This window comes from Homalodisca vitripennis, chromosome 1 (assembly GCF_021130785.1).
Source record: "Homalodisca vitripennis isolate AUS2020 chromosome 1, UT_GWSS_2.1, whole genome shotgun sequence".
Taxonomy (NCBI): Eukaryota; Metazoa; Arthropoda; class Insecta; order Hemiptera; family Cicadellidae; genus Homalodisca; species Homalodisca vitripennis.
This window is the reverse complement of record NC_060207.1, coordinates 73,492,612-73,610,077: the sequence shown is the minus strand read 5'-3', so window position 1 is coordinate 73,610,077 and position 117,466 is coordinate 73,492,612. Positions and strand designations below refer to the sequence as shown.

General features: G+C 33.5%; 5 protein-coding genes across 5 annotated transcripts; 3 read left to right on the top strand and 2 right to left on the bottom strand.

Annotated features, from left to right (window-relative positions):
• The first annotated feature begins 1,221 nt into the window (after positions 1 to 1,221).
• On the top strand, positions 1,222 to 11,831 carry LOC124364610 (eukaryotic translation initiation factor 2 subunit 1). The gene is made up of 6 exons (XM_046820219.1): positions 1,222 to 1,438; positions 4,415 to 4,654; positions 7,596 to 7,824; positions 8,915 to 9,147; positions 9,348 to 9,463; positions 11,599 to 11,831. Exons 2-6 carry the CDS (start codon positions 4,417 to 4,419, stop codon positions 11,764 to 11,766), a joined length of 984 nt encoding a protein of 327 aa, XP_046676175.1. The 5' UTR covers positions 1,222 to 1,438; positions 4,415 to 4,416; the 3' UTR covers positions 11,767 to 11,831.
• A 5,102-nt stretch (positions 11,832 to 16,933) lies between these two features.
• On the bottom strand, positions 16,934 to 26,655 carry LOC124364604 (ninjurin-A-like). Its single transcript, XM_046820206.1, has 3 exons — positions 26,483 to 26,655; positions 21,657 to 21,842; positions 16,934 to 18,413 (listed from the first exon to the last, which is right to left on the bottom strand). Exons 1-3 carry the CDS (start codon positions 26,504 to 26,506, stop codon positions 18,162 to 18,164), a joined length of 462 nt encoding a protein of 153 aa, XP_046676162.1. The 5' UTR covers positions 26,507 to 26,655; the 3' UTR covers positions 16,934 to 18,161.
• A 5,395-nt stretch (positions 26,656 to 32,050) lies between these two features.
• LOC124365916 (protein ANTAGONIST OF LIKE HETEROCHROMATIN PROTEIN 1-like) lies at positions 32,051 to 33,799 on the top strand. Its single transcript, XM_046822076.1, has 2 exons — positions 32,051 to 32,206; positions 33,193 to 33,799. The coding sequence occupies exons 1-2, from the start codon at positions 32,091 to 32,093 to the stop codon at positions 33,797 to 33,799; spliced, it is 723 nt and encodes a 240-aa protein (XP_046678032.1). The 5' UTR covers positions 32,051 to 32,090.
• An 822-nt stretch (positions 33,800 to 34,621) lies between these two features.
• LOC124364598 (importin subunit alpha) lies at positions 34,622 to 59,315 on the top strand. Its single transcript, XM_046820193.1, has 4 exons — positions 34,622 to 35,406; positions 46,917 to 47,059; positions 55,825 to 56,030; positions 58,765 to 59,315. The coding sequence occupies exons 1-4, from the start codon at positions 35,112 to 35,114 to the stop codon at positions 59,219 to 59,221; spliced, it is 1,101 nt and encodes a 366-aa protein (XP_046676149.1). The 5' UTR covers positions 34,622 to 35,111; the 3' UTR covers positions 59,222 to 59,315.
• A 4,312-nt stretch (positions 59,316 to 63,627) lies between these two features.
• Positions 63,628 to 100,253, bottom strand: LOC124364591 (TNF receptor-associated factor 6). Its single transcript, XM_046820180.1, has 7 exons — positions 100,041 to 100,253; positions 86,629 to 86,781; positions 84,108 to 84,282; positions 75,706 to 75,828; positions 68,209 to 68,342; positions 64,595 to 64,849; positions 63,628 to 63,956 (listed from the first exon to the last, which is right to left on the bottom strand). The coding sequence occupies exons 2-7, from the start codon at positions 86,739 to 86,741 to the stop codon at positions 63,629 to 63,631; spliced, it is 1,128 nt and encodes a 375-aa protein (XP_046676136.1). The 5' UTR covers positions 86,742 to 86,781; positions 100,041 to 100,253; the 3' UTR covers position 63,628.
• Between the last annotated feature and the right edge of the window lie 17,213 nt (positions 100,254 to 117,466).

Genomic DNA, 117,466 nt, shown 5'->3' with positions numbered 1-117,466 from the left:
CATTAAGAAGGGTGAGCTATGAACACAATTTCGGCAGAACATAGTCATTGTTAAGATCACGTACATCCGGTCCCAATATTTCCAAGATTTCCTGTATTGAAATCTTGGAATTCCCCATCCGGATTTCCCCATCATAAAAATCCGTCGCCGTAAATACAAAGAGTCTAGAAATGTCCAAATATTCTCAAGGTCTCCTATACTAAATTGCTCATCATAAAAGACCACCGTGGTAAGAACATAAGGGTCTAGAAATGTTGGCAAACACTACAATATTCGGCTCCCGCCACCACTATGAGCCGGGAACCGAAAACTCTCAGTAGGGGTAGTAGCACCGTATTCACTCCCCTACTCTAGATTGTGCCCCCACGCGCTCACCTCCTCCACTCCTCACGCGCATCCCACCGGTCATGCTATACCTTCCCTACAATACCGCTAATCAACCTTCGGTTGAGTTTACGCTGCTTTGGATACCAATATTTAAAAAAATAACTAGGAAAGGTAAAACCTTTTAACGATCAAACTAACCTCAACTAACAATATTCATACACACACCATAACATTAAGGTCTCTGACCAAAACATAGGGCCAGAGGCGACTGTCTTTATCCTTTCCTCTGTCGAGCATCGCCTTCTTGTCTCATTGTTTCAGATGAATCTCCGCGATACCACAGTATATGCCAACATTGATTTTCTTGTTAGTGTCCCATTTTCACCTGTGCTGGTATGTGTGTATGAAATGTGTTTGTGCTCTTGACTTGTATGTAGAGACAACGTCTGGGTTAATTTTCTTATTTGTAGACTCCAAGCAGATTTTGGTTACGATTCCTACCAAAATCGTAGGATTTCCTTTGTTTTCTCCTTTTTTCCCTTCACGTTCTGGCACATTTTTATTAATTGTCCACGCTTCTGACGGAGAGGATAAAGTTCATTCCTTGAATGTGTTGTTGTACGTCTTGTAACATTAACGATGGAAAATGTCTGAAATCCTATTATTATTTACAAACAGTTGGTAGAAAAGTCTCTTTAGAATATACACATCAACTAATTAAAAACTAAAATATCTCTTGATTAGACTAATATTAAAGAATCTATTACATTATCTCGGATTCTCCTTGAAATTAAAAGTACAAGGAATAAACTCATATATGTGATAATTTGAATATACTCTTTGTTATTGCATCAGTTTTCAAATCCCAATAAATTTGTCCAACATGCCTTCTCAACCTCAAAACTCAAAGTTATCACTTTGGGACTAGCCTAGCGTAGTGTGGCATTTTTTGTTGTATCCTATCATTTAGCATTAGCATTGCTCTTACTGAGTGGGGCATTGTCCATCGTGTGTAGGGTACTTAGGCTTTACAAACTCAGCATACGGTGGATTGTCAGACTATATTCCGAGAACTGAAATATCTTTTCATTGAGGGAAAAATAAACATTAAGTAAGTAAAGATTAATTTTAGTCACACTGTAGGTATAGTTTTAAATTATTTATCTGTATTTCTGTTTGGTTTGAAGTTAACCTAACCTAGCTGTTAATTCACGTTATTTTATATCGGTCTACCTAAAATAAATCTATTTACAACAGATATTAAAACGTGTGTAGACCTTTTCCTTAAACAATTGTATAATATTTTCTTAGCCACAGTACCCAAAATGATCTAAAACCACTTTTTAACAATTAAAAAATGGACCTAGCCTATATACTTTAATTTGAAAAAGAATTTTTAGACAGTCACAAGCCATATATTGCACAAAAATTGTTAATATTCTTTCTTTAATAACAAAATAAGGTAGGTTAGGTATAAGAGTAGGAACCAAGTACTTTACTTTAGCTAAGTTAGCTATAACTATCTCAAACCACTTTTATCAATTTCTTAAAATAGTAGTTTGTTTTCATTCCCAGGAAGAATATTTAGGCAATCACGATCCATGATTGGACAATATCTGATATGTTTGAAATTTTAGGTTATATCGCAAATAGGCCATCAATGTGTGGGACTGAGGAGAATCGGGGTTTCTTGGTAGGGGGTAACAACCTTAGGAGGGGTAGGCATTGGTGGAGGATATTCGGTACCAACAATCAGGTCAACAAAGTACACACATTTTTAGAGGTCCAAGTATTTATATGCAACAGGTTTTACCTCAAGGCCTATGGTGAAGATTGATGTCTATTCACCAGATTCTACCTCTATTTTGATGTTTTTTTTTCTCTTTACTCTCTGTCCCGTTTCTCTTTTACATTTTCTACCAACATTTGCGCATCTTGTTATTAAATATTTGGTACTTTGGGATTGTACCGACCACACCCAGACATGAATCGTTATTTGACATTTTGCTTCTACTGATTACTAGATTAGCGTAGAACAACATTTCGTCAATATAAAACAGGAATTGTCTTATCATAAATCCCTCCCCATTCTCAGACAGAGGTCAAAGTCGAGCGGTCTAGTAGATTACGTGATTGCAGATTCTCGCCGCCCATTCAGCTGGTGCGTCGCTTTGTTGTACTTCCGTGTTTTACCCCTACATTTCTCCAAACACAAAAATTCAACAAAAACAAACATTACCAACAAAAACTAAACTCTTTATTGAAAAAACACACAAAACTTGTTTTTATTCTTGATCACACTCCACCACCCAAAATGCGAGTGCCTCCATCCATCAGTGCGGGGTTCGGCTGCCCCGCGCTGATGTCAACGAAAGAAAAACATCCCTCGAGATAGTACCTATCAGTAAAATATCAAATTCTAGAGGGGCTGATCAGAAATATAAAATGAATTGTAATGTAAAGGCAATTATGTACCGTGCAAAAACCTTAAATAACCATGTGATGCCATGCGGCCTGCCGTAATTGGGATTCTCGAGAAAAATAAGGTAACAGCGACAACAATACTGATCACAATACCTGGAAATGCTTGTTGATTGATGGAATGTTAGTTCTGTTACTCAACTACATCGTTTTATAACATTCTAAGTTCATTGAAAAAAGTTTAAGCGTTGGGGGCATATAAGGGAATCTGACCCCATTAACAATTGATAATCGTTGTAATTTTGTAATTAAAGAATTGTTTTTTCGTTCTATCATGTTTGTTTGTATAAATTTATATTTTTGTGTTTTTCATACTGGTGTGGTCGGTATAATCCCAAAGTACCAATGATACTTACCTATTTCGTGATTGGTCAGGCTTTTCTGCGTTGTACATTTAAAAATAAAGATGTGTTTCGGAACACATTTACACATTAACCATTTTGTGTTCATGTTTTCTTGACTTAGGTGAGGTTCTCGGAAGATTTTATGTAATACAATGAAGTTGCCTTCAACAAGTAGTGAAGAGGTACAACCTGTTATTAATATGTCCAGTTGGTGTTGTGTGAATTTATTTGATTGACTTACATTGAAAAATTCAGAAATTGTGTCCTTTTTAGTCTGACATGGAGTTTTAAACGGGTTTTCCTTGTGTGTAAAATGTGGTGATTATTTTCCGCTAGCGAGGATTGAACATTTTCGGTTTTTATAATGTGTAGTTGCCCCATGTGAAGCTGCTCAGATTTTGTATTGGTTGTGGCATATGCTCGGGTCAGTTGAAGTGTAGTGCCTCACGTTGGTTACAGGGTGTTTCATGGGCTGGTTACTATACCGTGGGCCAAAGTCACACCATAGGTCAAATTATATATTAGGGTTGGCGTCGTGGTTCGTGATCTAAATTGTTATCATTCAATGTAGGTGGGAATAAAATCTCAATTTATCTTTAAATTTACTTTTATTTGGTTATGTATTATAACCGAAAACCAGCTATTATACATACAATAGTTAGTTTATATAATTTTATAATTGTATAAAATTTGCTTTAAATGAGTTGATTTACCAAGAAAAAATCAATTAACTTCAGTTGATTATTACATGTACTGCTCAAATATTACTAGCTTGTTGACTGAATTAAGTAAACTTTCTCATTAACAGTAAAAAAATATACAATAATGAAGTTATGTAAATTAAATAATTCTATGTCATAACTTATAACTGGTAGCTTCATATATTACATGTTTGAAACACTAGGTTATATCCCAAATAGTCCTTCAATCTAGTGGACAAAGGGGAATCAGCATTTTTGAGTGGGGAAGATAATCTAAAGAGGGGTAGGCATACGAGGAGGGATTAACAAGGTCGTCAATATTTATTCTTGTTTAGCACTGTGCATATAATGTGTTATATATTTGTGTGTTATTTGCACATCCTGTTATTGACATATTATTCCTGTTGTCTGAATATATTTTGCTGTGTAGTTAATTTCAAAAGGATGTGGACAGGGCACTGTGTCTATTGTTTCATATTTCAATAAAAATCGATGAAGCACAGTTTTTAGTCTCACAACAACTCATCTGCAGCTATTTAATGTTTAAAATGTATGTTTCAGTCATGCCACTTACATGCCGCTTTTACAAAGAAAAATATCCAGAAGTGGAAGATGTAGTAATGGTGAATGTACGAAGTATAGCAGAAATGGGAGCTTATGTACATTTACTGGAGTATAACAATATAGAAGGAATGATCTTACTCTCTGAACTTTCAAGAAGACGTATCAGATCTATTAATAAACTTATTAGAGTGGGAAAAACAGAGCCAGTAGTTGTTATTCGAGTTGACAAAGAAAAGGGTAGGCTTTTATTATTATTAGTTATATAAGTTTATTACTACTGCAGTTATAATTTGTCTAAGATTTTTAGACTTTTTATCAGGCTTATTTGTAGTGCCACATCACTCTCGGTTTTCAATCCAACTTATTTTTAAAATTAAGTAAATTTTGGTTTCAAATATATTACTTGTGCCTTTATACAGTAAAACGATATAAAGCTTTATTATTTAGTTTATGAACATCAAAGAAATATAACCAATGAGGTAGCATTACTAAACGGATGATATTACAAATTCAACTAAGAGCTTAGTAGTGTGATTTGTTAGGTAATTATGGAAGATAAAACTTAAAACGTATATTTGTTAAAAATATTAAATTGCTTAAAAACACACTAATGCATTTTACTAAGCAATATAACTATTACGTGGCAATATTAAAAACAGTACTTTAAGACGAACTGAGTTTGTCTGATATGAAAGGCCCAGCTTATATCTCATTGACATTTTTACTACAACTATTTAGCATTTATAACATCAACTTTACAAAATTATCTGTTTAGAATATCTTGATCCTGTTTTATACAACTCTGTATTATACATCATTCTGTTTAGGAAAACATACTCTGTAACATAGAGGAAAAACAAAGTACTTACTATTTTTATTTAGAAAGATGGTCTTGTTGACTAGCAGAGTACAAAAAATCCTTTTCATTGATGAGATATATTGTTTTTTTTTTTTTAATTACTAAGAAAATTTGAAAAATGTACTAATTGTTTCAAATTTTATTCTGTATAAGATAAATGTTACACCAAAGCTTTTTGATAAAGATAAAATCTGACAGTCAGCTGATGCTCTCTATGCTAGCTGGATTTCTCATACTTCTCATAATCTTTGGAATTAGTATTTTCAGTTCCATCAGTGCATAGAGGAATCTTTTCTATGCTTTAATTTACAAAAAATGCAAACAATGATTAAATCATTTGTTTGTAACATAACAAAAATAGACAAAATGTTTCACAGTAGGTAGCTAGCACTTTATAGTGGTTCAAGTACATCACACAGTGCAGTGATATCACTTTAAGGGTTAAACTGAGCTCAACTAACGCAGGATTAAGAGAATTTAATAAACTAAAATGTCTTCTTGAGGTAGCCTAGGAGATGGATCAAAACATTTAGCTCTAATGTAAGGGAGCTAGAATAATAGTATATTATGGTGACTTCAATATTCAATCTATGTACTAAAAAAAATCAAGATTTAACTTTATTTTTTAATTTGCTCAGGTGATTGGATCTTTCCTGTCCTTATTTGGAATCAACAAGAGTCAAGTCTTGTATTGACAGTACACTGGTAAATTTCTCTAAAACATTTTATCAAACAGTATCAATACCTGCACATTTTGCAGACCATTGTCCACTTGTGATGTAAATTGTTTTTTATAACTCTAAACAATGTGGTCAAATTAAGCACACCAAAAAGCAAGTAAATTACTTTTTCGAATTACATAACTTACTATCTGATTCACAATTTGGCTTGAGAACTGGTCACTCTACGACTAATACAGTGTTGGATGTAATGGGCAATGCCCTTCAAGCTATAGACAGCAAAGAATCAGTTGCATTATTGCTATTTGATCTTAGTATGGCCTTTGACTGTGTTCCTTTGGATAGTATTCTTACAAAACTGGATTTCTACGATATATTTGAACATTCAATAACAATTATAGAATCATATTTGGTAAACTTAAAACAATATATAGCTGTTAGGGGAGAAGCAATCAGCATTACATCAAGTGTCTAGAGTTCCTCAAGGCTCAGTTCTTGGCCCTTTTCTCTTCATTGTGGTGATGAATGACTTACCTGTGGTAATCTGTCATATACGCTGATGGCTTAACTTTGTATAATAGTAATAGAGTATAGTTGAATTGCATGCCACAATAGAAATAGCTCAATCTGATTCACACAATTGGTTTGCCTCAAATAAACTTCTGTGCCACGTGGAAAAAACAAAAAATATGTAATAAATGTGTAAAGCTGTTTGGTTTTTTTTTACTGATTCAAAATTAAGTTGGAAGAATCATCAACAATGTATGTCAAAGATTTCTCGAGTGAACTTTTTACTGTTGAAATGGAGAGATTTTATCTCGATTGTTTATCTCAGAACTGTCTACTTTTGTCTATTTCAATCTCATGTAGCATACGGCCTAATATTGTGAAAACATTCTGTGATAGTTTCACAAGTCTTATTGATTAAAAAAAAAGTTATTAGAACAATTTGTCATACTGGGCCGCATGAACACTGTAGACCACTTTTTATACTGACCAGGATTCTTACGGTGATTAATCTATACATATTTCATATCTTACTTTACTATATATATATATATATATATATATATATATATATATATATATATATATATATATACTCATTTTTACCAGACAAGATATTCATTCATGTAACACCATATGGCTAAAATAGGGACTTCTTTTCAAATAGATATCTCCGAATGTGTTTACAAACTTGCTGTTACTGCTCACCATGTCTTTCAATAGTTTTAAACAAAATATACTTGACTGGTTAATTAATCACCCTCATTACTCTATAAAGGAATATCTAGAAGACAATATCTGTGTTGTTTTTTTAATTCTGATGAATTTATTCCAATTAAGTGATGCATTCTTGTAAACTGTTTTATGTTTAGTTTCTTTAATGTTTTAAATAATGAAATATTTAACTGTAAAATTACTTAGTAGTATAATTGTACTTTTTAATTAACTGACAATGCCTATTTCTTGTAAAAGACCAATGGCAATAAAATTCTTGATACAAAAAAATTCCATCTAAATATTTATGCAAAAATGGGAAAAATACAAAATAAATAATTCTTTAATGTAGTTAAATATTTTTACTAATGTTTTGATATGTATAGGATCTACTGATTTAATTTATAATAACTTACAGGTTACATTGATTTAAGTAAGCGGCGAGTATCTCCTGAAGATGTGGAGAAGTGCACAGAAAGGTTTGCTAAAGCAAAAGCTGTCAACTCCATCCTTAGGCATGTTGCTGAGCTGCTTCATTATGAGAGCAATGAACAGTTGGAGGAGCTGTACCAGCGCACAGCCTGGCTCTTCGAGGAGAGGTTAAAGAAAAAAGCATCTGCCTACGACTTCTTCAAACAAGCTGTTCTGTAAGTTTTTGTTCTATTTTTCGATGCAACATCTTGTATTTCCAATAATCTTCCTTTAACATTCTATGTTAATGGAACATTCTATGCCTGGAAATTATCCAATCTGGAAAAATTGTAAAACAAAGAAACAATGTCCAATATTCAACACAGCAATGACATCAGCTGAGTAGCTGGTGGCAGCCCAGTCTCACAGTACTGCTGTTTTTTGAGCCTTTCTTACTAGATTTATAATTTTTTTATTATGTATATATATATATATATATATATATATATACTGTAGAGTCTTGGTTATCCGACCTTCCGAGTTATCTGGTCTTCCGGGCCAATATGTCATGTAACATGATTTTACATATTTCGTGCAAGGCAGCCCCTTTTGTCACACCCGTTTTAGTGATAGTTTTAAAAATATTTAAAGACATTTTTACTTTGAGAAAAAGTTTGTTTTCAAAGGAAATGTTACTAATAGGTTATGTGCAAAATTTCTAAGTGTTATGTTTAGAATGAGAGTAACAAAACATTTTATAAGTCAAATATGTCAATTTATAATGTCCTTAATAATTGTGCCAAGAAAGACTAATATAAATGTTCTATTTTTTTGAAGCTACATGTCTCTAAATTTTTTCATTAAGTTGTAAAGGATTAAATTTGAGTTGGGAATTATGTAAAATACAATTGAAAATGTAATTAACATCATAGATCTTAAAATTTTTATAACATTCAATAATTAAGTTAATTTTTAAAATATTTTAGAGAAATTGTTGCCTTTATTATTTTGTAGATGTTTTTATCTCAATGATTACTACTTATGTTTTTATCTTGCAAATCTGTCAAAGTAATTCACATAATTTGAATTACCAATAGTCTTAGATGACATGAGCCATAATGGAGAAAGACTTTCTCTAGAAGATTTAGTTTTGATATAATCATTCTAGAAATTACTGGACTGTGCCAATGGCAAAATACAATGTCTATTCTATAAAGAAAGAACATTTGCATTATATTTTTATTACTATTTATTTTGAAATACAATTCTTCCATGTCAACAACAATTGCCTACCATTTCATGTTTCACGCTGATTCTTTAATTTAGAGATCCTTCAATACTGACGGAATGTGGCCTTGATGAAAAGACTCAAGAAGTTCTGTTGAATAACATCAAAAGAAAACTGACCTCTCAGGCTGTCAAAATACGAGCGGATATAGAAGTGGCGTGTTATGGTTATGAAGGAATTGATGCAGTGAAAGCGGCCCTGAAAGCTGGGTTAGCTTGTTCTACAGAGGATCTGCCCATTAAAATCAACTTGATCGCACCTCCTCTCTATGGTAAGCTATCTCATTCTCGATTAAATAAATTTCAAAAACTGTATACAATCTTCAACTTGATTATTTTGTAGAATGTTTTTAAAAGGTATTATACCAAGGTGTTGGTACATTGACACCATATGTTTAATCTGATATTTCCGATAATTATTTTATAGATGAACATTTTATTTAGTATTAAATCAGTGTATGCTTATTTTCAGTAATGACCACAGCAACACCTGAGAAAGCGGATGGATTGGTAGCTCTGCAAACTGCTATAGAGGAGATTGAAAAAACCATCAAAAACATGGGAGGAGTTTTTCAGATTCAGATGGCTGTAAGCTTTTCTTTATGTGATTCATAGGCTAAGCTATATAAATGTGTGTTTACGTTTTGAAACCAGCAAATCAGTTAAAGGACCATGAAAAGACCAAGTATGAAAATTTTACCAAGTATCTTTTTGTTGATGTTTTATATGATTTTACTAAATGCATTGTGGTCTAGTTTAAAAGAAGAACTGTCACTCTCAAAAACAATAGCTTTCTTAGTGAGGAACTAATTCAGTAGAGCTATTGAAACAACACAAAACCATAACCCATTGTGTAAACACACAATCTAGCTATTTGTGGAATCAATAGAAGAATTTCTCTCAAGAAAGTAATTGATCACCAGACATGCTAGTTTTGGTGGGAGTTGTAATGGGAGGGTGTCATTGGGTCAAAGATATCAAACAATATTATACGCTTAAAAAAAAACAGTCAAGCAAGTAAATGAAAGTTAAAGCAGCATCAGCCAACTGGATATAAACCAACAATTTGACTGAAAATTTGTTGCTTTTTGTCTCTTTGTCACATTGGCTTACAGTGGTATAAGTATTATTATTTGGGTGTTAGTTGTATTTTAAGAATTATAACAAGCACAGTTAAATAACTATTGTTGCTGTCGCAACAGGAATGTCACATTGGAGTCTAAGAGCATTTTTGTGATGTTGAAGTTAGCATTGTTAAAATCAGAACATCTATTTTCATAAAACAGGAATTGTATGGGCAAACAGTCAAAAGAAATTCACATACATTTCATATAACATTGCACTATGATATTGAACACAACTTCATTACAACAAATTATTATAATTAAATTCACATTTTAGAAATGTTCATGGACACTGTAAAAAGGTCCATCAACGGGGAGGATCTTTAATTTGTTCTGAAGTGTTTTTAATGGCAACTCAATCTTCAAGCAAGCTTGAATAGTATTGAACGTTATGCAGTTATACAAAATATGTGTTTTAAAGAATTCTGTGTTTTAGAGGTGGAATAGCAATATTAAGACAAAGAGCAAAGCGAGTAGACAGAAGAAACTTTCTCACGGTGAAAAAGATCCCATTTCTTAAAAAAAGATCATTGACATAGATATAAATGCTGGGAAATGTAAGTTTGTATATAAAATGACTACCCTCCCAACAAAATCAATAGAAGTTAGCATCGGAATTCGTGCAGGAGCAGGTTGTGCTATAGACATGGAAATCTTTGCAAGAGTTGCTAGTCGAAGAATTTCACCCAGGCACTGGCATCACTGAGTGATCTGCACCAAAAAAGTTGTGTAACACACTGTTTTGATTTTGACTGTTCCAAGCAGGCTATGTAATGTAATCACATGATGGTCAAGATAGGTTAGTTACAGTACAATTTTACTCTCAACTGGCTTACAGTCTAGTCCTTAGAGGTGACATATGAGTCCAGAAAGTGGTTTAAACCGTTGATAACAATCCTTATTAAAAATAGACTTATTTACTTTTTTATCGTTCACAACAATCAATTTAACTTCAAAATAATAACTTCTCTCTTGGTGATCAATATACCCTGACATGTGGGAAATTTGGCAGACTCTGGCAACAATATTAATTCAGTTGAGATTTGGATGTGACCATCATATCAAACAATAACCTAACTTTGTTTTAACATAATCTGATTACCAACCGGGACGTGTGTGAGGAGCTCAATCGTTCATAAATTAAACTCTTGTGTTTAAAAAATTTGTGTTTTCTGTAAAAAAAGTCTAAACACAATGAAATGACACAATCATGACCATTGAAATTAAACTATGATAAAAAACAGTGAATAACACATACAATACAATTAATTACAATTTCTTGACAAAATGTATAATGTATATATCTTGACAAAATGTATAATGTATGAGATATGGTGGGGTTTTGGTAACATGTATATTCATACAATTAAAAACGGCATTTCAAATTTTGTAAAATATATATAGACTGTTGTGAGAAACTATGTAAAGTTTTCACCAACAGTAATGAAAAGTATTAATTCTAGACAGTTTTTTCTCCAGTGATAATGCTAACTATAGAAATATCAATTTTCCCTTCAGTGAACCACTAGTAGTGTTGTCCTGTCACATAGTATGACTGTGTTATTCAGAATAATTTAAAAAATATTTGAACATTTTCAGCCTAAAGTGGTGACAGCCACAGACGAGGCAGAATTGGCTCGGCAGATGGAACGGGCTGAGGCAGAGAATGCTGAGGTGGCAGGAGATGATGACGAGGAAGATGAAAATGGAGAGGGAGACGCAGAAGTCGATGCGCCTAGCGCGGACGAGGGGGAAGATGAAGACTAAATCCTACCTGTTTATATATACTTTTATATGATTTTTACAACATAAAACAATTTGTTTCCGTTGTACATTTTTATCACTCAATGATATCCCAAAGTAATGTTACTTTTATCAGTTTTTAACATATAATTTATTCAACTGTATATTTGATCTGTGAATTATAAAAGGACTCAATAACATTTCAGTATTTGAATTTTATTGGGTTAAATAGCACAGATCTGCAAAAAAAAACTTTTTAAAACATTATTTTGATTTTGTTAATTGTTCTTTATGTAGTTTTTTGTGCTTATTTAAAAAATGGCATTGGTTTATTTCTATCACGTAAGGTTTGTTTACAAAATATAGTTTAAGTATTTGGAAAGAGTAAAAAAAAATGGAAAAGTTTTGATTTGTTTATATTATTTTAAAATAAAGTAAAAGAAAAATAAACAAAAAAAGCAATGGTACCTAACTAAAATAAACATAATAGTTATACACATGTATTGCAAAGGTGTTATAAGTCTTTGTAAAAACATGATCTTTTTCCATCTGAGCTTCTTTTGATACTTTTTCTACTTCATACTTGTGAATCTTCCCTTTTACAGCCCCAACATCTTCTGGAAAGTAGTCCAGATGTGAGTGAAAGAAGTGTACTTGTAACAATTCAACATCCATAGTTTTATAGTTTGGGTCCTTTATGTTTCCAAGAAAGCCTGTTGAAACAAGTTTAAATGAATTCCAGGCATTTTTGTCTTGTATTTCCATTTTAGTGACAAAGCATTCATCTTTTAAAAATTGTTATCTCAGGCCCAACAAAGACTCTCTCTCTTAAAGTTTAACATTGGATAGACCTGGAAACTGTTCACAAAAATACTTGAAACACTCTCCTTCTTTGTTTAATGCTTTCACAAACTGTTTCATTAGCCCCCATTTGATATGACGTGATAGAAGTAAAATATTTTTAGGATGTATTAAACTTTTGTCTTTTAACATTTTAAACTCCAGGAATAAGAACCTTTCTGTTCAGCCAAGTCTGTTTGACATAGTGTTATTTCCTGTCATGGCTGTCCCATTCACAGAAGAAACATGGAAACTGTGTAACCACTTTGTTGACCTATTAACATGGAAATAACTTTCAAATCCCTATTAATGGCCAGAGTGGCTGAGCTTATTTAGAACAAACTCAAGATCTTCGTAGCATTCTTTCAACAGGCACAGAAGCATATTGATTACTATTGTGAAGAAGTACAACTTTCAAACATGTCTTTGACGAATCAATGAAGTCTCCATTTCTCTGGTACATGCACGATTATAAACATTTCCATGATTTCAGGTACATTGTTGCAGAAAACTATGTCACCCTCTTGTGTAAAAAAAGACAAATTGTTTTTCCCTAATTCGGTACCATGAAAATAAAACACCGGAGGTTAACATATGTCTTTCTTTAAGTCTAGACCCTAAAATTTCTGCTAAATCCTTTTGGAGGCCCATATCTTGTAAAAAATCGTTCCAGTTTGATTGAGAGAAAAGTTTAGGGCTGTTGGTATCTGGATTGTAGTTGTTATAAATATCGCTGCTACTACTGGTCTAATTCATCTAAAATATTGTCCAAGGTATCTGGAGGTGAAGGAATAGACAAGCCAGGTCCTTGAGCAACAGGGCGAATAGCCGAACGTATGTAGGTTGGGTGTGAAATGTCCTTCCCCATTTTAAATTGAAACCTTCCATTGAACAGGAACAAAATTAACAGTCATCACTTTTTTGGCTCTCTCCATATCATGGTTACTCCAAAACAAGATGATTTCTTCTTACCTTAAAACCAGTTCTTTAACGCACAGAACACTAAATGGGGAGCCCAAGATTTAACTTGGTCCCTTAATTTAATACCAAAGTATGCAAATAGACCTACTGAATAAAATTTGAAATGTTCCTTTGTTGCTTCTTAACGGTATAAGACCCACAAATGTAACAGAAGGTTAGGAGAGTTGACACAACCTCTAGTAGTCATTTCTTACAAAACTGTTTGATGTGTACACTACAGTGGCTAACTCCACACAGTCACTGGCTGCAACCAATGTAACGGCTCTCTGCATTCTTCACGACGCCTATCATGTTACATGTCATTTTTTTTACAGGGGCTTATATAAAATTTTTTTATTTGGAAAGGAAAATATTTTTAGTTTAATGACATGTTAAGATCCTTATTTCTTCCACCTACAATTATACTCCAGTAGCTCAACATCAACACAGGAGACGTCAGCTGGCGGGGTTCAGCTCGACCAGGTATCAAACAACACGGAGTTTCAAAATAAGTCCACTGGAGTTCGCTTCAAGGGCTGAAGCGCCTTACAGCGGACAGCTCAGGTATTACAGTATTTAAGTGCGATGTGCCTGGCTAACTCGCTCTCAGTCGGAGTCGTCGAGCCGGAGTCACAGTCCCACGATGCGACCCAATAAGGTGCAAGTAAATCCTAGCCGTAGTAAGTTCTCATTTTGCCTGCCAAAACACGTGTTTGCCTGTACTTGCCTAGTCACTAACGATACGATCAGTAAATGAGATTACATAACTAGAATATTATTTTAGATATAAAATATGGCAAGAAAATAAATCAGTACGAATAGGACAAAATTGTATTATTAGTAACGAGGAGTTTGAATTTAGTTTGATCTAGTTTAACGTTTCTTTTCGAGGCCGCTGGGTCACTTGACGTACGTTGGCACCAGCGCGCGTTCATTAGTTTCGAGCAAACTAGTGTTCGCATTTAGTTTTTATTTAGATTATCGTTTCTTTTCGAGGCAGTTGGGTCGCTTGACGTACGTTGGCACGAGCGTTCCTTACTTTCGAGCTTGAGTTGAACTAGCAACTGTCGTGTTAGGGAACGTTTAGGTAGGAGAACAGTCATCATAAAGCAAATGCTGACGCCTTCCCTTTATGTCCTTTCGGCGATGATGAAAGCCTGTTGATCCGTTAATCATCGGTGCTGTGTTTGCTTCCGCTTTTGTTTTTGCATCAATTCGGGTCTGATCTGAACTTGGAAACTGCCTCTCCTTTTCGAACCCTAGATTTTACCTCCCTGCTGTTCTATCCGGACTGCAGACAGTAGGACTGGATAGGGGGCAAACAGACAAAGACATGTCTTGTCCCAGTATGAACTGGATTTACCTAGTTAATATTCATTGTCTTATTCAAATAAATTTAAAAACATTTTTGTTTGTAAATAACATACTCTCATTGTTTAGTTACCTGTTGTTCATCATTAAAGATCTATAATTCAGAATAAATTGACTACTAACACTGGCTATAATAAAAAAAATTAATTGTACGCATACGGAACCAGTAAACTCCTAAAATAAGAAAATTTCAGGTAAGCTTGTGATTTATCTATGAGTGATGGATTTCACTATTTTTCCATAATCAGCACAAAAAATAATGTTAAACCCACTAGTTAAATATGCAACAAGTTTTTCAACGCAGACCTGTGTAGTACACAATTTTAACAAAAACAATTATCTATTTGCAATTGCGGAATAAAGTCAAATGGTGTCAAAATCAACTGATACAACCCTCATTTGACAATTACACTTCCATCATAATGTAGGAAACCGAAGGTTCTTTTATAATTAAATTAAGTACAGGATTTCGGGTTTTCCAAGTGCTAGCTCATAAACAAAACAAAAAGAACCTTTTATATGGAAGCACCTTAATCTTATTTATTTTTGTTTATATTTATACATGTATAAGTACCGGTACTTGAATCTTAAGAATAATCAGAAATCACTCAAGATGATTTTATAAAACTTAGGAAAGCTCAATCATGTTTAGCTCCTGTTGGAAATAGGCAGATTATTTCTTGGATGTTACAAATAGTGTTTTCGTGGCGTGTCATAACTATTTGGTAAAAAATGGTATCACATAAACAGCATATACTCTCTCCCAAGTATGTGGGCCCACATAATATTTATAAGCAGTTTCAATTTTATTCCTAAATGGATATTCTACTTATTTAATTTAAAAGAAGTGTATCTGGAAGTCCTAAAAATAGACATGTAAAAAAGGAATTTGCGTTAAATTAAAAACTATTTTTTATTGAAAAGTAAGACTTTTATAAAAATTATAAACATAAAATAATAACAAGACTTGAAATATTCCAAACTGGTATATCTTATATATATAAAAATCTTGAGTCACGATGTATGTTGCCAATAAACTCCAAAACGACTGAACCAATTTCAATCAAATTTCACATGTATCCGTAATTTAGTCTAACTTAGAAGATAGGATAGTTATTATCTGAATTATTCGCTTATGTCGTGAATATAAACGAATAAAATGAAGAAAAGTTTTCAAAGCGCCTGCACATTATAACCTGCAATTACGAGATAGATACGTATATTAAACAGTGAAACACTATTTGAAGGCGCTAAGTTATGATGTATAATTGTCTAAACTAAATTTTTGGTTGAACTTAAAGGTTGAGTGGTAGACCACTTTGTAATAAAATACATTATGCATGTACAATACATTTTTGACATATTTTCTTGATCGTGACATCAAGGTAAAATCTACATCGGGGTTGGAAATATAATTTACTTCAACCAGAAATGCTCATACGCGGGCAAAACTTACGAAAAGCGTGCGAAGCCGCGGGAAACAGCTAGTATATATATATATATATATATATATATATATATATACAAAATAAACCATTTTTATTCATATATATATATATATATATGAAAATGGTTTATTTTGTATTGCCTATATCTTTATATAAAAAATAAAAAGGTTTTCTATAGTGTATTGATGTGTACATGCCTTTGCTCAGGTAACAACAATTAATAGTTTTTATAAAGATGTTAAATTTTAAACAAACCAAAATGCTCATCTCTGACCATTATTTATTTACCACTCCCACTCAGAGAATTTTTTGTGTATGCTTAACCTTACACAGTACCATCAGAGTATTTTACACTTGAAGAAAATTATAGATTCCAATGCTAGAAACACGTTTCCAAAATGTTTTAACACGTAAAGAAAACATCCATATTTACCATATATTAGATTGAAATAATTTTATAAAAATTCCTTTAAAAAGTGGCCTATAGACTATTATAAACTAATTTCTACCATTAACATAATACATACTTCTTAGTTGAAAGGAGGGATTTTAAATAAAAACATTGGTATTAATAGTTTTGCTAACATATTTTATTTATTATTTCTAATTCATAACAATTTAGAAAACTAGTGTAAGTAAGTGTAACATTAATTCAAAATTATAATCAATCACATTTAATTATTGATTTTTAAAATCTAAAATAACACAAAATAAATCATTTTAATCATTACATATAAATCAATTTTTTCATAGACATGATATCTTCACATAGTTTTGTCATGTCAAAGGCCAGAATACATGATACTTTGTTTTAATATTGCAAAAGGTCTGCTGGTATAATTTTTTACAGTTGAGAAGTGAAATGCAAAAAAATCCAGTCCCACATATGTTTAAGACTGTACGGTGTGGTTTTCTGGAATAGCCTATTTCAACTGAAAATTCAAATCGTGTTGATTGGAAGAGTCTTTTAAAAACTAAAAATTGTAGTTTGAATAGATCCTCTTGCTTTGGTTACGTTTGCGGGTATATTTTTAAAATTATAAACAGAGTTATCTGTTTAACATTGAAAATTTAAATATCCTGTGATATAAAGCCTAAGCAATGCTGGTATTTAAGCCACAGTGTTTCCTAATATCTTTAGGGTAATAAGCCTGGGGCTGGAGTTGATTTTCTAGGGAATTTTTCAACGTTCTTGAAAAGTTACTTTGATTTGCTTAACTCGTATTGTGTTCAACCTTTCACATCATTTTTTGCAAATTAAACTCATTGAAAATTTATACTTGGCCTGGTTTTGATGATGATTATTTCTTTGGTACATTTCATATAAATCTATCTATTTTTATCACTATCATGATAAAATTTTGATAAAAATTTACTTATTTTGCATGAAGTGTTAAAAATCAGGTATTTTGTCAGAAGTAATGGGTTACTTGTGCTGCACTGGCAGGTGTAATAAATTTTGTATTGTCTGCAGGACAAGTACTAGTTACATACTTTATTCAAGCTTCCTCCAAGATCATTTTGTTTCAATATTTAGTGTATTTTAAGTCAATATTATATTTCTAACATATATTTATTTTTAAAACATATATTTATTATTATTATTTATTACTGCCAATACTATTCTAGCTATGGTATGAATGTTACAAGATTATATTTTGTATAACTGCTTAAGGTTAAAATTAAATCAAATGCACAATCAATTACCTTAATGGTAAAAAACCAAAACCATAAAATTAATACAAAAACAATCAATATAGCACTCTCTCAATAGGTAGTTTTGTCATCAAACTTAATGTTTTAATTTGTTGCGTTTGTTTGTAACTCAAAATTATCTTTACATATTGTTTGCAACATCCCTTTAGTTACAATTTGACTAGATAAAACCATTGATCTGTCTGGTAAACCAAATGCTGAAATAAACACATTAATTACAGTTATTAGAAAGATTCCTGAGGTTGTAAAATTGTTTATTGTATTTGCTGGGACAATGTGGTGTTGTTTGTTTATGTTGAATGTACTGTTCCACAGCAATAGCATGCCTACTGAAATCTGTGAACAATAATTTGTTAGATTAATTCAATTATATTTGATTATTTACCTAACATTACCTGTAAAATAATTACATAATGTACACAATATTGCATCATATTTGTTAAAAAGACCATAAACTCGTAGGGAGATTATCTATTATTTTCCTTGTGAATGTCGGTAAAAAACGGCCCTGTATCATGCCACAGTAACATAACCTCATTAAGTACACATTCACACATTTTCAGGAATTGTTTCTGGACCAAAGGAAAATTAAAGTACCATATTAAAACTTTAAAAAATCTCAATAATTACCAGAATAACCGCTATTTTTGCTTCTCACCTAATCATCTTAATTTGAGAACAGCTAGTTGTAATAAGTTGAAGTTAAAATATACCTTTATAACGTACAGGTAGAGGGCTAATTACAGAAATAATCAACTTTATAAAAGCTTTATTTTTAAAATGCTTACTTCTTAAAAAGTTTAAGCTTAAATGTCTTAAAATGGTATATTGTAAGAAAACTTCAATTATAACATTTTAGTTAGAAAATTTAATAACAAATCCAGGGATACCAAGTTTTAAGAAAATCGGTTGATGTATAACAGAGATAACGCACTATTAAAATGCCAAGTATCTACTGTCATTATGTGACAGGACTGTTTGTGAGCCACAACAATCAGCTGTTTTGATTTTAGCTGCTACAATGAGCTGATTATAACATTACATTGTTGAACTGTGGTCATAATATCCTTACCTATTGCAGGATTTGGGTTTCTTCTGATTAAAAAATAAGAAAATAAAAATGTTGTACATATATAGTCTCATTTGCACACATAGGTATAAACTACACCTATCAATCATATGTAACAAATAGATTCTCAAAAGGCTCATACAAATCTTTTCGGGTCTTTATCGTTTAAGGGCCAGCACCTTACAAACATACTATACCTGACTGACAGTGCATTTAATCGTCTTTTTGGTGTTATTAGTTCCTAGGGCAGTAGTCCAGGTACTACTTCTAGTATAAACTTGTCTTATCTCATCAGTGATAAACGCGCGCCGCTTATCTTTTGCCTGTAATGTAACCTGCGTTAGTTCTGTCTGTTTTAGCGTGGTGAGTTGATCTGGGCTTGGACTTTGCAAGCTCGAGTTAATTTTTTTTCTAAAAGAGCAAGCAGCGCTGCGCAGCGGGCAAGCATCACGTGATCTGAGTTTTGAATAGGCAAGCTAGGGTCTTTTGTGCTGGCCCTTAAACGAAAAAGACCCATCTTTTCTCAAAGTTTCATACAATTTGGTATTTTACATGGAAAAGATGCAATATTGTGGGAGTATCTTCAGGATTTGCAAAGATGAATTATACTACCACACTAATTTTGATTGTTCAGACTGTTCTCATCAGAAACCAAGAAATACTACGATTGTCAATCCCTACACATGACATATTTCAACAGTTTAAGCTGAAATATCTTGAGAAAATGCAGTAAACCAAGAAAAGCAAGTTTATTTTTAGATGGAAAATAAAAAAAGTTAATCCGTCACTACTAAAAACGTAGAAAACTTTATTTGTTACTATTGTCTGCGAGAAGCAGTAATGCTTATTCTTATATCATTACATTTTTGTGAGTTTTTTCTTACACATTTGACACAATATTTTTATGTTTCGGTACATTCGATGTCATAGTTTTAGCTTGAGGGTTATTTTAAATTTTTGTACACTTAACCTTGTTTAAGACTTAATTTGACGAAACCATTATACCAGTTGTCAAATTGTCATATTTTAGAGTTTTTAATGGCTAACTATGGTAATCTCGGTAATATTTGAACTCTGCAGTATTTATTATTTATATATAAAGCTGAACAGTTGGACTGACTGAATTGAGCACTCATTTCTTATTACGCTTGAAAAGTGTCAATTGGCTTATATTTAGGCCTTTGGATATTGGGACTTTTCTTACTCGATTTATTGGGAGGGTCTCCTGCATATCGTAATATATTTTGCCTGGAATAAATAAGTAAATATGATCATGTAAGGTGGATAAGAAATAAAAATTGAAAATGATCATGGTACACCATTTAAGATTTATTATGAGGGGTCCTATATATATTGGAATTAAGACTGCAATAGGCTACCTATATAAGATTTATTATGAAGGGTCCTAGATATTGGAATTAAGACTGCAATAGGCTATCTATAAAGAACACACATTTGATAGACAATAGTGATGTGTCGGAGCCAAATCTCAAATCCAGCGTATTGTCAACAAAGATTTTGATTGGAAATGCGGAGATCGTCTCATGGGGGTAGTACACAAATTACTGAACAATATAAAGTGTTGGTGCCATACTTTGTGTTTTAAAAACTGTATATATACTAAACCTAAAAGATTTGTGGAAGACAGCTGCTCGACGGGACTCACGTGATCACTAATGTTTTGTATACATCAAAATATTTTGTGTGTGTGTGTGTGTGTGTGTGTGTGTGTGTGTGTGTGTGTGTGTGTGTGTGTGTGTGTGTGTGTGTGTGTGCATATAATGTTGATATTTTATATGAGAGATGGTTTGAACATTTTAAAACTTTTCAAGTTTAAAAAGTGAAATAAAATATATGCCTATATTGTTTTGTAGATAAAAGGTATATTTTGGAAGTCTATTTTATAATCTATCTAATAAAAGTAGAAGGTAAGGGATATGACTTAGTTCTTCAAATATAGCTATTGCTCTGACGTTTACGAATTCTTTTAAAATAGAGTGATATTCTTAAATTATATTTCTATATTATCAGACAGCCTTCTTAGGTTAAGAGGCTGAATAGTCCGAAATTAACCATGAATTACTAAAATTAGAATGGTTATATTTTTGTTTAAATCATATTTAGGCCAATAAAGCTATTACGGTTCGATAATCAGTAATGATTACAAAAACATTTGGAATCGGATTTGAGATTCAAAAATGTTTGGTTTTCCCATCACCAATAGCTATTACCTTATTCAAAAGCAGCCTCACTGATTTCTTAGTAAATACATATTAATATTAATAGCACTAGTAATTTAAAATAATGAATTAAACACATACAAATAAGTGTAGGCCTATTTGCAGATTATACAGTAATGGTTTTGAGACTAAACCATTGCCATACTTGCTGACAATATAAACTCCATGTAGTAAGTATCATTTCACCAGCAGAAAATGATAGTGGCATATTAATATATAATTGGTGTATTGTTGGTTAATAATCTAAAATTGTATAATAAGCTCTATTACCTGCAAGATAACACTGGCAGCGATTAAAGTCAAATTGGTATAATAGTATTCATGCATATATCCTGCGTCTATGACGTAACGTAGCTGATTTGCGTTGGCAGTTAACAATGCTAGGTCCAACATCCCTTGAGCCAAAGTTTTCTTCTGTTGATATACATTTATATCAGGTAGTTTGTTTTCATTCTCCTGAGGCAAACCAAAATAACAAAATATTAGTGCCATATCATTGTCGAAATATAAACTTGGGCAGTGCTAATAAACCCATACACATGTTTGTTTAACAAGTAATGGTTCAATGATACACTAGCCGAAAATACCTGACTGAAATTGGTGGTGTTTCACAAATCAAATTACTTGAGTAGGTCGGTTTTTAGAAATGGTTAGAAGTCTAAAACAAACCGTATATAAAACTTATTTTGTACTTGTTTTAAGCTCGCCTTAGACTAAGGTACATTAGGAGGAATGTTTAGCTATGCATCTATAAAAGCTGTCAGAATTCTTTTCAAATTTAACCCTATAGAGTCATGTAAGAGGCCTTTAGGGAAATTGGAATACTGACTTTACCCTGCCTCTATAGTCTCGAGGTTCTCCTGTTCTGTCGACATAAATATGAGTTGGTACAGGACAGGGTTGCCATCAGTAGAGCACTCAAGGCAGGAACAACTTTCAAATCAAACAACACAGAACGGTAGCTTGTGAACGCCTGCCATTTCAAGTTGGTGTCAGACTAATTTTAATAAGTCCATAATGATATAAAACAACTCAATGACCAAAAAATCTCAAAACTCGTCTGAAACAACTCCTGGTGTCAAAGGCATTTTACTCTGTGTATGAGTTCATGATGAGCCGCTAGGATAACAATTCTTATAATTTTTGAAAACATTAAGTAACATGAATGTTTTCTGACTTAGAACAGGAAATGTATGTTGAAATTTAAATTATGTAGGCCTATTTCCTTAATTTACTCCGTTGACGCATGCAATGCAATTGTTAATTGTCTCTACGTAATAAAGATTATTATTATACGCTCAACCGGAGAAGGCCAAAGTTGCACAGCGATATTAAAAACCATCCATCTGGGTATACTAGCAAGCGGGGAAAATAAGCAGTGGCATTGCCTAGTCTATGTTTGCAGAAACGCACAAAGTTATTCCCCGCTCCATGCTCCGCCAGCTCCCTCACTGGCCATGGTTGTAGCCAAAGTTACACGCATTCCTACTGTAATGTGGATTGAGATCAAACTTGGCAGAACTTATTCAAAGCTTGGGAGTCATGCTCATCCTAAGGCTGAAACAAAGTTACAGAGAGCTTGGTATTCTAAGTTTGAAATAGCTAGATCCAAACAAGTGAAACCTTAGGAAGGTTTCATAATCAAGGGTTGAGCGCAGATTAACCTTTACAACCGAGATGGTAACTTATAGTCAGATGGCCATGATTTAAGTATGCATTGTATGTTGCATGTAAGTACTGTTTGTTTACTTGTATCCGTATCGCTATATTATTAGGCTGTTACGGGTTGAACAATTGATATATTAGCTGGTTTAACCAGCTACAGCCCTGATTAATATAGTTAGATGACCTTGCTGTGTGCAAGTACTGCATTTACACTTGTGTTAGTATGACTACATTAGACTGTTATGGGTTAATTTTAATTTAAGCTTATAAAGACAGGTCAAAAACCAAAGTAAACTAAACATATTGAGTTCATTGCAAACGTATTCCAATTTTAGATATATGATTTATGTGTGCAGTCAGCAAGTCGGGGTAGAAAATGTATTAGAAACACAGTACATGGAAGTCAGTTTTAAAATATACATATTGTTCAGATTGGACATGCTAGCTTATTACAAACTCTTACTGTATGTATAAAATTAACTTAAGCACTTGGTTGGACTTGTATTGGTGTTTATTTAATTCATTTGAGACAAGCCTGAATAACAATGATTAAATACTCACTTTACAAATCGTTGTGGGTTTTATTATTACCCTACTTATATTTTACAATATTGAAAATAAGGTAACTCGAAGATTTAAACAAATTGAACATTACATTTTGATGTCAAATTTTAATTATAACTATAAAACACAAACTTAATTCTTGTAAAACCTAAATAACACAACTAAACTACGTACTGTATTCTGGGGGTTGAGCATGAAAAGAGTGAGCGGTTTGACTTTTAATCATTGTTGTATGTACCTCAGTGATTAAGAAAACCGATTTCAACCTTCTTTGAATATTTTTTAAGCATCAGTTAAATTAGTCTTAAAATCCCACTAATACTATAAATGAGAAAGTTTGAATGTTTCTACATTTGGATGTTTGTATGTTTAGATGTTTGGAGGTTTGTCCTATAATCATGCTGAAACTGCTAAATGGATTGTGCTGAAATTTGGAACAGGTATAGCTTTTGGTTTGAATTAACACTTATAGTTGAATAGATGTAACTTCCGTATTAGAAACGTGTGGAGGGGCAGCGAGCAGTGGGGAGACTGATGCCGCGGTGTTGCCGCGTTGGTGCGGGCACTGCCGTGAGCGGTCACTTTCTTTCCGAACACTGAGAAGAGAATATCAGACGGTGCGCGCCAGCGTACTTACCAACAAACAACGCGTCAGTGTGTGTTGTCTTTTGATTGTTTACACTAGTAATCAGAAACGAAAGTTTCTCTAACTTAACACAAATATGTGCGATATTAATATGTTACCATTATACTATATAGTAATCTACAACTACTAAATAATTCGGATATCGTAAAGGACAAATAATTTGGGTACTCTGAAAACCTAATATTGCATTCACAGCACGAATATATTTATTGCAGGGGCTGTCAAAATACTTCAAACACCGTCAGCATACATTCTGTTGACGTATATTTCCTGTGTTCCTTGGTCAGTTTGCACTCTATATTCGTCAGCAAAATCTTCAAGGTCACTAGTATTACTGTCACTGTCATCTCCATTCACGTGAATTATCATTTCCTCTACTGCTGTTTCAATGAGACCTTTTTGTGCCCACGCTTCTAAAATAGATTTTTTGTGTGCTTTACGATATCCGTCCATTCTACGGTTGTAACTTGTTGAAGTCCTTCTTCGGTTAACCTCCTAACTTCAGTCATGTTAAATGTTTTATTGTTCCGAGCAACGTGTCCCTTAACTTGTGCCCAAACCATCTCTATTGCATTGAAATGGCAATGGTAAGGTGGCAGTCTGACAATTTTATGTCCTTGGGCTTTAGCCATGTCATCTATAATATACTTGGGGACCGGTGGTTTATTCATTTCACATATTTGTAACAACTCGGCTTTTGTAAAATCTTCTGCAAATTGTATGTTATGTTTGCGAAGCCACGCCTGAATTTCCGCTTTTTTGTTACGTTGCGTTGGGGCCTTATCTAAAATCTTGGAGTGGTATGGGGCGTTGTCCATAACAATAACCGATGGAGCAGAAGGGTTAGGTAGAAGTGATTCTCTGAACCATTTTGAAAAAGTGTCATGGTTCATTTCTTCATGGTAGTCTGTGGTTTGCTTTGAAGCAAATAACAAGCAATAATTAGGAACAAACCCTCCAGATGTACCAGCGTGCAGTAAAATAAGCCTACCGCTTTTGCCAATATGCCTTTGCCGATGTGGCAACAGTGCCTGTTGCTATGGCAACCGCGTCAGACGCTCCTCGCTCCTATTGGTCAGGTAGCCAACCAGGCAGTTCTCCCTCTCACTCCAACGTCAGAACGCCCCACAACGCCGATACGGAAGTTATATCTATTCGACTATAGTCTACGGAGAATGATGATGTCAACCTGGGAAATGGTCCATGTCTGGTGGGAGGACCGGGGATTGTAAACATGGCAGAGGAGTGTATCACAAAAAAAACTATCATAAATACTCGTAAATGCTTTGCAGTGAGGCTTATTTTGTGACTTAGGCCTACCTTTGCAAGTGATTATTACTTAAGTTAATAATACATGTTTTTCTCGTAATCACTTTTAATATCTGCTACTAAATAACCAATTCTCAAGAGTTGGGCGTTAAAAATAACATTGTGCAATATAACACATAAAACATATATTTAATTTTTATAAAATAGGAATTAAATTACATTTTTGTGTAATATAGAAGAATTATGAACAGGACATTTTTTGTAGTCTATTTGTACATAAAGCTATGTTTAAATCAAGGCTGTATCTTATTTTTAATGAATATAAGTACTTCGGTCTTGCGCTCCTTCTCCGTCATATTAATCCCCCTCCCACCAGTGGCGGATTCAAGGGAAGGGGCCATTGCCTCCACCGAGATTAAAAAAGGTTTTTATAAAGACAATATTTTTCATACTGTAACCATAACAAAAAAAATTGACTTAAAGTAATTAAATTAACTTTCATACGAAGAAACTTCTTTCTAAACAATGTTTTTGTAGTATACAAATTCAAAATCTAATGTTACAGCGAAGATAATGGTAAACTAAAGCCAAGATGGTTCTTTCTCAAAATCGCTACTCGATCCACCCTTTTCTCCTGTCATGCTGCAGATTACTTCACAAGTTAACAATACTGGTTTTCTTTAATACTAAAGTGCATAGAACAATAATCAAAAGTCACACTTTTCTGCATGGCCAACCTCCCTTAGGTCCCATAGTATATGTAAAAGTTATGACGTAAATATTATTATCAGTTTTGAAGTTTTTAAGATATTTAGTAGTTTTATTAATGTATCTGTGATAAACATCAGTGACAAAATCTGTATGGAAAAAGGAAACCCCTAGCAGTTAAAATAAATGTCTAGACTTCAGCTAAATTCTATTATCAACGGTTTAATTGATATACAAGTCTTACCAGAGTAATCACATCTTCAGGCATTACAACATTAGGACTGGAAAGCTCTGGACAACAACCATCCTCTTTTGAAAACTGCCCATCGTCATGGTCTGGCTCTGGATATTCAGAAGACTTAGAATTGATTTGTACCAGTAACAAACCATCATTCCCAGAACTATCCAGTGGTTTGCATCCTGAATAAAGACAATCGATATTAGGACCTCTAATGTTACGTTAATGATCCTCGTATATAGGATCATAATTACTGGTACAGTTAAAATATGATTTTAAATATTGGTCATTTAATAAACTGTATTTATTTTATAAATATAGAAGTTTGACTGTGAGCTGTATATTGTAGTAAATTGTAATAATAAATACGTGTTGTTGAACCACAAACAAGGATAGTGAGACAGCATGCAATTGAAATCTAAGTCTGCGTTTATAAAAACAAGAAACCATTGTACACCCAATAATAATCTAGAGTGCATTAGAAATCTTTTTTAAATGTACGTATTCATATAGGTTTTGATTGTAACTTCTCGCAATCTTTTAATCTTTTCTTATTACATTTATTTATTTACAATGTATTCTTTTTATGAAGAGCAATAAGTAAATATTATATACGGAAACAACATCAACAATTATTAAAATTCATTTACCTGTTAAACATTGTTAACACTAATGTAATTAATTCAAGAACCTAAAAGATAGTTCCAAGATAGCAGGTTAATTTAGGCTGAATTTGATAATTTCGTCTTTGTCTGTTGCGATGTTCAGAATTAGATGTAATGTTTTATTGGATACATACTAAGGGGCTGTTGCAATGTTTCTTAATAATTTCGATTGATACTGTTAAATTACCTGCAAATTCGAATTGCTTGCTGTGCCCCTTAACTGTACACAATATGCCACAATACCGATTTTACGATAGTTTTATATGATAGTACTTGTTCTTCAAACTATGTTTTGATTTAAATCCAAATAACCAATCCATTTGATTTGTTTTTAAGTTTAGCTTCTATATTTTTTGTTCACGAGTGGGATTTCCATGTAAGTCTTCTATCTAAGCGCATTTCTAGATAATTTACTTCAGTTATCTGCGGTAAATGAACATTGTTTATAACTAGACAAGAATTTTGATTTAATGTAAACGTTATACGAACTGTGAATGTTGAGTTAAGCTCCAGTGCACATTTTTCTTAGTGCATCGTTTTGAATATGACCCTGTCACAGACTTGACTCGTTATCTGGAGTCATGTTCGTCTGAAGAGATTCAAAAATTATGGTGGCGAAAAAGCTTAAAATAAACTCTGCATCATTTCGGTATCATAGACAACAGAATATACTGTGAAGAGGTACAAAATCTCGGTGAAGAGGTACAAAATCTCGATGAAAAGGTACAAAATCTCGGTGAAGAGGTGCAATATCTCGGTGAAGAGGTATTCTCATTGTCTCATCAGGTTTACAACTGAGTGCAACTACGATGTTTTATACACGATCTCTAAGCACTGTGTTCTAACAAGCAACTGGGTGTTCTAAATTTAACGTAGCTATGGTGGGAAACGTTTACTGGTTTCTTCTCGTGAGCATAACTACTACATTCCTCTTTGTAGTATTTAGTAAATTAACAGGACATAGAAAGAACATTGTGTTTGCTTTCTGAACTGGACCTGAACCCCTGTGAAAATTTACGGAAATCATTCAAATCCAAGTACTTTCCCCACATCTTTGTCCAAATAAGACGTATGCGCAATATTTTTTTTACAAACACTACCACATTCATACTCCTATGTAACCGGAAGATTAGAGCGTTGGTATAAAGTGTGTTGTAGTTCTACTGTAGTATGATTTGAGAATATATCTTTTAAAATATTTCTGTTGAACGTATATGATTGAAAACCATTTTTTAAATACAAGGATAAAACATTGGGGATGTACTTAAATGCACTTGAGCCTTCAAAAGCAATGCTGAAGTTATCTGGAATTTGGGGAAAATACAATTAGTAAATGTATAAAAAGAGGTAAACAAAAAAGTTAATATCAAAGCTGTCATATTCCTGATGGTGCTCTTGGTGTCGGACCTGAGATATAGGGTGTTTGTGAGTATTTTTTAAATTATTTTTGGCTTTGTTAACAGTTTTTATTTAGTAAGGTTTATTTTATCGGTATTTTATTACATTATTTATATTAATTTCGTTTTGTAAATAAGTAATAAATAAAAAAAACACGCATTTAGACTTTTATATAGTAGAATAATTAATGACAACACGTCGGGTAATTTTGGCAGAACTCGAAAAACGTTTCGGGTAATATAGCGGCAAGATTAGACTTACCAGTATCAGTTGCAACTTGCAGCTAGTGTTGTTCCGATACCACGAAAGTATCGGTATCGGAAAAAAGTACTCGATACTACTCAGGTAGTGGATGAAAAGTATCGATACGTGATAGTAACGAGTACAAAGAGTCGATCCACGTCTTTCTGTAGTCATTCGTGGTAAATTTTGTGTAATGGAGTAGTCTTCATACTGTTGTTAAAACACTATGTCAAACAGTGGCGTAGCGAAGGGGGGGGGTCCAGGAGGTCCGGACCCCCCCGAAATTTTAAGACATTAAAAAATTAAGCATGAAGCAGGAGAAAAAAAGGAAAGTTATCATTACTCTTATCTACAAACATTAAATTGATTGATAAATTGATTAAAGTGACCGTTGTTAAAAATATAATTATTGTCCTTTCGTTTAAATCATAAAGTATCAAACGATACTTTTGGGCTCGGCCTTTCGGATAGTGTTGTGTAATCACGGTATTTCTATAGGGCAGGGTCACGTGACGTCGCAAAGTAACCTGAACCGTAACACGGCGAACAGTTTAAATTAGCGTCCACTTCGTTCAAATTCGTCTTGGGGACGTAAAATGACCGCTTAGAATTAAGTTACGATGTTGATTTTAGGTGTCTTTAAACTGTAAACGTGTATATAATTATCGAAAAAAAATCACTTTTGGTCGGAAAACACACTTGAAAAAATTTACTGATTAGAATTTCAACCAATTTGGACTTCAGTTATTGAGGTAAACGTGGTATTTTTGATTTAGTTAGGGCGACGATTTTTTTAATCATTAAACTGTACTCGACTAACTATATAATTATCGAGAAAAAATCACTTTCGGTCGGTAAATACCGAAGAAAAGCTCTCTACAGATTCAAGTTTAGACCATTTTGGACTTCACCGGTTGAGTGGTTGAACAACTTTTTATCAGTAGAGTTTTTTCCGGTTTTTCCGGTGTATTATCTGACCGGAAGTGATTTTTTCAATATTTCTTAGATAATTATATAGTTATTAATCGGCGTTCAATTGATATCCAAAATAAATGTTCTAACATAATTCTAAGTACCACTTTTATCTCAACGACTCAACCAGTGAAATCCAAAATCGTCAAAACTTGAATCTGTAGAGAGCTTTTCCTCGGTATTTTCCGACCGGAAATGATCTTATTATTTTTTTTCTTCATAATTATATATGTATTAGTCGGCGTTGAATTAATACCTAAAATCAACGTCCTAACATAATTCTAAGTACCACTTTTACCTCAAAACCACTCAACTAGTGAACTCCAAAATCATCAAAACTTGAATCTGTATAGAGCTTTTCTTCAGTATTTTCCGTCCGGAAGTGATTTTATTGTTTTGTTTGTCGATAATTATATAGATACAGTGTACAGTTTAATGATAACAAAAATCGTCGTCCTATCTTAACCGAAAACACCACGTTTACCTCAATCACTGAAGTCCAAATTAGTTGAAGTTTCTAATCAGTAGAGTTTTTCAAGTGTATTTTCCGACCAAAAGTGATTTTTTTTGTCGATAATTATATACACATCTACAGTTTAATGACACCTAAAATCAACGTCGTAACTTAATTCTAAGCGGTCATTTTACGTCAAAACTTGAATCTGTAGAGCTTTTCTTCGGTATTTACCTACCGGAAGTGATTTTTTTTTCTCGATAATTATATAGTTAGTCGAGTACAGTTTAATGATAAAAAAATCGTCGCCCTAACTAAATCAAAAATACCACGTTTACCTCAATAACTGAAGTCCGAAGTAGTTGAAGTTCTAATCATTAGAGTTTTTCATGTGTATTTTATTTCTGACCGAAAGTGATTTTTTGTTTTCTTCCGATCATTATGTACTCGTCTACAGTGTAAAGATACAAAAAATCGTCATTATAACTCATTCATTAATACCTCAATCAGTGAAATCCAAAGCAGCAGAACTTCTAATCAGTAAAGTTTTTCCGATGCATTTTCCGACCGTTAGTTTGATCTGTTACGACCTGCTAGAAAATTGCCCTCCTTTTCTAAAGGGTTTTCGGCCGTCAGTGGCCCAATGTCACCGAAGGGGTATTCCATTTTCTCCACAGAATATAGTTGTGTCAATTATACGCTTGAGTGAAGTTCTGTTTTGTTCTTCTTCTTTCTTATCCAGTGAATGCAACATCACATTGGTGCCTTCTACTCGGCCAGAATCGAACTTCGTAAAGTTTCTGTAGCTATACAAGAAAATTTGTGGTACTAGAGTTGCTGTGAGAGTTGAATTTGCCTATTACATATTTCCACTTTCTATAAGGCGTAGTTACTAAAGCTCCATATTTTTGGTATTTACCTTTTACCTGTGAACTCATTGGCAAATAACACACAAAACGTCCCCCGGATACCCGGTTTCGGACCCCCCCCCGAACGAAATTTCTGATATAGGCTACGCTACTGATATCAAACAACAACTCCAAAGAATTATTAATATTAGTTTCAGGTTTAATGGATTAATTTATCCACCTAACAGTTAGTGCAGTGCATGTTATTGTGAGGAAAACATCTTAACAATTTATTAGTGGAACTATAAACGAGTAGGAGGAGCAGAAATTATGTAACAAATATGACATTAAAACACCATATTTAGTAATATTAACCTATTAGTTTCAAAATTATATTTATAATCATTGAAACACATTTAATTGCCACATAAATTACTTGAACTATTCATCGGCTGGTAACCCTCCGAGAAACAAAAGCATATTTAAGTATAACATAAGCATAACAACAGGCAAAAGTATTCATATGATTCGATACCAAGTACTGCATTGTCTTCCGATACCAAGTAGCTATTGAAACAAGAGTATCTTGTACTTGGTATCGGAACAAAAATATCGATACTTTACTTGTATCAAAACAACCCTACTCACTTGCAATGCAACACAAATTTAACCTCAAATCGGATGAGATTAGTGATTTTGTTAATGCTAATTTAGGCCGGGTACATACCGAAAGCAACCGGTGATAGCAACGCAATGTCAACGCAACTCAGTCAACTGGAGTTTCTTCAAGGTTTACACCCACGTGTACATAAACAAGAAAACCCAAGTTGACAAGTTTTCCAGTCACTTGTTCCGATTGTCTTCGTCCGAGGAGGAGGCAGTACTTCTCTATGTGCTTAAAAAACAGAAAAAAAAAAGTTGCATAGACGTTTTTAGTGTTCATCCATACAATTCTAGCAATTTACACAGCAGTCAGTGGCATTTCCTTGCAAAAATTGGGAAAATATCCCGAAAAGTTTTTCAACTACTACAGGATGAGCAAGGCTAGCTTTGATTTTTTGCTGGATTTAGTTACCCCTCTACTGTTGAAACAAGATACTAACTACAGAACCGCAATTGGTGTGGGCGAAAGATTAACAATCACATTAAGGTAAGTTTGATTAAATGAATTTAATTTATTGTTATTTGAAAGTTATAAAATATTTCACTAAAAAGACTATGATGTCACTTAATGTATGCCGAATGCATTGGTCAAGGTGTTGAAAACGTACTCTTCGTTCTCCTGGCCAGGATTTCCCGGAGAAATGATATTAGTCAGCACACTGGGTGATCGTGAGGACTGTAGTGATGAGCTTGAATACATATCGTGCGTTTGCTTCTAAAGATGTATATTAAACATTTGTAGATGGTTGTAAATATATTTTATATAAAAAAAAGGACTATCATCTAGAACTTCATCGATCAAACTAAAAATTCTTCTTTTAAAAAGTTCGCTTCTGCCGTGAATTCATTTCCTTCATATCTTTTTTAAGACTCAACAGAAAAAGTTCGTCTGACTTATTCTTCATTGTCAGCAACTGGAACCAATTTATCTTCAGCAGGCTTCATTGATTTTGCTTTAAAAATAATTGGTCATAGCTTCATCCAACGGTGATGTAGTCGGCTTCCTTTTGCCCAACTGTTTCTTCCGGAACTGTGATATGCTGTTATTAGCGGGTTCAGGTACGTTCGGCACTGCTTCTTGGGGTTATTCAGTCGCGTCATCATCCACATCATCAGCAATTTCGTTAATGCTATAATCAGCTGGTTCTTTCTTCTTGAAGAGTTTGTTGTTGATGGTCATCAGTTTCAGGAGGTGGTGGTAGGTTGCTTCCAATGTTTTTAGGGTTACCTTTTAAAATAGGCACAAGATATTGCAGCACATCAGCCAAGTAGTATTCCTTTTTTGAAGAACCTCCGGCTCCCGACACTGGTTTTGTGAAAATATGTCTTCTAAATACAGTCCTTATATTTTTCCATTTTTCCTTGCATTGCTTCACTGAAAAAAAGAAAAACAGCCTGTAACTTTATGTAATGTAAACGAAAAAAAATTTTTGGTAATTGTAACGGCCCTGCAAATGTTTGTAAATGTTTCAGGTTTTTGGGTGAGGGATGCAGCTACCATCAACTAGCTTACGACTTCTTTAGAGGTGTATCTACAATAGCAGCTATCGTTCCTGAAACATGTGAAGCTATCTGGTCTGTATTACAACCTCTTTTCATGCCAGTACCCGACAGAAATCAATGGGAAACTATAGCTGAAAGATATGAAGAATTATGGAACCTGCCTAACTGCCTAGGGTCAATAGACGGCAAGCACATTCGTATTAGATCCTTTGATCATTCTGGTTCAAATTACTACAATTATAAGCATTTTTTTTCAACTGTGTTGATGGCTTGCGCAGACGCTGATGGGACATTTATAAGTATTGATGTAGGATACCCCGGAAGAAATAATGATGCAGGAGTTTTCCACTCGTCGACATTGGGTGTAAATGGGTGTAAAACCAAAAATAGCCTAGACTTCCCTCTTCCAAGAGCACTTCCAAATAATGTCAGTAATGAACCTGTACCATTCTTTTTCTGTGGTGATGAAGCATTTCCACTTCTCGAAAATCTCATGCGACCTTACCCGCGACGTGTTTTAAAACGATACAAAAAGAGTGTTCAATTACAGACTCTCACGGAGGACGTAAAAGTGTAGAGTGTGCGTTTGGTATGATGAGCATGAAGTCTAGAGTGTTGGAAAAACCAATACAGTGCAAACCTGGTAACTTAAAAAAAAATTGTTTCAAGCTGTATGTGTGCTGCACAACTTTATCAAAGCAAGAGACGGAACAGCAAGCTTTCCTGAACAATTTGAGTACACTAGGCCACGCCTCAACATGTATCGATGACTTCCGCCGCTCAAGAAAGCGGAACTATACTTAATAAGGGACAAAATCGCACGTTATTTCGTTGAATGTAACCCAATACCGTCCCAGTGGGACTAAGCCATCAAAGCTCCAGTGAACATGTAAATAACAGTTTTAGGCCAAAATAATGTATTTTATATGCTTATCAAGAATTACAAAAACTGTATTAAAAATATTCATAGAAAATTAACAAATTGCTTACATTTTTTTCTTACACTGTGAGTTTAAACTCATCTGCCACAGCTTGCCAAGCTTTGTCTGTCACCACTCTGTTACTGTATGATTTGTTGTTATGGTCATACAAACAAACAAACTGTTCAATAAAACTGTGCAAATTTAATATTTTCTTGTTGTTCAGCAGCCATAGTTAAGTACGGTCTGCACTCCACAAGAGCAAACCTGCGCAACTGGCGACTCGAGTTTTACAGCATGTGTGTGACTTGAGTTGCCTGCGTTGCTCAGTCAGGTGACCGTTGAATCACCGTCACGTCACAGTCACTTTGGTATACACAGTCCCATTAAACTGCGTGTGTCATTCATTGAGAACTCAAGTTGCCGTTGCGTTGACATTGCGTTGCTATCCACCGGTTGCTTTCGGTATGTACCCGGCCTTACAGTTTCTTACAATATTGCTCTAAATAATATGAAGTAAGTTTTGTTTTTATAATAAAATAAATTGATTTAAATTTTAAAATAATCAGTGCTGTGAAGTAATTAATTTGTCTTAATAATGAGTGATAAAGCAGTAAAAGAAAAACCAAAGACTGATCTTGGTCTTCTCGAGGAAGATGACGAATTTGAAGAGTTTCCAGCTGAAAATTGGACAGATAAGGATAAAGATGAGAGAGATGTAAATGTGTGGGAAGATAATTGGGATGACGACAATGTTGATGAAGATTTCAATACACAGCTTAGAGCAGAACTAGAAAAACAGAACGTAAAATAAATTTTGTTAAAAGAATTTAAGTTTTTTAAAATAAGATATTTTTGTCTTCGAACTTATTAAAACAACTTTGCCTAAAAGGTTTCAAACAGGCTTTAACCTGAAGATAGGCTAGCCTATATTGTTTTCAATTTGCAAATATTTTTTAATTAAGTACAATGGACAGTTCAAGTTTAAGGGATAGTATAAGAACCGATATTGTTGAAATTAGACAAATTAAACGTCATCAAACATTAAATAGTAAGAGGAAAGCACTTCAAGAACTTGTAAATCTAGGAAGGCATGTAAAGGAAAGTGAGGTACTTATTGTCAGCAATAAACTGAAAACTAAATCTGCTGTTCGAGTTGAAGACCTGATCTTGTTAAAACTTGCTTTCGTTCAAAGTGCCAACAACATTGTTTCATTTTTAAAAGTAAAAGGAGCTCTACATGCTTTGGTGAGAGAACTATCGAGTAAGTAGACAATTTGTGTTAAATCAGAAATTTCAATTTTAGATATGTCACAGTTTATTGACTAAAGTATTGCCATGGTTATCAATCCGTTTAGAAGTTGTGTCATTCTGTAACTAGACATTAACTCTAATAGCCTACTACACAATGGTTTATTTTAATTAGTTCTGATAAAAATTCTTACTAATCTTTTACAGTTGTAGGTGATTTATATGCTGATGATACTGTGATTGATAATTCCATGTATTTATCTATATAACCCGTAATCTTTTTTAAGTCATAAGGGCTTATTGAGGGGATGGCGTGGTCAATGCCAAGCTATATAAAGGGTCATATCCCTTGATACCAAGCACTCTTGTTATTTGTGTAGTGTTCCACCAAATAATTCAAAACATTTTTCAAAAATAAACAATGGAATGAATTTTGGTTTATTAGGCTATTTATTTATTATTATTTCAACGGCATCCGCCAATATACAATAATTTCACAACATTTTCATGCAACTTAAATATAACATCAACAAAATAAATAACAACTAATTAAATTACTATAAATTGTTATAATTATATAATAAATTAAATTATTATAAATGGGAAAAAGTAGGCAATAACATATACTATTTTAATTTTAATTTATTTATGCACCTTTTTATTGTTCCGTACTATGTAAATACGAACAAATATACAATGTTTAAAAAAGTAAGGACCTGTACAACTGATTTTATTTTGGGTAGGGTACGATAAGCGGACCCGGTTTTTTTATATCAAAGAATGTAATCATCAATACCTATATTCGCATCTTGAATCCTAGATTATCAATCGATATAAAAGTATCTATAGTCCTCAATGACAATAATTTATGTTTTAAATTAAAATATGAATTTAATATTTACAGTGATGAAACAAATTATTATAACCAAAATTAGGAAAACTGAAGATGGCCATATTTGCTTTTCTCAAAGTTACAGTTGTTTCTTTCCCACACATTTCACACAATGGGTTTTTCGGTATGAGTCCAACATGTTGAAGCCACGAAAAACATGTCATCATTTTTCAAAACAATGTTGTGTAGTTTTCTAAAATTGACTGCCATTTTTAATAATCAAATGTTACTTATTTAAAATTGAAATATTACCTTACGTGTATTATTTGAAAGTGTTTACAGCTGTTGATATAGATTATAGTTAATTGTTCAAAATAATTAATCATAATCGATTGATTATATTGATGGTTATGATCAAGTAATATTGTTTGCCAATTTCGATAAAACCGGGTCCGCTTATCGTACCCTACCTTTTATTTCTTGTTAAGTTAATGCAAAATGTTGAAAAATTGGGGTATAGTACAATATGTGGACCTAGTTTTTTATATAGAAATTATAAAACTATATTTAATTATGATGCACATTGATATAACCAAACAATAGTAATTAATTTGAAAATAAAAACTAAATCATAGCTGTCCCAATTGTGTACACATTTTAATCTTCTAAACACAATTTTTTCTATAAGTTACTTCTTTTAAACTAAAAAAAATACTTAACTTAAGAAAACTAAACAAAATAACACTTGGAGATGATTTACTGTGTTTTTTCTCCGTTTTAAGATGTTTGTTTTGTTTATTTTTTAAAATGACTTTTTCCTTTCACCTGTTCTAATTTTATGATTTGATTAATGGTTATGGTTCCTTATTATCTATGACATTACGTAATTGTTTACACTATTTATATTAGTTTGAAACGTAACTTTAATTTAGTATTTTATATATGTTGATATCGATTGATAGTTATGATATTCATTATATAAAGTATCGATGTTTGTAACAAGCAACATAAAAACCGGGACCGCTTATCATACTCTGCCCAAAAACTGCACCTGTACATAAGTTAACTCTTATATTTGGCAAATAGTTTTTGCAGCAGTAAAAGTTCAAATCAAAGTAAATAACCAATTTTTATTTGATTTATTGTGTAAAATGGACTAATGTCATATTTCAAAATCTAGTAAAAGAATGATAAATATTCGAAAAGCCGATCTCTAGTCAGGCCTCAGCACTTTTTGAAAGTATTGGTAGGCTGAACTCATCGATTCTTAGCATTGAAAGGGTTAAAGTGTGGCGTACAGAAATATCTATATTGTCTTATTTAAAAAAAAAATATATATATATATATATATATATATATATATATATATATATATATATATATATATATATATACAGGTATATATTATGTCTGGAAACACCCAAATATATCCTTTAATAATTTAAATATAAATTTGAAACCTCTTACAATCGTGATAGAGATTGAGCATCTACTTTTTGGAACAATGTTTTGTTATGTCACACCAACGGGGACGTCCTGCCGAGGGTATCGTGAATATTCTTAATGGAAGCCTATACCTTGTAATACATAATTTTAAAGGTAATAGCTTTACTGAATTGAATGCCACAAACCGCATCTCAAGGGAATTATTCTATCAGAAAATAGAGCATTTTTAGTATTGAAAATTTACTGATGTTCAACAATGTAATTTTAACATGGTTCTTGCCACAAAATGTGTTACACTAATTTTTAGCATTTTTTTTAAATGTTCAATTAAATAAAACAAAAATTTCATTTTAAGCTGGTTCTATTAGCACAAATTTGCCAGTTTTTATTACAGTACAATTATGGAAATACTTATGTTATTGATTTCTTATTACAAATAAAAAATAATGTATGCTGTTAGAAAAGTCTTACAACAAACGTTTTACCTGCATTTGGTGTCAAAGCAATTGTTCGAACTGTGTATTCCTTCTACGGTTTGACAATGAGCCAATCTTGTGTAAAATGATTCAACAGAGTTGCCTAACATTTCTTCAGTTATCAAAGCAATCTCCTCTATAATCCAGTTTCTTAGGTCTTCCAAATTATGAGGCTTTCTTCTATAAAACATTGGATTTTAAATGACCCCATAGGAAATAATCGATTGGTGACAAATCCGGAGATCTTGGAGGCCATTCGATTTCTCCTCTTCGGCCAATCCATTTATGAGGAAACCTTAAATCCAAATACTCTCTTACCTGTCTCCCATAATGGGGTGGAGCACCATCCTGCTGAAACCATACATTATCAAAGTATTCTCCTGATGCAATTTGAATAGCTGGGATTATTTCATTTTGGAGCATATTGTAGTAAAGTTCGGCATTTAAATTTCCATTGATGAAAGTCCAACAATTTTGTTACCTAAAATTCCACACCATACGTTCAGTTTTTGTGGTTGCTGTGAATGGGACTCAGTAATCCAATGTGGGTTTTCACTAGCCCAGTAACGGCAATTGTGCCTGTTAACATTGCCATTTAGGAAAAAAGTTGCCTCATCAGAAAATAGTATGTTGGTCAGAAAATCTCTATTGTCATCACATTTGCGCATCACAAGTTCACAAAACTCAACTCTTCTGTCGTAATCATCCTCACTTAACTGTTGGACTAAATGAACTTTAAATGGTTTGTATTTTATTAATTTTCAAAATCTTACTCCATCAGACATAGGGTGCATATCATGTTGCTGTGCAGCTTTTCTGAGCGATGTATGTGGGTCTTCAATAAATGTTTGCAAAACATCTAGTGCATGTTCTTCATCTGTTGCAGATTGTATCCTACCCGACTTTGGCCGATTACGTACACTCCCTGTCATTTCAAAACGCTCAATAGTTTTTGATATTGTTGAAACACTTATGGGATTCCTTTCTGGGAAAGTGTCATTAAACAAATTACAAACTTCCCGATAAGATCTTTGACGATCGCCATATCCTCGCATCATCAACAGAGTAATTCGTTCTCTTTCAGACAATTCCATTAAAATGCCAAATAAAAACTGAACTACTGTTAATTAGATAACTTGTTGACAGCAATGCTTCAGAGACACTGATTAACTCGACAGGAATGATATGACCTTTTGTCCATTTGTAAATTCCCAAGCTTAGACCTGTCTAGTGAAAGCTCCATGCTCAACAAACTGAAACCTGTAGACCAGATGATTAATAACACAATAATGTTTTCTCATAGGCTAGTGACCTTTGTCTCTTTAAACCTTCCTGCTGACTGGAAAACACCAAGTACAGATTCATAAGTAATCAGAGAAAGTGACTCATAAGTTTTATTCATTGTAATAAAAACTGGTAAATTTTGTACTAATGAAACCAGCTTAAAAATAAATTGTTTATTTTATTTTAATTGAACATTTAAAAAATGCTAAAAAATTAGTGTAACACATTTTGTGGCAAGAACCATGTTAAAAATTACATTGTTGAACATCAGTAAATTTTCAATACTAAAAATGCTCTATTTTCTGATAGAATAATTCCTTTGAGATGCGGTTTGTGGCATTCAATTCAGTAAGCTATTACCTTTAAAATTATGTATCACAAGAGTATAGGCTTCCATTAAGAAATATTCACGATACCCTCGGCAGGACGTCCCCCGTTGGTGTGACATAACAAAACATTGTTCCAAAAAGTAGATGCCCAATCTCTATCACGATTGTAAGAGGTTTTCAAATTTATATTTAAATTATTAAAGGATATATTTGGGTGTTTCCAGACATAATATACACCCTGTATATATATATTTATGTACAACACAACAGCCTATACCAATAAAGCTTTTTCATAAAAATTTGTTTCGATTGTTTGATTATTTATTCACTTGGTTCTTCAAATTTGAGTTACAGAGGTAAATTTCTTTTGATTCTTTCAGCTACTCTTAATATGCAATGTCAAAGGATGCCTGTTTCAAGCACCTTATGCACACACATTAAAAATTTTGTTTATCACATAGTTTATTACAATTTTATTACAATGTTTAATCAAATAACAAGAACACTGTGACAAACTAAAAAGACAGTCACACAAAATACTCACCATTTAACCAAAGTTTTTTTGTTAGCTTAATTACATCTTAGCCTACTTAGGGTAGGGTATGATAAGTGGACCCGGTTTTTATATTGTAGAGTATAATCATCGATACCTAATATTTGCATCTCGAATCCTAGACTATCAATTGATGTAAAAGTATCTGTCGCCCTAAATAACAATCATATGTTTTAAATTAAAATAAGAGTATATAGGAAAACTCAAGAATGATTAAGAAATGACATAAATACTAAACGAACCAGAATGAGATTGATCAAACAGGAAAACTCTTAAATAATTATGAGCCACAATTTATATGGTTTATGTCATAATTATTGAATTGTTTATAATTATACACATGTAATTATATATTATTACATGTATGTATAGTAACAATTATTATTGTTATATATATATATATATATATATATAAATTATATACATGTAATCATACGATTTCGTTTATTATTTGAAAGTGTTTACAGCTGTTGATATAAATTAAGTTAATTGTTCAAAATAATTAATCAGTATCGATTGGTTATATCGATGGTTATGATTAAGTAATATTGTTTGCCAATTTTGATATAAAAAACCAGGTCCACTTATCATACCATACCCCCTGCTTGTACTTAATGTTCAAATATGTATTTTAAAAAATGTTGTAACAGGGTCCCCACCCGACCGTGAAAACCGTGAAACCGGGAATAAGCCGTGAATTTCGTTCACCGTGAAAAAACCTTAAATAAGCCGTGAATTTTGTTTACATACCGTGAAAATCTCTACAACTTTTGAATAAATAAAATCAACACGGGTCGTCGTCAGACGATCATATGGGAAAGTTGACCTTCGCTATTGCAAAGTAAAAAGTAGCACGCAATGTAGGGGATAGACCACGAAGTTTGACAGGTGCTGCTATCTGAGCGATTTTACTGATAATATGGTTTATAAACAAATAAGGAAAAGGAAGGGCCGGTGGGAGATGACGCTTCCGGCTCAAATCACGTGAGGCCTGTCTTTGTCTGTCGCCAGGTTCCGGGCCTTGGCTACGCTACGCGGCTGTAAACAAGGCATTCTCTGATTGAACGCGAGATTAATAACACAATTTAATTACTTGATAGATTGTCGTTTAATGTAAACACTTTTCGTATTGGAGTTTTATTGTATCAGATATAGTCTATTATTGTTTTCATAAAATAAAAAAAGTATACAAATCCTTAATCTAATGTAAGGAATTTAAATTACATTTTAACTTAATTTCATTCTATTAAATCCCTTATTTTATTTAAATATTAATGAGAAAAATGCTATTCAGTACGATATCTATATCGTTGTGTGTAATGACTGTTAACACAATGTAATAATTATACAAAATTTTAATTTATGGTGGACAATAAATTGAATTAATTTAGGGTCTTGCGTAAATAAATAGTATAATAATGTGACGGAGCAGAACCTACACGACACATATCAATTAACGCAGCGAGACCATAACTTATGTATGATCTAGTACGGAGACAAAATAACGTCTCATAAGTATTTCAATTTTCAGTATTTTTTAATAATTTAGTTCTTAGACTCATGTGGCCGATGTCATTACTGATAGCCAATCTAATTTTTTTCCCGTTCACTCCGCCGCGTCGCAGCACTATTTACACTTGGTTTAAAGTATGTCATTGACGATGGAAGGGTTGACAGGATAACAGGATTTCGGCCATTTACCATTGATGTTGTTACAAAAGGTATAACACAACGTTTCGAGGATCGGAATCTATCCTCTTCGTCATGTGGGGGAGGTATTAGTACATAAAAAATAAAGAATAGAAGAAAAGACGGGAAAGAAAGGGTTCAAACATATCCAAAAGCTGCTTGGAGTTTAGTTTTACCTTTTGTAACATACAGCGATGGCACATGTCCGATATCCTATTGGCCTGACTATTTACAAAATATTAAATTATATTTCGGCTTCGCTGTAGATTACCATCTTCAATTAATATGCGCTAAACGGAAACCATATAGTAAACAAAGCACAATATGACTTTTTGTCTGTAATTTAATTGGTATAATCAATCAGCAAATATTGTGTTGGTTGATTGAGAGCAACACATGCATGTTTTTAGTAATAAGCTGCTTAAAACTAAACCAAAATACTTCATAAAATTAACATGAACATTTTGGAAGCATGGGGTGCAGAGCCCTATAGTCGCATGTATTTAAAATACACAAAATGTATACCTGTAGTACAAGTCATCAAATGGTACCAAAATATGTAAGTCATATAAAATAATAGTTTTAGATAAGTAAAATCATCGGATATAAAAATCAAGATTCAATTCTTTTAACCCTGGAGCTGGCAACCGCCCGTTTTCAGGCGGTTACGTTGCCACGGCATATTGGCAGCCACCTAAAAACGGGCGGTCAGTACATCATCTGTAAAAACAATTTTTATAACGTATTTCCGCCTTGTACTTATGGAATTTAGGCACCATTGTAAAGAGGACGAATTACTCTTTATTTTAGCGGAGTTTTCATTGCCGGTCATAAAGTCTGTGACTCCTAATGCTAATCTACTTTGGTTTATGACAGCCGCTTACGTTCTATCTAAACAGACGAATTCTGAGTTTGCAATATTTGTATGTTGTTTGTTGTTATTGTTTGAAAATTTACTAAAATGCATTATATTTAATTGAAGTAATTATTAATAGTGTAATTTATGCAGTAATTTGTTGTTGTTTGTTGTTATAGTGTTATCTTTGTGTAAATTCATAAATGATGAATTAATTATTTTTGAATTCTAGGTTCATGTGCTAGGTTAGTTGCTTGGAACATCAGGTGCATGATTGCTGCCAAAACTAATATTATACAGTAAAATTAATCCTTTTTTAACTAGGCCTACTTTCTTAAATTAATAAAATAGAGCCATGGCTAAGAAAAACTTTTGTGACAGATCTGAGGATCTGAGAGGCTTGGATTTGTTTTGGATGCTTTTTCATATCCGCGCATTGTTTGAATATTCTGAAATTATAAACATTCTGACCCATCAAACAATTATGTTATATGTTATATTTCCATAAACTAGATACAATTTGTAACAATTAGGCTATCTTAAATTTATAATTGAACAATAAAAATATAAAAATATCCTGGGGTGGTCCCACTTTTTATTTATTTATTTTTTTTTTTCTTATAAGCTCTTATGTTTGGTACTCTGTGGAAGCTAGTTATACAAAATATTTATTTTTATGCATATATCTATATTCTACGACTATTTATGAAAACAACCATATATAATAGTATGTCATGATTATATTGATTTTTATACTTAACATTTTTTTAATACTGTACAAAAGATCCAAAAGTAGCCCACTAATACAGAGTAATCTAACTGCCAGTTGTAGGGTGAATGGTGTAGTTGAATATGTGTAGAAGATTTTTCAATTTAAAAATATATAGCGTAGATATTTTATGAATCTTCCTCCAAATAATTTACTTCTAAAGCATTTTTTTCGGTACTTTGGGATTATACCGACCACACTAGTATGAAGAACACAAAAATAGAAATTTATAGAAACAAACATGATAGAACGAAAAAACAACTCTTCAATTACAAAATTACAAACTTACAAGCATTTCCAGGTATTGTGATCGTTATTGTTGTCGCTGTTATCTTATCTTTCTCGAGAATCCTGATTACGGCAGACCGCGCGGCATCACGTGATTTGCACGGTACATAATTGCCTTTCCATTACAATTCAATTTATATTTCTGATTAGCCCCTCTAGAATTTGATATTTTACTGATAGGTACTATCTCGAGGGATGTTTTTCTTTCGTCGACATCAGCGCGGGGCAGCACCGAAGGTGCTGCCAAAGCCCGCGCTGATGGCCGGAGGCACTCGCATTTTGGGTGGCGGAATGTGATCAAGAATAAAAACAAGTTTTTAGTGTTTTTTTTAATAAAGAGTTTAGTTTGGTAAATGTTTGTTTTTGTTGAATTTTTGTGTTTGGAGAAATGTAAAGGTAAAACACGGAAGTACAACAAAGCGATGCACCAGCTGAACGGGCGGCGAGACTCTGCAATCACGTTATCTACTAGACGCTCGACTTTGACCTCTGTCTGAGGATGGGGAGGGGTTTGCGATAAGACAATTCCTGTTTTTATATTGACGAAATATTGTTCTACGCTAATCTAGTAATCAGTAGAAACGAAATGTGAAATAACGATTCATGTCTGGGTGTGGTCGGTATAATCCCAAAGTACCTTTTTTTCTAAACTTCATGATAGACAGGGTAGCATATACCTATTTATTTCTATTTTCTAATAGTTTAATGTAGAAATGCTAAGTCCTGATTCTAATTTCTGTTAATTTTGGTACTTTGGTGTTATCTGGAGCCCACTATTTTTGAGAGTTTTCTTTACCGGAAACCTAAAAAAACTACATTATTAGAAAGAACACAATTTATTTGGACTTACAGTTAAAATTACATTATGGTGATCGATTCTTGCTTTCTGCCTTCCAAAAAAAGACATGTCTGTGAGAAGGAGGTCATTCTATCCTTATCTACTACTTGTTATTATGCGATATAAGTAGGTTTAGATTACATTATCATAAATATGCTACTGTTAGTATGAAAGTTAAAGATAACCTTTATGAGTACTTATGTAATTTGAGCTTGAATTTGGGTACTATCTTGAGGGATGTTTTCTTTTTTTTGGCTGAAGTGTGGGGCCACTAAAGCCGAAATATATACAATAGCTTCTCTGTAGTCTGGCCCTGTACCAGTCTGGTACCCCCAGTAATCCGGCCAGTAGACAAACGCAGTGTGAGAATGCCTGTATCATCGTCATTCAAGTTACAGCGTGTCGATGTGTTAGAGAAAGGGAAATGGCTATCTGTTATCGCAGCTGTCAATTTGTGATCCCAGCTCATAATGACAGTTTATTAACCACATTGTTTTCCCATTTTTGAATAGTGTAGATATAATAGAAGAAGTTTGTGAGATATTTTGGTGATAATTTAATTATTTTTGCTTATTGTGTTGTTCATAATTTATGGTGGTTAGTATTTGTAGTGTGGTAAGTTAATAAATGTTGTACTGTTTAGTTAATGATAGTGGCACAGTTAGATTGTACTGTACTGTGACTTTATTTGGGGTTTGAAATATTATCTGATAATGGAATCAGCATTTTTATTACTTCACGTCAAAAATGCCGAAAACATAAAACTCTTTATTTGAAAAGAATGAGATTATAAACAAAGTTGAAAATGGTGCAATATTCATGCAACTAGTGACAGTGTATGGCATGGGATGGGTAACCATAATATAATATTAAGAAAAACAAAGAAAAAATTAAAGCTTTTATGAAAGAAAATGATGATCTTTTTGACTATATTGAAAACTTTAAAACCTGGTGAGAATCCACCTACAGAAGAGCGTATTTTTTCCTAGTTTTTACGGGAAGGAAACATACATGCACTATTGTCTGTTTCAGACAATAGACTGTTATCAGGAGAGATGATACTAGAAAAAGCTAAATATTTATATAAAGAAATAATAACAAAATATGATTTTCAAGCTATAGTACAAGTCTCACTAAACAAACATTTGTTAAGAATTTAAAATTGAGGTGGGCCTATATTTATTTTATAATTAATTTTCCATTTTAATTTTATTAAATAATCTTTTTAATGTACAGTACTGTAAGTGTGCTTAATACAAAAGTACGATAATGTAATATTGTATTTCAACTGCTGTACTGTATTTTTTGAAGACTCTATTGTACATCTTTATGATAATAATTGACTTTTTGAGTAACAATACGTTCTATTATGTAATGTTTTTCAATTGAATTCTAGTAATCCGGCTTTTTGACTAATCGAACATATTGAATTGTCAGATTAGTGAGGGACTACTGTATTTAAAATTATATATCTTCCATAATTCTACGACTACAAATAAGGTTGTAAAATTGCATGAGGTTTAAAATTGTTTATATGGCGCTAAAATCAAGATGGCCACAAGTACAGTCGGCTCTTAATATAGATTTTCCAGGCAACTCACGTCCTGTTTCTCTAAAGCTGATACATCTATTGTTATTCCATTGCGGATAACATTGTGAAAATCAATTAAAACATTGTTTTACTTTTATTCTGCTAGTTTTATTGACTGGGACAATTGAGTAAAACTTATAGAATTGGTAAAAATAACCAATTGAACACTTAACATTACCTTACAATGGGACGAATTGAATAACTAAGAATATAAGGAGTTTTAGCATTTATAAGGTATACAGTAGTATGACACTAAAACAAGCAACATATAACAACTAACCAAGCAAAACCACCAAATGAAACTTCTGTTCTATTAGTTGAGAAATATTATGGAAATTGCATTAATAGCTTTGTTGTGTGTAAATTAGAGCCCTCAGTAGTAGTGGGGTCAATGTGGGAACTGTGTTCTCATTGCCTTCCTCCACTCATTTACACAGTTATTATATATCAACGGTCTCAGAACTTATTTTTATAAATATAAATAGTACTTTGTTGTAGAATACATAAAATGGTATCTTTCTGTATTTAGTTATGTTTCATTTTAATTTTTTAATTGAACATTATTTTTTTAGGTGTTAAGTCCAACTACCAACTGGTGGCCGCAGAATGCTGTTGTAATCTAGCACTCGGCGATAGTAGATCATGTCTCCAAGTAGCTAAGGCAGCGGGACCGTACCTGATAGCTCTTATGAGTGGATCCAATTATAACTTAATTGTAAGCGAATATACTCATCCACTGAAATTAATTTTAATGATGAAGTTGTTAATATTACAAAAGGGATTAATTTATTATAACATATTTAGAAAAATTCCTTAAGAAAAGTGATTTTTTGTACAACCAAACCTTTTTACCTATTAATCAGAGTTTACCACTTAATGAAATTGTTCAAAATAATGCACAAAGAAATATTTGTACTGAATTTGAGGAAAACATTAGCAGCTGTAAAGAACAGCTTTTTAGCTGTCTACAAATTTGTCAAAAATATTCTTTTTTACATTATATTGGAGATTGCTTAGTGATAAAATTCAAACAAGAAAAGGTAGGATTTTTATATAAATTGTAGCTTAAGGAATTTTGTTTGGTTTTACAAACTTTATTTGTAAAAATTTGCAATTACTGTAAAAATTGATTGCTTTTACATCGTTAATGTATATTTCAAATGCCTCCATCAATTTAGAATCCTGCCGTCTATGTATACATGCTGTTATCTGTTTTCTTTGTGCTAAAAGCATGAAAGCAGTTGAATTCATTGTGAGAATTGAGAAGTGTATGGGTAAATCATCATGAGTCATTAAATGGCATTTAAATGGATAAGAGCTTTAAAATATGACCAAAAGAATGTGCATGATGAGAAATGGAGTGGACAGTCCTCAATGATAAGCATGAATTTTGTGTAGAAAGTAAATAATATAGTGAAAAAAACTAAAAATTTGAATCTTTTTTGAATGCTATTTAGACATTGTTTGAGCAGTCATTTCCTTAAAAAATCTTAAATTAAAGTGGAAAAAAATTCCTATTTATTTTATTTGAGCAGAAAATTGAAGAAGTTTGCTAATCATAATGTTGCTTCGGAGAACTGTCTGCCTTGAAAGAACTATTCTCTAAGCTTTTGCTTTAGGAAAGCATTCAAATATCTCACATGAAATCGAACAATCAGATTGCATCCAGAGAACCCTCTGGAATGTAAAAACAAAATGATATAATTTGTAGTCATTGAGAGACAAATGAGTCAGATCCATCCTCTTCGATTCCTCCTATTAAACATCCAGGCAATTCACTCAAATTGGCATCTGAACTTGTAAAAGTTTTCAGCAATCAATTCTCTAATATTACTGATACATCACACTCCAATATGCTGAAATATTCTTCACCTAATTTTATTGAGCAACATACTCCAGTTCATTCTTTGTTTTTGTCCTCTGTGACTTCTGCTGAGATGTAACAAGTGATCTGTTCTATTAAATCAAAGAAGTTTACAGGTACTGATGGAATTTCTAGTTTGCTTCTGAAACAAATTGACAGTCATCAGTGATCAACTAGCCCATCTGTTTAATGTCTCGATTCCTTCCACAATTTTCCCTAACATTCATAAAACTGCAAAGTTTGTCCCCATATTAAGATTGGGAAGAAAAGTGACATCAACAACAATAGGCCTGTTGCTCTTCTTTGTACTCTTGTCTAAGGTGCTGGAGAGGGTAGTCTATTCCAGGTTATTGTGCAATGTGAACAAGCATAATATCCTAAATCAGAACTAATATGGCTTTAGAACAAACCACTTAATAACTCAAGCAGTTGCAGACTTTGTGCAGGTATCTCTAATCTTGAGCGGTGCGAACCATCCCTGGGGAATTCTGAGATCTTTCAAAGGCATACAATAGGGTTGACCATGACATCCTCTGTGAAAAACAGGAAAATTGTGGTGTTTGTGGAGTTGCCCTGGATTTGTTTAGTTCATACATTTCAAACCAGATGCAATTTGTGGAGGTTTCAGAGATTCAATTGGAATATACAGTATGCAAATATGGGGTTCACCAAGGCAGTATCCTTGGACCATTACTTTTCATTGTCTACATAAATGATTTTGCAGCACATCTCCCTTTGTCAAAATCTGTATTTTTTGCAGGCAACACAGCTCTGCTTCTTGAGGGCTCACATACGAGGGGGTACCCAAAAAAAACCGGAATTATTTTATAAAAATTATATATTATCAAATTTTTTACAATACGACCTTATCTCCTTCAAAATAATCTCCATTACAACTAATACACTTGTCCCAACGGTTTTCCATTGATCAAAACATTTTTGTAGTCATCTTTAGAAATGGCTGCAAGCTCGAGCTTCGTTTTTTTCTTAACCTCTTCAACGCTGTCAAATCGTTGACCTTTCAAGCCTCTTTTCATGTGTGGAAATAAAAAAAAGTCGCATGGAGCGAGGTCAGGCGAGTAAGGTGCGTGGGGCAGCGGAACCATGCCGTTTTTGGCTAAAAACTGCCTAACTGAGATGGCTGTGTGTGCCGGTGCGTTGTCGTGGTGGAAGAACCAGTCTCCAGTCTGCCACAAATCGGGTCTTTTCTGGCGAACACTGTTGCGCAATCTTCTTAAAATCTCCAAATAAAATGTTTGGTTGACAGTCTGACCTGGAGGAACAAACTCAGAATGAACAATGCCTTTAGCATCAAAAAAGCAAATCAACATGGTTTTGATGTTTGATTTGACTTGCCGACATTTTTTTGGACGAGGTGAAGATGGCGACTTCCATTGGCTTGACTGTTGCTTCGTTTCTGGGTCATAACCATAGCACCATGACTCATCACCAGTAATTACCTTTTCCAGAAAATCGGGATCATTTTCGAGATGTTCTTTCAGAAGGCGGCAAGTTTCAACTCGATGTGCCTTTTTATGGTCAGTCAGAAGTCGAGGAACAAATTTGGCAGCAACCCTTTTCAGTCCTAAATCTCCTGTTAAAATTCGCTAAACCGAGCTCCAAGTTAACCCACTACTCTCTGATAGTTCCTCAATTGTCTGTCGACGGTCGGTGAGCACAAGTTCACGAATTTTCTCAACATTTTCGTCCATTCGAGAGGTTGATGGACGTCCAGAACGAGGTTTGTCTTCAATCAACATGTCGCCATTTTTAAATCGAGCGAACCACTCGTAGACCTGAGTTTTCCCCATAGCATCATCTTTGTAAGCTGTATTCAACATTAAAATAGTTTCTGCAGCATTTTTACCAAGTAAAAAACAAAATTTCACAGCTGCACGTTGTTCACTTAAACTTGCCATGACAAAAAACGAAACAAGAACAAAACAGGGTTAGCGAAAACAGTCACTACGAACGAACAGAATGCACTAGGACAACGGAACTGGGGTCACTGAGCTCGCAATGGGTTGCGTGACACATGCCTAGCGGCAGGAATGTGTACTACACGCTGCCAGCAATACAATTCCGGTTACTTTTGGGTACCCCATCGTACCAATTTACAGGACTGAGTCAAGGAATCAGTACAATCGCTCATAACCTTATCATTTAACAATCGAACTGAACTCGAATAAGTCCTGTTTCATGCAATAAAAAAAAACCTAAATAAAATATCTATCTAAATAAAAAACCAGAAATAATCTCTTTGAATGAGTTTCAAATCGGAAAATACAATTCAGTAAAAATTCTAGGTATGACTGTGGATAGTGGGTTATCTTGGTCCTCCTCATGTATCTCATCTTTGTAGTGGGTTTAGTCGCATCTGTTACGCACTTAGGAAATTGAAACCCCTTATGAATATTAATGTGTTACTCATGGTCTGTTATGGCTGTTTTTCTCCCCTGACTTATGGAATTGAGGTCAAGGGTGGTTCTCTGCACGTATCCAAGGTTTTCTTGGTCCAAAAAAGAGCCGTGTACATCACATCATTAATGGCTTACCCTCACTACCATCATGCAGACGTGTCTTCTGATCACTAAATCTTCTCACCTTGTCTTCAATATTCATCTACAAATCAATAATGCCGACTATAAGACGTCCTAAAAGTACACCATCTGTTGGAGAAAGTCGCAGTTATCCGACTAGGCACAGGAGTGACCTGCACACTCTTAGTCATCACCTTACATTCTCTGAAAGAAACCTTGATTCCACTGGTCTGTTTTTCTTAAAGAAACTTCCAACTGTTATAAAAAAGTACAGTGAAAGGCTGAAAGTAAAGGGCTTTGGTAAATTGTTAAGAAACTGTTTAGTTGAGAGAGTTTTATAGTATACAGGAATTCCTCTCTGTCTAGTTCTGGAGGTTGTTTGTATTTAAATGCTGAATTTATTTGTTGACTTATATTATAAGCTAGATGACTATAAGTTTTATTTATAAGTTCATTGACAATTGAGATGTACGCAATGTTTGTACTTTTATTCGGGAAATAAAGATAAGTCTATGAATGTCTATAAAATAAACAGGAATTTCACAATTTCTTCGTTATCAAAAGAGTTTTCTCAAGTTTCAAGAAGTGTCCTCTATGACATATGTATTGAGAAACATGTCAGCAAAACATAACAATGTCCAGCCATGTACAGTATACAGAAGGTTTGCCGTTAGATATGATAAATGCATTAATATTAATGGCAATTATTAGAATTAATTACATAAGAAGATAACAGTGTGGGCTTGGATATAAAAATAAATTTGTTCACTTGATTTTTTTATACATCAAAGCAGTACTTACGTAAAAACCATACCTCGTAGCATAAATAGTTTTCATGACAATTGAAATTGAATAGCCAGTTCTAAAAATTAGTGTACATGAAGTGCCTGGCCGCATTCTGTTACTTTGGTATTATTTGGGGGAAATAGCTATTGTACAGTAACTATCCAACAAATGTTCATATTGTTTTTGTTTTTCGTATCTAAAAGAAGAAGGATATGACAAATATTCTAGATAAGTTATCTGGGACTCATGTCAAAACAATGTTAACACAAATTCTTGAAGAATTCTACCCTTACTGTGCAAAGCCATCTTCAGTCAACAAATTTCAAAGAAAACATTTGTTGGTTCAATATCTATTGAAATGGCTTTACATAGCAAGGCCAAAATATTTCATGATAGCCTCATAATTTTTGTAACTAAAATATGACATGCATTCTATTATTATTTAAACAAATATAAAACAAAATTTCAAGTGGTTTAAAAAAATATTGTTTCTATACAAAGATGTTTTAATAAGTTTTTAGTGTATGACGTGAATTAATTATATATATAATTATACCATAAAACTAATCAAATTTAATATACCAAAAAAATTTTCAAATGAAATAAAACTTAATGCAGAAATGCAATAAAAAGTAAAATTTTACTTCACACACAAGGAATAGACGAGGAGGAGCAATATCATAAATACTTTGGGAGAGATAACTCCAGATTTGTATGTTCCCCTAATACATGTGATGATGAACAAGCCAAGAAATGTAAAGGAAAATCTCCTTACTAACAAAAATTATGAAAGTTGTTCACTTTTTTATTTATAATATTTTGGCTCAATTGAGCATTTTTATGTACTCTTAAATCGTTTTAACCTTTAAACCACTCACAGTGACACTAAAAATAATAATTTATGTTATAAATCTGTTACTCTTAATTTCTCAAGTATGACAATTTAACTCTTATCATAATTTAGTGGACACAATCTAATTTAATAAATAATTAAACCTACTTTGTGCCATCTCCATTATATCCTTATAAGTTTACACCTTAAGACACTTAATTTTGCACTAAGTATCACATGGTAATGATTGTGCAAGATATAATGCTCTGAACTGTGACAAAAGTCTTTGTTAAAGAACAAAAACCTTCTGTCAGAGAAATCTAACCGTGTAATGTAAATTTAATAATGAACTGTAGCAAAGATTACTATTAGTTATATTTAGTGCTCTACAGTATTAGCTGAAATGTTAAAGCATAATAAAACACCCAAAAACAGCCTGCCTGTTTAGGAGAAATCAACTGCCAGTTTTAGGGTTAAACCGTCATAAATCATGACATTTTGGATGTAGGACAACTTCAGACCCTTTGGATGTTTCCATTAGGTAGATCCAATATTTTAATATTTAGTAGGTCACTAACATGCGGAAGAAGAGTTGCATGGTGGATCAGCTGATCAGTGGTAATCGAAACCTGGTACAGCGTAATCATATGTAAAATGATTATTAACACATAAAATAGATAACACTTTTTCCTTCACATGTCTAATAGGTTCAAATATGATTGTTCCATCACGACTGCAGAAATAATAAAAAAATAAATTGGTTGACAAGTAACAAGCGAAGGAGTAATTTGTTTTCATCTGACAACTCACCTTTTTACTTAAGTTCAAAAAAATCCTTACACTACAAAATAATTCTTTTCTTTGACTCATTTATTTTAGATCAGTCTTTCAAACTAGAAATCACTTAAAACACAGAAATTCAAATAATTAGTCATGTAGTTCTAAACTTGTGTGTGTGAGAACACTGAGAAGGTATTTATGATAAGAAATTACCAGTTTTCAAACTGTGTTTGTATGATTTCTTGGAATTCCTATCTGTACAGAACCTCGGATATTGTAGCTGGATGGATTACGAGTCTGCTTTAATATGTCTTCCTAAATGAGAAGGGGTATGATTAACACGAAATCTACTACATAAGTAAAAGTAGGTTAAGAAATTAAAAATAAACAAATCAAATATAGCAACACAGAATAATTAAATGTTTTTTTGCATATAGTTTGCAAATACGTTTTCTTTTTACAAGGGTTGCTTAAGCTTAGCTAGTCAAATTCAAAATTCATCAGCCGAGCAGTGTTCTCATAGACATGCCATGACAGTAAGGATCTGGATTTCCTCTTTAGAAATTTGGACCATTCCACTTAATAAACATCAGAGCTAAAAGGTACAGAACTAACAACAACCTTGATTATTATGTTCTTATGGCTGAAACTGTGTTCACACTCTCACAAACTGCAAGGTATGAGCTGAGAACAATTTATTTGTGAGTTAAAATCTATAGAATAGCCACATTGTTCTCTTAATATTCTGAAAAGCCATATTTTATTTTGTTTGAATTTAAATGAATCTTACAAATATCCTTTTGATTCCAGGCTCGCTGTCTCCAACGGATTTGTTGAATAGTTATGTATTTATTTCTAGCACTTTCAGTTTTGAAAGATATGAAAAGCTATTCTTTCTCATGATTTCTGGTACTTTTACAAGATAGCTCATTACTGCTTATTGTTGGTAGTGGTTGAGATTTTTAATTGCACTTAATAACAATGGTTGATTGTTAAGTGCTGTTAGTTTACTGCAGTTCACTTATTAAAAGAACACCACAAAATTAGTCTCTCGTCCACAAGGTTGTTATTACCTTAATTCATGTGGAATATATGTCTCACTCGACTATAGTTCTACTCTTATCATCTTGGACTATTTTAAAGTGGTACAACAATGCTTGTTATCCATAACAAATGGCTGTTACTGATTTAAAAAAGCTAGCTTGTACCTAAAATATGACCAATTGCAAATTTAGCTCACTAGCACACAAAACTCTTTGATTTTTAGGAGATTTGCTATGAAAAGTATGTTGCATATCTATTAAAATTTAAGCGATTAACAGTGCCCATATCACCGATTGAATCACTTACAGCTAACTCTATTCTACGGTTTATACAGAGCCAAGGAACAATGTTTGGAAAATACTTTTGCTAGCTTTTCCGTTACGCCAGACATTTTTCCAAACATGACACTAGTAGCACCATTGCTTGGAAAAGCTACCAAATTCTCTTTTAAGTACTAAATAATCATTAACTTATCAACAAAGCTATGTTTGCTCAAACAGTTACAAAAAGCCTGAACAATAATATCAGATGTTTGATCAGGTATAAAAATAAAAGATTTTTGTGAGAGATCTTTGTTGGTTTTACATTTTATATAAACAATCAAAGTAGGATAATGACCCAGGTTCTTAGATTCATTAATTAAAATTGAAATTTTGCCAAAAATTCTTTTGTACTGAATAATATGTTTCTTCATCTTACGAGAAATATAACTAATAATTTCAGTTGCATTAAATCTAGACTGTAGTTTTACATTAATGTCTACACGATTTAACTTTTGAAGTTCGAAAAGCACAAAACGATCAGAGAAAATTTAATTATTTTGTTTGAAATAGTAAACTGATCTAAATTTTTTTGGTAGAATTAAGGTTTAACATGTATATTTACATTTCAAATATTTTTAGTAGTTTCTATTTTCCCCTTGGCAGATGTAGTCTCAGCTGTCAAGCGACTTGCTGATTGTGTAGAGAAATTTATTTTTATAAAGAAGTGATTTAGCAAACTTGTCATGTCCATGAGCCGATCACTACACCGCACCGGAATAATGCCTGTACCGTAACATAATAGTGCTCTAGTAGACTGGTACTGAGGCATGATCTATAATTAATTCCTTTAGTATATTACAAGTGATTCTCTTTACAAATTGAAGAATGGTTGATTATTTAATGTTATTTAAGAACATAATTTAAGTCTGTAAGATATTTTTATAAGTGTACATTATTATATATTAAAATCGATAACTATAATAGCTTGGTTATATAGGTTTTAATAAATTTGTTTTTTCAAATAAGGGTGTTCTTTAACTGAAAGTAAAACTAGAGTAAAGATTCAGTATTTCCCTTCAGCTTTCTTCTTAGTCTATCTTTATCTTCTGAATAACAATAAAGAGCTAACAAATAAGGAAATTTAAAAATAGTGTTGGTGACTTTTAAACCATACAATTTTCTAACTCTCTAAACTGAAAGAGTAACAATATTTAAAACTTATTACAGTTTTAAATATACAACAATTTGAAACATGTAACAAACAAAATAAAAAGGGTAGTTTGAAATGGTGTAATTGTTAATACAAGATGACTTAAAAATATATTGCTTAAATCTGGATTACTGAAATTTTCAGTTTTTGTTTTGTTACAGCATGTGAGTGTATGGGCCTTAGCCAACTTGGTCGGAAGTGATGAGAAAGTGTGGAAAGTACTTCACTCACAAGGCTTTCTAAATAAACTCCTTCAGCTGGTCTCTGAAAATGACATTAAGAGTGACGTACCAGCAAATTCTGATGTTCAACAAAGTTCATGGACAGCACTTGTTCACTTATTGCACATGGGATCAAAACTTTTAACGTGAGGACAATTTAACATTTTAAACAGTATTGATAAGTGTTATTTATTTATTGATGATGATAGAGGGTTTGTGAAGGTAAAAATGTTATGGATCTTTTTCTTTATTAAATGTAAAAAACATATGTTTCAAGAACTGGTATTTGCTTTTTTCTTCAAGTTCAACCATTTAATAATAATAATTATTATTATCATACAATACTATTTAAAATGTTTATTAACCATAAGATTTTGGCTGAATAAATAATACAAGACAGTGACAGAAAGATTAAGCTTAGCAAAACTTTGATTCCAAAATTATTAACATTTGGATTTAATTTGCACTATTAAATTACAAGACTTAATTCTAAGTTAGTATTTAGGACCGTAAAGATGGCCAAGCCTAATTGAACAGAGGGATTTATCAGTGATTTAACAATTAAACTAACAAATATTACGAATAAATAAAAATATTCTGTAAAGTAACATATAATTGTGTCAAAAATGTTTAAAAAATTAACCAAATTAACTTCAATAAACTGTAAGTAACTAAAAGATAAAATTTTGTGCAAAAGTTTGAAACAATAAATTTAACATTGGATTGCCATGTGATATGTAGATTTTTTGGTGATCGAAAAACATTAAAAAAATATTGTAACAAATACTATTTTTGATTAAACATTGTCATATGTTTACTTAAATGAAAGGTGAAATTATTAAAATTAGATAGAGTTAAGATATCAGTCCCTTATCTTGTTTTGTTTTTGAAATATTAAAAAAAGAAAAGTTAAAGAATTAAAACAGTAAAACTCTTTTATTTTATATAAAAATATGCACTTTATTTTTCTAGGACAAATTCAGGTTATGCAAAATTTTAACGATTTTGTTGCTGAAAAATAAAATGTATATTTTTAATTTTTAATGTATATTTATGTAAGTATTTAATTTTTTGACAAGTTTTATGATAAATGTTCAAATTCAAAAATAAATTCTAATTTACACCTTATAGTATTTTTTATAAAATAAGAAAGTAGAAACATGTATGAAAAGTTTTAGACCATATTTGGAATGTACTATAAACATTAAAGAAATACAACAATGCACTCTCATGTCATGTTTGAGACTATGTAAAACTTGAGTTTCCCAAATTTATATTTTATTTAGTAAATTGTATTACTATAGCTACATTTTATAAGTATTACTACTAAGCGTTCAATTTATGAACAGTAATTCCCAAATAACCACTAAGTGATAATTGGTTATGTTCAGTGAAGTTGCCTGGCTGCTGCCATTTACAAAATATTCAAACATTGAACGAACAATCTATCCGTTTTTATATTTGGCAAATTTAAGATTGTACACAATATAAAAACCAGTTTACATGATTACTGACATATTGGTATGCTTATTTATAGGATATACATCTTTTTAATACATTACATTGCATTTGAAATAATTCTATTCAGTTAATTTATCTGCACATCACACAAAGTAAAATTGTGATAAAGGTAGAAATCTTTCATTTAAATAAAGCTAAATAACTTACAATACATAAAAAAATTATATACAACATCCTTTATTAAAATAATTTTTATATATTGGGATACAATAGACTAATATTGAGAAGCATTTAAGAAAATTTGGATTTTTATAATAGTCATATAATAGCTGTTATATGTTATATACAGGGTGCGCCAAAAAGGTTTGGCTGGCTATGCATTTTCAGATTTTATGTGTGATTGTAAGATAAAAATAAAGAATAGCTATTTTCCAATTTCCACTTCGTTTAGCTGCTGCTAGCTACCACTTTTTTTATTAACAAATTATCTCTAAAACTAGTAGAGTGAAAGAAACCAAATTTGGCACATAGGTTTGAATAGGTAAGAGGAAAATAAAAAAAAATAATTGTGTTATTTTTCTTTAATACTAACCCTTTGACTAGTAATCCCACAACAGATTCTGGAGTGCCCTACATGCCGTCCGCAGTAATCTCGTTAGTCGTGCGGGAAGCGCTATGGTGCTAAACAGTTTACACAATAACGTCTCACTTGAATAAATAAGAACAAATTTCAAGTAGTTTTCGTCATTCCCACTAGATCGCATTTGTTCTATTATTTATTTCTTTCAGACCTAATTGACGGTATCAAAGAGTTAACAAAATGGCGTCTGTTGAAAATTTGTAAAGTCAAATAACAAAAAAAAAACCAGTATAGTTATAAAAAATTTACTAGACACCAACTATTTAGAGAATTTTATTGCAATTCCAGCGGTACTAGTTTCAACAAAATCCGTCAAGGCATAAGCAAGCTCGACCACTTTAAAGATACTCTTGTAGAAGCCAGGGGCAACAAACAATTGATTACTCTCAACTTTGTCATGTTTCGCACTTCCGGCTTGTGCAAGTATATTTTTTAAATAGTTGTGCTAGCTTATGTGTTGATGGATTTTTATGAAAAAAGTACCATTGGAATTGTTATAAAAATTGCAAAATAGTTGGTATCTTTTAAAAGTGTTATAACCTATGTCAAACAGGTAATACCTATCAAAAGAAAAAAATGTTTGTTGCTCTCGGCTAGTGGCTAAACAAAGTGGAAATTAGAAAAAAGTTATTCTTCATTTTTAGCTTAGAATCACACACAGAATTTAAAAATACATAGCCAGCCCATCCTTTTTGCTACAACATTTATAGAGGATACTCATGATTAATTAATGTGTTATACAGTACAATTATTAAACATTTACTAATGATATTTTACAGGAAAGAAGAAACTACATCTATTGCAAAGATTGTCACGAATCTGAAGTACACTTCAGGAGAAAGCCGTCATGTAGTACAGTATCTTCTTTCTTGCATGGATGCTGCAGAAGAAGAATTGTTAAAGAACAAGATTCATATCCATTGCCTACAGTATTTGGAAGAGACAGAGTTGAGTGACGAGACCATTACCTCTTACACACCTGCTGTCCGAACTGTTGCCAACCTCGCAGCAGAATCTTCAGGAACTTGTTCTTTGGAAATAGTTGCCAATTTCAGTAAGCTTCTAAATGCTGCACAAAAGATATTCATGTCTCCTTATAAACACCTGGTCAATGAAGTTGGGTGGCTATTAGGAAACCTTTTGAATCATCAATCTCTAGAAGTTCAGTCAGCATTGGAAGAATTCAGTTTAGATTTTCAAATATTTGAATCACAGATTGTGTTCTTTAGTACTTAAAGTATTGTAGTTTTATAGTTACATTCCTTTATTTCTCCATTGCTTCTTTCTATGATGTTATTTTTATATAATAAATTTGTCACTTAATATATTATTTGTCGTATAAATTATTAACCCTTTTAGTGCCAACAGGATGTATACAATTGTTCAATTTTTTAGTGGCCTTGGTAGATAAATGAAAATGAAAGTTTTTAGTTCTGAATCAAGCATTTAAGATGTTGTCACACTCAATATAGCACATTAATCGGTGTTGTCCACAGATTGCGTGGTTTGGGAATTTACAATACGGTACATTAAATTAGCAAACAGTTATTTTATACATTTATTTACTTAACTGGCTTTTGTAACAATGATATGAAGACTAAGAATACACTCTTTCCAATACAACAGTCACAATTATCTGTAACATAAACTCTTTACTGGGAATTTTTATAAACATACTGTAATTTGTGTGTGTTGGGAAATTACATTAAACAATTGTGATTGAAAATGTAAATGTTCCAAGTTTATAAGGATAGTTGTGTGTTTGGCATTCGTGTGACTTTTTGAGAATGATGACGATCAGGATGATGGACCTAATTTATCAACCCAGACCTGACAAGTCGAGATGATTCTAACAGTACTTTAGTACATACAGGTATCGCATGGTGAGTGAGAAATACACTAATGTGTGCTGACTTGAGAATGTATAAGCCCAGGGACTCTCTTCATTGCCTAAAAATTCTCAAAACTACTTCAGAAACTGCCAGGAAAGAAGTCCATTGAAAGAGGAGTCCGTCGGTAACGTGATCTTCAGCTAGCCAATAAGCATCATGCAGTGTTGCTAAGTTGTTTCCTAGCTTTGAGGCATAGTCAGTACCAATTAGAATATGTGGCCGGCGTGTAATAGTATAGAGATAAGATACATCAAAAGCTTAAGAGTATAAAAATAATAAGTAGCTTATTGACATTCTTACATTAAATTTGGCAGTTAGACAGAATTATTAAAACATAGCATGTGGTAGAACAACTGATGATGTTACCAATAAATACTTTGATATCCCTAATAAATATTTTGAACAGTACCTAATAATAATGTAAACACCCAATATAACAAATATCTCGAATTGAAATTGAACAACAGATGGTTTCCGAGTACCTACAAGTATGTGTATGACAGAGGAAAAAATATGTAACATTATCAAAGAGTATTCTTACATGACGGAATTCTCTATTATAAAAAATCAATACATTGAGAATGTCCCTTGAAAATTTGTAATTACTCAATATCCCTTTATTTACTATAAATAAAATAATGTTATAAACTACTTTTTGAGGATAGGCCTAATGATCCACAAGGAATATAATGTATCACAGACATAAAATAATAAACATATTTAAGTGTATGTGCTTTTTAAAGTAAAAGCAGAAAGCTCAATAACTCTAGAATGCTAAATGATAAATTCTTAAATGGGCCAAAATCTGTTATATGTGCACGCAAAACTTAATTTTGTTCAATACAACTATTTAATGCTAAAAAATGTTTCTTCATTTACTCTATATTAATAATAAGTTTTACGGTGTTACGACAAACTTTCAAATGCCTTATCACTACAAAGACAACGAACTTCAAATTGGTCAGCTGAGTGTTGAACTCCAGTTGTTTTATAGATTACATCTTTGCAAATGGAATTGTAATATTTGATCATTCTCTCAGACATTTCTGATTAGAAACTCCAAAATTTTATTCTGTTACGCGATAGGCACTATCTTGATGGATGTTTATTAAATAATTAATAATTGTGTTAATTTTATAATCATAATTTATTATTTATATTATTAGTGGTTTTAACAAAATAGCTAAATTTTGTGATATAATATAAAAGCTTAATAACTATGAAATTATAACTGAGGAAATAAAATTGTTAATTTACTTTTACTAAACTTAGTGCAGCATCTTAGAGTTCAGTCTTGGATGACCATTGTCATAACTATCATGTAATTGTTTCTGGTTCACACTGGATGGAAAGATAGTTAAAACAATTAAATATATCTATATTTGTTTTGAGTTAGTAATGCTTTTGTACTGAGTAAACCAGAAAACTTGGATGGTAGTTTAGCTTGCTGTTTAATTAAATTTATTAATATATGAAGTTCATTATTATCAAGCAATATCAAAATATTATAACGATTGCAACAAACTGTCCATGTGCAACAAAACAATGCTTGATCTTAGCTGAGTTGAGCACTGAGGCCTTATACTCCGGTACGTAGGTACTGTGTCCAAACATTGTTTTAAATATTTTTGACAATAGTCAACAGCTGTTCAGTATGACCACTATATTATGCTACTCTGTGATTCGTTATTACTCAAACTTCTTTAGTGACACTTGATATAATAACAGTGAATTTTGTTGTAAAAAGTATATATAATATGCTTTGCTTTTATATTTTGCTCATAGAAAATGTCTAATTCATTGTTAGAATATTTAAAATTTTCAAGTTTTAAGTACAAATTTTATTTGTTTTGATCATAATAGCTCACGTAGATTTCATCCCTTTCCCAAACATCTTTTTACACTCCTACTTTTTTATTCTCTGCAAATACACCAGTTACCCATTTGTATAACAAACATCAAAATATACATAATTATGTTTTCACGTGTATCTTGTGAGATAATTCATCCCATAAAGCTCATTTTAAAACTCAGCACTTACACGGTTAAGGGGACTGTTACCCAAAAAATTAATAAAATAATAATTTTTTTTTATTTTTCCTTATTTTTCTTTGGAATGTACTGATTTCATTGCAGTAATTAGTTTTTTCCTATGATTATTATAAGTTGGTAAAAAAAATATATTATTGAAACCCTTGCATGTCATTTTTCGACACTAACTGAACATCAGTCATGTTCCACTAGCTAACACTCATATATTTCATTGTTTTGCTGTATTTAACTTTTTATGTTGGCTATACTGTCTAGCATCTTTATTTCAGGTTACTATTATTGTTACTACTGTCAAAAGAGGATGGGAAAGCGGCTTTTAAAATTAAAATCTGTCTCGGGTAAAGTAAAACTTGAGGATGGTAAGGGATTAGGTGGGCAGGGTAGGCTAAGTGAGCCTAATATTCAAAAACTGCAGACCTATTATGGCCTGGCTATAAGGCGAAATGTGCAGAGTGTTGAAGAGATGAGAAAGGCAATATGGGCAGTGTACTTTCACACGATGTCATCAAATGATACACCTACTCATCAGCTATGCCCTAAAGACAATGAGACATGGTGTAAATATAACCTGAGTTTACTGACCAATGAAATGTATGACCATGATAAACATTTTCACATCCCTGAGTGTGTTATGAGTTTTATAAAATCCATATTCAAAGACCTTTCAGAAACCAAACTGTTGGAGCGATGTTTGAAAGGGAAAACTCAAAACCAAAATGAGTCATTGAATAGTGTTATTTGGTCCCTAATACCAAAAAGAACTTTTGTAACTCTGCCTACCCTTAAATTTGGTGTTTACTCTGCAGTTTGTAGCTTTAGTGACGGCTTTTCTAGTAAATTACAAGTTTTGGAAGCATTAAACCTACGTCCAGGGAAAAATTTTGTAAAAGCGATGAAGCGCCTAGAAATAGTGCGAGTGAAGGAAGCGGACAAGAAAGTTCAAGAACTAGAAAAGAAAATAAGGAACAAGAGAGCTTTGAAAATAAAACGCCTTGAAGACATGTTTACACAAAGTGAAGACCCAGATAATCCATCCTACAGCTCAGGAAACTACTAGGCTATTGTAGTTAAGACATTTTCTTCGATTCCCGTAAGTTGGTTTTTTTCTATTTAGATGCAAGTTTTCTCAGCCATTTATGAACTCAGACCTCTCAAATTTTTACCACTTGTACTTTGTACTATAATCTAGGTCCTGACCAAAGGGTTTAACAAAATAAAAAGTATTATCTTAGAAATAAAATATATTTTGTGATTTTTTTAGTTTTAAAAAGGTGAACTTTTTAAAATTATTTTTTTAATACTAAAAGATGATAAATTGTAATTTTGGTTGGTCACGAACTATAAAAAGGTGTGCTTTTAAAGACAAAAAAAAATCAAAGCTCTATCATGACTCATTATTTTAGAAACCTGCATTAAGTTTATATGGACTAAGATAGGCGGTAACAGTCCCCTTAAATAAAGTTAAATGTCATTTAATTTTTGGAAGTGTGATAGGACAAGATCTAGGCACAGCATCACTTTCAACCATAAATTTTGTTTTAAATGACTAAATGAACTCATCCATTTTACCACTGTTTATAGTGTTATTGGATAGGAAATGACAAATGGAAAACCAACCCTTCAAAGGGCATTTTTGTTACACCTACTAAAATGTTGACATATTGGACGAAATTAAGGTTTACAAAAGAATACTCATGATTTAAACAGTTTGTACTTGAATTTTTATTGTGATAGTATCATTTTCAAGGAACCCTTTGGTGAAAATATCAGACACCAAAACAAATTCTGAGTATCCAAATCCTCTAAGACAGATGTCTTTTGTGGGTTGCTTGAATGCTTCCAATTCAGGTCTGGACATCATAGTTTCCTTGATGGATTCTTCTGGCTGAGTCGGGTGCACAAGAGTGAAACTGATGCGTCCTGAGAATGGCCAGTCCAGAGCCTTGTCGAACTGTCCCTGCTTCAGATGTATCAGCAGAGCCAAGTAGTTTGGGTTCAGAGTCGATAACTTTAGACGAGCACAAAATCTATAAATAATTAGTCTTGTTGTAGTAATATAAAATACAACTTGGAAAGCTTTTATAAGACACCAACAAACTAAATGTAGTATAATATTGGATTCTGCATAACAAAGTAAGTGATCTAAAGACCCCAATATAAATTTTTATTATTTCAAAAGGAAATGTGAATGAGTTTTCTTTATTTGAAAATGAATATTTGTCAACTGCGATCTTACATGTTTTTGGGCATTTTACTATAAAAGACAGTAATTTATTGCTTAATAAAATAAAAATCTAAGCAATTTTGAAACATTCTTTCAAATTTTGGCTTTCTAGAGCCATTATAATATATTAGTTATTGATAGTACTAAAATAGTTACCAACTACTCGAACAACAGTTTATTAAGTTATACATTCATTTGTCAAAAAACATTTAGTGCAGTGTATTGTTAGCCAAACAATTCCTTTTCTTGAAAAAGATCAAAGGCAATAGAATTATTGATTCTTGGAAATGTGCATAATAGTTTATATGGATGATGTAAATGTAAAATTCCATAATTCATGCATCTATCTATATAAATCCTATTACTGAAATTTTTGCCAGTAATGGGTGAGAAAAACTTATTTTTTTCTAAAGGGCACACTTGAAAAAAGGAAATACATACTTGTAGCCAACATATGATGTAGTAAAAGAGGGGCTGTAGAAACATCTCTGATAATCTTGTGTCATTGACGAGTATTTCTCCTGGAACTTGTCAATGGTCCAGACACAAACTCCATTACAGAATTGCAAAGGAATGTTGTATTTTAAATTTTCATTCTCCTCAGTAAGTCTCCCAACTTGAGCCCTTAAGCTAGTTATTTGAATCTCTTGTTCTCGGTTACTCTGTTCTAATAAAACTAATCGTTCATAGAGAGATCTGAAATAAACAGAAACAAAACTTAATAAGAAACAGTTACTTAAGTAATATTTGTTTTTATTTGAATAAGTTTTCATAAGTATACTGATTTAATAAAAAAAAGGATTTTTATCGATCACAGGAACTATCACTTCTTTAAATGCTGTATAATAACGATGTATTATCTTTCTTCGCATACACCTAATTAGAAAATGCAGTATAAAACATTTACACAAGAAACCAGTGGTATAACTATGACTAGGACAGCTTTGAAGGGGTGGGTGGGTATAAATTTGATTGAATTTACCAATCAGAGGGTATGGTATACATGTGATTAAATCTAAACTTGAGTTAATGAAATAGGCATAATTCAAAGTAAAGCATTTAAATGATGTATCTAAAATAAGTTGGATTACTGTTATATGTATATTTTTGTATTTATAGAACTCTTGGAGGGGGGATCAATCTCCCTTATTCCCTCCATTTTTACACCGCTGCAAGAAACAATTTACCTTCATAATTCTTGCTATTTATAAATTCTACAAATTAATATCTCCATCTGTTTTATAACTTCATTTCATATATAACCGCAATCTTTTAATTATTGCAATTATTCCACTAATTATCCTTTTTGTCAGTAATTTTTGGACTTCATCCATCATTACATCAATAACCAGAAATAATATATAAAAACACATGTAATTGAGATCAGTGTTGCAGTTAACTGATTATTTAGTAGGGAGTGTGAGAATTGAATTAAGCCCAATCAATGTCAATAAAAGGTTAAGGCATAACCAAAGACATTACATAAATGGCATAAAATTATGCTGTTACTATATTGAATTGCAATTTTGTGATATCAAATTCCTATATAAAAATTGAACATTGTTATCATGTGTATGTATATAATATCCATTTATCCACAATATCTCAAAACAAGTTCTGAGGATTAATCTTCATGAGTACATCATAAGTGAATTTATAGTTCAGATGAGTACAATGGCAAAGACATTCTGCATAATTTGCTAATGACCATAACTATCATTACTTAAAGTTAGGAATGATTGGGATCATCAGACTATCCAAACTGCTGGATCTGTACACAATTTTAGTTCCAACAAAATTTGATTAGAACATAAATCTAACATATGAAATTGAATTCTACAGGTGTATTAACTGGATTTGGGCAATGAGTTTTGGCATTTTTACTTGATCTATGGCAGCAAAACTTTACAATTAAAAACTAACAAATCAATGTGATGCAATCTACATATTAACAATAGTTGGATTGTTAGTAATCAAATGTGCAGTGATCTGTAACCACAGTAGGAAAGAATAAAACTAAGGGAATACAAAAATAATTGTAACTGAGTTCCCATTGTAATGCGTGTTGAGATCGATTCCGGCCTTATATTTTTATCCTTCAGACTGATTAACTTTCAGTAAAGGCATGTCTAGGGATTAAAACATTATTTCCCAACAGTTGACTAATAACAAAACAATTATATAAAATTGTATTTTAATCATCCAAAATGACTACGACTCAACTGATTCAAATTTACAATAAACTCTGATCCGAGACTGATTTTTATGGATCCACCCATTCCTAAATAACATTATTAGAACTTGCCATCTGGGAATGGAGTATAAGGAAAAATGGACTTAAGGAAAGTGAGGTGAACAAGCTGAGTAACATAGTACGAGACATATCAATGCAAGCCTGGGTTGTGGCATGATATTGCCAGCTGTAACGGAAAAATAACTAGTGACGGGATAATCAATTGATTTCAACAATTGAGCAATTGTTGCTGCTTATCTTACCTCTCATCTATCTTCCTGAATCCTTCATGATTTAAATTAACAATGTGTTTAAACAACAACACAAAACATAAAGTAAAGATAATAAAATAAAAACATGCAAAATAATCGAATGCCAAAGAACAAAACAGGTGTAAATAACCGGAACGAAATAAGATGTCAATTCAACTCATAATGAGAACATCTGATATGACAAAGTGGCAACACCGCAAGGTGAGGGGAGAAATGGGGTGCGGTAACTGTCCAAACAGCCAAGCTTGCAATGATGTGTCTCCTACTATAGTTATTAAGACTTAAAAACCACAACAAAGCCTGATCCGAAAATTCAGATTTATTAAAATATTATTAACATTATACATACTAACATTAACAATGTGACTTGTAGAAACACAACAAATAATAATGTTGAATACGGAGCTTATATTGGTTTCTTACTGTAATCACTTCAAATAAGTTGTATTTACTTTGTGAAGTGTCAGACAAAGATAGCATTGCTACCGAAAGGTCTTGTAGAAAAAGTTTTAAATATTGGTTGTTATGATATTGATATAGTGCTTACAACAGATAATGAGTTTGTGAACCAAAAAATTATATTATTTGTAATAGTATATGACATTCAAAACATTGAATTACATGTGTATAATGTAAATTAAAAAAATAAACAAAATATTTTGTAGGCTGTGAAAAATGCAATGTCAATTATTTTTATTATTATTATATTAAGTTGGAATACATACACCATGTACAAAAGGTAATTGTTCCATGTACTCTGTTCATACAGTTCTATAAATCTTTACACAGATCCTGAGTCTTCAAGTAGGAGTTGCAGTCCCGGACCATTTTTTTACTCACCTGTGTTATACTACATGGTGTCCCCAAGGTTTATCCTGTGGTATAGGATACACATTAATCCTTAACTATTATTAATGTTTTAGGATTAAAAATGTTTAACCCCAGGATTATAAAATCTGCTTTTCACATTTGATAATGTAAATTTGGCAACACAAATTGAAAAATTTGAAAACATTATTTTATTCACAATGTATAATTACTACATCTAGGGTCAAGAAAAAATCTGTACTAGTTTAATTATTATAATTAAAATAATATAACATTATGAGGTAAGTTCTTTCTTCCTTTAAAAGTGGTAACACTCTATTATTGTATTTTATTTTAATGGTGAAACCTAATGGATTAATTTGTGTGACAATTAATTTATTATACTTCTTATATACAAAAGTTCTCAATAATGTCTTACATTTATTAAAATGTCATGACTTTGAAATTATGAAAATCCTAGGATTGGTATGTTGTGATCCTGGGATTATCAGATCTAAAGCCTGAAGGGATCCCGGATTTCAATCCCTAGTCATGAGCCATTTTCAGTGTGTCATCAGCAAAATACTTGCAAGAACCAGTTCCATTACATATTGACATACATTTGTGCCAATACATTTCACAAAATTATGGATGTTTATAAATCAAGTACACATGGCATAAATATATTTTACATTCTAAGAACAAAAGTGGTTCAAAGAAACAAAACAATAGTGTTATCTTACTTCATTAGAGCCTTGCAGGAGTCTTCAGACTCATCTTCCATTCCCTTTTTGGGTGGTGGTTCCCATAACTGGGCTTCCTGCGCCTTGGCATCTACCTGGCCTTTGCGGCCCTCACTGATGGCAGACGACAACAACTGCAACAAGAACATAAATTTACATTTTGGTATTATCCTGTGGTATTTTTTTACTCCAATGAAACCTATTTGGGCCAGTAGGAACATTGAAAATAAGAAACAAATTAACTATAAATGTTAAGGGTATATTCAAAAAAATTTCAGCATTTCAATTTTATTTAGTTTAATAGCCAATATACAGGGTCCACCAATGAAACGGGAAGATTTGAGGTTAGGCTTGTAGTGCACGGCAAAATGGTGAGGAACAAAGTCGCCAACCTGTTCAAACCCGTGTGATTTGCCATTTAGTATAATATGGAGCGCTTGACTATTCTGTCCGATGAGGCGATTAAAACATGGATAAACAACCTTGAAAAAACTGGATCTTCTAAAAAAAAAATAGGTGATTGTGTCAAAACAATTCGAACTCCTGAAAATATTGAACGTGTTTAAAATGCAATGTTGAGAATTCCATGTCGATCAGCCATTTGATAAGCCACATGTCTTCGATTAATTAATACATCGGTGAGAAGGATTCTCCATTAAGATCTCCGTTATCACCCTTACAAAATACAGGTTGTTCAATGTCTTAATTTGGGTGATTATCAAGTGTATCCGATTTTGTGAGGTTATGCTTGCCAGGTTGGAAGAAACTGACAACCAAGACAACAACTTGTGGTGAGGCACACTTCCACCAGTTTGTTAATAAACAAAATTTCATATACTGGGCGGAGGTAAACCCTCAATTGCTTTCATGAAACTCTTCACGCTCAGAAAGTGAAAGTTTGGTGTGCGATTTCAGCGAATGGAATCACCATATACTTTTAAGGATCACGCTGAAAATTCCAATATCGTTGATTTTGAGCGATACGTTGCAATGGTCCAGACCCTCATCACACCACAACTTGACCACTTTCCACTGAATGAAAACACACTTTTCCAACAGGTCGAGGCAACAAGCCACACTGCAAGAATTTCAATAATGTTATAAATGCTTTGTTCCCAAGGTGTATCACTTCTCGAAATGGAGATATCAATTGGCCCCCTTGTCTGCGACTTCTTTTTGTGGAGACACCCAAAAACGAAAGTGTGTGCAACTGATCCTCCTGTAACAATCCCAGCCCTCAAACAACGGATTCGTGACGAGATTGTAGCGATACCTGTCGATATGCTGTGAAGAGTTATCAAAACTTTCAAGCTCGACTCCAAGAATGCATAAATGTCAACAAAGGACATCTGTCGGATGTAGTATTCAAAAAATAAATTTTTCGATATTGTAAATCAAATGGCTAATCTGTTGTTACCTATTTATGTATTAAACATTGTTAAATAAATAATTCTTTAACAATAAAATTACATCAGAAATCTTCATATATGTGTGTATATATATTTAAACTAAATTTGGCTATTGCCATTTATACAAATTTAATTTATATTATATATGTGTATATATATATATATATATTGAATTGAATTGAATTACATTTATTCAAGAAATTATACATTTCTGAGGCCCCGCTAAGTACAATACTTGTCAGCGGGAACCTATATAACTATATTTAACTACAGTTGAGATACATAATTACATTTAAATATCTTTTAGGTCCTTAATGTAGTATTTTTAATTTAATTGTGGTGAACATTGGTATATAATATACATACAACAGTGAAATTATTAATTTGGAGTGATTAAAAAATATTGTCTGATTATTACTATAAGTTAATACAATACATCATTCCCATAACACTATTAAATGTTTAGAACATTCTGTTGATTAAGTTTTTAGATAAACTGAAAAGTTGAAGAAAAGTAAATAAATTGGGTGAATAGGTCAATGGTATTGACCGTGGCGAATAGTCAAAAGACTCGGTCAACTAAGTAACTCATTAGTCTTATCAGTTATTACCCATTCCTATCCATTTGTGTAATAACCATTAAAGATGTTGGGTTATCGGAAGAGGTAGACAAATATTACGTACAATTCAAACAAGTTTTCAAAAACGATTAATTTCCGTGCATTGGGCAACAACCAACAGTCATGTCGTGTAGCCTACATACTGACGGATCGAGGTGAATTGATATGATATAAATGTGGTTCTTACAATTGTTACAGCTATTCTAATTTATTTATTTTATAGAAATTATGTATATCAAATTTAGTCATTCTTACTTAATAACTTTTCTTCGCATACACGTATTTGAACATATGCTGGCGTACTGTGTGTCGGTTATGTCTTTGTTAAATGTTGTGTAAAGTGTGATTGAAATTATTCAACTGTGTAAGTGGAAATTTGGATATTCAATTTTCCAGGTAAATAACATTATCTTGATAACTATGATATTGCCCCTAATAACTTACATTTAATACTAGATATAATATAAATTATGTTGTTATATTTTAAAGCTACACTCTTAGTTATATTTACATTCAGTGCATAGAATAAATACAAATTCAAGCAACTCTCAATCTGGCAGGTCTTAGCAAACTTTCTATATTAGTCGTTTATAACAACAGATAGTAACCGAGTACATAAATTAATTTCTAATATAAGCTCAAATAATTAAACACAACCAGTAATTGTTATATCCTTTAGTAGACATAGTGTACCAGTAACACTACATACAACACAATGGAGATTACCTCTAGAACCATTAAAATATGCATTCCTTATTAAATTGGTAAGCACCGGTTCAGTACTTATGATTTACTTGATGTATTATCAAAGCGTTATATACAGTACTAATGGAACACCAGTAGCAAATGTATATATATATATATATATATTTATATATATATATATATATATATTGGTAATATGTATATATAACACTGGTAATATGTATATATAACACTGGTAATATATATATATATATGGGCAAGTAATATAAAATCTAACGTTTAAACCTCTTTGTGGGACACCCGGTATATAGGCTATTAAACTGAATCAAATTGAAACGCTAAAAACTTCTCTCAAATACAAAAAAGACTTTCTATATCCTTTAATATTTAGGATTTCCCGTTTTCAAAAAGGTATAACTATGTTTAAAGTGTTAAAAAAGGAAAAAAAATATATATATATATATATATATAAATAACTTTTTTTAATACTACGAGTTATGCATATAGGACTTTGAAATACAGAATGACTGTACTATATACTGCACTAGGTATAACATTTTGAAAAATATCAGTATAAAGCTACAATGTTCATTTGTTATTTGTTGATGCTAGTATATTGTGTAATACAAAATCCACTGACAAGCTGTCATAATGTAGCACTTTCAAGTAAGATATTTTGGAGTCATATGAGTATTGATATTGATTAGAATACATGGCATTTTAATTTCTTTTTTGTAATAATAAACATCTGAATGTAAATAAAAGGAATCAACGGTTAACTGATAAGTTCTTATCTTGCAAAACTCATTGGACTTGAAACACTTTTTATTTTTAAAATTGAGTTTGTACTTAAAGATTCACCAAAATTCTACAGTCTACCACATGTATTTTTCAATTAAAAAATGAGTAATCGAAATCCATAAGTTTACGTAGTCTTATATTTAATAGTTCGATACTTGTTTCTTTACTGATGATTACAAATTCGTTAGATCAAAACCAGCAAAAAGATTAAACCATTTTCTTCTGCATAATTTTTAGTTCTCTAATTTTTTAATATAAGCTTCAAGTTTTTTTTTATCCTACAAGTAACATTAATGGTCATTTAATATTTTTAGCAAAATTATATAAATATATTAAAAATATAATGGGCCAAAATTTATTCAGTAACGACACTTCTTAATTTTACGATACAGTACATATTTTATTCCTTTCTTAACAAGGCATTGTTTAAGAAGAAGTACAATTTTTGTAAAATAATATAAAATGATAAAGTCATAAGTTTTTATCGAGTACCAGCTGTGCTCTGTGACCTATCCAAGTTATTAGAAACCTTATTCACCAGATTTTAAATGGCAGAATTAGTGCTTTCCATGCCTAGAACCACATTAACAATTCGTAAATATTGAATTACCTTCAAGAAAATTTATAATTAACAATTTTGTCAAATATTATAACAGAAGGAGGTAACATTGAATTTGGACGTTAATTAATAGGGCTTACCATATAATCCTAGTTTTAAATGATGGTTTTAACATGATTCAAACATGGAGCCAGCTATAGTAAAACATATTTTAGTTTTATCCCATGAAAATAATGTTAATCTTCATTTACTTTGACGTCTTTATTTTTGGATGTCAAGTTATAATAAATGTCTGATTTTAAAGACATAGTTAATAAGCATCCAAAATTCTTAGTTTAATTTTTAAGTGTAAACGTTTTGATTATTTAAATGATAAAATACAAAAGTGTATGAGATTTTTTACTGAATAAAAAAATTAAAAAAGTAAAAAAAACACTTGGAAATGTATTGATTATATCTTTAAAATGAGGTTATAATAGGTTTGAAGTCTTGAAATTGTTCTTATAGTACTAAAATAAAGATGGCCATCATTACAATATTGGTTTTTATTAAAACATGCTAAGTTTGAGATTGATTTACAGTCATGATCAGATGTCATTTTCATGTTACATACAATCTTATCCAACCAAATGCATATCGTTAAGTCACTGCAAAATAAAAATTGTTAAAACTGTATTTCCAGTACATCCAATGGGTTTTATGTATATATACGAATGAGTTTCTCTGGAGACATATTCCAGAACTCTAGGACCAATATGGGTACTGATACATTGTGGCCATGCAGAAATCTATAGAAAAAAATATTTACCACAACACACACAACACAAAATTAAATAAATTGAACTATGTTACTGTTTTCATACTTGAATGTACAAATTAATTAAAAGCACACATGCACACACATATAATTTTTATCAATTAACATAATATTAAAAACTATGAAAATCTATTTTGTAACAATAATTTTAAAAGTAGAAAAAAGTCATTCTCTTTTCAATGTGATACTCTATCTTCATTTAGGAAAAATAAAATAATCTGAGATGAGAATTTAAAGGTAATAATTTTTAATGAGATTAACATAATTATTGATTTATTTTCAAATGTAGTTTATGAAACACGTAATATTACCATACTTGGGATTTTATTCATACCGTATTCAGTTTAAGTGATAGTATTTTGTTCTTATAATGCAGATAGTCTCTTTTGGATTTAAAACCCTAAATTGGCACATAATTTGACACCTAAATAATTTGAACAGGCTCTCAAAACAATTAATTACATTAAAACACACAGACAAGGACTATACTAAGTTATTATGCAGAACAATTCACTACAATATTCTAAAACTATTAAACAAAACAAAATTACAGAACTTTTATGATTTACCACAAACAAACCCTACGATACGACAAAAGACTATAACAGAAAAATACACATGCTTTAAAAATTTGACCACGATACATTACAGTTTTTAAAATGAGCAGGAACAAGTGCAATCAATCATCATAGCTTCATTTTGACGAGGAACCAGGGTTTTTGCCATCTTTTTCCTCTGAAATGGATTTAAAATGTCCCTGTGAGAGAGAAAGATGTTTAAAACTATTTAACTATGTTTTCTAATACTGGCAATAAATAAGGAATAAATTGTAGGCTACTAGAAATGTAAACATGACTATTTATTCTATATTTTACAACAAAATAAATAAAAACCAAAAATATGTAAAAAAAGGAAAATAGATCAGAAATAAAGTATAAAAATAATGCCATACATTTAAGTTTATGGCAGGAGTTTGTGAATGAAACTCACTAAACTTATATAGAGGTTCTATTAAAATGGATTTTATAGTGTGAGTTAAAAGTATGGATATAGTTTGTTTAGTCTTTGATGGATAAGGATGGAACTCGGGACACCTTTCTAGAAAATACAAGTGAACTTTTTAGTCACTGTTACAACTTTGCCCATTTCCAAAAAATGGATTTTGGAGGGGGGGCTCAAAATTTTGAAACGTAAAGACCCATTAAATGACACCTAATTTGAAAGGTAATTTGATAAAAGAGGAAGAACAGTGAAAACTAGAGCTTTCTATCTCAACCCAGTACCCAAATGGCAGCTCATTGAAATTAATTAAAAATTAATTGAGGCAAAACATGAACATCCACATTCAAAGGGTAAATAACTTCAATAGACAACCACTTTTCTTACAAACTCATACCTGTTTAACTGTCATTACCTGCTGCATGGCAGGCCTCTCTTATCTTATCAGTTTTGAGGAAATCCAGTATCATGTTCAGTTTCTGTTTGGAATTAACGAAGTTAAGACGATTTTGTGATACTTTATACTTTACGTTGAAATGGAGTGTTTAAATGAACAAGAGCGTATTATGACCCTGAGGAATTTATTTAATGACACTTATCCCAATCGAAACTCTGTATCTAAATCAGGAGTTAAAAAAACAATCCAACGTTTCCAGGAAACAAGCAGTGTAATAGACCTCCCCAAAATTTGGATGAAAATCGGCTACAAAGAAAGCATTGTCACTTGACGTTTAAAGTCTGATGTAGAAGATCCTCATGCCTCAACAAGAAATGTTTCTCAAATTTTATGTATATCTCAAACATCAGTTTGTAAAGTTTTACATTACGGTGGTTATAAAGCGTACAACATTTGTTTAATTCATGATTTAAGTGTGGACCATTTTGACTGTCTAATAGAATTTTGTGAAATAATGATGTGGAACACTGGTAATAATACAATAAGAGTAAACAACATTGCTTTCTTATATGAAGCAACTTATCTGTTACTATTGTAAACTTACTACAGTAGCACTAGTAATTATAATTATGTTAAGCAATAAAACAGCTAAAACTTACGTCAGATAAAGCAATTTATATTTATTAAGTATTACCACTTATTTTATATATACCACTAAAAGTTTTTTAAACATCTTATCTTTTGTTTCTATTGAATAAAGGCTAAGATTACAGTTTTGCAGAAATGTGAATGCTTGCTATCTTAAAATCTTAAATACAATTGTTGAACCAGTCAGCTAACAAACTTATATATATATATATATATATATATATATATATATATATATATATATATAAGTATAAGTTTTCAACTGGAGTTGTTTTGGATTCTGCTGGAAAACATTATATGGAGAGTGATCATAATGAGTAGACTTCTATGAAATATATTATTTTCTTTCCTGTTTTTCTAAAGCAGATTAAACTGAGTAGTGAGAGCAAAGCAAATTCACAGATCTACTACAAAGCTCTAAAAACATGACTTTTCATGAATTTATAAGTAATTCAAGATAATATTATAGTGTTAACATATGATACTTACAAATTAGGTATATATATATATATATTTGTTTTTAGTAAATAACCTTGACTCACCTCAAGATGGTGGTGAAGCTGAGAATTCAAATGGGCATTTAGTTGGTGAATTGACTGCAGCTGAGTATGACACCCCACATTGTGAAAGGTGCACATAATGTTCTCGTTTTGCTGACGGTATTCCTGTGAATAAAAATAATAATTATTTTTTACTCTTTTAGGACCAGATAAAAAATATTATACCATACAATTATTTTTTAACGTTCCAGAAAAATGTCAAACCTGTAAACCATGTGTTTCGTAAGGGTTTCAGAAAACATTATTTTATTTATAATTCTACGTATTATTTTAATGTTTACAGTACCAAAATACTCAGTATGAAATGCTCTTTTTTCTTATCTGAATTTTAAATAATATTTAGTCATATTGTTTTAATATCATTAAATTGATTTAACAATTTCATTAAAAAAATATTCTTTTAATGACATGAAAGTTAAAAAATAATAAAATTATTAAATTTCAGTTAATTTTCTACACAACGATCAATTTTTAAGGGAAATTATGCTCAAATAAATTAAATATTACCCTATTTACTAATATTTTGACATGCTAGTTCAAGCACAGGTTTGGTGTATACATGTGTGATCTTTATAAATAGGCTTTAGTTTTCCTATTTAAGTCATAAGTTATATGTGTGCCAAATTTCAACTTCCTGTGTTTCAGGAAATTGAAGAATTAGTGATGAGTGAATAAGAGCTTCGACTTTTAAGTATATTAAATAGTTTAAATTTATATAAACTTTTAACATAAAATGTGTTTTAACCCCTATTACAGCTAAGTTTAATTGTGATATCATAGAAATATGGTGTAAACCAGGGGGATTTAACAAAGCTTAATCCAGAAGTATTTAGCAGTATAGAAACACAGTGAAATTATGTGTTTAGTACAGTTTCATAAAAAATGCATTTGAAGTTTCATTTACTTTTTGGATATAGTGCCAAATTAATTTAAAATTATCAAATTAATTCTGAATTCAAAATTTGATTCTGAACCCAATTAAAGAATGATTGATTCTTCCTCATTGGGTCTCGAGTCATTGCAATTATAAATATTGAGATTTGTCTGAACTAATACAAATGTCCAATTTATTTTTACATTTACAATCTTTTTCTTGTCATTTATAAGGCAGAAATAGACTAAAGTGTCAATATCTATCTATCTATATATATATATATATATATATATATTCCTTGGATTTACATAAGCATAATATTCATATTACAAAAACTTGTGTTTTGTATGGGGTAGCAATAAGTTTGCCTTTGCCTGCTTATCTCGAAAGGAAGGTGGTAAACTAATTGCATAGCCGTAGTTAGTTAGACAAGTTTTTTGGAATATATTTGCTGGGGCTGGCCCAAATCCAACTCCAACCACCCGTTACAAGTGAATTAGACGGATCCGCTTTGACATATTAAGAATGACCAGGAACACTCAATCTAGTAACATTTGTAACATTTATCTACTTTAACATGATGCTAAGTCTCTGAGAAGAACAATGTAATTCAGGCTCGTGGTGCGACTACTAACTGACATGGTTAGTAAGAATTTAAAGCTCTAATAGCAACAGGGGGGAAAACATTATGTCAGGAACACAAGTACTGTGTATCATGTCACACATTGTAAATTTCACAAACACACAGTGAGACATGAACTGGAAGTGCGACGTGATGTTACCAGTTCTTTCCAACTGAAGACAAACATATGTCCATTTTTGGTCCTGAGACAACAGCGATACAAATAAAAATACCTTGTGCTGCAGCCATTGTGTTCCATTGTCACCACTGTGAACACTATTGTTTTCTCACCAAAATAAAAAAAATATGGTTGCATCACCAACATATTTTTTAAATATGAAACTGAAACGTAAAAATTGAGGGCTCTGTGGAGTAGTGGTGACATGCTCATCCGGCAAGTGAGAGATCAGAGATCAAGTCCCGGCAGAGCGAGTACTTTTTGTGATTCAATCTTTATTAAAATTATTTATATACATTACATGAATAAAAAGCATTTTAGATACATTTTTATATTGAACTTTTTGTAAAATAGTCATTGTCAAAAATTCAAAAACTTAAAATGTGAGCTACAATGTTGGTAATTATTTTATGTATTGAAACAACACTCTCATCCCATTTCGTTATTCCATACTCCCCCCGCAAGTTATTCCAATTAAGTAAAAACATTATTTTAATTTTGTTTAGATTTACATTTGTAGTCACTATCTCCAAAATGGAAAAACATTTCACATTTTATTTAAGATTGGTGTAATTTAAGTTATACCAATCTTAAATAGAAATACAGTGTCTATGTTACAATGAAAATAACATTATAAAAAGTTTCATATCTATATATAGAGTGGCCGGGCCGGTTTTCAGTTGTACTTAGTCATAGTCATAGTCATAGTCGGACAAATGAAACTCGGACATTTGATACTCGAATATCTGAAACCATTCAAATGTAATATTTCTTACGACAGACATTTGAAACTTGGACCAATGAAATCCCCCTAAAAAGCATGGAGGGGGGGGAATTGAAAAAGATTAATTTTGTTTCAACATATAATTAAATTTTACTTTTTCAATTATTAATGCTTTTTATTAAACACTTAAATACAATCATAAACTTCTTAATTTATTGGCAGAAAGAAAATTAATATTCTGGTGTTACTATATTGGTACATCATAAATAAAGAGTGTGATCACAAAATATTAAAAATGAAAAAAGTTATAGTCATAGAAAACAAAGTAAAACACTACTAAAATTCTTTACTAGACAATACCCACTCAGTTGTGCTATCTCTCGTCGTGTGTAAACATACCTCATGAATAGTTACATGTGTTTCTAACTCTGTAAGAGGAACCAGCTGAGAACATTCCTCTATCTTGGAATCTTGGAAATGCAAAACTTGCACAAGTAAGTCCTCTATTCCAAAAGATATGATATCGAAGCTTCACGATGATTTCTTAAAAAAATGGAAGATACAATAAAGGCTCAGTTTAGGGAATATGATAGTAAATTTACAAGTCAATTATCTGATCTTAAGACATCTGTGGAATTTTGCTCTAGTAAAATAGATGAATAAGAGAGTAAATTGATAGAATTTACTTCTAAATGCAATGCCTTAGAAAAGTCACACAATGAGTTAAAACAGGAAAATGCTGTTCTCAGGCAGGAATTGAGTAACTATCAGGTTCAATTGGAATGCTTGGAGCAATATAATCGCAACAAGAATATCCAAATTGAAGGTATCCCGGAAAAAACAAACAAAAATATGTTGGAAATAATTCAAAATTTGTCCGATTTTATACATGAGCTAATTGAATATCATACAGATATACAGGCGGCTCATAGAATTCCAGTTAAAAAGAACAGAGGCCCACGTCCCATTATTGTGCAATTTTCTGATAGGAAGAAACGAGACTCAGTATTGAAAAAAAAGTAAGAAAACCAAACTTAACTCTAAAAGCTTCTGCAGTGATGTACAAGAAACTAATACATATGTCAATGACCATCTGACCCCATACACTAAGAATCTGCTTTTTCATGCTAAAAAGCTTAAAAAACTTGGATTCAAGTATGTGTGGACCTGGGAGGGAAAGATATTTGTCAGAAAAAAGGACAGTGGGGATAGAATCTGGATATCTTCTACTCAGGACCTAAAGAAGCTGGGCATTGACGTCTCAGGCTAGAGGGCGGTGGTGGACTGTGAGGTGTTTTGGGTTAAATACAACTTACTGTGCTTGTGAATGACCCAGTTTACTAAGCTTGAAGTATTACGTATATTTTGTTTGAATATAAGAAGCTTGAGAAAACATTATGATGAACTGATTGTTTACCTGTCCAGCCTTTCAGAAAAGTTCAATGTTATCATCTTAACTGAAGTATGGATCAAGAGAGGGGAGGAGAACAGGTACCAGATGGACGGCTACAACATGCTTCTGCAGGACAGGCCAGATAATCAGGCCGGCGGAGTCACTACCTACATTGGCGCATCCCTTATCTACACTCACCGCCTTATCTTACTGCCGACTGCGGAGCTTGTCAACATTATCTTAAGTATAAATATAAATAATGTAAAAACAATTTTATCCTTATATGGTATTTATAAACATGTAAGTTTACTTATAAACAGTTTGAAAATGACTTTGAAAATATTTTGAAAAATTCTAATGATCCAACAATTATTTTAGGGGATGTAAATATCTGTGTACTGAAAGATAAACATAAGGGTTCTGCCACTGATTATTTGAATTTGATATCAGCCTATGGTTATGAGAATTTTATTGATACTCCCACTAGAGTAATGAATAATTGTTTTTCTTGCATTGATCAAGTTTTAATACGAAATTCAAAGAATTTACAAATTAATTACGGTATTGTGGAGCTGGGAATCACAGACCATTATGGTTTAAATGTAATTGTCTTGGACACTATTGTTAGTAAAGTGAATACCTTATTTGTAAAAAATGTTGATTATGCCAAGCTGAGTAGACAGCTGGCTGTGGCAAACTGGAGCTCTGTTCAAAATAGCCAAGACGTAAATAGTGCTTTGTATGAATTTTATAAAACCTACAATATTTGTTATGAATCATCTTGTACATTGAAAAAAATAAATAGTAGGAACAAAAAGTGTAAGGAATGGATATCTAATAACTTAATAAATCTTATAAACTGGAAAAACGTCTTATATAAAAATTATTGTAAAAATAAACTTAATGTGAAACTAAAGGAGTACAGTAATTTGGCTAATTTGTAAATAGATGTATAAAACACGAAAAGTTAAATTATTATTCTAAGTTAATAAATGATTGTAATGGTGATAGTAGGAAGTACTGGGGTATAGTTAGGGAAATATTAAATAGAAAAAATAAAGGTATAAGCAGCATAAAAGTAAACGACTGCCCAGTTAAAGTAATGGGAAATGAGCCTCTCATTGCTAATTTATTCAACAGGTATTATTAGTGCTGTACCGAACCTTAAAATGAATACATTCGGGTGTGACATGTTTCTACAGGAACAACAACCTGTAACTGATGTCTTGTTGAATAAGTTTGATATGGAAGTAATGGATATATATATATATATATATAAAGTAGTACGTGGAATGAAAAATAAGAGTAGTTCTGGGATAGATGGCATTAGCAGCATAGTTGTTAAAAATAATATAGATATATTTGTACCATTGTTGTACTGCATTTATGAAAAGTCTCTTGCACAGGGCTTAGTTCCGGACGACTTTAAGGTGGCTGTAGTGGTACCTGTATACAAGTCAGGTGATGACCAGGAGGTGTCATCATATCGTCCAATACCTCTCATAAACACCACGGCTAAGATATTTGAGACACTAATTAAAGAAAGATTATTAAAGTACTTTCAAGAATTTAATATATTTTCCACCAATCAATATGGATTTTTACCTGGTAGGGGAACCGACTTGTCCTTGGAAAAGCATATAAGTCATATAACAAATTCAGTTAACGCTCATAAATTTACACTGGCTATTTATTTGGATCTCAGGAAAGCATTTGAGGTTTTAGATATAGATTTATTGATACAAAAATTTAGAAAATATGGTATTGGGGACATGGCTTTGACTTGGTTGATATCTTTTTGCAAGCACAGAAGACAAGTAGTAAAGATAAATAATGTACTGTTGCATATGCTGATGACATGGCTTTGGTGTGTTCATCTGGCAGCAGAGCCTCTCTTAGGACAAAGATTGACAAGGACTTGGTGAGGGTGTCGGAATGGTTGATTACCAACAGGTTGTTAATTAATGTATCCAAGATTAAATGTATTCTATTCTTTGATAGTAACAAGCCTAAGTCTGACTTGCAGAATATGTTTGATTTGTTCTGCCATGGCCACCAATGCTTGTACGGCTGTACGTGTTTGAATATAGAAATAGTCGACAATGTAAAATATTTAGGAATGTACGTTGACTCTCAGTTAAAGTGGGAATTCCACGTAACGTACCTGACAATGAAACTGAGGAAAATCAATTATGCGTTGTACCATATGAAACAGTTTTTGACTAGCAAATTATTAATTCAGTTATACATGTCATGGTTCGGGAGCACAATGAGATATGGGATCGTACACTATGGTGGTACCTTTAGCATGGTGTTGCAACCTGTGGTAATGAGTCAGAGGCATGCTCTGCGAACGGTATTTGGCCTTCGGCATACGGACAGAGTTAGTTACTTGTTCAATGATAACAATATCCTAACTTTCAAACAAGTGTATGAGTCTAACGTATTGATGTATGTTTATAAACACTTGCAGGATTATCCCATTAAAATGACGTACAGGGAAACAAGAGCTGCTCAATTAACATTTCTCGATGTACCAAATTATTTTAAAGAAATTGCCAGACATCAGTTTTCCTATGTTGGCCCAAAGATGTTTAATAAATTGGTTGAGAGATATGGCAATGGTATATATTTTGAACGAAAGCCTAAATTTAAGATTAAATGTGGAGTAAGTGGAATTTAAATGTGGAATTTGATATGTTTTCTGTCTTTGTTGTTGATATATATATATATATATATATATATATATATATATATATTTATAAAATTATATGTACTCTTATTGTTGTTATGTTAATTTATTGTTGTTACTTGTTGATTTGTTTCTATGTTTATACCTTGTTACTTGCTTATATATTATATTATTTATCTCTTGTTATTTATATACATATGTGTGTTGTGTGTAACTGCAGGCAACCAGTGTGAGCCGGCCATTTTGTTAGATGACTCCACACTGGAAGAAGTCTGCTCTTCAAAATTCCTAGGAATGCACCTCGATCGAGGGCTGACTTGGAATGAGCACATTGACCATGTTTGCGCAAAAATCTGCTCAGGCATTTTTGTTTTGAGATCTTTAGCCAAATACTGTCCGAGTCAGGTACTGATTACGGCGTATTACGGCTTGATTTATCCCCATCTTGCCTACGGAGTGGTCCTTTGGGGAGCTTGCGCAAACACTCAGTTTCAAAGAGCATTCAGACTCCAAAAAAAAGCAATTAGAGTAATCGCCAAAATCAAATTTAGAGAGTCGTGCAGGGAAGCTTTCAGGAAATTGCAGCTGTTGACTCTGCCGTGCCTCTACATTTTGGAAACAACTTTGTTTTGTGTGAGTAAATGTGCCTTAACCAGAGGCCAAGACATACACATGTATGAGACGCGTGGCAGAGCAAACTACCGGACTGGGAGACACAGAACGGTAGTTTATGAACGCCTACCCTCGCAAGCGGGTGTGCAGTTCCTCAACAGACTGCCCAATTCAATTAAACATGCCCCAACGCCTAAGGCGTTAAAGACTCGCCTCAAACGCTTCTTGGTGTCTCAGGCATTCTATAATGCGGGTGAGTTTTTGGCATTTGACTGGGAGACCGCCCAATTAGAAAACTGACTCTGCTGTGCCAAGTGGGCTGCATTGGCGAAGAATGAAAGAGGCGTGATTGTAAAATTGTAAGTATGAATGTGTATTGTGTGTATGAATGCTTGGAATTTTAGAAACCCCGTATTGACGTTTGCCATACAATGTATATACAATGTCGCTGCAATAAAAAGATTTTGATTTTGATTTTGATGTAGGTGTGTGGCCTAGATGTATGTAGATTTACATGCATATATACAAATATTGTTATTGATGGATATAAGTATGTATTCGTGCGTGTTAGCTGTTAGCAGTAGCAAATTGGAGAACATGGTGGGCTCAATCAATTCATTTGTGTCATGACAAGTTTACTATAGTAAAATTTAAACATATTATATTTAAACATATTTATATACTGGAAAAATGCATTTGTCGCAAATATCTATTTTTAGTGTTTAATATATATTTTTAGTGTACAGTATAATTGGAATAATGGTAAATAACTTGTGCATGGAGAAGATCAGAAATAACTATTAAAAGTAAAGCAATGACTGTCAAAATAAGCAATGTACTTTAGTAAACCAACTTTACTTCCAGCACGCACCATTATAGGGGCATTGGGAATGTACGGTTAAGAATGCATGTAAGATAGATATATAAACTGCATGTACTGTTAATTTTTTGCATGTATTCAACCTTGTAATTCTCTGAATACAGATCTTTTGAACTTGAACTTGAACTTGAACTCTACTAGACAATACCCACTCAGTTGTGCTATCTCTCCGTGTGTAAACATACCTCATGAATAGTTTCATGTTTTTCCAGTTCTGTGAGAGGAACCAGCTGAGAACACTCCTCTACTAGACAATACCCACTCAGTTGTGCTATCTCTCACTGTGTGTATACATACCTCATGAATAGTTACAAGTTTTTCCAACTCTGTGAGAGGAACCAACCGAGAACACTCCTCTACTTGACAATACCCACTCAGTTGTGCTATCTCTCACTGTGTGTATACATACCTCATGAATAGTTACATGTTTTTCCAACTCTGTGAGAGGAACCAACTGAGAACACTCCTCTACTGGACAGTTCCTCCTCTGTTGTGCTATTTCTCGCCGTGTGTAGTTATCAGGAAAGAGGTCCTTGGTGATGGACAGCTGGTAACTGTCTATAGGACAAGTGCCATCCTCCTGCCTGAAGTATAATTATAAATAAAAATATTGTTTTGAAAAGTTTATTAGAACAAAACATGATAAATTACTGCATGGAAGTTATATAGGTAAAAACTATTTTGATTGTGCTTCACAATTTTAGGAATGTATACAATTCTAGGCATTTCAGGAAAAAAGATATTTTTGGTATTATCCAGAAGCCATTATCTTTGGAAGATGTTTCTTACTGGGATTCTAAAAACTAATAATTTTGGTACTACTGGAAACACATTTATGATAACGTAATCTAAACTTACTTATATATGCTAATAACAAATAGTAGATAGGGACAGAATGGCCTCCTTCTCACTGACTTGACTTCCTTTGGGGAGGCAGAAAACTAGAACCGGTCGTCATACTGACATTTAATTTTCGCAGCAGGTCAGATAAAGTCTGTTCTTTCTAATAATGTAGTTTTTATAGATCCCTGGTAAGACAAACTCCTCCAAAAATAGTAGACTCTAAATAATTACAAAGTACCAAAAGAATATTGGCCTATCCTCTTAAAAAATTATATCCAATTATTTACAAACTTTTACTAAACTAAGTGGAACTTCTCAGAAAACCATTCAAAAAATTTCATTAATTGGATTCAAAATCTCCAAAAGGCATTTATCACACAAACATTCAATAATGTGAGATTATTAAGAAATTGAAACTTCCCAACAGCAGTGATTCTGGACTGAAACTACCTTTTCAAGCACTAAATGATGAGATACTGGTCTCATGCCTATCCTTCACAATGATTCTGTACTCAGAAATCTCCCAGCACATTATTTATGGCAAAAAGTTGCTCCTACGTAGAATGTGATCACACATAACCAATCCTCTTCAATTCGGCTGCTTCATATGATATGTTTAAACCACTTTAAATATTTGTTCAATACAAAAGCTTCTTAAATACAGCCCTACAGTTAACTAAAGAGCTTCTGAAAAAAATAAGAGGCTAAGTTTTTTCCTCTTTTTGAATCTTAGATATCTTATTCTTAACTCAGTGAAAAATGTACATTTAGTTTATTTGAATTGCTATAATGTAAAATGGTGAAAGGTAACAAAATTTAATTCTTTTGTCACATTTTTTGTAGAAAATTACCAATATAAAAACCTACTTGTCATTTAATAAAATAATTGTTACTATTGAGATAAATTGTTGAAATTTAAATCTACACAATAACAAACAAATATGACTTTTCAGGGAGAAATAGAGTTACCATTTAATTTAGCATGAGAATCAAATGCATAATAGAATCCACCAAAAGCCATTATATTTTTTATATAATACAATGTTAATAACAATGCAATAATATATATACAAACTTGTCACTTGTATTCATACATGTGTATCAAGTGAATATGGGAGTAATCTAGCCAATTTTCTTAAAAATACATGGTCTAGAAGCACGATGAAGCTAGAGTACAAATGGTTTTATAAGTCAGGTTTCAGTCCTACATGGCTGCACATATAATGATTATAAATGAATGTCAATGAGTTTTTAGAACCTTACATATAAAATAATTTTAAAAGTAACATAACCCTTTAACTGGTTATATAATAACTTCTATACTGGCAAGCCCATTTTGGCAAATTTGCAAGGGTTTATCTAATCCGTTATAAAATGTACATGCTTTTATGCAAATGGATACTTATTCAATAAACCGTATATTGTTTTCCCAAAGATGTAAAATTTGAATATTAAACTTGAAAATATATTCAAACTCATGAAAAACTAAAGGTTGGTAAGCAATTTTAATGCAAAACCTTAAATATCGTGTTCCCTTGTCAAGTACCAAATTGAAAAAAAATCAAAAATTGTTATAAGATGCAAAATTTATTAGTTGTTGCTTACCATTATGGAGAATCATGCATGGTTCATTAGGTAATATATATTTTATACATCTAAAGAAAAACAGTATCTAACTTTTAACAAATAAAATGTTTAGAAAGAGCTGCTTTTTTCAGTGATGTAAGTTTTAATCTCAGAAAATAAAAATTCCCTTCTTTACGATACTTGGAAATATAGTTTGATTTTTACACATCTTCCAATTTGCAGTTAGCGTTTTTAGAAAATTTCAATACCTACTTTTGTTAGTTTAACTCATTAGGAACATGTAGATATCATTTTTGTCGAGACTGAAGCCTTGTTTAGTGGTTAAATACATCATAGAAGCGGGTACGACACAGTGACTAAAAATCAGTCACTAGCCAGTACGAAGGTTAATCAATAATTATCTGTGAAGCTTGGTAACAAAAAACTACAGCTAAAAGCTGAATTATGAATTATAATACCTAATAACAATAAATCAATTACTGATTTCCTTAAAGACTTACTTGAGCCACTGATGTATACATTCTTGACAAAACCGATGTCCACAAGATGTAAGTAATGGATCTTTTAAACAAGTTAAACATATTGGACACTCATAACGAGGTTCAATAAGCATTTTCGAACTTTTTTGTATGCTCGTCTACACATTTCTCCGTCTGAAAAAAAGAATGAACATTAAGAAAGATGTTAAGTAAGAACTTACATCTTGTTTTATATCTTACCTATTATGAAGATATTAGATTTCAAGGTTTCAGATCCTTATAAAATTCTAAATTTTTTCCCTTAATATAGTGAAAGTGCTGGAGTGTTTCCAGAGAGAAACAGAAATTTTTGTTTTGAACTGTTATCCGAAATTCACTCCAAACAGTTTTTCTTCCAATTTGGGCTTTAGTTTAATTAGCAGCAATCAAATCATCAATAATTCTGATTATCGAAATAACCGAACAATCAAACCAAAATGTCAAACCGAATTACATTACATGTATTTCCTATTATAGTATCGTTCAGCTAAATTTTTATACAAGGGCTATCCAGAATAGATAAGATTTTTATATCAAAAAAAACAATGTATAAGAAAGAATTACTAAATTACTACTTTTCAACATAGTCACCATACACATTTAGGCACTTATCACAGCAGTGAACTAGTTATGAAATTCCAGTGTTGTAAAATTCTGTTGTTTGAGACTTCAACCAGGTAGTCACACTACCTTGCAATTCCAAGTCGTCATCAAAGCACTATGTCACAGGCCAGGTCTTCATTGCTAGAAACAGGTAGCCGCTGAGTGCAAGGTCTGGTCTGCAAGGGGGATGTGAAAACACCTCCCACTTAAAAACATACAGTACTTCTTGAGTAAAATTTGCCATGTGTGGACAGGCGTTGTCATGCAAAAACAAAATTTTCAAACTGAACTTTCTTCTGAGCATGTTTTGTATCGCTTTTCTTAACTTTTACGAGCTTCCACAATACTTCACAGAATTTAAGGTTGTGTCACGTTATAAGAAATCAACTAGAAATACTTTTCTGGCCTAAAAACCAGTTGTCATAATTTTCCATGCCAACTACATGCATTTCCTTGGTTTTCTTGGGGGAGTGTATATGTCCCTCTCCAAAATATGTAATTTGGTTTCTCAATTCACGTGTTTTACCCAAGTCTTGTCTTCTGTAATGATTCGATTGAGCAGCGAGTCACCATCTTTTTCATAAGTGTCAAAAAATGTCAATGAAGCAGCCATGATTTTTATGGGTTTCTGTACCCATCTTGCACAAAATTTTGGTAACCTAATTTCTGTGCAGCAATTTCATATAACAGGGCCCTGAAATTTTAAGAAAACTAAGTGAGAGTTGTGTTATTGTGAATCAGCAGTCTTCTTTAATCTCCTCATCAAATTTAGAGACAACTTCATCGGTCACAATGCTTGACTGTCCACATTGTTTTTCATCATGCACATTAGTTCGGCCATTTTTATACCCAATGTACCATTGACGCACTCCACCCTCAGTAATTACATCATTCCCATAAACTTCACAGAGTTGGCAACAAATCTCAATTGGTTTACTGTGGTTAGCCAACAAAACCGTATTACCGCCTGCACTTTATAACTCATGATATTTTCAATTGCATCACATTTAAACTGGTATTGAACACTACTAGCACGCTGGTTAGCCACTGAATGGAGAAACGCCATGACATCAAATTGGCCGTGATAGTCTCACCTCTAGCGGCTTCCAAGCGAAACGTAATCTACTTTCTGAATAACCATCATATCTAAAAAATTGTAATTAATTAGGCCTAATGTTTAATTAAACACAATATAGTATGTATTTACTAAATGAAACAAATAAAGCAGTGTATAACTTACTAACTACTTTCTATACCCAGCAGGGATCACTTCTGACTGGTTTCTACCTTCCAGTTGAACCTACCATTGGGCACAGCAAAAACCGATGTGTCACTTAAATCTGGGCCACTATATGGATGTACAGAAGCAGCATATCACTAATCGCAAATGTCAAGATTTTGGAGTTCAAGGGCAATTCGATAAGTCTGGTCTACTGCGGGAGATGGCTGTTGGAGTTGGTGGGGTTTGTTCCCTAACCTCAGAGGTTCTTGCTAGCCTCAACAAGGTGTGCCACCCCCTGCCTACTTTGACTGGAGAGGCTGGTTCAGAGCTGGCCTCCTCTTCTTCCGGGGAGACATGACTTTGACATTAGTGCCCTAATTCTCCTCATGGATCTCATTAGGAGGCAGCCCCTACCCCCTAACCTTACCCCTCCTGAATATATCCCGTCACTCTGGAAGCAGTGCTAAGGTTCTTACAGGACTAAGTGCAATGTATAAGCTTCTTGTCTTAAAAGAACAAACAAAAAACTACTTTATTTTAAAGGATAAATGTGTCTGACACAAATAATGCATGTTCATCACCATTGTACTCAGGGCTGTATTTCTAAATAGGCTAAGTAGGCTGCAGCCTAGAGCGGCAAAATTAAGGGCGGCAGATTTGAAAAAAAAATTAAAAATATTAAAATGAAATATTTGTGAAATACAATATTATTTTCCTTATACGGAGTTTAAGTTTGTGTTAGTATATAATAGAGATTTTAGGAAACACACATACCTTTAATTTCCTATTTCGTTGTATGTATTACTACAAAATATGTACGATAACGCCTTGTTCCTTCGCGCATCGAGCGGCGATCTGCCGATTTACATTGGCAACACCCCCTGGCAGCCGGCAGCCCCTGGGTGGCTGGCGCGACAGCTCTCCGCGATCCCCTGCCCCTCCCCACCTCTCCAACACTGGCGCTCAGCTGATAGTCACCTGACGCTGTCTCACGGACCGACAGACGCACCCTCTGACTCAACGGACTCACACATCCACAGAATTACACTACAATACAAGTCTACAGTGACTACACTGCGCTGTCAGTTGGTGGTTGATGTTAGTGCTGTGCAACTCGGGGCGGCACGGTTACGCCGGTTACGGTGTTATATAATGTCGTTGACTCGTTGTATTTCAGCTAGTTCAATGTTAAAGTCAACAATCAATTGTAAGTATGATTGAATTTGAAATGAGACTTAGATGTAAGAGTGGAGTGAATGGGAAAATTTTAGCTAACAAGTAAACCATTGCAATAACATGTGGGTCGTTGTCAAATCAACTGTCCTTTCGACGGTTCCAATATATACAATTTTTAATCGCTTTAATTTTAAGGGGGCGATTCATCCATTGCGGTTTTAGCAACTTTGGCCGGTCGGCTCCCATAAGCGCGCAATGTTAATTTCACGCTTGCAGGCTTGTCGAAATTCAATGATCATATTCCAACAGTGCTCACAAAAATGTGCACATAAAAAGTAATATTTTTTTTACGGAAATCTATTGACAACTAATCAATCTAGGTGGTTCTCGATTTTTTTAATTTTCTCTCAAAAAATCTGTTTAGCCTTCAACGAGGCGGTTAAAAATCACTATTTTTTGGACTTTTTGCCAAGTCCCCATACACTATATTATTTTAATATTTTCAACATTTAAAAAAACGGCAATTCCATAGATCACCATTTGAGGAAATACACCCAATACTCTAAAATTTAGGATAACTTAATTCTGTGAGCAGTGGATCATTTGAATTCCACGCCCTGTTTTCATGGTCTGGATGCGGCGTGTTAGAGCACCCCCCCCCCCTTTAATAAAATATATCAATTGTCGTATGTGTTATCAATGAAACCAATGTAAAATTTAGGATAATTACTTTCCTCTTGCTTATTACCCCGCTGCTCTTGTACTTATTACTGCCCTTATAACCTCATGAGTGTTACTCTCTACATCATGGAATGTTAGGTAAGGTACCCTAAATCATGAGTGATTACTTGGTAGTTTTAAGGGGAGACATGTTAAACTACAGATATTTTGGCATATTTAACATATGTTTTAGATAAGTAAGAACTGACAGTACTCTAAAACTCATTATTAAGACAAAATAAAATTTTTTGGCGAGTGAAACTCAAAGAAATTGAAAAAATCTCATAAAAATTCATTTAAGTAATACAATGTATTTGCTTGCGTTCTCACAGAAAAAAAGTCCATCATTTTTTTTCCAGAATCCCCTTTTGGCTGGTATATGTGTGCCCTCCAGACCTTCTTCCATATAAAAAGAGCTTTCAAATCTCGTTTTCTCCAGGACCCCTAGGATGGCAGTTACGCAGATTACGCTCCCAAATAACTGACTATTCGGTTCTAACGTAGGGGTTTTATATTTAGGCTACACTAGCTTCTCTACAACTACAATGAGTGATGGACGGGAAGAGGCTTAAGCGGTGCGGAGTCACAAGAAAAACGGGCGGAAGAAGAAACTTGAAGAACTAGAACGTGTATTGAAAACAAACCAAAAGGCTAGATTTGTTCTTTAAGACGCCAGGAGAACAAGAGATTGCACCAGTACTTGAAGGACCTGCACTTGACGATTCCGTTGACGAGACGGCCGGCCAGCTGGACGACAATGTTTCAGCTGGGACAAGCTGCTCAAATCCACCAGCTGATAATCTAGCAAGTTTAAAACGAAGACATCATCATACCTCATGAGATCGCCACTGAAAGCCTTTCGTTGGAGCTGCTGTCACCCTGACTGTTCCAGCGAAGATCCAGCTTTCTGGGTTTTGAATGTATGCAGTGCAGACTCGAGATTCAATCGCAAAAAAATGGGTTCAAACAAAATATCGACCTGGATTTCTCAAACAGCGTCAGAGAATACAAGGATCAAAAAACGATATTTTATCCAAATCTCTGTTTCAACGACACATTGAAAACTGGAAAGAGGTTCAGGACCAGAAAGTGGATGGTATTCTCAAAAAAGCAAGGGTTCTGTTTATTGTGGCCCTTGTTTGGCATTCAATTTCAAAGAGAAATCCCAGTTTGATTGTAAAGACGGATTCAACGACTGGAAAAATGGTGAAAGTCGGGCCAGTCATCACGAAATCTCACCAATTCACAAGTCGGCACCCCATCATTATTACTCTAAAATCACGCAGAAATTGCTCTGAAACGTGTTTGGCAGTATGTTAATTGAGCAGCTAGACAAAGAAACCAATTATTGGAAAAAGGTTTGGCCAGGGTTATAGCGGCCGTTAAGGCCTTGACATCAGAGGCCTTGCATTAAGAGGCGATGATGAAATCTTTGGATCAAACAGAAATGGAATATTTTCTTATGGCTTTAGAGCTTATCTCCGAATTCGACCCTTTTTTAGCTACTCACATTGAAAAATATGGTAATGTGGAAGTGGTCATACAAACTATCTCTCTTCCCCAAACGTAGGTGAAGAAGTCATTGAATTAATGGCTCAAAATGTAAGACAAGAAATTTGTGAAGAATTGAAACAGTCAAAATATTTTTCTCTCATAGTTTGATTCAACCCCAGACATGTCTCATGTAGACCAGTTGGTTCTTGCAGTCAGGTATGTTTTAAAATGACGGTTGTACCCTGTGGTGAACGATTTCTTACCTTCGTCCCGTCAGTTGGACATACCGCAGAGGGTTATGTTTAAAAGTGTGATGAGAGAAATAGGAAATCTGGAAATAAAACATTGAATGACTGCCGAGGGCCAATGTACGATAATGCCTCAAATATGTCGGGGACTTACAATGTCTTCAGGCAAAGATAAAGAGCAAAAGTCCTTTAGCTCTATTCATCACGTGTGCGGCTCATTCATTATTATCTTTAAATTCTGGTCGGATCATCTGCTGCTGAATCTTGTGAAGAAGCGTGCAGATTCTTCATGTATGCTTCAAGAACTTTATGTGTTTTTTACATCTTCTACAAAAAACGATGAGAGTGCCTGATAGGTGTAATGGAAGATTCTTATCAGAATAATAAGACTATAAAAAGGGAGGTGTGTCCTACACGATGGATCCGGCTAGGGATGATGCATTGTCAGAGCTTGCGAGAGTCTTGGGACGAAGTGTACAAGGCTTTGACAACAATTTCAAAAGACTCCCAAACAGAAAGAAGGGCTACAACCAGATGTGAGGCTCAAGGAATCGCTCGGAATCTAGAACGTTTTGAAGACTGCATATTATGGTAGTTATGCTTCTGGAGCACTGCCCTCCATAGAATTCACAAAGTCAGTAAAACTATACAAAGTGGAACCGTTGACGTTTTGTTAGTCCAGGGGATTTGTATGGGTTCTTCTAGAGGAATATTTTGTGTCAGAAAGAAGAAACAACTTTTTCTTATTTCAAGGAATTGGGTATGAAGATAACCAAAACTGAAACATACGATTCATACGAAAATATGTCACAAGCAAGGACAAACCAAGCGAAAAGTCTGGCCAAGACTGAAACCCGGAGTGAAGAAGTCAAACCTGACTGGCAGAGATGACTTGAGAATTAACAAAATTCTTCCAATTCTAGACTCCTTTATTTGTGAAATTTAAGATGAAGAAAGTGGCCCTATAGTGGACTTTTTAGATAAAATTCTACTTCACTCGACTCAATTGTGTGACAGCAACAACAGACATCAACATCACAGAAGAGGAATAATCCTAAGTACCCTACTGTGTCATGCGCATACGAAACTTCATCAAATTTATCAAAAAATGGACTTAGATTCCGATTTTTAATGAAGAGTGCATTCACTTCCAAAAACAACTGTGCGGCGCACGGGGAATGGACAATCCTCAGATAAATCGTTGGAAGGAATTTCTACCTTTTTGAGAAAGAACTCGTTGCATGATGTTTACACCTAACTTGGACATAGCAGTACGAATTAGTTTGTGCATACCTGCAACTAATTGCGCGCGGGAGAACGTAGCTTTTTCCTGCCTTCGAAAGAGTTATAAAAAACTACTTTACGGACAAGCATTTCTGAAACAGGCTCAATTTCACTTTCCCTCCTATGTATAGAAGCAAATTTAACAAAGAAGCCTCTCTTATGAAGATTTAATTAAAGAGTTCTCAATTAAAAAGGCTCGTAAGAAAGCTCTGTAAAAATGTAAATAGCCTCACTGTAGTATACAATAAATTAGTTCTGTAATCACACAATGAACTTGTATTAGAATGTACAAACGTTATTTTTAATATTTCAACTCATGCTTATAATAAACCAGTTATTCAAAATAATTTTGTCAACTTTAATTTTCACCTTGGGCAAAACCATTTGATTGATTTAACCTCTTAACGCCCACTGTGCCAAATTTGTCACATACCATTTTATGCATGTAGTATAGTGTCAGAATGAAAATTACAACCTTAAATGCCCATTGTGACACATATGGAACTATTTTCAATAATTTTACTGTACTGTGCTGTTGCCTGGTGGCAGTTATGTGGTTAAACTACAGCCAGTGAGCAGATCTACCATACACAGTAAACACCAATTCTTCATAACCTCTAAGTCTTCATACCTGTATTTAGCAGAAAAAGTAAGTACCCTTTTTATAAAATATGGTCTCAGTTTACATAGTTAACTGAAAGTGTGTTACAGTAGTTTTAGTTCATAAAATATGTCTAGTTTATGTTTTATGATGCTTTTTAGGTTTGTGCCAAATTTGTCACATTGGGCACAACTGTAAAAACCTGCAGTTTTTCAGTTCGTCCCAAAAATGGCACATTTGGGCATTAAAGTCAACCTACCAAAGCTTTTTGTACAACAATGTTTGATTTTTGTCAGATGTCACATTGTCGACTCAAGAAGACATAACAACACAACTTCGCTTTTACCCCCCGATGACAGTGAAACAGTTTGTGTGGATGACTCAGATGAGGATCCAGATTAACACCCCTGGCCGTGACAAAAAGAACAAGTTAGCCTTATTTTGTAAGTTTATTTATACCATTAATTCCATAATTAACTTAGTTTAGGCTCATTACTTACTTAGATCTAAATTTATATTCAATACTAATAGGCTATGTCTGTTTATTATATGTCTTTTTCTTGTTTATGACAGGCACCATTTTTAATGCACACGGTTAGGATAATTCAGATTATGTTACACTAGGCTGTATAGAAAATTGTTTCATCATGCGGTGCTGTTATATACTAGTAAAGACCTCAATAATTGTGATTTATTTTAGTGTGAAATACATACTTTTTTTGTCGGTTTGAAAAAAAGCAAGGCAACAGCGAGTTTGTTTTGTTTCAGTGAACAATGCAGCGAGCTCCAGTGATGTCACAGATGAAGACGCAAGAGAAACCTCCCTTCAACGTCTACAGCCACAAAAAAGAAGATTCAAAAAAACCAGCAACCTGCTTGGAATGAAGTGAATCCAGATAACAGTGAGAAACCTTCTCCGCCAATGCTAGAATTAAGTAACGAACATGTACTTCAGTCTCCAGTTGACTACTTCAAAGATTTTTTTGACAATGACTCTTTTAACTTTGATTGCTACTGCAGTCAAACTTGTATAGTGTCCAAAAAAATCCGAATAAACCCTTGAATACCTCAGAGAAGGAAGTAGAGCAGTTTATAGGCATTATGCATTCTACATGAGCATTTATGGTTATACCTAGGAGTAGGATGTATTGGAACTGGGAAATACAGAGTAGAAAAGGTTGCACATGTTATGTCACGTAACAGATGGGAGGACTGAAGGCCAACTTGCACTTCAATAACAATGATCACATGCCTATTACAGAATGATCCAAACAAAGATAGGCTATTTAAAAATCCGCCCACCTAGTTGATGCTCTTCAAAACAAATTCAAAAACATTCCTATTGGAGGAACAAATGCTCTCGGGGTGCTCTGTGTTGATGAAACAGATTGTGCCCTTCAAAGGCACATCTTTACTAAAACAGTACAACCCGATGAAACCCCACAAGTGGGGATACAAACTGTTTGTACTTTGTGACAGCAAGGGTCTGATTCACAATTTTGAGATCTACACTGGTCGCATACTACCTGCTACTTCCCTTACCTGACATTGGAGCTAGTTCAAATGTTGTTTTACGGGACTGGTTGAAACACTTGCCTCGTAATGAAAACAAATTTCTTAATCTATTTTGATAAATGGTACTCACATCACCAGCTCTCTTAGTGACTCTAGCAAATATTGGTTTCCAATTCCCTCGGGACCATTTTCTCGACTAGGACGAATTTCCAGGCTTGTTGTTTTCATCTGACCAAGAAATGAAAAAGAAAGGCCCTGTGAGGTCTTATGAGGAAAAAGAGTGGCAACAATTGATGGGGTAAAATTTAGGGCTGTAAAATGGTTTTTTTTTAGACTATCGAGGGGTTGTCTCTTGCCTGTCACTTTTGAGTCTGCTTGCCCTATCAACACTGTGCAACGCTTTGGACTCTAAAGGTCGTGAGCAGGCAGATTGATGTCACTTGCCTAAAATCGTTACAACATACAATAAGTTCATGGGGGGAGTGGACCTTCTAGATGGACTTATCAGCTACTACCGAATTAATCTAAGATCTCGGAAGTTTTATTTGAGGTTTTTCTTCCACTTTTGTTGACGTCGTAAGTATTGTCAATGGATGGCTTCTCTTCAGACGAGACTGTCAACATAATGGAATTGCTAAGCAGGGAGTAATGGATTTGCTAGCTTTCCGAGTGTTGTGAGGTGCCGAGTCTCTTTGTAACTTAGGAGCTGACCCAATAAAAAGAGGAAGGCCATCAACAGACAAGGGTAGAGAACGAAATTTTCAAAGAAAAAGAAGAAAGGTCCATGTGTCAATATCCCTATACCAGATGTTAGAAAAAGATGGAGTTGGACATTGGCCATCTGTTGTCGAAGATAGGCAGTGGATGCAAGCATCCCTTCTGCAAGCAGAAATCATCCTATTATGTGTGAAAAGTGGTAAAGTTCACCTCTGCCTAAACAAAGGAAAGAACTGTTTGTGGATTTCCAATTGTAAGGTGCTCCTTTATACTGTGTAAGTAATGTGTTTTACTTATAAATTCTAAATATACTGTAATTATGAAGCAATATACTATTAGTTTTTCTTATGTCCTGTGTACTCTTTCTCTAATAAGTGCACTATTTTTCTCTATCTGCCCCAATGTGCCAGATTTGGCAACTTACCCAAAATTTGGTTTAAATAGTAAATTTAAAAATCTGAAAAAAATTACAGGTCATCTAAGTACCATTTAAAGTAACTTTTAGCATAAAATTAATTTTTTTTTATATACTGCATCATGTAGTGGGCATTAAGAGGTTAAAATTAAACAATTTTCCAAGATTTGAAAATATTTAACACATTCCAAGTAAGTGTAAGTCTGCAAAAAATACACATTTTCTAGAATGTGTGTTATTTGGGCTTGCAGTTCCATATAGTTCCGACCGGCACAATCGAATACGAACATATCGATTGTTGATCAAGCTAAAACATCGTGCCCGCGGCGTGTAGGTTTAGGTTATTTCACGTTATTTTTGTGTATTCTCGGTCGGTAAATAACGTGAAATAACCTAACCTAACCACCGGTCCTGATGTCCGCGATATTTCCCGTTTATTTGACTTAAACATTCTAAAAAATATTTCTATACATTAAAACTGTTACGAAATGCTTTAAAAACGCCATCCAAATTGCTATTTTGTTCCTGAAAAATGCAAATTTTCCCGGGGAGGCCGGACGCGCCGGGACCCACTTTTGGCGGGGGGGGGGGTGTGCTCCCCTTTTTGGGGCGGCAAAATTATCTTAAGCCTATAGGCGGCAAACTGGTAAAATCCGGCCCTGATTGTACTCTGTGGTCATTACTCAAATACCACATAACTGACTTTACTTTGTTTGATTTTATTTTAAGCAATTTTGTTATTTAATACATAAATAAAGCTGGCAAGAATAAATTGTAAGTTACAATAATAAGAATGATTTTGTTAGTTTAGGTATTTCTAAATGATAATTTGATTCGTTGATTTAATTATCGCGGTGGCCGCTTAATATACTGCAGTCCCAATTTTATTTTACTTTTAATGGAATGAAGCAGGATAATTGGAACCCAAAAATGGTTTAACGTAACTTTGAATGTAAGCTACCCCAACAAATTCGAGACAACCCATAAACTTATTTCCAGGGTATTTGTTAAGAACATACATGATAATACATAACAGTTACTGATTTATTCTCATCTGTATTATTGAAAATGTACATATAAGCTTTTAATAGAGAAACATACAATGAAATAGTTTAATGACATTTAAGGCAGTGTTGCCATATCACTGCTGACCATCAGCTATTCCCAGATGTGGATACATATCAATAATGTTCCATACACATAAAACTGGCAACAGCGTTGGGCACAGATTTTAGAGGGGGGCTAAAATGCAAAACAGTCACCATGAGATTATTATGGCATGGTCTGCTCTATGCATATTACATCATTGTTTCACAAGTGTTTAGGAAAAATGTTGGGGCTACATAATACACAGTATAATAAGCGGCCACCAACACAATCGGATGATGATTATCAATACTATCAAGAATATCATTTGACCTATAGATATTCATAATTAATCATTGCCGGCATTCTTTATTTAGACAAGTGACGTCAATACCAGCTGTTGTTATTTCATTTATGTAGGAAAAGGATAGTGAAACGACAAGAACAATGGCAATCAATATGCAAATATTGGCTCAAAATGATTTTATAAACATAGAAATCTTTTAAAAAAAACTGGTCTCAGAAGTAAATGCATTGCCGATCATCTTACGGAATATATGTATCGACAAGAAATAATGATTATTGATGCATCACCTTTTGAGCATTTCTTAAATGCTGTTAAACATGTCTAAACTGTGAAGTAATAGTTAGTACTACGCAGCTCAATAGTACTTTAAATACAATTACCGTAAGTTATTTTATACAATTTAAACAATTCATTTTAACAATTTAACTAAATCATTTGCACCAACTGTACACATATTTTTATATTCTAAACACAATTTTGGTATCAATTTACAATAACGTGACCATGGAAAGGTATGTTATTTTTTTTTCCCTGAAAACTACAATTTTTCCTGAAAACAATAGTGAAGGAAAAATTCGTCGGCAACGAAAATCAAAGGAGTTACGATTTTTTGAAATCCTCTGAAAACTCTGTTTTTGACAGTACCACTGGCAATTTTACTGAAATGATGACGTTAATCCTGTCAACGATGCCTGCCCGCTGCGCACTGCTTGCTCTTTTAGAAAAAAAATTAACTCGAGCTTGCAAAAGTCGAATCCCAGATCACGTGATGGCCCTGATCCTTAACCCTCCAAGTGTTGTTCGACAAAATTTTGTCGGTTATTTTCCATCCTTAATGCAATAATGCCCGAAAGGCATCAATATAATACAATGATATACTTTCCCCCCAGTTTATATGCACCTGTGATAATAATACTTGGCTATAAATGCCCAACCCATGAAAAAAAGTCCATTTTTCATGGTTACGGTATTGTAAATAAATACCACAATTTTTTCCATAACTTCTTTTAAATAAAAAAAGATAGTTAACTTTATAAAACTATTTAAAACACCAAAAGATTATTTACTCAGTTATTTCGGTTTAAAGACATTTGTTTTGTTGTTAAGTTTTCTTTACTATCTCATTTATCCTATCACAGGTCTTAATTATGTTGTTTGATTAATGGTTATGGTTCCTTTACTATTAATGACATTATGAAATTGTTTAAACTATTCCTATTAACTTGAAACATGTGACTTGAATTTAGTATTTTATATACCTTGATATCGATTGTTAGTTCTGTTATTTGATATATCCATCTTATTGATATATATATATATATATATATATATATATATATATATATATATATATATCTGTATATAATTACATATATTATACTTGTATATATATATATATATATAATTATATATATATATATATAATTACATTTAATTATATATATATAATTACAATTATCAATATTTTATAAAGTATCGATGATTGTAATAAGCAATCAAAAAACCAGGTCCACTTATCTTACACTGCCCTTAGTCTATCCTGTAATATTGGTCTATATTGTTTGTATCCCTCACATCAAGAGAAGTGTCTTGCAAATAAATTAAGTTTATCTTTAAATGTATTGACTTTTGATTCCAGCCATGTTTTGATGGCTACAGTATAATAAGAGACCACCACCACAATAGAATCATATGTATGATTATCTAAACTATAGTAACAAAAAATTTGATACAAATGTTATATAAAAACTATATATATTGTGTATCTATAAAATGTAACAAACAAAACAGTATACTGTAGCCAAAGTAGCTACAGTATAATAAGAGGCCACCACCACAATACAATCATATTTCTGATTATCTAAACTATAGAAACAAAAAATTTTGACACAAATTATGTATTTACCTTACAAATATTAGCAATTTCCGTAAGGAACTACTACTAGTATAAATACTGAACTGGTATGATGACAACTAAAATACTAAAGTAACTTAGGTTAACTCACCATTATTATTTGTTGTCAGCAGAATTACAGACAAACAAAATTGTTGAAACTAATTAACTTCCCGAACTGAGAATTAATACAGAATCAATCTATTTATTGTTTTTTACCACAGCAAAACTGAAACATTCTGCTTCTGCATTCATGTACAACTAGAACGTTATATACATCACAATACAGATGACAGATGACAAAATCACCTGTGATTTACTCAGTCGATAAAAAAAGGAACTCTTTCAAATCAAACAAACACAATCCGTGCCATAGAGTATAATCATGACCATAGTAGTGATAGGAGAATCGAGTACAGAGTCGAAAGGTATTCGAATACAGCCCGAGTATTCACATATTCGAAAATCTCAAAAAGAATTCGTATACTTTTAAAATTAATATAATTTCTCTAGAAGAACCGAATTCAAACCTACAGTACTTATTCAATGGATATAAGTATTAAAATAAAATTGATGAGCTATATTCGTATTCATATACGAATATATTCATAACATTAGAGGGGTTTAGATAAAAAAAACACACACACATGGCTTTTTATGTATGTGTGTGTGTTTTTTCCAAACTTTACAAAATATATAATTAATTGTACAAATACTCAAATAATAAATACATTTTTAAACAATAAAGAGTATAATTAATGTTAATTTCAAGTTGTTGTAAAAAACAATACATGATTCAATCTTTTTCTAAGATCATTGGTGACAAAACCTGCAGTATAAAAGAATTTTTCAAATGGAATGAACTAGCAAGTAAACAATATTTGTTCTGAAGTTCATAAATCATGGGTATGACATGATTGTAGGAGGCATAAAAAGACAAAGGATTGTTCCACCTTTTTGGCTGGGCAATTCCTAATGACCAAGAAACAATGGATACGGGAAGGAAGTAAGACAAGTCTAGACTTGTCTGATAGAAATACTAAACGCAGATAAAGTACACAGTATTTGATTCTTTTAAGTACTCAGTTCTCCCATTACTAGACCATAGATTACCTCCAAGAGAATAGGAACCATACATATGGTTAATTGGATCACTCGATCATGGCCCATCTCGCAGAAAAATTCTAAGTTCGTGAATTCTGAAATTTCGGAACAGCTATCCGAAGGAGTAATTGTAGAAAGTAACTCGTCATAGCGTGCACAAGTATTGGTTACTAGGAGTGAAAAGATGGTTATCGACTACTCCCAAACAAAAAGAAAATTTACCCTTTTCCACGCCTATCCTCTACCAAAAAGTGATACCCCAAGTACATGGAATTTCAAATAAATTCTTTTCTACTACTGACTTACAAGAAGCTTATAACCAGGTCTCTATTTCTTTGGAGAATACGTTCTCAGATTTAGAAGCTTGTAGAAAACTGTATGCGTTCACCAGAAGCTTTGGGTTTCATAAATGGTATTGCTTATTATCAGCGCGTCAATGACTATGGTCTTCGAAGAGAACCTTCAATGAACTTTTGTTTACTGCAACGGCATTACAGTTTGTGGAGAAACCTAATCCGACCATGATAAGAACCTTTTAAAATTTATGGAATGCGCCAAAAAGTACGGTCTGGTATTCTACTAATCAACGTCTGCAGTTTCCAAAAATAAAACTGTGTGTATTCTGTAATTCAGCTATCCATCAAATCTGACCCAGAGAGGATGAAACCCATGCTTGACCTTACTGCTCCCAAAGACCAAGAAAGTCTAACTCAAACGAGTTACTGGAGTTTTGCCTCCTCTTCTAAGGGAATACCCCGATATCATTCACAGCCTTCCTTCCTGAGATACTTTTCCGTTGCCTCCTAACACTCTAAATGATTTTCAAATAATAAACGAGACCCATCCAATTCTATCATCACAATCATAACTCACGAATTTCCTCTTTTTATTATGAAACTGATGCCTCAGATTTCACATTTGCCTTCACGATCAGCTAGCGGCCTGTAGCCTCATTGTCTCGTACTCTATCCAAATAATGGTATAGGATTCGTTCTGATGTAGAGAAAGAGGCAGCTGCCGTAATGGAATTCATCCACAAGGGAAGAGTGTTTCTGCTAAGAAACCCCTTTAAGCTCGTAATAGATAAACAGGATTTGGCATTTATTTTCAACAAAAAGAAACCCGGAAAATAAAAATGTATAACATTATGAAATTGGACAGGAGTTATCTCCCTACGATTTTGAAAACTTTTACCGTTCGGGATCCAAGGATATTAAAGCAGACTTGTATTCTCGAGCGTGTGCAGCAACCAGATCAAATCAATTATACCACCTACTCGACAAAATTTACTAACGAGGGGTAACCAAGACTTTTACCCCTCCCTTTAAGAAGAAAGAAGGAAGACATCAGATTGGATGTAAATGCTGCATTTATTTTATCATGGTAGAGATACAGAGCTTGTTATTATTGAGTATTCTCCATAATTTACTTTGCGTAAATCCTGAACCGTTAAGAAATACGATTTGTACTAATACCGGGCAGTAATGTTTTTCTCTACAGTAAAACCGTGTCAGCAAGAGCGGTTATACTGACCGCTAGGAAGTGATCCTGTTTCCCGTCAGGTAAGAACATTAGTAGTAATTGTTGTAGGATTTGGAATTTCACGGTAAGGACAGCGTTGTTTGTATTCTTCAACATTGACCGTAGCATTAATACCATAAATAAAATACCAAATCGGCGTATTCTTCACATGTTAATAATTGTGATATTACTACTCCAATAGTTTAATAATTACTACGGTCAAAACAATACTTAAACGAATGGAAACTCAATTACTACAAATAGAACAATGCGCACATGGAAAGAAACTTATTTTTTAGCTCTCAAAACTATTCGAATTCTACAAATAAAATCATTTCATTGTTGAACGCAACGTATTTTATTTCCAAAGTATGAAATAAAGACTTCCCGCAAAACACCATTCTGTGATTTAATTCAAGCCGTACAGTATTTCATCAACACCTGAATGCACTGCTAAAATCAATCTACTTTATTAAATAATTTTTCATTTAAGAACAGAAATCTACAATTTCTTGACAGAAATTTAATTCCTTTAATGGGTAATTAACAAAGATATTATAAGTCAAATGTAAAAGGCCTGTTGTACTTTTATGCATAAACATTCATTTAGCAAACATCTATTCGCTGTCTGTGTACTTGATTTACTCAGTTCTTTCAGAATAACATTTTCTAAAAGTTTTATTTAAAATTGTAATTAATTTCTTGGTGAAATAACAAACTTATTGCTGCCCAACAATGAAAAAATGTGTTTTTAATTCCATGTTTTGCAATTGACACTGGTTTCCTCTGCCACCCCTCCTCGCGGGTTAGCAATATTGTCGGCCTCGCTCAGTGGAGAAGGGCGTGAGTATTGGTAGAGCGCCAGGACAACCAAGTTCTTGCGCAGTGACAGAGGACTACTAAGATTGACGGATACCCAGATGGTTACGGTTTGCTCGGTAATAAGGGCGCCACCTTGTTGATGGGGTGTGATTAGTCCGCAGGTCTCCAACAAGGAACAGTTTTCCTGCCCTCAGGTATGCTCAATCGAGGACCCACTACCATGCACGCAAGAACTATTAGGTTTACGACACTAAGCCTTAGGTACTTAAATTAGCCACAGATTTCGGTTGATTATTTTCTAATAGTAAGTTGCAAGGTCTCTATATTAAATATATCAGGCAATTAGAAATTAAAACCAATATTTCACATATTTCATTCTGTATTGCCTATTTCTCTCACAGTGCTAAGGTCTTTAAACTAAATAAACAAATATTTATTTAACTTAACTTAAACTTAACTCGTTGGCCAATTGAAATAAAAATACTAAAAATTATTACGGTTAGGAGCGCTCCGATTACTAATACAAAATTACAGTGGCCAAAATCATGATGACCTTATTCCTGAACTACAAAAATTACAAAACAATAATTCACATGAATACATAATGGCTAGACATTAAATTAAAGTTGAGTCCCATTTGTTCAAAGTTCGGAACTGGATCCACCCTGATGCAGTTATTCAGGCCTAGTCCGATAGGTAGAGGCTCCAACAATGACATTGACGGAGTTAGTCCGACCTCCCAGGGAGCACGATGGAATAAGTAGTGTAAAGTCTACTCTCACCAAACTGGGGCGGACACGAAAATCACACACACGAGCCGTCGATTGTATCGTCCGTGCAATCCAATATTGAAACTTTTAATTTCATAAAGTCAGTTTTTATTCATTTTCTGCGGCTCATTGGAAACCAGTAAACACTACTTATAATCAATCATGAAAAACAATGTCAAACTTAACTTAAAAGAAAACCAGCTGACTAAAACAGCAACATCTGTCACTATTGTTGGTGTGTCTAACATACTCGTATTTAGCTTACAGCGGCCAGTAAAATGTAAAGAAAACGTTTAATGTATATACATAAGTACATTAAAAAAGCGCAGAATCTGCCAATTACAATGATATACAATATTGGTCTTAAAACACCAATGCATAATTATTCTAACACAGAAAAAATTAATTACGTTTGTTCTTACTTAAACTAATTAATTACAATAATTATAGTAAAAGTGTATTGAAGTATTAACATATATGCATTAATGTATGCACTTTCACGGCAATGGTAGGTATAAATTTCATGACAACGGCCTTTACATTATTCTGAGTAAAACTAAATAATATACAAAACATTAGGACATAAAGTTACCGATTCAATTATTTATAGAAACAGTTAACAAGTTTAGTAAGGAAATTTATGAGAGACGATGCAATTGTTACGAGATAATATCTCGGCCTAATTATGTACAATTTACAGAAACAATTTGTGGTTACAGTATTTGACACTATGAACACGTATTTACAACTATTTTATCTCCGTGAACTATTAAAAGACTAGATTAGTATTAATTTATTACAGATAACGTATTAATTTCCTACGTTTATCGACAGGACTTGACAATCTTACTACGAGGTCTAAGGCTTAGTTTACCGTAGATATTTAATTCTGTAAAGACAAAATTATTATACTGAAATTTTACTAACTGACATACGCAAGCGACAAAATATCAATGGCATGGTAATGGCTCACCTTAGCCTAACTCCTTTATTTGAACAGCTGATTGGCGTCTAATCAGTGACCGTTCTGTTATTGCAGCAACAATGAATGCGCGCTTCTTCATTTGGATGTAAAATTTCGTTATGTAGAGTGATCAGTTCTACATTAACAATTGCTCAGGTAAAACAGAAAAGTACACGTCACAAACACCCCCCCATCCGGCAGAAAATTTCCCAAATTTTCTTCACTGCCGAAATTTCTTAAAGTCCGACACATGCCACTGGCCTATCTTCTTGCCGTCCATGTCCGCCAGCTTATAGATCAGAGGAGATACCTGTTCAACTATTACGTAGGGTCCAATATAGCGTGGTGCTAGTTTGGCTGCAAAGTAGTTAGTAGTATCAGACTGTACAAAGTTTCTTTTCAAGACGACGTCTCCCACTCTATAAGTCACAGGTCGTCTGCGCAGGTTATAGCGTTTAGCATTTTTTCATGGGCTGTTTTCAGTCTCTCTGAAACCTCTTGGAATATGTCCTTAAGCTCTCGTAGTTTCTCACTAAAGGGACCACAATCCTCGGTAGAGGGTACACCCGAACCATCGTTAAGAACTTCATATCTCCGTCTCCCGACGTAGCGAGTTCTCGCCCAAAGTTCAAAAAACGCGGGTGAATGCTGTGTCACCTCATGATGCGCGGTGGCGGAGTGCAAAACCTATTTTTGGAATGAATTTGTCCCATTCCCGGTGGTTGTCTGTTACATAAGCTCGCAACATAGCAACGATATCCCGATTAACCCTCTCTGCCGGGTTCGCCTGTGGGTGTCGACTTGCGTTCAGTAGTATCTTGACATTGTACTGTTTGGCAAGGTCCTTCACTGGTTTCCCGATGAACTCAGACCCGTTATCACATATGAAGTACCGTGGTACTCCGTAAACCATAAAGATGTCCTCTTCCAGGTGTTGAGACACGAGCCTTGCCGTAGCAGCTCGGAGAGGTCGTAGGACTGAGTACTTAGTAAACGTGTCAGTAATAACCAACAGGTACTTAAAGCCTCTTACTGATCGTGGCAGAGGGCCAATCAGGTCTGCAGCGATCATCTGCCATGGAGAATCAACTGCACGTTCTGCTGCCCATAAACGCCCGCAGGGAGTTGTTGGTCGTACTTAGTCCGTTGACATTACAGCACATTTGAAACATAAGTGGCTACATCCTTCCGCATTTTTGGCCAAATAGTACAGCTGTTGGATACGTTTATAGGTCTTTGACACACCTTGATGTCCAGCAGTTGGAGTATCGTGGCATTCGAACAAGGCCTGGGATCTGAGATCTTTTGGGACTACCAATCTCCAGTTATCTTGGTGAAGCGAGGGTTCCAGTGTGTTCACATTCTTCCACAGTTTCTCCTCCTGAGTTCGCCACTGACAATATTTTTGAGGGCCCATTTTAACCTTTTCCAACATTCCTTTGTACCACTGGTCCTGTATTGTAGCTGGTATCTCAATCAAGTCACAATGAATCCACGTCTGGATGAGAGGGATCAGTCGATATCGGTGGAGTGGTCCGAGAGAGAAGATCTGGCACAACGTTCTCTTGCCCCTTACGGTGTACTAGGTGAAAAATCATAGGGAGGGCTGCAATCGCAAAGCCCAACGAGCCAGACGTCCTGTCGGGTCCTTCAAGTTACTTAGCCAAAGCAAAACTATAGTGGTCTGTCACGACCGTGAACCTGGTTCCTTCCACGCAAGGCCGGAATTTCTCCACAGCAAAGATCACCGCAAGGCACTCCCTTTCAGTGGCCGAGAAGTTCTGCTCTTGCCGAGTTAATGTGCGGCTGGCATAGGCAACAACACTTTCTCCTTGCTCACTGTCTTGGCTAAGAACAGCGCCGATCCCCACGCCTGAGGCGTCACAGGAGATTGTGAAAGGCTTCGAAAAGTCTGGACAGGATAATATTGGAGCGCTAATCAGGCAGGATTTTACGTCCTGGAAGGCCATCTCGGCTTCTGGAGTCCATTCGAACTGATTTCTCCGTTTCAGTAAGGAAGTCAAAGGAGTCATACGTGACGCGAAGTTGGGAATGAAGCGTCTGTACCACGAGGCCATTCCAGTAAATTGACGAACCTCCTTTTGGTTCCGGGGGATTGGGATATCCACAATCGCCTTTACCTTTTCAGGGTCGACTCGCAAACCCTCCCCACTGACAATGTAGCCCAGGTACTTCAGTTCTCTCCTGCAAAACTTGCACTTTTCTCTATTGAGGGTGAGCTTTGCTTCACGAACTCTTCTAAATATCTCTTTCAAGGTTTTCAGATGGGACTCAAATGTAGATGTCACAACTATAATGTCGTCTAGATAGACGAAGACATTCGGCTCCAGCTCTGGTCCCAAGACTGTGTCAACGAAGCGCTGCCATGTTGCGGGAGCTCCGCACAGACCAAAGGGCATCGTGACGAACTGGTATAAGCCACGACCCGGTATTGCAAACGCGGTCTTCTCCTTACTTGCCTCGTCTAGTTCAATTTGCCAATAGGCGCTCTTAATGTCCAGGCTAGATAAGAATCGAGCATCTCTCAATCTATCCAGGATAGCGGTCACCTGTGGTAGAGGGTAGGCGTCCTTTCGGCTCACTGCATTCACCGCCCTGAAGTCCACAACAAACCTTTTACTGCCATCAGGTTTATCCAGTAACATAATTGGCGAGGACCAGGCGCTTTGTGAAGGCTCTACAACCCCTAACTGCAACATGCGGTCTAGCTCCTCATTGATGAGTTTTTGACGAGCAGGGGATACATTGTAGTACCGCTGTTTGATTGGTGGCACACCCCCAGTGTCGATGACGTGCTTCACACGGTCGGTTCTACCCAATGTTGATGGCTCATCCTCGAAATGCTCCTCGAGAAGATCTTGTAGCCGTTTTCTCTCTGCTAGAGTTAGATTGTCTTCCGATGTGATTCCCTCAACATAACCACAAAATAAATCTACACTCTTCGTTGCAAAGTCCCATTTCCGATTGCGCATATCCGCAACAATGTGCATTATTTCCCAGAAGTCGATGCCTAGGATTAAGGTATGCTGCAGTGATGGTACAATGCAAACCTTTAGACTTTTATTACGGCCCTGTAAAGTGATGGGTAGATTGACAAAGCCCTGGACCTCATGGCGTGTTGAGTCGGCTGTTTCTACAAAACGTCCACTGGCACTCTGAAAGCGAGCGGGAAACTGATTCAAAATCCACATTCCATGTCCACCTAAAAACGTTTGGGAAGCTCCCGAGTCTAAGAGGGCGGTAACTTCACGGCCAAACACCCTCACTTTCAAATAAGGCCAATGGTCTTCTTGTTGTCTATGAATGACATAGTTTATGGCCGGGATGGTCTCAGTATCCAAGGAGCCAGAACCACCTACTTCCTTTCTGACCCCTTGCCTTGCCCGTTTTTTGAGCTGCATTTTACACAGTCTCGTTTAAATACGTCCTCCTTTCCACAACCAAAACAAAACCTTCGTTTTGGTTTACTACAAAACCTGAAGCGGTGGCCCTTATCTCCACAATTCCAGCAGACAGGGTCCTGGCGGTCTGAATTTGCAGACTGTACGCTGGCCACACGTCCGGATAAAGGTTTTCGTGGGTGGTTCTGATCGTGATAAGCAAGGTCCGGTTCAAGGGTATTTTCCCTTGTAGTTGCGGGCCTTATTCTAACCATACTTAGTCGGCCCGCTTCGGCTCTACGTCCTATGGATCTCAACTGTTCAAGAGTTTGAATGCTGCAAAGTGCCAATCGATCTTGCAGCTGACGGTGCAGGTTATTATAGATCTGTGCTAAGCGAGTAGGTTCAGGAACAGCTACTGCTAATCTTCCATATAAACCCTCCATAGCGGCTATATATAGATATATCGGCTCATTATCTCCCTGCAGCCGATTAAAGATTTCCTGATGAAGTCTTATGTCATAATCCGCAGGCTGAAAGACTTCTTTGAGCTCCCTCGTCAACTGATGCCATGACTGAATCCGAATAGACGCAGCACGGTACCAGACAAGCGCTGATCCGGCAAATAAATCAACCGCAGACTCATATAGCTCTTGATGTGTGACTCCTCTTGCCCGACGAAGTTCTTCTACTCTCTCAAGAAATGCAGCGATACTTGGTCCGGAGTTGTCAAACTTTAGCCCCCACTTGTAGACTGGGACATATCTGGGCCGGGAACCAGCGCCTGTGTCGTTTCGAGTTAGTGAAAATCTGGGAAGGTAGTCGTCCTCGGGAGGTCCTCTTCTTTCTTGACCTCTCAATTCCTCGTGCGGGATTCTTTCTTCTGTTCTCTGCTGAGGTCCTCGAAGTCGCAGTTCTTCTAACTTCCATTTCTCTTCTTGCTGTCTTCGGGCTTCTTGCAGTCGTCCTTCTTCTTGTTTCCATCTTGCCTCCTGTTTTCTTCTTTCTTCTTGTAGTTTTCTCTCTTCCTTTTGGAGCCATTCCTCTTGGTGACGCCTTTCCTGTTGTAGTTTTCTTTCTTCCCTATTCCGCCATTCCTCTAGAAGTTTCCTTTCTGTCGCCAGGTTCTCGTCGTCTTCAGTGGTTTTATTTGGTTTAAATGCCAACTCTAAAGTTTTGGGCAGTTCAAAATTAGTTTCTTGCGCTCCATCCTCTGGTCGTTGAAGCTGTTGAAAACCACCGGCCGATGTCCTGGGATCCGGTTGGTTCTTCGAATCAGAAGTCCCTCTAAAAGAATCCAATAGCTCCTTACTTCTACTCAGCAACTTTTCCTTACTTTCCGCTTGCTCACTATCAGAAGATGCCCCAATCGGAATTCTCTCCACTCGGAGATACAAATGCCAAAGACGAGCCACAATACGATGAAACTCGTTGTCATTATTCGTGCCTTCGTAATCACTCACTAGCGAAGATAAGTCCTGGTACTTCCCTTCGCATTCCTCCAACTCCGCATCGGCATCCAAAGAGTTTACAACGGTTTCATCAACCTGGGTATCAGCCGAAAAACATTGAGTCAGACGCTTCCTCAGTTCATTAGCGTTGCCATCGGTATCAACATTCCTAATTTTAAGTTCGTAGATAACCTCAGTCTTACAAAGATGATACGCATTCATCGTGAGGTAGGATACTAAAAATTCACCAGATAACCAAAATAATTCATACAGCCCACATGGAAATATCACCTCGCACTAATTTTAGCCAATCCTAAAAATGCAGTTCTTTCCAACCAAATAACAACACTAGAATGCAACCAACGATTTTGTAAGTTCACATCATCCTCAGTTTGTCATACCGGGGAAAGTTCAAATCCAAAACAAAATTATTTATTTTATGTTTCGCAAAGAGGTATTTTTCCAATATTTAACTTAAGATCATGAACACTAGCAAAATTTAACACATAACCATTGACAAGACATTACCAGTGTTTCCCAATACTAACAAACAACAAAAATACTAAATACTATCTTTCAAAAATATTTACACTACAAGTTCAATACAATTTTATATTCTGTGAAAGTCAGGTGCTAACACAAGGGGCCCCGCGTTGGGCGCCAGTTTGCCACCCCTCCTCGCGGGTTAGCAATATTGTCGGCCTCGCTCAGTGGAGAAGGGCGTGAGTATTGGTAGAGCGCCAGGACAACCAAGTTCTTGCGCAGTGACAGAGGACTACTAAGATTGACGGATACCCAGATGGTTACGGTTTGCTCGGTAATAAGGGCGCCACCTTGTTGATGGGGTGTGATAGTCGCAGGTCTCCAACAAGGAACAGTTTCCTGCCCTCAGGTATGCTCAATCGAGACCACTACCATGCACGCAAGAACTATTAGGTTTACGACACTAAGCCTTAGGTACTTAAATTAGCCACAGATTTCGGTTGATTATTTTCTAATAGTAAGTTGCAAGGTCTCTAATTAAATATCAGGCAATTAGAAATTAAAACCAATATTTCACATATTTCATTCTGTATTGCCTATTTCTCTCACAGTGCTAAGGTCTTAAACTAAATAAACAAATATTTATTTAACTTAACTTAAACTTAACTCGTTGGCCAATTGAAATAAAAATACTAAAAATTATTACGGTAGGAGCGCTCCGATTACTAATACAAAATTACAGTGGCCAAAATCATGATGACCATATTCCTGAACTACAAAATTACAAAACAATAATTCACATGAATACATAATGGCTAGACATTAAATTAAAGTTGAGTCCCATTTGTCAAAGTTCGGAACTGGATCCACCCTGATGCAGTTATTCAGGCCTAGTCCGATAGGTAGAGGCTCCACAATGACATTGACGGAGTTAGTCCGACCTCCCAGGGGAGCACGATGGAATAAGTAGTGTAAAGTCTACTCACCAACTGGGCGGACACGAAACACACACACGAGCCGTCGATTGTATCGTCCGTGCAATCCAATATTGAAACTTTAATTTCATAAAGTCAGTTTTATTCATTTTCTGCGGCTCATTGAAATCAGTAAACACTACTTATAATCAATCATGAAAACAATGTCAAACTTAACTTAAAAGAAAACCAGCTGACTAAAACAGCAACATCTGTCACTATTGTTGGTGTGTCTAACATACTCGTATTTAGCTTACAGCGGCCAGTAAAATGTAAAGAAACGTTTAATGTATATACATAAGTACATTAAAAAAGCGCAGAATCTGCCAATTACAATGATATACAATATTGGTCTTAAACACCAAGCATAATTATTCTGACACAGAAAAAATTAATTACGTTTGTTCTTACTTAAACTAATTAATTACAATAATTATAGTAAAGTGTATTGAAGTATTAACCTCTTCAGGGACGTTTTCAACGAATTATTTTACTAAGCACTTATATTTTTTTTTCTTGTGACATTTGCAGTGAAATACACAAAATTCAGTTTTTTTGTTCCAAAAACTGTATTTATATTATAATAATCAGCTAAAATTTCATTTGTATCATATGTGTACAAAGACCCTACATCGATCACCATCTGATTTTTTTACTACCGTACATGGTCAATGGTTAGTTTTGAGTACATTTAATATTTTACAGCATATTTAAGTAGCTTGAGGTATTATGTGAATTATTTTTAGGTTTAGACAAATTAGTTAGAGGTGATTTGTATTTAGAAATATTTTAAACCTTATATTGGATAAATACATGTTTAGTAGCCTACTTATTGTAAAATATTGACCATGTTTGACATTTGGTAACAATTTTTTAGGAAATAGAGAAATAACAAATCAGTACAAGAGAAATATTTATTAATTTATAGTGTAAAATCTAGATTTTTAAAATCTGCATTTTGTCAAAATAATAATCTTAGGATTATGTAATGATCATATATAGTATTATGCAGTTTTAGTTTGCTTTATGAAAGTTTTCCATACATTCTGGGCAGACAGGAACATAACACTTTTCCACATTTATATCGGGTTCTGCTCGTGCAGGCTTTGTCCCTGCAGCGGCCAGGATTACTTTTGAAAGGATAGTGGGTCTTTTCCATCTAAACAGAACATCCTGTAGTACTCCTGGGCGACATCTTTTTTTCAAAGGCGGGGTGATGGAGGGTGGCCTACCAACTTTTCTCTTGTTGCAGGCTGTTTTTGCCCTTAAAATCTACAAAAGGCATCTTTGAGTTGGTTTTCTCCTTAAAAAACTATCCAAGCATTTACTGCCGCAACATTCATTAGATAAAAAAATATTCTAAGATAGAAGCGTTTTACCTTTAAGAGAGTAGGGGTGTAGTGGGCAACCATTCTGTCACTAAGGTCAACCCCCTCCCATAAACTTATTGTAGATTTTGTACACAATAAGGACGGTCTACCATGACATGTTTTTTTTTTCTGTCTTGTCCCATCTTCTAAACTAGGCCTGTTGGCTGTATGCCGCAAACGTTGAGCCAACATAAACAAAATTCCTGTGTCCTTCCACTGGACAATTGTTATGTTGTCTTCAGATGTAACAACATTCATTGAGCCTCTTTTCATTTTACCAAATTGTTTTGGGTTCTTCCAAGCTTGCATCTGCTCCATACAGTCTGTCACTACGAAAAACGCCAACAACCTCAATGCCTTTGCCTTTCAATATTTTGAGCAATTTGTAGTTGGTGAACAGGTTGTCCAAAAACAATTTGTGATTTTTTCCACTGATATGAGAACACAGTCTCAACACAGTATCACTTATAACACCCATATCAGACGTAGATTCTTGCCTCTTTCCCTGATACATTTCAAACTTACAGACATATCCGTTGGAAGCAGCTAGCACCCAGGATTAAAAACCCCACTTTTTGGGTTTTTTCTTTAAGTACTGCTTAGCTCTTGATCTACCTTTGAATGGAATTATTGGCCTCGTCTACAGCAAGAAATTCTGGGGGAGACATGCATGTTTGAAATGTTTCATTAAGGGCTTCAATCACGGGTCGAACTTTGATGAAAAAATCTTTGTTGTCATCAGGAATTTTGTCATTTTCCACAAAATGCAAAGAAACGTTTAATTTTTTCGAATCTCTTCAGTGGCATTGAATCAGCTATGAGGTCCATTCTCAATGCAGGTAATGATGACCAATATAGCCTAATGTTTGGATAATGTATGTATGTCATGATTAGGTTTATTGCTAGGAAAACCTTAAATTTCTTGGCTACTAACAGTGAAGTCTACTTCTCCATTTTGAGATGCATATCGAGTTGTCTCTCTCGTAATTAGATCAATAAGTTCCTCTGTAAATAAAATTAGAAAAGAAATACAGTGGTGATTCAATACCATTAGAATCAGTTAGATTAAACTCTTTTTGGCCCTGAAAATGGTGGAATATTTACATTCAAATTATTGTCCTTAGCGTCCCAAACAGGATGATTAGCATTGGACTTTTTTTGTCCTCTTCTGTCTATTTGTTTTAGGTTTAGAATTTTGAATATGTAAAGTTGTAGATCGTTGTTGAACAGTAGGTGCAGTACTAGGTGAAATAGGTTTATCAGGTGTTGCTTGTGGTATATCAGGTGGAATGTTGGGTGTAATGTTAGACACTTCATGTACAAATTCCGTAATAGAGAGTTGGTAATCGTCAATCTGGTCACTCACACTGTCTTCTAGTAAGCTAATGTTATTTTGCAGGCTTACATTTTGTTCATTGTCATTTGGTGGGTCCACTTCTTCTTCAATGAAGAACTCCAGTATGTCTTGATTGTTAATTTCGAAAGTAGCACGATTTCTTTGGTTGCTTCTGACTTCTTGTAGTACATCTTCATTGTCGCGCCAGAGTCATCTGAATCACTATCATTATCAGAGAATTCTAAATCTGAGCTATTTGGATTTCTCCATATTAACTAACACTTGTTCAATAAAGTCTGGATTTGATGCCAAATTCCTTGATCTACTCATTTTAGTCACAACTTGAAGGAATAAACACTATAAAATTGAATGTTTATTCTAGAAGCTAAATTTTGAATTAGGAACTTGCCAATCATACAATATTTTATTCCATAACTAGGCCTAAGACTTTGCTTCTGATGTTATGAATCAAAGTTCGTACTACTATAAAGTAAAAAATACATTTATATTTTGTGTGTTCTTGCATAAGTTGAATAGACGAACTACTATCTAAAAAAACTGTTACAGATAAACAGACAATGTTCAAATACTATCCAAGTTAGAGCTAAGTACCCAAATGAGTACATTAATACTGACCTCTATTCGAGCTTTGTACCCAAATGAGTACATTTCAAAAATTACTTATATTTTATTTCCCTGACTCTAAATTGGCTTAAATTAGGTAATAATATTGAAATTAATAGTATTTGGCACCTTAATATAAAATTCTTATGCAAGTACTCACAAGATATATAATCTAAAAAACACTTCACCAAAACTCACGAAACACCAAACACAACTTTAACCCAGTACGCCTTCAAAACAACTGGTCCAGCTGACATAGAAAACATGTGCAGCAAAATGTATTCAGTGTAGCCAACTTATGGGATGTTAATGGTTAGTATTGAGTACATTTCTCATAAGATGGCTCTTTAAATAATATTTGAAATAAAATATAAAAGTTAATGTACCCATATGAGCCTTGCTCCTTGAAGAGGATATCATAATGCATTAATGTATGCACTTTCACGGCAATGGTAGGTATAAATTTCATGACAACGGCCTTTACATTATTCTGAGTAAAACTAAATAATATACAAACATTAGGACATAAAGTTACCGATTCAATTATTTATAGAACAGTTAACAAGTTTAGTAAGGAAATTTATGAGAGACGATGCAATTGTTACGAGATAATATCTCGGCCTAATTATGTACAATTTACAGAAACAATTTGTGGTTACAGTATTTGACACTATGAACACGTATTTACAACTATTTATCTCCGTGAACTATTAAAAGACTAGATTAGTATTAATTTATTACAGATAACGTATTAATTTCCTACGTTTATCGACAGGACTTGACAATCTTACTACGAGGTCCAAGGCTTAGTTTACCGTAGATATTTAATTCTGTAAAGACAAAATTATTATACTGAAATTTTACTAACTGACATACGCAAGCGACAAAATATCAATGGCATGGTAATGGCTCACCTTAGCCTAACTCCTTTATTTGAACAGCTGATTGGCGTCTAATCAGTGACCGTTCTGTTATTGCAGCAACAATGAATGCGCGCTTCTTCATTTGGATGTAAAATTTCGTTATGTAGAGTGATCAGTTCTACATAACAATTGCTCAGGTAAAACAGAAAAGTACACGTCACACCTCAAAAACTACTTAATTTACAGTTCTGGACCTGTGTTATTCAATGTATTAGGTCATAAACCATAATAAATTATTGAATTCGCTCCTTAATTTACCTTACCAGGATTTCAAAAAGACTTCGTTTTACATGGTGACCTGCAATTTGGGCGAAATCTTTCGCTAGCCGTAACTCACTCACTAACAATGAATTCTCATGTCTATATAAATTTGTTAATTATTTTAAAATGTAGAATGAGCTCCCACAGTTTCTGCATATCTTCGTATATCACTCTGTATATGTTTAATAATTGTCAAGTATTGTTTACCTTTACTAATTTTATTCACATATATTTCCCATGTTCTAGCAATATGTGTGTTCCACACACACACACACACACACACACACACACACACACACACACACACACACACACACACACACACACACACACACACACCACACACACACACACACACACACACACACACACACACACACACACACGAAATAGGAAAAGATGTGAATGGGTAAATGATAACTTACTACGCTTGATAAACAAGAAAAATAAATGGTATAAAATGTATGCGAAAGATAGAAGTAATTTATTTTTAAATTCGGAATATAAAAAATTATCAAAGGTTGTAACAAAGCAGATTAGGGAAACGAAAAGGAAGTATTATTCATCTTTGATAGGGGACTGCCATGGGGATACAAAAAAATATTGGAGTGTGATAAAAAAGATTTTAAGGTCCAGGAAAGCAACACTAGATACGATAAGAATAAATGGCACACTGCTTCACGTATCTGAAGATAATGCGTTTATTGTTGCCAATACTTTTAATGAGTATTTTGTAAATGCCGTCCAAGAGTTAAAGAGTAATGACTTCGGCAGTGATGTTTTCTTTGAACATTATACAGATTATGAAATATATTTAAATAAATTTAGTATAAGTTACGATGAAGTACTTGAGGCTTTAAAAAATATGAAAAGTAAACATAGTAGTAGTGGGTTAGATGGGATTAATAGTATTACAATAAAGAAAAATGTAACAATATTTTTACCGCTCCTATATGATATTTTTAAAAAGTCATTACAACAGGGGGTATTTCCGGACAGATTAAAAATTGCCACAGTTGTGCCTGTTTTAAAGTCTGGATGCAGGGAGGACGTGTCCTCATACAGACCTATATCTCTGATTAGCACCATTGCTAAATTATTTGATTCGTTAATAAAGAAGAAATTACTTTTATACTTAACCGAGAGAGGTTTAATTTCCAGGAATCAATATGGTTTTTTACCAGCTAGAGGGACAGATATGGCCATAGAGAGACATGTAAGTTCTATAGCTAGCTCGGTAGATAAAAATATGTATACAATTGCTTTGTACCTTGATTTTCGTAAAGCGTTTGACGTGTTGGATATAAATATATTAATAAATAAATTCAGATGGTGTGGAATCGGTGGTGCTGCTCTTTTATGGTTAAAATCTTTTTCCAAACAAAGAAAACAAACAGTTAAAATAAATGGAGTATTGAGTAATGTTTTAGAATTAAATTATGGAACGGCTCAAGGAGGGGTGCTTGGACCATTGGTATTTTTGTTGTATATAAATGATCTCTTAGAGCTAAAACCATTTTCTAACGTGTTTGCA

Coding starts and splice junctions, on each gene's coding strand:
- LOC124364610 (XM_046820219.1), top strand. CDS start 4,417: ATGCCACTTACATGCCGCTTTTACAAAGAAAAATATCCAGAAGTGGAA. Junction 4,655..7,595: donor TCGAGTTGACAAAGAAAAGG/GTAGGCTTTTAT, acceptor AATAACTTACAG/GTTACATTGATTTAAGTAAG. Junction 9,464..11,598: donor TTTTTCAGATTCAGATGGCT/GTAAGCTTTTCT, acceptor GAACATTTTCAG/CCTAAAGTGGTGACAGCCAC.
- LOC124365916 (XM_046822076.1), top strand. CDS start 32,091: ATGAGCAAGGCTAGCTTTGATTTTTTGCTGGATTTAGTTACCCCTCTA. Junction 32,207..33,192: donor AGATTAACAATCACATTAAG/GTAAGTTTGATT, acceptor TAAATGTTTCAG/GTTTTTGGGTGAGGGATGCA.
- LOC124364604 (XM_046820206.1), bottom strand. CDS start 26,506: ATGCCTGAAGATGTGATTACTCTG. Junction 21,843..26,482: donor CTGAAGATGTGATTACTCTG/GTAAGACTTGTA, acceptor GGTTTGCCTCAG/GAGAATGAAAACAAACTACC. Junction 18,414..21,656: donor CTGCCAGTGTTATCTTGCAG/GTAATAGAGCTT, acceptor TATTGTTCACAG/ATTTCAGTAGGCATGCTATT.
- LOC124364598 (XM_046820193.1), top strand. CDS start 35,112: ATGGACAGTTCAAGTTTAAGGGATAGTATAAGAACCGATATTGTTGAA. Junction 35,407..46,916: donor TTTGGTGAGAGAACTATCGA/GTAAGTAGACAA, acceptor TTATTTTTTTAG/GTGTTAAGTCCAACTACCAA. Junction 56,031..58,764: donor ATGGGATCAAAACTTTTAAC/GTGAGGACAATT, acceptor GATATTTTACAG/GAAAGAAGAAACTACATCTA.
- LOC124364591 (XM_046820180.1), bottom strand. CDS start 86,741: ATGCTTATTGAACCTCGTTATGAGTGTCCAATATGTTTAACTTGTTTA. Junction 64,850..68,208: donor TCCTGCAAGGCTCTAATGAA/GTAAGATAACAC, acceptor TGTTTATTTCAG/ATCTCTCTATGAACGATTAG. Junction 63,957..64,594: donor ACATCATATGTTGGCTACAA/GTATGTATTTCC, acceptor AATTATTTATAG/ATTTTGTGCTCGTCTAAAGT.